Source organism: Lontra canadensis, unplaced genomic scaffold (genome assembly GCF_010015895.1).
Source record: "Lontra canadensis isolate GAN:19392208 unplaced genomic scaffold, GSC_riverotter_1.0 scaffold10, whole genome shotgun sequence".
NCBI lineage: Eukaryota > Metazoa > Chordata > Mammalia > Carnivora > Mustelidae > Lontra > Lontra canadensis.
The window spans coordinates 9,587,551-9,731,729 of NW_022631004.1; the positions used below are offsets into that span (position 1 = coordinate 9,587,551).

A 144,179-nucleotide genomic window follows, 5' to 3' on the forward strand; every position below is an offset into this window, starting at 1 on the left:
TGTTTTATCCTTACTTATAAATATTAAGTTGTGAGGACAAATAATTACAATCAGGCTAATAATTTAATATAAAAAAACCAACTTGGGTCTAGTAACTCCTTTATTGTGGTTGTTAGTTCCTTAAAAGATAATATATTTAACTTCCTAACAGTAGGCACCCTTTTGCTTATCTTCCACATCCTAGCAGGAATTCAGGCTAGAGCAATACTTTCCATTAATTGGGAAGCTCTTCAGTAATCATCTGTTTCCTTCAGGATTATAACCACATTTTTTACTAAAGAGGAGTCTAATACTCCACATTTGTATCTTTGTGAAAACCTTCCAGTGAACACGATTGTGAATGCAAAACGTGCTGTAGGGGTGGTAATATTATATTAGTTGGGTGTTCAGTAGGAATGTCTTTACAGACTTTGCATTTGGTTATAAAGACAGGTTTATAAAGATATAATTACTTATGAAACTTTTCTATTTTAAGATAATAGCAGACTCACATGCAGTTGTAAAAATACTATAGAGAGATCCTATTATCTTTTTTTTTTTAAGATTTTATTTATTCATTAAACAGAGATCACAAATAGATGGAGAGGCAGGCAGAGAGAGAGGGGGAAGCAGGCTCCCCACTGAGCAGAGAGCCCGACGTGGGGTTCAATCCCAGGACCCGGAGATCATGACCTGAGCCAAAGGCAGAGGCCCAACCCACTGAGCCACCCAGGCGCCCCGAGAGATCCTATTATCTAATATACTTTATCTAGACTCCCACAATGGTCGTATCTTACAATAGTATAATATCACAAGTAAGATATAGACACTGGTAATATATATCAATTTTATTCGTATTTCCTTAGTTTTACTTATGCTCACTTGTATATGTGTGTGTATTGAGTTCTGTGAAATATTTTCACATATGTAGTTTTGTATATTCACACTACTGCACAAACGTTAAGATGGATCTCTCATGTTGTATTTTTCTAACTAACTCTCCTCTTTCCCACCTTCCCTCCCACCTCTAATCTCTGGCAGCCATATTTTTGGTTCTTTATCTAAAGTTTTGTCATTTTAAGAATGTTATATATAATAATTACAGATTTGAGAAGTTGCAAAGATAGTGCGGAGTGGTCCTGTGTACATTCTACTTAAACATAAGCATGATATCAAACCCACAGAGTTGATGTTTTACAGCACATTTGAATGGTTCTATGCCATTTTCATACATGTTTAGATTTGTGTAACCACTTCTAGTGACTATAGTTGAAAAATTTTGAAGGAGTATAAAATATCTATGGAGAAAAAAACTAATAAATATTTAAAAATACTGTGGTCATTTTAAATATGTTCATAGATGGCTCAGTCTTCCTCCCTTCAAGAGGTAGAACCTAATTTCCATCCTCCTGAGTGTGGGCTCAACTTAGTGACCCACTTCTATCAAAAAGAATAAAGTGGAAGTAATGGTATGCAACTTCAGACACTAGGTCCTAACCACCCACCTGCCCCCCACAGCCCTATTTCAGAATACTGACTCTGGTAGAAGTTAGCTGAAATCCTGTAGCAACCATGTGGAGATGCCCAGGTGGTGAGGAACTGAGATTCTACAAAAAGCCATGTGAATAGGTCATCTTGACAGCGAGACTTCCAGCCTCATTAAAACTTTCCAGTATGGCTTTGGCTGCCGTCTTGACTTCATGAGTGAACCTGAGCCCCAATTGCCTAGTTCAGAAACAATGAACCCAGAAACAATGTGAGATGATAAATGCTTATTTTCTTATGCCACTAAATTTCGCAGTAATTTTTTAGGCAACAATGTATAACTAGTCCAAATATCAGTATGTAGGAAGACATACAAAATACATTAGAAAGTAGGAGACTATTTTTAATATCCTTGCAAAATCCTACAAACTACCTTTGCTTTTATAGTTATAATAGCATCATGGGCATAAAGCAATGTCAGGCCAAGAGACAGAATTGCCCAAACTATGAAGGTGGGCTGGTTTTGCTTTTTCTAACTGGGGTAAAGGAGAATCTGGAGTGTGGGACCTTCTAAGTTTCTCCATCTTCCCCTCCCACACACTCCCTTGCCTCCCCCCTCCCCCACCCGAGGCTGCAGGCTATATGGCAACTTTCCTTAGGTTTGTTTGCAGTGACTGACTTTGATCTTGCTTGGAGGCATCCCAAAACCTTTGTGCTAGGATACATCACAAAATAATAATCCAGTGGCCCATATCTGTAATGATTAATTTATTTGAAGCCCAAACCAGCATGTCTTTTGAATATATTACTTGCTCCAGGCTCCAATTTAGTTATAGAAAAAATAGAGAAGAGAATCTAAGATTTACAGTACAAAACAAAGCTAGAAATAATTGTTTATTGTCAACTTATATTATCAACAAATATTTCCAATTATTTTCTGACTAAAAATATACTGCCTTTGAATCTTATATCATCAGCCCCGGTAATAGGTACAGCAACACTAGAGCAACCCTGGCGGCTTCAGATTTTTTTCGAAAGCTGCTTTTTGGAGTGTGGCCATTTAGTGGGGCTTGGGCGACACGGGATGGGGTATTTGTCTTGAAATTGCATTAGTAAAGCAACAAGGGATTACTGGGATGGTGGTGGTGGTGGCTGCTGAGCTAGCTTCCCATCAAGCTACTTGTTAGCACTGCCATTGAAAGTAATATTCTGCTGTGAAAATCTTTCTTTCTCCATCTCCTTTAGTTGGCAGTTCTTTCTCCACCAGTCCCTTAACTGTTACTCCCTAAGCGGGGGGTACTCAAACTTTAGTATGGATCAGAGTCAACTGTCAGATGTGTTAGAACAGGTTTCTGGGTCCGCTTCCAGAGTTTCTGCTGCTGGAAGTTTGGAGTGGGGTCAGCGCCTTCTCATTCCTGTTGGGTTCCCCAGTGGTGCTGATGCTGTTCTTCTGGAGACCACACTTCAGAACCCTTAAAGTTCAATGCTTGAGATCCTGAGTACCCGATGGAGCTAGGAGCCAGAGTAGCAAAGGAGATCGCCAGACTGTCACCAAAATATGCTTTTGCTATGATGAAAGAGGAAATGAGGAGTAGAGAAGGAGGGAGAGAAGTGGCAAGATTAAGGTAGCCTGAGGCTTAGGGGTCAGATAAAGATCAAGGCACCTATGGAAATGAACCTGGTGGTGAAGGTTTTGGAGGTCTTTAAAAATTCCACCTCCATGTCTGGGCAGATCTGAAAATATGCCACATTGACTCATTTCCTATCAAGGTGTGAGAGAGAGAGAGAGAGAGAAATAGAGTGCAAGAGCGAGGCAGACAGAGAAGGAATATGCATGTGCCTGTGTGAGGGCATTAGATAGCTGCTGATTTCTGCTAAGGCTTGATATCATTTAGAAGAGAGCACATTTGGGGTGGTGAAGTGATGGGCAAACTAAAGAAGCGATTGGTAGTAGCCGGAGGTGATCCGTATGCAGGAATAGTCCCCTACACCCTCCCTGACCCTTAGTGGATTTGAGAGTTATCTCAGAGAACATGGACATGAAAATGGGCGTTTGAAGCAAGCCTTCTAGGGGCCAGAGAGGCCTCAGCCAATTGGGTTACCGCTTTTTTTTTTTTTTTTCCACAGCTCTCACCTACTTTGTGTTTATCTTGAAGCAGTCAGATGAGCAGACTGCACTGTACTTCTTCAAATCACAACTTTGAGAGGCTTCAGTTTGCTTCTCTGTCGTGAATTTCTTGAGTGTTTCATGGAGGTAACAGCTAGTGCGTTAGGTTATCTTTACTCTGAGGAAGGTTGGGTACTCTCATATCTTGAGGAAGGGAATTGCTGCCCCATCAGCCCAGCATTTGAGGGAATTCCTTTTAAGGAGGCACTAGAAGGACAGAGTTTTCACAGTTCCATCCCAGCTGTGGGGGAAAGGAGGTGTTCTGGGGCCGCACAAACCTCTTGCCTGCAACTTTGCATCCTGATCCCTGTTCTGAGGAAATTCAGTGATGAGGGGTTTACACCCTCCTGCTTCCGTTCATCTTCACCTTCATCCATAAAACTCTGTGAGCATGTGAAGAAGGGAAGGAAGAAACAACTGCCTTGAGACTTGAGGCAAACTGGAGTGCTTCCTGCTCCCTCTTACCTGTTTCCCATGTGGTTTCCAGGCTCACACACTGGTCTATGAATTTACTGATCAGTTTCAGTACTGACTAGTTCAGAATGCTTTTTGGTTTTTTTTTAGATTTTATTTAATTCAAGTTAGTTAATATATAGTGTATTGGTAGTTTTGGGGGATAGAATTTAGTGATTCATCAATCGCATACAACACCCAGTGCTCATTACACCATGTGCCCTCCTTAATGCCCATCACCCAGTTACCCCATCCTCTTACCTCCCCTCCAGTAACCCTGTTTGTTCTTTATAGTTAAGAGTTTCTTTTTTTTTTTTTTAAGATTTTATTTATTTATTTGACAGACAGAAATCACAAGCAGGTAGTGGCAGGCAGAGAGAGGAGGAAGCAGGCTCCCTGCTGAGCAGAGAGCCCTACGCGGGGCTCCATCCCAGGACCCTGGGATCACGACCTGAGCCTAAGGCAGAGGCCTTAACCCACTGAACCACCCAGGTGCCCCTAGTTGAGAGTTTCTTAAAGTTTGCCTCCCTCTCTGTTTTTGTCTTATTTTCCCTTCCCTTTCCCTGTGTTCATCAGTTTGTTTCTTAAATTCCACATATGAGTATAGAGTGTTTTTATACCTAGAAGAAATAGTCGAAGGATTTCATTTAGAGCTAATGGTAGACCTCAGTGTGGTGTGGAGAGTCTTATTTCTCAACATCTCTTGTTCACCTAGATGACAATGATGTGTTTTTGGAGTAGTGTTGAGGTCCTGAGCCTACAGTCAAGAAGATTCTTGAGACGGATTTGGTGCAAAAAGGTAGTTTTATTAAAGCACTGGGACAGGGCCCACGGGCAGAAAGAGGAGCAGCCCAGGGACTGTGAGGAGCAAAAGATTGTATGCTTTGGGGTTGGGGGAAGTAAAGACAGGGGAAGGTCCAAAAGGACTTTCATATGCTAAAGAAGATTCACAGGATCCTGGAGGCTTGGCTATTGTCAAGCAAAGATTGTTTTTCCCTCTAGCAAGGCATTAGCATTAAGACCATTGGGAGTTTCCTGGAGGAAGTTACACTCTGCCTGCCTCAAGTATTTGTCAGTGGGCTGCAGATTTTAAGAACATTTAATTTTATCTCCGTTTCCTTCTGCCTTTGTTTCCCACATCAACAATCAAATCTGAAAAACTAAGGAGATTAAGCATTGAAATCTTTTATGGTGGTGGTAGTAGAAACCGTGGTGAATCAGACCACTGTTGCTTTGAGGAGTCCCAAATATAGTCTGTAGATCTACTGTAGCATAGTTTGGTAATAATAACTATTATTTTACTTTATTAAGGTACACATCTTGATGTTTTGATATATGTATAGATTGTAAAATGATTACCAAACTGAAGCAAATTAACATATCCATCTTCTCATATAGTTGTTACTTTTTAAGTTCAATTATTGATGTAGTTTCATACACTGTGTTCTTGCTCAGGGTAAAATGTGTTTTTCATGCACCAAAAACTATGTCAAAGATGGAGTCCTGGCATATACCACAGAGTGGTCGTGCCTCATTCAAACTGCTGGATTTTTCCTACTTTTGGCATGCCCCATGCTTCCCTTTTCTGATGATTTCCATACAGCTTCCCCCACACTCCTGGAGTCCCTTTTCAGCATGTTTATGACTATTCTCTACCCATAAAAGGGAAGGTGTGTGAAAGCGGCACTCCATAGTGACTGTAAGTTCTAGGCATTGTACCAACATCAACAGAATCCCTATCTGGTCTCTTCCCAGAGAGTGTGCAATCTTCATTCAGCAGACAATAAACAATAGAGAATAAAGATGATGGCCACTGGGGTTGTAAAAGAAGTGCCTGTTTTCATTATTTATACTCTGGCACTAACTCATGGATCCCTTATTCAGACATGAGTAGAACAAAACCAAAAAAGGATTAAAGGAGGAAATGGTTCTTAAAAAAAACTTCTGACTAAAGACATTTCTGATAATTCCTCAAACTTGGGGAAGACAGAGTATTGGAAAAATATAGGTAGCTTATAGGACTGGTAGAAGAAATAAACAACCAAGATGGGGAAGAACAGGAAGTAGAAGCCTTGTCTTTATGGACAAGGCTTTTCAAACTCCTGCGTGAGAGAATTTAGGCCAGACAGTATATTCCCTCTAGCTTGCTTCCAGCCATCCATACTGCCAGGAGATAGGAAAGGGGGCAGAGCTGCTAGGATTGGAGAGTTCTAGTGAGCTGGGCAGCATCCCACTCCCTGCTCCCATGTTTGTACTTATATTGGTCAAATATGTATTTTGTAGTTAGAAAATACTTCTATTTATTGATCTGTCAATCTATCAGTCTACCTACCTACCTAACTACCTACCTATCTATCCATATATCATCTTAGACTTTTTTAAAGAGCATTTTTAGGTTTATAGCAAAATTGGAGGAAGGTACAGAGGTTTCCCGTATACCCCCTGTCCTACATGTGCATAGCTTCCCTTAATATCAACATCACTCAGCAGAATTTTTTTTTTCACCAAAAATGAACCTACACTTACACATCATAGTCACCAGAGTCCATAGTTTACCCTAGGGTTCACTCTTGGTGGTGTACATTCTGTGGGTTTGGGCCAATGTATAATGGTATATATCCATCATTGTAATAGCATATAGAGTATTTTCACTGCCTTAAAAATTTCTGTGCTGTGTCTGTAACTCTCTTCTCCCCACTATCTGGGGCAACCACTGAACTTTCTGTTGTCTCCATAGTTTTACCATTTCCAGAATGTCATATAGTTGGAATCTTACATTATGTAGTCTTTTCAGATTGGCTTCTTTTCACTCAGTATTGTGCACTTCAATGCTCTTCTGTATCTTCTCATAGCTTGCTAAGACATCTCTTTTTAGCAATGCCTAGTATTCCATTGTCTGGATGTAGCACAGTTTATTATCCATTCACCTGCTGAAGAACATCTTGGTTACTTCTAAATTTTGACAATTATGAATAAATCTGCCATAAACATCCCATCCATGTGTAGGTTTTGTGTGCACATAAGTTCAAATATAATTTTGATCAGTTATGTTAGTAGCTATTCAGTGGAACATGCTTAAACTTAGATCCTTGCCACTCATTATGTTGCTTGATGTAAAGATAATCTGTTACCAAACTAGGGGCAAGACAAAGCATACTTTAATCAGAGCAGTGGTTCTCAAAGTGTGGTTTCCAGATCATCAGCATGAACATCACTGAGAACTTATTAGAAAGGTGAATTCTTTTTTTTTTTTTTCACTCCAGACCCAGTGAATCAAAAACTCAAGGTGAGACCCACACATTATGTTTTAATAAATACTCTAGATGATGCTGATACACGCAAAAATTTAATGTGCATATGAAACATTTGGAGATCTTCTTATCATATATATTCTTATTTAGTAGGTCTGGGGTAAACCTGAGAATCTGCATTTCTAATAAGCTTCCACTTGATCTCATTACTGCTGGTTCAGAGGCTAAACTTTGAGTAGTAAACTCTGGAGAGATTTAAGGAGAAAACTTTGTATTACTACTTCAAACTGTAGATGTTCTATAGACAAAGACCTCTGAAAACCAGAAAGCTCTGTAGGGGAAAAAAAAAAAATTACTGTCATTGCTGTTGAATGCTACTTTTCATAAATCTTCAGAACGTTGTATGTTTTGGTGGTTGTAGAACTCTTATCTTTAGTTGGCAGGTCTGAAAATGGGATTGGTTACAAAGTTTATGCAGCAAGTCACCTTTAATTCAAGTTTGTAAATGCCCCATCATGTCTTAATCTCAACATGCAACAGCATGTAAGGAGAGTGCAGTCTGTGTCTCCAGCTGTCCTTTATTCCCCCCATTATTTAAAATGATAACCTAAAGCTTAATGTTAATGAAGTTACCAAACTGTTACCTAAAAGGAGGGAGAGCCTTCCCAGATGGCTCCAGTTGCTGACTATAATAATTTCTTGAGTCTTTCTTATCCCAGATTGATCATATCTCGTGTTTTTAGTCTCTGGCTGTTTGGTGAACAATCATGAAGGCTTTTGAGAATCTGGGGCACTTTCTAGCAGTTTGCTCTTTGTGCCGTTCAAATCTGATTGCATTTGCTTGACAGATTCCACTTAATGGAAGTGGGGAGAAACTCTGTGTATGAAACTTCCTAAGTTAGGGTTCTCTTAGATAGTGTTGACCATCATGTTTCCATATTTAATTTTCTTGCTTTCATTATCAGATGACTGTGTGCTTTGAGTTTTTGCTTTGAAATGGTTACAGATGGTTTCATTCACATAATGAATTTGATAATACATTGACATAATGAATTTGAAAACATTTAAGAGGACCTCTTCACACAACATCTCCCAAGAGATTTGATCAAAATACAGGTATATGAAAAAAATCTCTTTACAAGTAAAATTATCTGCAGAAAAATAGAGCTACCCTATGACCCAGCAATTGCACTACTGGGTATTTACCCTAAAGATACAAATGTAGTGATCCGAAGGGGCACATATACCCAAATGTTTATAGCAGCAATGTCCACGATAGCCAAACTATGGAAAGAACCTAGAACAGATGAATGGATAAAGAAGTTGTGGTATATATATACAATGGAATACTATGCAGCCATTAAAAGAAATGAAATCTTGCCATTTGCAACGATGTGGATAGAACTAGAGGGCATTAATGCTGAGTGAAATAAGTCAATCAGAGAAAGACAATTACCATATGATCTCCCTGATATGAGGAAGTTGAGAGGCAACGTGGGGGGTTTGGCAGGTAGAAAAAGAATAAATGAAACAAGATGGGATTGGGAGGGAGACAAACCATAAGAGACTCTTAATCTCACAAAACAAACTGAGGGTTGCCAGGGGGAGGGGGTAGGGAGAGGGTGGTGGGGTTATGGACATTGGGGAAGGTATGTGCTATGGTGAGTGCTGTGAAGTGTGTAAACCTGGTGATTCACAGACTTGTACCCCTGGGGCTAATAATACATTATATGTTAATTAAAAAATTTTAAAAATTATCTGTAGAGTAATTTCTATTAGAATTCTTTGATGAGGCCAAATAAATATGAGAACAAAGATAAACTGGGTAATGTAATTTATTTAATCTTTGAAAAATACTGGCAAGCTTTAGTATGAAAGGAAATTAAATAATCTATGACCAAAGTGTTCTTCGCCCCATAAAGTCTTTTTTTCTGTCAAGAAATAAAAGACACAGATATATAGCATTTTTCTGAAGCAAGAAATATTAATAGTGTTTGCTATCTTAGAAATTACTTTTGACACTTGTCTTAAGTAACATTTTTATAAATAATCTGGATGGTCAGTTATAAATAGTTAAATGTCAGGTAATGAATAAATTAATAATATGATAAGTGTTAATGACTGTTTCAGGCTTGAATTTAAGGTGTGATTTCATCTTGGCTGAATTCTAAATATCAGCATCTAATCCCTTAGCTTGTAGGCTTAGAACCCTGATTACCTTTTTATTGAGAGGCTTCCAAAAAAATGGCTTCCTTAACTTGACAAAGGCTGACTAAAGGTAAGAGAGTACTTTTAAAAAAAAAAAAAATATTTTATTTATTTATTTGAGAGAGAGAGTGAGACCAAGAGAGAGAGCCCAAGCAGGCAGAGGGAAGGACAGAGAGAGGACAAGTAGGCTTCTTGCTCAGCAGGTTGCCCAATGCAGGATTGGATGCAGGACTCGATCCTAGGACTCTTAACCAACTAAGCCACCCCGGTGCCCCGAGAGTATAGTTTTTATAAAGACTTTTTTCCACTTGATAAAATTCTATAGATGTTTATTATAGGAAACTTAGAACATATGACAATATTCAAGTTAAAAAATAATCTCCTTCACCCCAACCTCACCCCATGTTAACATTTTGGATTTCAGTCTTTTTTTAATCTACATATATGGTAAATTTTATTAAACTTTAATGAAAATCTTCATATATTTAAGTCTGTTTTCTGGTTCAATTTATACACTAGAGTTATTTCGGTAGTTTTTTTTGTAATTACCTGCTGTAAAGCTGTAACAATTTCCATTCTCTCCAGCTAGGTGTGAGGGTACCTATTTTCCTACATTTTTATCATCACAAGATATCGTCAATTTTAAAAAATTGGCAGGATTTATAGGAGAAAAATGGTATTGTGTTATAATTTCTATTTACTTGACCTCTGATTAGGCTGAATTTTAATCAGCTGTTTATTGGGCATTTGTATTCATTGGACCATGTCTTTCTTATGCTTATATTCCTACTGGCTAGCATAATACCTTGGACTTAGTAACTACTAATCTAATTCTGTCTTTGTTGATATATTACTACTCTGAGAACAAGACTACTGATTCAGTTGGGAAGATTTATTAATTTACTAAGGAGATCAAATTATCACTTGGAAAGGACTCAGTATAGTTGTGTGTGAGGTACAAGCAAGGGCTGAGAAAGAAGGAGGAGATGAGGTTTAAGCTAACACCAAAGCAAAGAAAGGAGTTCAACCAGATAAAAGACAAGTTGAAGGAATGAGGGGAAGTGTTCCAGCAAGAAGAAAGACCAAGTACAAGGTCCTAATAGTAATAGGGTATAGAGACTAGCTGTTGTATATATATGGTTTGGGGTAGATGGGGATAGAGAGAATTTAAGCTGTACAGGGAAACAGAAAACAAATTATAATAGATTTTTCTTATTAAGGAGTTTAAACTTTATCTAGAGGGCAACTTGATAATAAGTGTTAAAAGCTACAAACTGTGGGATGCCTGGGTGGCACAGTTGGGCATCTGACTCTTGGTTTCGATCAGGTTGTGATCTCAGGGTCATGAAGATCAAGCTCCACACTGGTTCTGCATTCAGCATGGAATCTGCTTGAGACTCTCTCTCCCTATCCCTCTTGCTTCTGTTCTCTTTCTCTAAAATAATAAAATCTTTAAAAAAACGAAAAAGCTATAAACTGTTTATTGCCTCAATTTAGGAGTTTCACAATGAAAATGTATTATAAGGAAATAGAAGTATAGCAAAAATAATCATCGCATCTTTAATTATGACAGTGAAAATTTGCACAGAATTTTAATTTCCAATTATAGAAGAGTAGTAAAATAAATAATGCTCATTCTACGAACTTCTATTGGTTTTAAAATAATTTTGGAGGAATGTTAAGGAAAGTTTTTTTCCCCACATGTTCTTAAGGCTCCACGTTATGTGCAAAATATGATCTCAGAATTTAAAAAAATTATGTGGAAGAGTTAGTGATTTAGTGTGTCATTTCTGAAAGGTACAAAGAAGATGTAGCTTCATTTTCTCTCACCTACTCTCAACTACTTTTATCTTGCTCCTGTCCCCCTTTATCTAGTTAGGCTCAGTATAGGAGTGTGCATGTGTCTTACTTAAGCTGGCCAGTTAAATGTAAGTTATTTTCTTCTAGTTAAAAAGAGGCTCTTTCTCTCCCCCCCCCCCCTTTTTTTTTTTTTTTTTTGTTAATGTAGTCTTATTTGGGCAAATCTTCACCCTGTCACTGTTCTTGCCCTTCTCCCTTCTTCTCAATGTATCTGGCCTCCAGGTATTTCTCCATAGATAAGACTTTCTGGTAAAGAGAGAAGGCTTGAGTATGTTTGCAGGGATCTCTGGATGGTCCTCTAAGTCAGTTTCACCCTGGTATTTATTGAGACATGTTATTCCACTTGTTTTTGGCATTGGCTTTTTTCTCATGAACCTCTTGCTGAGGTACTTGGTCCTACCAGGTCATTGGCCTGTGATGCTGTCTGCTACTGTTGGCCATAAACTGTCCTTACCTCCACTTTGACGTCCTGGCCCTTGGAAATATCTGTTTGCTGATTCCAAGTCTTTTCTGTGGCACCAGTCTTCCCGCTTAGGTAGGAGGGTTAAGAAATATCTGCATTTCCTTCACACCGCATACTGCCCACTTCTTCTGATAGTGATGCATTACTGCTGTTACACCATTACTTGATGTGGTTCTAGGCTGAAGGCAGGACTTCTTTTTTTTTTTTTTTTAAGATTTTATTTATTTATTTGACAGAGATCACAAGTAGGCAGAGAGGCAGGCAGAGAGAGAGAGGAGGAGGAAGCAGGCTCCTTGCTTAGCAGAGAGCCCAATGTGGGGCTCGATCCCAGGACCCCGAGATCATGACCTGAGCTGAAGGCAGAGGCCTTAACCCACTGAGCCACCCAGGCGCCCCTGAAGGCAGGACTTCTGAGAGAGTTCGCAGCCTCCCCTAGACAACACCTGGAGGAGTGGGCAGTAGCTTTGATGTTGTTACTGTTTGTTATTTATTTAAGTGTCTCTGCCGTTCATTTCCCATATCCCATGGAAGTTTGGAATTTGACCTTCTTGCTCTATTCCTTTCGTTACTTCCTCTTTCTTTCAGAAGTAGAAGTAGTTTCTTTTTCTTTTATTTTCCTTTCCAATCTGGCTGAGAATTTCTCTGCATAATGTTATTTTGCAGGATGTTATGATGAGAAGCATGCAGAGAATCATGATTATTTATTTTATGTCTTTAATAAGTGCCTTTAAAACACTTAGATGCAGGGGACTATTTTAAATACTTCACAAATATTAATTCATTTAGCCCTCATTGTATTTCCATGAGATGGATATTATCATTATCCCCACTTTACTTCTAACGTGAGGCCCAGAGAGGTTATATAATTAGTCCATGTTTCCATAGCTTATAAATGATAGTTAGGGTTTGAACTAAGGCACTCTGGCTTTAGAGTCTGTACATTATTTACTACATCATGTTGCCTCCCATTTAAAACAACTTTCATTTTAAGTTACCTCATGTATAAAGCTTTAAAAGTGAAATGAAAAATATATTATTTTTATATTTTCAAGATTATTCTCATTATACACATATAAATACACAGGAAAAACTGAAAGGGTATACATTAAAATTTTTAACAGCTGTTATCCTTGAATATTGGGATGATTATAGCTCAGGTGATTTTAATTTTACTTCTTGGTACTTCTTTAAATTTGTCACATATATATAATTACCTTTATGTTCAATTAAATAATATATCTATTAAGAAAAATAAGATTATTTGCAAACTTATTTATGTTGAAAAGACTAGGTTCTTAAGAAGGACTCTTTCTTTCATTAATTCATTCCATACTTATGGAAGGAATGTACTAGGGATTTTACTATGACTAAGGTCATGGAGATGAGCAAAACATAGTACTTACCCTTAAAGACATATTTATGGTGAGGGTTGAGAAATAAGTGAACAATTATGATACATCAGTCTAAGAGCTATTAGAAGCTTGAACACATTGTAAGAAATGTATATGAGATACAACCCAGTTTTGAGGAATTGATAAATGATGAAATCTGAGAATGAAAGGATGGGAGGGTAAAGGAAAGTGCATTCAGCTAGAAATACTAGCATGTGCAAAGGTCCTGATGTATACTCAAGGAATTGAATGCTACTATTTGGCTGAAAATTAAATAAATTATTTGGAACGGTCAGAGAAAAAACAGGAAAGCAGGTTTAATTGCCAGAATGTAATTGGTGATTTTGGCAAGAATAAATTCAATAGAATTGTGAAGGCAAATGAAGCTTGGAAACATGACGCTATACAGGAGGAAGTTTATACATCTTTAAAGGAGAATTTTGAAGAAAGGCCTGGTGGCACTGGTACCACAGTTTTTGAATCTTCATGAAAGTTCTCACAAAACAGATGTGGAAACTAGGATAAGACCAAAATTCTCCAGGCAACTTATTCAACAAAACTAGGTGATCACATATTCCCAAACTACAGAATACAGCAAAACACTGTTAGTGTTAAAATGGCAGAAGGAAACTGAGAGACAGGAAATTTGTAAATTGATAACAAATGCTTACCCTCAAAAGAAAGGGGTTCCACTCAATAGTGGTGAGAAACTCAGCCAATCTGGGAAAATCAGTCCAAACTGGGAGAGGAGTTTGTACATCCCAATGTGTGTATGTGTGCAGGGAGATGCCCAAGAACTTGATGTTGCTGTCAGTCTAGGTGCCGTGAACTCTTGGAACCTGCTGAAGTTCCTTTGCAGGACAAAGCATCATATTGAAGAGAAACTGAAGGAAGTAGAATCAAATTGACAATAAGGACAAAGGAAAAAAAAAGAAGACTCAGATGAAAATGGGAAGGGAGAAGGGAAAGATTTCTGAAAGAACTGTGGGCATATTTTGAATTATTGGTCACTAATGATAGAACTGTGAGCCCTTAAAGCATGGAACTAAGAAAGCTGTCCTGGTTCACCCGACTCCCCTAAAGAAGCCCTGACCCCCAGGAACACAGAAGGACTTATTATGCTTAAACATGAACAATATGAAAGGATGGTGATTAAGTCCTACACAAACTGTTAAAAGAAAAAAAAAAAAAAAGAAGGACACCTGGGTGGATTAGTGGGTTAAATGTTTGCCTGCCTGCCGCTCAGGTCATGATCTTGGAGTTCTGGAATTGACCCCCATGTCAGGCTCCCTGCTCAATGGGGAGCCTGCTTCTCCCCCTCTCTCTGCTCTCTCAAATAAATAAATAAAATCTTTTAAAAAAAAAGGAAAAAAAATAATGTGTAAAGTGACATTCATAAAAACTGTAACTCTAATATTTTAAAATAAAGTTAAAGAACTTTCACCACTGGATGTACTTTTCCTTATTCCTCCTGTTAAGTACAGCTACAAATCTTAGACCTTATATATAAAATAAACATTAAAATCCATTGAAAGATAGAAAAAGGCAGACCTGTTAGAGAACTTGGGACTTAAGAGCTGGATCTGAAAGCCCAGTAACCCAGAAATGCCAATGAATGCAGACAGAGTCCCATAGAGTATATTTCTACCGAAAAAGGATGGTCTGGGAACTCAGAAAACTTTGACATTAACTGATCACTATTCTAGTTAAACACTGTAAAGAAACTGTGGTTCAGCTGCACCCATTCCAGGGAAGGCTTTGTGGGGAGCCTAGAGTTTCATCTTCACAAAGCTGTAACAAGGTGGCCCATGAGTCTCACCAGGGTGGTGTCAGAGAAGTAGGGACTTTCATCCTGTCAAAATTGTAACAAGGCCCTGTGGTATCAGTGGAGACCACATGGGGAGCTGGACCTCCCAGCCTGCCAAGTCCTAATGAAGAGAGACTCCCCCCCCACCTCCACCCCACATTGCAGGTGTCATTTGAGGCTCAGTGGAAACTTAGACTTCTCCCTCCACCTAGCAGAAATGAAGCAGTGCCAAGTTTCCCCTAACCTTCCTGAGAAGTTTTAGAGAAAAAGCCAGCTAATACAGAAGGTCTCATAATACACAGTTTTATAAAACATTAGGAAAATGTTTAGGTTCTTAATTCAAAATCACTCATCATACCAAGAACTAGGAAGTTCTCAAACTGAAAAAGACAATAGATGTCAACACCAAGATGACAGACATTTTAGATTACCTGACAAAGATTTTAAAGTAGCTATGATGAAAATGCTAAAACAAGCAACTCTGAACATTCTTAAAACCAATGGAAAAGTAGAAAGCCTCAGTAAAGAACTAGAAAGTATCAGCAAAGAAATATAAGGTATAAAGTAGAATCAAAGGGAAATTTAGAACTGAAATATACAGTAATCAAAATAAAAAAGTTCAGTGGATGGGTTCAACAGCAGAATGGATGGGGAAGAGAAAAGAATCCGTGACCTGGAAGATAGAAAAAGAGAAATGGCCCAGTCTGAACAACAGAGAAAAACAAAACCTTATTTTTTTCAGCTTTATTGAGATAAGATTAACAATTTAAAAAAGAATCTATTTGAGGTATACAGTGTGGTGTACTGTTTTGATAAAAGTACCTTGATATAATTACCACACTATCATCTCACATTGTTACCGTTTTTTGCATGTGTGATGAGAACAAGTAAGATGTACTTTCCTAGTCAATTTCAAGCATAGAATTCCTTATTATTAACTATAGCCACCATGATATATGTTAGATTTTTAGAATTTATTCTTCTTATAACTGAAGGTTCATATCCTTTGACCAACATCTCTTTGTCCTTCCTGCTTCCAACTCCTGGCAACCACTATTCAATTGTTCTTCTAAGTTTGACTTTTTAAAATTCCACATATAAGTAATATCATGCAATATTTATTTTTCTGTGTCTGGCTTATTTCACTTAGTACAATGCCCTCCAAATTCATCCATGTTTTTGCAAATTGCAGGATTTCCTTCTTTTTTGAGGATGAATAACATTCTTTGTGTGTGTGTGTGTGTGTGTGCGCGCGTGCGCACGCTATGAATTCTTTATTCATTCATTCACTGATAGGTACTTAGTTTGTTTCCATACATTGGCTATTATAAATAATACTGCAATGAGCATGGAAGTAGAAATAGCTTCTTGGGATCCTGCTTTGATTTTTAATGTTTTGAGGAACCTCCATACTGTTTTCCATAAAGGCTGTACAAATTTACATTCCCGTTAATGGTGTTACAATGGTTCTCTTTTCTCCACATCCTCACCAGTATTTACCTGTTTTCAGATAATAGATGTTCTAATAAGTGTAAGGTGATCTTTCATTGTGGTTTGATTTATATTTTCCTGGTGATTAGTGATATCGAGCATCTTTTCGAAGGTGTTTGTTGACCATTTGTATATTTTCTTTGGGAAAGATGTCTATTCAGGTGCTTTGCCCATTTTTTAATTGGGTTATTTATTTATTTATTTATTTTTACAATTAAATTTAAGAGTTCTTTGTATATTTTGGATATTAAGCCCTTCTGAAATGTGTGGTTTGCAAATGTTTTTTCTCATTCTGTAGGTTGCCTTTTCACTCTTCTAATTGTTTCCTTTGTTGTTCAGAAGCTTTTTAGTTTGATGTAGTCCCAGTTGTTTATTTTTGTTTTTGTTGCCTGTGTTTTTGGTATCATATTTAAGAAATCATGGCAAAGACCAATGTCAAGGTGCTTCTTCCTTCTGTTTTCTTCTTTCTCCTGCTTGATTAAGTTGTTGTTGAAGCTCTCTACTATGGTCTGAATGTTTGTCACCTACCCCTTATTCATATGTTGAGATCATAGTGCCCAGTGTGATGATATTATGAGGTGAGATCTTAAAGAGGTAGTTAGGTCTTGAGGGTGAAACCTTCATGGATAGAATTCATGCCCTTATAAAAGAGGATCCAGAGAGCCAACTTGCCCCTTCTACCATTTGAGGACACAGCAAGAAGTCAACAGTCTGCAACCAGGAAGAAGGCTTTCTCTTGATCCAGCCATTCTGATACTGTAATCCTGGACTTTCAGCTTCCAGATGTGTGAGAAATAAATTTGTTATCAATAAGCTAACCAGTCTGTAATGTTTTACTATAGTTCAAACAGACTAAGACATTCTGCATCACATTTTTCATTTTATTCTTCAGCTTCATAATTTTTGTATTGTTATTTTTTATGATTTTTTAATTTCTATGTTGAACTCCTCTTTTTGTTTGGTTAATATGTTCCCAAGTGTGTTGAGTAGTCTACCTGTGTTCTTTTAAATCTTAACTGAGTTCCTTATAATAATTATTTTGAATTCTTTTTCAGGTAATTTGCAGATCTCTATTTCCTCGGGGTAAGTTACTGGGTAATTATTGTGTTCCTTTGGTGGTATGATGTTTCCTTGCTTTTCCACATTTCTAGTGGCCTTGTGTTAATATCTGGTTATTTGAGGGAGTAGTCACCTCTTCCAGCCTTTTTGGACTGGCTTTAGTGGGGAAAGAATTTCACCTGTGAGCTGCTATAAGCCTGTTGGCGGGGTAGAGTGCAGAGTCTCTGGTTCTGTTGTGGGAGTTGGAGTGGTGTTATCTCCATGTAGCTCTGTCAGCTGAGATTGATAGATGTCCAAAACTGAAAGGTTCCTTGATGGTCAGTGTAGTTGTCTTCAGCAGTAATTGTGGCTAAGGCTGTAGGTGTCCTAGAGCAAAGGCTACTAGGTTCTTCCTGGGGTTTTTTTCCCCCCATGAGGGGACATCCTAACCGAGGGGATTCCTCTTGGCACTGGGTCTGGCACAGAAAGTACACTTTTTAAAAAGGACCAGAAAATAAAATTAAATTAAAAAAAGACCAGAGCCTTAGGGACCTGTGTGATTAAAAGAAAAGATCTCTGTCTTCAGAGGCCCAGAAGGAAAGGAGAAAGAGGGTGGAGTTAAAAAATATTCAAAGACATAATGGCTGAAGACTTCTCAAATTTGGCAAGAGACACAAATCTAAAGAAATGAATCTAGCAAATCAAGAAGCTAAATGAATTCCAAACACAATAAACCTAAATAAATCTATGACAAGTTGTATAATAATATTTAAAATTCTGAGTATTAAAAAGAAAAAATTTTAAAGTACCAGAGTAAAATTTCAGACATTTGTAGATTTCTTACCAGAAACAATGGATTCCAAAAGGAAGGGAGTGGCACAATATTATCAGATGGTGAGAGAGAGGGGGAGAGAGAGAGAGAAAGGGAGTGCATGTGGAGTGGGGAGGAGGAGTAAGAGAGGGAGGAGTAGGGGGAGAGAGAATATTTTAAGCAAGCTCCACGCCCAGCATAGAACCCTATTTGGGGCTTGATCTCACAACCCTGAGATCGTGATCTGAGCCAAAATCAAGAGTCACATGCTTAACTGACTGAGCCACCCAGGTGCCTCCAGTCCAGAATTCTATACTTCACACAAATATTTTTCAGGAAAGAAGGTGAAATCGAGACATTCTCAGATTAAGGAAAACTAAGAGAATTTATTGCCAGCAGAACTATGCTAGATTGGAAATTCTCTAAACAGAAATGATGTGATCAAAGAAGGGACCTTAGAAAATCAGGAAGTGAGAAAACAGTAAGTTAAAATATGGGTAAAATAAAATAGACTTTCCTTCTGCTCTTAAATTTTCTAAATTATGTATGATTATTGAAACAAAAATTGACACCCATGTGGTTCTAAATGAATGTAGAAGAATTATATAGGACAATAACATTCTAAATGGAGAGTGGTAAAGGGACATAATGGAAGATTAGGTATCTATATTTCAGACAAACAGTAATGATGATACCTGTAGATTGTTATTTTATATATTATAAATATGTATATGAAATAATATACATATAAAACTAATGTAATATCTAGATAATGTCTCTGGATAATTACATAGCTACATTGATAATGTGATAGCTAAAGTAACCCCTAAAGTTGTACAAAGAGATATTTAAAAAATTATTGGTAATTTAAAATGGATTCTAAAAAATGTTCAGGTAGTCCACAGCAAAGTAGAAAAAAGAAAATGGAGAGAAAAAAACAGAAAAGAAAAAACTTAAGTGACAGATTTAAGCCTTAGCAATAATTACATTAAATGTAATTGGTCCAGTATGTCAATTAAAAGATTGGCAGATTGGATTAAAAAACATGACCCAACTATGTTCTGTGTATAAGAAGTTCACTTCAGGGGCGCCTGAGTGGCTCAATGGATTAATGCCTCTGCCTTTGGCTCAGGTCATGATCCCAGAGTCCTGGGATTGGCTCTCTGCTTCCCCCTCTCTCTCTGCCTACTTGTGATCTCTGTCAAATGGATAAATAAAATCTTAAAAAAAAAAAAAAAAAAAGAAGTTCAATCATAACCACATAGGCAGATTGAAAGTAAAAAGATAGAAAAATGCATCATGCAGACATCAATCAAAGGAAAGCTCAAGTGGCTATGTTAATATCAAGTAAAGCTTATTCTGTTTATTTTTTAAGAGATTTTATTTATTTGACAGAGAGAGAGACACAGCAAGAGAGGGAACACAAGCAGGGAGAGTGGGAGAGGGAGAAGCAGGCTTCCCACTGATCAGGGAGCCTGATGCGGAGCTCAATCCCAGGACCCTGGGATCATGACTTGAGCCGAAGGCAGATGCTTAATGACTGAACCACCCAGGCACCCCTGTTGATTTTAGAACAAAGAAAATTACTGGAGACAGAGAAGGATATTATATAATGATAAAATAACCAATTCACCAAGAAGCAGCAAAAACTCAAGGTATCATTAAGGATACATCTTTTTCTGTCAACCACCACATCTAATTCATCCTGTTTATTATGTCTCCAAGATATATGTTAAATTTATTAATTTCTCTCCATTTTTGCTATCATCACTTAAGTCCAAAATGTTGCCCTGACCTACCCAAATTTCTGTACGATCCTCTTTATTTGCCTCCCTGTTTACACTCTTCTCTTAAAAGAGCCAGAGTAAGCTTTTAAAATTGCAAATCGAATTGTCCTTTTTCTGTTTAAATGGCTTTTAATAAAATTTCAATAGAATAAAATCTTTCAATAGCATAAAATCCCTACTCCTTTTCAGGTCCAAATTGTCATTATGAAATTGAGTCTCTCCCTGACTTTCCAGACTCTGTTTCCTACCTCTCTCCTATCTTATTACTTTCTGTCCACACTGGTATTTTTTAGGCCAATTAAATGATTAATAGAATGGGATAAAACATAGAAGTATTTTGAGGTAGGTGAACAAGTAAAGTAAGAGTGAAGAGGAAGAGAACATGAAGATTAGGAGATTATGGCCAGGAGAAGAGATGTTTACAATTAATATTTTTATCATGGGGCAGTTTAAGGTGAAAACAAGTTTCAGCATGTTGTTATATATATGTGGGTGGTGGCTCATGAGGAGTGCTATTGGGCAGTTACTGGAGTTAAGGCAGTTAATGAAATCAGAGGTTAGATTGTGGGATGGGTTAACTACCTAGACATTGCTTTCTCCTAGTATAATGACAGGGAATGGAGCAAAGAAAAAAAAGTGATGGGTATTCATGAAAATGAAGTTAATGGTTGTTATCTCTACACCAAAGGCTTTTCTGCTTACAGAATTGAGAGATATCGTTAAAATTAGTGAATGGTCTCTAAAGAAAGGGCAGCAGAAATATTGATCAAATCTGAGTTTCCAACTCAGATTTGGTGTAGGCCATGTTCTGCCATTAGCATTATCCTTCAGTTGCCTTTTATTTAGTGCTTATTGATTGCATCCTGAGGTAGGTGCTCTGGGGCCTAATAAAATAGTCCCTGATTCTAAGTATTTAAAAATATTGAGATATAATTCACATATCATAAAATTCACCCTTTTATTATATTCATAAGTTTGTACAACCATCAACACCATCTAATTCCAGAACACTTAATCATCCCCGAAGAAATTGTGTACCTACTGGAAATCACTTCCCACTTGTCTTAGTCTGTTAGGAGTGATTTAACAAAATATCATAGGCTGGGTGGCTTTTGAATAACAGACATTTGTTTCTCACAATTTTGGCATCTGGTTAGCCAGAGGGAGCGGGCATCTGGAATTCCTAGATCAGGGTGCCAGTAAGGTTGGGTGAGGACCCTCCTTAGTTCTCAGACATCTCCACCTTCTTGTTGTATCCTTACATGGCAGATAATTTTGTGGGGTCACTTTTATGAGAGCACAATCCCATTCATGAAGGCTTTGCCCTTATGACCTAGTTATCTCTTAATGGCCCCACTTTCCACTTCTTAATACTATCACCTTGGGGTTTTGGATTTAGATATAAGTTTTGGGATAATGCAAACATTCACACCTTAGCACCACCCCTACTTTCTGTTTCAGTGGATTTGACTCTCCTAGATATTTCACATAAATAAAATAAAAAATAGGTGACCTCTTGAGCATCTTTCACTTAGCGTAATGTTTTCAAGATTCAACCATGTATCTGAATCAGTACTTCATTCTTTTTTTTTTTATGGAGGAAATAACATTTCTTTATGCTAGGGTCCGTGATCAAAGGAACGAGACTGACACAAAGCGAAAATCAAACAAAGCTTTATTTCGCGCCAAGCATTGAAAATCAAACCGACCGGTGGGGGCCATCTCTTACGAAGAGGCGATGGCGATGAGGACGCCACTCCCGACGAAGAGGCGATGACAACGAGGATGATAACACCGCTCCAGCGAGGCCACTCCCCTGCGAGGCTGCTCCCTGGACGAGGCTGCTCCCTGGACGAGGCCGCTCCCGACGACGAAGAGGCGACGATGACGATGAAGATGACAACCCCGACGACACAGACTTTGCTCCCCATGATGCCACTCTGATAAGGCCACTCCCCAGACGACCCCGCTCCGGACGAGGCCGCTCGCCGGTGAGGCCGCTCCCCAGATGAGGCCGCTCTGGATGAGGCCACTCCGGACGAGGCTGCTCCACGACGAGGCTGCTCCCCAGAATGACACCGCTCTGGCGAGGCCACTCATGGTGGGAACGCTCCTTGGGTCAGCGAGGCCGCTCGCGGTGGCGCTGCTCCAGACGGCTATTCTAACGGCTACTCCAACAGCTATTCTAACTCCTCCTACTACTCCCCCCCACTCCCAGCCTCACAGACTAACCTTTATAGAGGTGGTTGAGCCCGGCCCACACACAGGTGGCCAATGAGATTTCAACTCACCACAGTAAATATATGCGTGCCCCACTGATTGGATGTCTCCATCCGGCCTGGCCCGCCCCTACATTGGGGGTTTGCAAGTAAGTTCCTCTGGGAGGGGCGGGGTCAATCTAAGTTTACAACCAAACGACTCCCTCTGGCTAACCAGGCCCCTACACTTTGTATGGACTAAGAAGGTAGGATTTACATCTGCTATTTTGCTATTTGTTTTCTACATGGCTTACGCCTTTTTTTATTCCTTTATTTCTGCATTACTTTCTCTTGGTTAAATAGATGTTTTCTAGTGTAACATTTTAATTCTCTTGTCATTTATTTTACTGTTTTTTGAGTTAGTTTCTTCCATATTGCCCTGAGAATTACAATTAACATATTCACTTATAATGAATATAAGTGGATCAGTGCCAACGTAATTACAATAACATGTCACAACTTTGTTCCCATATAATTCTCATCGCTTCCCTTCATTTGTACTGTTATCATTATCCAGATTACATCTTTATACACTGTGTGCCCCTTACAGATTTGTAATTATTGCCTTATGCAGTTATCTTTTAAATCATATATTAGGAAAAAAGCTAAAAACAACCCCAAATTATACTGTCTTTTATATTTATCTATGCAGTTACCTTTTCCAGTGCTCTTTCTTTCTTCGTGTGGATTTGAGTACTTTCTAATGGCTTTTCATTTCTGCCTGGAAAATTCTCATTAGTATTTCTTATAGGACAGGTTTGCAAGTAATGAATTCTTTTAACTTTTCTTCACCTGGAAATGCTATAATATCTCCTTTAGTTTTGAAGCATAGTTTTGCTGGGTATAGAATTCTTGGTTGCTATTCTTTCTTTAAGCACTTTAAATGTCATTCCCACTGCCTTCTGGTCTTTATGGTTTCTGATGAGAAATTGCCTTTTAATCTTCCTGGAATTGTTTGTATGTTTGTCATACATATTGTTTGTATGTGATGAGTCACCTTTCCCCCCCCCCCCCGTTTTCAAGATTTTCTCTTTATCTTTGTCTCCCAACAGTTTGGTTGTGATATGTGTAGGTATGACTCTCTGAGTTTATCTTGCTTGGATTTCACTGAGCTTCTTGTAAATGTAGCTTTGCTTTTTCCATCATACTTAGAAGATTTTTTCATCATTATTTTTTCAAATAATCTTTCCCCTTTCTGCTGTTTCTGTCCTTCTTAGCTTCCTAGTATAGGTATGTTGATACACATGATATTGTCAGCTACGTCTTTGAAGTTCTGTTCATTTTTCCTCATTCATTTTCTTCTGTTCCTCATATTGAATAATCTTAACCAACTATCTTCAAGTTTGTTGATTCTTTCTTCCTCCTTGGTCAGATATGCTGCTGAGTCCCGTTGGTAAACATTTCATTCCAGTTATTGTATTCTTAACTCCAGAGTTTTTGTGTGGTTTATTTAAAATAATTTCTATCTTTTTACTTTTTATTATTTGATGACTTATCATTCTTACTTTGTTTTTTAGGCATAGTTTTCTTTATTTTTTGAACAAAATTTGAATAATTTCTTCAAAGTCTTTGTCTAGTAAGTCCAGTGTCTAATCTTCCTCAGGGCAGGTTTTTTGTTGAATGCTTCTTTTATTGTGGATAGGCCCTGTTTTCTTGTTTCTTTTCACATCTAATAATTTTTTTGGAAAACTGGACATGTTTTAAGAGATTTTCTTTTAAAGTAATCTTTATAATGAATGTGGGGCTTGAACTCACATCCTAGAGATCAAGAATTGTATGCCCTAATGATGGAGCCAGACAGGCACCCCCAAAAACTGGACATCTTAAATAATATAATGTGGCAGCACTAGAAATCAGAGCCTCCTCCCTCCCCATGATTGTTGTTTGTTTTCCTAGTGTTTTTTCTGAACTAATTCTATGATGTCTTTTTTTTTTTTTTTCATGTATGTTCACTAAAGTCTATGTTTGGTTATCTTAGTAGTCAGCTAGTGTTTGGACAAAAATTTTCTTAAACACGTAGATTCAAAGTTTTTCTGCCTCTCTAAAGTGTGCTCTTTGTGTGTTGGGGCAAAACTTCAACACTTAGTTACACAGTTAATAACTTTACCTTCTTAATTTTGTAGAATTTCAGAGTCAGCCTGCAGTGAGAACCTAGGGCCTTCTCAGATTTTTCCTGAGCATGTGTACAGCCCTGGACATCGATATAGTCCTATGCATCATGTGGGCTTCCAGATTTCTAGAAATATGTTGGGAGATTTTCAAGGCCCAGCTCCCTGTGGGCATCTTGTTCCCTAGCCTTTCATTTTGTTTATTCAAACTGTTATCCCCTCTCTCATATAGCCACCATGAAGTTAATTAATTGTCTTTAATTGTTTTTGACAAATGCTCCTGGGGAAATAGTTCTTGCACTGAGTGAGCTCAAAGTCAGGCAAAAAAACCACAAACTAGAGTGTGGGGTTTTCCATGGAACTATGGGTCAAATAAGTGGGTCAAATAATAGGTCAAATAAGACAGGGCAAATAATGATAGTGCTCTGGAAATGAGGCTTTAAAGGAGATGCATTCTCATTTTCCCCCTCTGGTGGCTCTCAGGCTATTGGTTTATAGTGTAAATGCAGGTTGTTGGTTTTCACTATGATTGCAGGCTTTGGTTTTTAAAGCTGTCTCAGAGCTATAGAGTGGAGGATTCGAACAGGACATGAGAAAATGCTGCAAAGCATGCTCTCTCTTTTTTTTTAATCCAAAATTCAGTGCTTTTTCTTGAATAAATGTTTCCTAGATTGCTGTAAACCTTTGTTAATTTCCAGAGTTCTAAAAAAGTTAGTTCTATTTTTGCTCTTTTTATCATTGCTTTTATGGGGAAGAGAATTTTATAAGGCCCCAACTCTGCTATTTTTGCTGACATCATCCTTCCAAAGATCCTATCATGTAGACTGTATAACATGCTCCATTTGGTGTTCTTTTGAAGACCTATGTATAATATATTACATTCCCTAAGATTAGATTTTTTTTTCAGCTGATTTCTTTAAGTTAAACAGTCAGAAAAATGCAGTTATTGGAAATGTGTGCTATGTCCATAATGACCAATAAGATGTAGGATGCTATTGAGAAAAAAATTGAACATTAAAAAAATATTTTATTTATTTACTTGACACAGAGAGAGATCATAAGTAGTCAGAGAGGCAGGCAGAGAGAGAAGGAAACAGGCTCCCCACTGAGCAGAGAGCCCGACGTGGGTCTAGATCCCAGAACCCTGAGACCATGACCTGAGCCAAAGTCAGAGGCTTAACTCTCTGAACCACCAAGGTGCCCCCAAAATTGAACATTTTTATTCAGTTTTCAAAGATGAAGTGAATGAATGTCTGGACTAGGTCATGAGTTCTGGTTTTTGTATATTAAGAAAGAAATCATAGTGGTTGTAGAGATATGCATATGATATAAAATTAGAACCTTTTAGTTTTAAAAGAGAAAACCCGTGGAAAAGAAAATTTGTTTTCTCAAAGGCTGATAGAGGTTAAAAACATAAACAGAAATAAAAATTATATTAAAATTTTGCTGCCTGTTTTTCTCATTGTTTTAACAAAAATGAACAGAGCAGTAGCAATGAATTAAAATTTAGTAAGTGCTGGGGCGCCTGGGTGGCTCAGTGGGTTAAAGCCTCTGCCTTCGGCTCAGGTCATGATCTCAGGGTCCTGGGATCGAGCCCCGCATTGGGCTCTCTGCTTGGTGGGGAGCCTGCTTCCCTCTGTCTCTCTCTGCCTGCCTCTCTGCCTACTTGTGATCTCTCTCTCTCTGTCAAACAAATAAAATTAAAAAAAAAAAATTTAGTAAGTGCTTCATACCTAAAAATAAAATACGGCAAAATTTAGATGTAGTAGGATTTGACCCAGTTTGATACATTGTTTTATTCAGAGGAAGTGTATTCAGAGGAACCATGACTTGACCAAAAGTATAATGAAATGCCTGTTTTAAATCCTATTTTTCCATTAGCAGGCCAGGATTTTATGGGCTATAAATTGAATAAAAATTAGAAATTACATAATTGTTAATTGAAAGGAGATATCAGATCTTGGGTCTAGTACTTCAGCAATGAACCAGAGCCCTGCCATGATTTGACTTTCACCACGAATCATGAGAAATTTTGATGTTCTAAGTCAGACCCTGAGGTCTAAATCTGAATTGATTTTAGTCAGTGAAAATGAATTTTGGCCTTTTTGTTTAATTTTGGCCAGTTGATATTCTGTATTTTGTATTATTTTTCTGTATGCATGCATGCATTATGAGAGAAAAAAAATTAGAGAGATTTTTGAGTTTTTATTTTTTGTTACATTGAGAGTCCTCAACTTAAGGGTCAGCAAAAAGGAAGAAAATGTAGTAGAACACATGCACTTAATAAAATTATATTACGCTAGGGTGGATATGGTTGAAATTATCCATTAAAAAATAAAACAAAACAGACTACTCTGTGCATGCTGCCTCCGACTTGGAGGGCTAGGGCACTATTTCTGCAAAGTTATACTAGTAGGATGGACAAGGCTGGTGGCAATGAACATGTCAAGGGAATGGATGAGAGATGTTTAAGAAGGTGAAGAACCAACATTTATAATCTCTTTTTTTCTCCACCTTTTTTTCTAATTCACTTCACTTAGATTGTAAAATTCTATGGCTTTTAAATATTCCATTCTATTCCATTCCATTCCATTCCAGTAAAATGAACTTTCTTTCATGTAGGTCTTCCTCAGGATAAATGTTGTGCTGTCTTTCTATGTTCATGAAAATACTTGTAAAATATCTTAGGGGAAAAAAATCTTAAATGTAGAGATTTTCATACCTAAACTCGCACAAAATTATTTTCATTTGATGTTTTAAAAAAATGGAATTAGTTGGCAAACTTTAAATGTAGGGAGTTTCTTCACTTAAAAATATAGATTTTTGGCTTTCCTTGAAAATGTGTGATCTCTGGCCAGATGGACCCTCTCAGCATAAAGCAGCCAGTGGGAGCTGCCTAACTGCTTGGAGGCCATGTGCTGGCTCACTCTTCCAGTCCTCACCTGGCCAGTTTCATTTTCTGGACACCTTTCTGCTCCTCCTGGAGGCACTTAAGTTAGCAACTTCTGCCCAAAAGTTAAAAAAATAAAACCAACCAACCAACCAAACAAATAAATCATCCTCCTTTAAGTTATAGGTAGTTTTTCAGAATACTACTTGCCAGTTTGGGTCAAGAGTGATCAAACAGAGCTTTATATTGCTAATGTTTGTTCTGTGTGAGGTTGTAAAATGTCAGCTTGATGTTTCTGGGCCAGTCAAAGTTAGGAGGCCAGGCATGTGGCACAGGAGATGGGGAGGAGAAGGAAAGAAGTTGTAATCAGAGTATATACAGGCACGTATATATTTGCAATATAGGGAGGAATATTTGCAGTATATTTGCAGGCATGGGGAATTGAGAACTGACCTTGAATGGCTCTGGAGAGTGATATTTAAAAACATCTTGAAGGTTGAGATTATGAGAGGAGGAAATTTGGCAGAAATTATTAGAAGTTTGGGGTCTATAAAAAGAGAAACAGATAAAGGGAAATTTATGTAACTGTGGGTATGTGTTTCTGGGTTGGGAATTTTTATAATTAGGGATAAAGCTCTTTTACTTTTATTTGAAGGTAGACTGGGGGCCCAGAAAGAAAGGAAGGTACCAGGAAAAAAATAATTCTAATTTTTATTCCTGAGATAGGAAGAAACTTTCTTTCCTCCCTCCCTCCCTTCCTAACTTCCCTCCCTCCTTGCCTCATTCTCCCCCATTCCCTCCTTCCTTCCTTCCTCCCTTCATCCCTTCCTCCTTCCCTCCTTCCCTCCCTTGTTCCCTCTCCTTTTCCTTCTTTCAAACAATTTATTGAGCACATGAGTTCCTGGTGATGTACTTGTATAGAATTTCATCCAGTATATGTTTACTACTATGATGGATGTTCAGAGTGTAGTAGGAGGGTCTGTGCTTAACTGGGGAAGGTACTGTGATGTGAAAAAAGAAGTGGGTTTGGAGTCAGAAAAATCTGGGTGACGTTTAGATTCTACATCTTCCTAGTTATGTAACCTTTAATAAGTTACCTTTAAATCTTAAAGATAACTCTTAAAATCTTAAAAATAAATCTTTTAAAAAATATCTGTTCATTTGGAACATCACTATTTATTGAGCACTTACTATATATTAAATACATCATGTGTATTATTTTAGTTGATCTTCACAAGAGCATTGTGGAAAGGAAATATTATCCTCTTTTTACTGATGAACAAATGGAGGCAGTTCTGTCCCTTTTCCAAGGTCATACAGCTGTTTTATTATTATTAAAATATGCTAAGGCCAATAAATCAGAACATGATTGCTGTTGAAAAGTGTTTGTCACATTCACAGATTCCAAGAGAAGGGGCATACCACACCAGGGCTGGGTGGGGACGGGGTGGTTGGGGCACGTGGGGAAGCCCCGGAGTCAGTCATGAGACAGAGGGAGAGGAGGAAACCATAGGCAAGAGCCTTTACTGTGATTTCCATGGACAGAACAGGAGAGGGAAGGAAGCAGATTTATGATTGGCTAGTTTGAGTAGTTCCAGTGGGCTTTGGGGTTTGTGTGCTATTCGACTTGTCTTGGATGTGCTTAACAGTGCACACTCTGGACAGGTGGCTTGCATTTGAAAAGCATGCAGCTGTTTACTGTCTCTAGGAATTGGCTCACCTTGGGAGGGACAGTCTCTGCATGGTCAGCAGGGCCCCAGATGTCAGAGCCTCAGAATGCAGGAAATGAAGATACAGTTAATACAACAGCTTGTGAATATGTGATGAAGCTGGGAGTTGGATACTGGTTTCTTGACTCAAGCCTGAGTCCTTAGTATTCTGTGCTAAGATGCATGGAAGGGCCTGGGTAAGCATCGGAGTACATGACCAGAGGACCTAGGATTAGAAGTCAGTTGTTACTATATTAAGAACTATATTAAGAACTATTTTGTTGAGATGCTTTACTGAATGAAAGTGAGGCTCTGCCTTCTTGTATGTCTTTGCATCTGGGCCTTCATGTACCTGAAGCACGGTTAGCTGTCCCTGACCCCTGACAGAGCATGTGAAATGCTGCCGTGAGATTAACAGAGGAGATAGTGGAGATTTTTTGAAGGAAGATACTGTGGTCATTCTGACCTGGCTTTATAGAGACAGTGTCTCCTCTTACCAGGAATTTCCAGAATCACTAGTTGCAGTAAAGACTAACAACTCTGAGGGCTGCTCTGGACCCACTTTAATAAAATTCGTTGAAGGGGACTGCAGCTCGTGCTGGTGGGCTCTGAGTCTGGGTGAGTACGTGTGGTGTGGTGTTTCTCATTCTCCCCTGCACGGCTGCAGCTTGGGCCTTGCCTGACCCAGCCTGACCACGGCCCCAGCTTTGGAAGAGCTACAGAAGGATCTAGAAGGGGTAAAGTTGCTGTTGGAAAAGGCTACTGGAAAAAGAGTATGTGATGCCTTCACAACTGAAAAACCCAAGATTGGGACAGAAATCAAGAACAAGATGCAGTGGAAATCAGAGAGAAGAGCAGAACTCTTTGACAATGCAAAGGCAGCCACTGTTGTTGCTCTCATTACAATGGAATGTACAGCGAAAATCAGTAATTATGAATGGGATCGGTGAGACAGGTTTGTGAAAATCCACGTTACCTTAACTGGAGTTCATCAAGTCCCCCCTGAGAACATGCAGGTGCATTTCATAGAGAGGTCATTTGATCTTTTGGTAAAGAATCTACATGGGAAGACTAACTCCATGACTGAGCACATTCTCTTAAAACCCATTTCTGTGGAAGGCGGTTCAAAAAAAGTCAAGACAGATACAGTTCTTATCTTACATAGAAAGAAGGCAGGAAACACGTGGTGGAACTACCCAACTTAGGTTGAAAAAGAAGGCAAAGAGAAGCAAGAGCCCTCCTATGACACTGAAATGGATGCTAGTGAGGGATTGATGAGTTTTCTGAAGAAAATTTATGAAGATGGAGATGATGATATGAAGCAAACCATTAATACAGCCTGGGTGGAATCAAGAGAGAAGCAAGCTGAAGGAGACACAGAATTTTGAGACTTTAAAGTCATTTTGGGAACTGTGATGGGAAAATATTGATGTTTCCAATAAGGAAATGTTGGTGAGCTGCACAGAAAAGTTTGACAGGTAACTACTTACAGAGTCTTCTTCTAAGTGAAGACAATAAGTTCTCCCATTTCCTCCTGGAGGATTTATTTAAATAAAATATGCTTATGAAACAGTTCTGCCAAAGATAGTTTCATTAGTAATCTGGGCATTTTGTTCAAGAAAGGATAACACTGCATTCTTGTGTGAAATGTAAAAAAGCAAATCTTGCCTAATGATAATGCTACATGGTATGTGTTATTGTTCAGTTAAGAGGTAGAGAAAAAAATTATTTTGCCTATAAGTTCTTGGCATCAGCTCCCGCCAATGTAAGAATAAGTAAAAATAAAACCTGAATTTTTACATAAAGTGCAAATCTAAAAAAAAAAAAAATCCTTTGAAAGGAAGTTTCTTGCCCTTACTGCTTCTTCTGAGGTCGCTTCAGGCCAATGTGGACAGACTTACTCTGACAAGGGAGGATGAGCAGGGAAGCTGGTGCCCTGTTGGACCATTGTTCCACTTAGGCACTCCCTCTTTCCTTTGTCATAGCCCCTGCACAGTGCAAGGTTATTGTCAGAGTATCTGCCCGTTGGCCAGATGTTGGAAGCTAAGCAGGATGCAGGAATTAAGAAATGGGACCTCACTCATGACTGTACCATTGGGGCAAAACTGTGAGTGCTTTTCTGAATTCGGGAAAGATCACCCCAGAATTGGCTTGGAGACAAAAATAACTAGGAGAACCTGTTTTTCATTAGCTCAACAAATTAATTGCCTCTTTACACATGTAGTTCTGAATCGTTTACCAATATATGACATTCCTGAAATTTCACAAGCTCTCTTTAAATAGCACACTTTTATTTTCAGGCACTGTTGAAGAACTCAGTGAAAATCAATTTTTGCTCATGAAAATAGAGTCTGTATTATTTATTTGCTAAAACTCAATTTTCTGTATGTGAGGATAGCTTAAATACACAGTTGGTTGAAGAGGATTTCATTGGCAATACGAACCCTAATAAATAGGGATTTTTTCCCTAGTTTTAATTCATGAAATAGTAAGTTTATACCATTTTTATGAGTGAAAATAAGTATAAGTTGTTTTTAAAAAATATGAAGCACTTGGTTTCTCTGAGGACATCTTTCACTAGAAAATTTGGAATCTTTAGAATGAAAGTCACAGGAAAATGAATATATTTCCCCTCAAGATGGTGAAAAGTAGCTTTTAGAATGGAAATAGCAGGATTTCTCTAAAGGAACCTTGGCTAGAAGAATGAGCAAGTTTTCCAGAATGACAATGATTAAGTACAAATATCAGAATCAATATAACACACTCTTAAAATGGAATGGGCTCTCAGGACAGCAGAAACATTTGAATGATGGAGCCAAGGAGTGAAAACCACTGTAGTGTGCGTTATTATTTATTCTTTGAAGTTTCAAGATTCCATTTCAATCAAGAGTCACTATTGTTTAGAACAAATTCTATTTTGCTAAGATTACTCCCTTAGTATTTAATCAAAGAAAGTCCAGAAGGAAATTTGCTTTTGTGCAATATTCTGATGGAGGAGCCACTTTAAAAGTGATGCAGTGAGCATCCTGTCTTATAGATAATTCATGCAGTGGGTGATTGGATTTGTAAACTGAAAAAAAAAAAAAAATCTCTTGCTGCACGCCAAGTGACAGTTCCCTATAAATACATTTGAATAATGATTCATTTTAAGAATACACTTGAAAGTATAGTTGAATTTTGTGTTGGGAAATTGCCCTCTTTGGAAAGACTGCAACTGAGGGCCCGTTCTCCATCCACAGATCGCCTCAAACATTTGCTTCAGTTTTAAGCCCAACTTGAATCTCATATAAGATTTGGGGTGTTGGGTTGAATTTGGGTAGTGTCTTCCTCACATGCATGGTTTTGCTGGTGGCTTAGTGTCTCTAAAACATGAATGGACTTTCATCTGGACAGAGAATATTAGCCTTGGGTTACTGGGTCAAGCAGACTGAGAGGAAAGAGATAAAATGGTAGCAATTCGGACAGATAGATGCTGGTGCCAGGGGGAACTTGCTTCTCATTACTCATTGCCTGAATTTCAAGATTAGGCCATTCTGTTGTTTTCTGTTTTAGACTACGATGATCTTTATAAATTTAAGACATATGTAGTAATTCTTTGTAGTCTTTCAGAAACATCCAACTAAAAGATTTTAATCAACCTCCAGAAGTTTTAGAAATATTCTTGTGTAGTTTTAACATTGTGTAGGTCAGTAAATAGGGCATCTCAGTTTGGAGCATTTCTGTTGATGATGAGGGACCCTGAAACCAAGCCTAGTGTTTTGCTCATCATTTGGATGTCTTTGATTCTGTAAGGATGATTCATATTTATGCTCTAGATAATGAAGTCATGTATTAGAAGTCCTCCCAAAGGTACCTGACCTTCAGAGGTACAGACGTGTCCTTGTTCATCGCAGTGAGTTACACATCTGTGATGCATTCTTTTAGCTTTGTAACAGAGAATGACCAAGATATTGCCTAGGGGCAGCACTGACCACCTAGATAGTGAAAGAAATAATATAAATGCAATGAATGCTATAGGTTAATGTTGAACCTTCTGGGGAGACTGGCAGGGACCACAGCAACAGTGGCCAGTCCCCCTCCATAACCACAGCTCAGTTCCACCCTAAAACCTTCCTGAGGAGTCTGGGAACAAGAGCATAATGTGTGTGTATTGGGGGGTGTTTTGTATTAGGAACCTCACCCAGGGAGAGCTCACCTGTTCTTGTCTTGGCAAAGTTGGGAAGATGCACTGAGATGACCTTGACTCTTTGCCCTCCCTTTTATTTCGTGGCTTCCTCCTTTGTTATTCTCTCCAAATTTCCTCTCCTATTAACTTCTACCATTTTGGCACCCACTAGTTCCTTGATGTTGTTTGACACACAGAAACCTTGCTCTGTGGGACATGAGTATTGGATCTCACCCTGACCAGTGAGCTTATCCTTTCACCCTTTTATATCCTGCTTTTAATAGGTTGGCTAAGTATATTTTAGGTGTATGATGTAATAAACACAGAACTTGTTAATTCCTCTACCTTGTCAGATCTTTCAAGTCATTTGGAATAGTGCAGATAATAGGGTTTTAAAACTTGGGAGGCTAGTGATGCAATAAATCCAAATTTCATTTCTTTGTGCTTCATTCAGGTGGAAATAAGTGGATGTGTGTGGCAAGTGGTATTTTTCTGCCTTGTGTGGTGCAGTCATTTGAGGTGAATATTTTCCTCACTATACACATGTGCACTCTTAAGTGCATGAGAAGGCATATAATTCTAGACAGATAGAATGCTCTTTCAGTTTTTTTTTTTCTTTCTTTCTTTCTTTTTTTTTTTTTTGGTACCTTTTCCAACAACTAACCTGTTGTTTTAAGACAAAGAGAAGACTAGCAGGACAATTTTGAAAGACATTTTCACAAACATTTCTCTTGGAAGTGTAAATTGGTGCAAAATTTATGGAAGGCTATTCAGCAATGTATTTTAAAAGCATTCAAAAGCTCATAGTCTTTGAACTCAGTAATTTCACTGTTTTGAATTTACCCTAAAGAGAAAAGAAATCACAAATATGCAGAAAGATTTATATTTCAGGGTTGTTCATGTCAGAGTTAATAATAGTGCAACATTAGATACCCTCTATGTGTCCAACAATTGAGAAAGATTAAATAAATTGTGACACATATATATGATGAAATATATTTATGCATTTAAAGTCCTATTTATATATAAAACTCAAAGGAATAACCAACTCCTGATAATAGTTATTTCTTGGAAGTATGTGGGAAAATTTTCTTTATTTCATTATGTATTTATTTACTTTACAACTTTTTCTGCCTTGAGTATTTATTGGATTTTAAATGAGGAAAATAGCATAAAAATTAAAATAAGGAAAAGTCTTTGTTCTAACTGTTCCTAACCAGAACCCTCAACTACATTATTCACTTGAATATTTCAGGGATTGATTATTCATCATTTTGGTTATCTAAGAATTTTATTATTATTATTATTATTTTCATTCCTGTAGCTCAGCTTCTGTTGATTTCAGTATTTATTAGTCCCGTGATTCAAAGTGAGAATAGGGACAAGAGAAGGCAGATTCCCCGAACCTTCCTTTTTCTGGATTTGAATATAGCCTTTATAGTAAGAAGTAAGGAAAAATCTTTTTCTTAATAACAATTTTTTAAAACTAAATTGTTTTTGTAGAGGCTAAGTGTTGAGATTTTATGAGAACCAGCAGCAAAGCTTCTGACTGGCTTCTGGGTCTTTGTCTTTTCTAAAAGAGAATGTAGGAGCAGAATATGTGTGGGCAGAATATCAAAATGGCTTCCTGCTGGGTAAGTGTAACTACCAGAGGGCTTCTTCTTAGGAGAGCCCAGGGGAGAAGAGCTATTGACCTGATGCAAAGGGCTTATAACTACTTTTAACCCTAGCCTCCTTTTTCTCTAACCTAGTCTGTTCTGAAAGTTTCTCAGCCACATGTTTGATACGCTTGAATATTTAAAAGATTTCAGCTATAGAGCCATGTACTTCAACAACTAATTGCTCTATGTAATGATGATGACGGACTTGAAAATTAGATCCATATGTTTGGTGAAAAGAATCGAGTTCTTATTAATGTATGTTCCACTTGGTAGGCATATAGAATTTTCTGTTTTTATCATATTAACATAGTCAATACCATGGGCCTTTTTATGTTTTGTTGTTGGCCCAGAACAATGGGAAATGAAATATAAGAAATTACACAGGGCACACAGATCTCAGTCTTGGCTTTTTATCTTTTAAAATGTCTGATGGTTAAAGACTTTTCTTTTAATGATGTTTACATAGGCTGAAATGAGTTGATTTATGTCTCTTGATTAGCCCAAGAGAAGTCATTCTTGATTGCTGAAGTGCTCAAAGCCCAAAATTGTTTTATTAAAGTTCAAGAGTTTGAAGTGAGTCTTCCACCTTCCCCTTCCTCACCACACTATTCGGTCAATCTATGCGGGATAAATACACTTTTAGGCATTGACAGGGAAATGCAGTTCTTTAGGAAAAGCACTGTGGCCCATCAAGCTGCATTCAGGTACCATGTCTGAAAAGTACATTGGCTGCAACATCAGATCCATAATAAGACAAAGCTCATGCACTCAGGGGTAAGCATTGACTAATATTCTGAGTGAGTATATTGCTGTGATGAGCTTTAGAAAACATTTAGATTGCTTAATATTGAGCAGTCTGTGTTGAAAGGATTTTCAGGAGGCCTCTAAAATGTGGGTACCTTCCTCTGCATCCACTTAGGAGCTTAAATGTTTTCTTTACTCCTTCTAATTATACAAGTAGGTGACACTCATTGTAGAAAATTTGGAAAATCTTGACAGGTTCTAAAAAAGAAAATTCAAATTGCCTGCAATCCTTAAGCATAGAGGTAAATACTGTTAGTATTGTTTTTCTTCTAGTCCCTTTTCTCCTGTTCATTTTTACATTTATCATAGTTGAGATCCTTAAGAATTGTAGTTCGCTTTTTTTTTTTTTTGCAAACATTATATCATGATTATTTCCCTTAGCATTAAAAGTTCTTCAAAAATATGTTTTGGATTTATACTACTTAATCATAGAACCTCAAGAATTCCTATTTTGCATATTTGCATTGTTTGTGTGTGTTAATTATTATAAATAATGATGTGTTGAACATCTTGTGCATACATTTTTGCTCATACACTTAACTGATTCTTTAGGACAGATTTTTTAAAAATGGAATTCATGATGCACTTCAATGGCATTTCTAAAATCTTAAATTCTCATCATCTTAGGTGCAACATACGGATTTCTAAAGCACAATATCATTTCCCTGGGAAATGATGAGGCTGAAAGTGGGCAGATTGTAAAAGCTTATAACATAAGAAGTTAGACTTTGTTCTGAGCTCCTCATTAGCCATCCTGGTGCAGACTCTTGGCCATGTCACTTCGGCTCTCTGTGCCTTAATTTCTTTCTTTTGTAGAACAGTTTAATAATCGCACTCTCTTTCTTGTTGCCTTTTTAGACAATTTTAAAGTAGGCTGATTGGCAAGAGTTTATAAGGCACTTTGAAAATGTTAAAAGTGCCATGGGAGAAAAAGTAATGACAATCTGGTTGTTTATTTTGTGTTTGGGAACCAAAATCAGATGCTCGGACCTCTAGTCATTAGAGGCTTGGCTGGGAAAGCAGGAGACAATGAGACTGGCCAAAGCAGCAAGCACTAACTGTTCAGTATAATTTCAAAGGTATGCTAAGAGAAAGAAAGCTCAGCCAAGAATTTATGACTCGGTCAGAGGCGAAGTTGAGAGCTATCACCTGCTTCAAGGAGGACAGCTTTGGATGAGTTCATATATATGCATGGCACACTGCTACAGTCTAACTTTATGACTTTTAATGACTCCGACCACCTAATCACTTGTGAAAGGATGTGCTGGAGTTTGCCTTCACTCAGCTTGACAAGGTGATGGGAGGCATATATCTTCCTTACATGAAAACACTTGTCAGTTGCATCATATTTGGTAAGACAAGCACCAATGTCACCTTGGGGGGAAAGAAAAGTAACTCAGCTGACATCCAATGCATATGAGTTTCCAATATGCTGCAACATCGCCTAATTTCAAGTGAAATATGCAAATACACCCTATTTTGTCTGTAGTTTTTATTTTCCTGATGCTTTCTCTAAGTGCCACATCTTCTGCTGATGGAAACATTGTGTAACTTCTTCTGAGCTGATGCATATTTAAATACGCAAGGCGAAGAGTTTTCAGCCTTTGAGTAGAAGCAACATGGCAAACCAAATGCAAATCTCTCAGTCACCTGTTCTTGTTGGGTTTGCTTTTATTTTATTTTTGGGCTTGGGCTGCACTTATATAACCAGTTCGCTTTAATTCAAACTGCTGAGTTTTAGACTTTTTATGGGTAGTAGGTCAGCTGGGTGAAGTCGGGTTTATTAGGGTTTAGGACTAAGCTACGTGGGCAGCAGAAACATGACTGAGGGCATTGTGATGATGAAGAAACGAGGAAGGAGCTGGATCATAAATTCATGTCTCTTCACTATTCTTTTCACTAAACTTGAAAAAAGAATACTAAGGCAAGTGTGTTTTGTAATCCCTGTGATAGCTTTGTATATTTATTTCGTTTCGATTTTTAGATGACTTCGCCATTGGGGCAGCCTACCGAAAGAAATCTAAGTATAAGTGCGTTCAAGGGGCAAGTACAGATCAGGTCAAAACTCCAGATCAGAACAGTGGGTTTGATGGCTTTCAGAGGCATAGAGCCCTGTTTAGTAGGGAAAGGGAAAGGTTAAGTTGAAAATGGGGCTGCTGTTGAAAAGGTTTCCGTGCAAGCTTTGTCTGTAACAAAAGGAGAAAGGCATCAAGGTATTTTTAATGTGACTGCGTTGTTGATTGCTGTAATGGTGTCCTATTGAAAACAAAAACGTCCCTTGTAGACCATCAGACTTTCCCTAATAGAATGACCTTGTTTTATAAGAAGATGAGTGGTCTCTCTTTGTGTACGTTAGAGGTCCTGATCTGCAACAGAGTTAAATTTGAATTTTCCAGGTTATTGGTAAGCACGTTAAGTTCAAGTCCCCATATGTGTGCTTTCTCCATTTTGACTGTACATATGTTTACAAAAAGTTGGTATTTTTTTATAACAAGCCAGTCAGCTCTTGCAAATACAGGAATCAAAGGTTCCATGTTATTTCATATATAAATCTCCTTCAATTGCTGTTAGCCACATATATTTGTACATTTCTAAGTGGCAAGAGTGGATCCTTTCTCCAACTGAATTGTGTAGTTAAATTCTGCCTATTTTGGAAGCAAAAATTGCTGAGGGTTTTCTTACATGTGTAGAGCAAACAAAAGTTGTTTTCAGTTTGCTATAACTTTGTTTATATTCCACTGATTCCCATCATGGAAGAAGGAGCCAAGTTGTTTCTCCACCCAAGAAACAAAAGAGCCCATCATTAGAATCTGACTTAAGTCTATCCACTACTAATGAGAAGTCAGTGGTTACTTTATGTTTTTTGGAGGCCAAGGAATAAAGGGCCAACTGCCTGTAAGTGTCCCCATGGTAGCCTAAGATAAACACACAGACAGTGATGTGACATGGTTCCATGTACAGTACTACATATCAGAGAAAGAGAGTTCGTGTATATTCAGATAAAATATATTCAGATTTGGCAGGCCCATCTGAAACACTATTCCAGAAAATAGTAGGTTAAAAATTACATTTGGCTTTCCACTATAATTCAGAAAGGGACAAAATATCAAATTTGTGTTTTGTGGCCATCCACAGAAATATGTTTTCCTTAAAGTCACTACTCAAAACATATGAGAGAAAGCCATATAGTTTACCATGTTAATGAGAACATAGCTCTTGGAAGCTGGTAGGCCATGTTGAAAATGTTCATTTTAAATTTCAAGCCTTTGTTTCTTTCAGAAACTCAACATTCTTGACAATGCAATGTTCTTTTTTTTTTTTTTTTTTTACTATTTCCTTTTTGAAAGTTGGTGAAAGTTGTATTCCAGTGATCATCCAATTGAGTTTGATTTCGTAAAAAATTGGAAGTCGTTTGAGAATGAAAAAAGTCAACACCACTATTAATCTGACACGAAATATATGTTAGGAAAACAAACTTTCTCTCATCATGCCATTGTCTCTCACCAGCCAACTAGGAAAAATGATCTCCTTTTGCGTTTATTATTGTGTAGCTCCTTCCACATTTGGTCCATCGGCTACACGTTTCCTGCTCTTGCTATTGTTCCCTGGTGGAAGAGGCAAACAAAGGAAACACACTGAATTGTCACATGACTGTTTGGGGTAGTCATGAGCAACATTTTCCTCTTGTATGAAACAATAACATTTAAATTTTGTGGTTATGTATCATGAGTGTCTGACAGCAGAAACCATTGTGATTGGCAGGCAGTAGATTAAATTTATGGGTTTTAGGCTTTTTTTTTTTCTTAATAAGGATACCTTGAGAAAGTCCAAGGGAAATGAAAGTCAGTTTTGTCATCTCGCACAGATTTCAAAGACAGGGGGCTACACTAGGGCTTGAAAGGTCTATATTACAGTGCTGCTGTCTAGCCATACTTGACAATGAGACATACTGTATTTGCTCACGGTGCTGGAGTTTATCATGCAAGAAGAGTAATTATATTTGAATTGTGTCAGCCAGCCACCCTAAAATGAAGGAACGTCAACGAATGTTGCTCCAAGGAGAAGGAGATGATTAGTTATAATTATACTCAGTGTCCAAGAAAAATGCTTCATTCCCTCATTCTGTTGCAAAGGGGAGAGGGAAAAAAAAAATCCAACAAAAATTTTTCAATACTTCTCAGTATTTTTTAAAACTTTTAAGGTGGCCGTTTATTGTAGGAATTTCAGATAAGCTTTCTGGTGTGACCATTTAACTATCTGAGAACCTGCTGGGTTTGTGCACAATTTTTAGTGTTAAAAAAATAGGTAACATGTAATACATTTTCTAGATTTTTCTTCCTCACCATTCGTAAACAGTCTCCTAGCAGGGAAATATTAGACAATAGGAAGTAAATTTCTTAATATGACTAAATGTGGTTTCATCTACATAGTACCAAACCATAAAATATGGGTTTGCTGCCACTTATGAATATGGTGATTTGATTTATAATTCTTGTCAAACAAACTGTTTGCTTGAGATGATGGATTGAATACCCTGGAGTATTGCTACTTGTGTGTGTGTGTGTGTAGGTAGGGTCAGTGAAATGTTATCTAAACTTAGCTTTCATTTTGAGGTTCATGTGTCATTGAGATGTTTTAGTTGGTATGTTTTGCTGTATATTCATTTTTATTGTGTAGCTTTCCATTACTAGTTCAGAGTGAGAATTTTACAGGTATTAATTTGTTGGTTCGTTCTCATAGTGGTTGATATCTATAATTTGCTATGTGTAAGTTTTTTTATTTATAATTATTGACATTTGTGTGGGTTCAGCGACTTCTCAAGGCATTCTCATGTTACCAGTGTGATAAGTTATGATGAGTAGAGATAATGGATTTTAAAAGGATAATGTTCCCAAGTTGTGTTTGTTGAAAAAATAATTTAGTTCTAGCTATTTTTTGTACTAGCCATTTTTATGTATTATTTAATTTCCTCGGCAGTAAATACCACTGTCAATACATTTTAAATATTGCTGCTGTTATGTAAGTAATACAATGTGTCAGGTTTTGTAACTCTAATTATATAATCAATATGTACATATTTTCATTGGAAATAGAAATAATAGTGAAAAATTTTCAAAGACACTAGATTGATAAAAGTCAAAGAGACTCTCTAGTTTCCACATTAGCATCTGGTTGGGTAACTATTATGAATCACTCAGAATGGCTTTGATTAGTTGTTTTTAACAAGGTAGTTTACCTTTCACAGAGTTTTGTAAACTCTTATCAGACAATGTGCAGTGTAGCTGTGTCTGATGTGTATAAAGTGACTTGGGGACATGGCAGAGTCTTCATTCAGATCAGACTCCACTATTTCACCTTAAACAGCTGGGTCATTGAGGCAGAATTTATATATAAATAATTGCTTTTCTTCTCAGCTGCTCATTCCATACCCAGGACATGTGGCAAAGCAATGAAACTGCTCCCTGATGTAATTGCCTGTTGGGGGGTGGGGTGGGCTGGGGGCTATTTCAGGGATGACCCCAGTTGGATCAATTGTTAGATACAAATGTGCCATGTGAGCACTGTTGTTACTGTGAACTGTTGAGATGGTTTTTCCTTGCTGTGATTTTCTTTTTTTTTCTCTTCCCATGTGTTTTAATATACTCAGACCCATAAATAGATTTTACAAACGAAAAATTTCAGTGTAACATTTTTAATATTTCCAAATTGTACTCAACTATAAATGTTACAGTTTAAGGAAATCACCAATCTATAATTTTTTGTTATGTCTTTTAAAATGCCACAGATGGGGGTGCCTGGGTGGCTCAGTCAGTTAGCAGCCGACTTTTAATTTCAGCTTGGGTCATGCTCTCAGGGTTCTGAGATTGAACCCCAGGTTGGGCTCTGCAGTACAGAGTCTGCTTATTCTCTGTCCCTCTCTCTCCTCTTCTCCCTTCCCTCACCGCCCCCCCTTTGCATGCTGTCTCTCTTTCTCTCTCCCCAAACAAATACAATCTTAAAAAAAGTCCCTGATGAATTTTAGCTTTAGATATGGCTGTTTATTTAGATATATTGGTTTATCCTAATATCAGTAACTATGGCTTCAAAGTCCTTTATGCTTTTTCAATTTTTTTTTCAAGTACACAGAATTGAGTCAGTCATAGTCCTCATTCATGGCTCCCTGTGTCTGAGGTTGGCTGCTGCAATAAGACTCTCTTTTGTTTCAGTTTGTTTTCCCATGTGATACCTAATTTCTTCTCCCATTCTCTTGCCTCATAGACACTCTGCTTTAGTGTACTTAATGTATATTCTTGCAATTCATGTCTCATGTATGTCCTTGTGTATAGAAATACACCTAAAATTATATGTAATATATAAAACTATATATGTAGACAAGTTTAAGTACACCCTTAAAAATATAGTATTGTTTTGAATAGGTTTTAACATTTATGTAAATGGTGTTATGCTACAACTCTCATTCAGTTTCTTTATATTTTAAAAAATATTTTATTTATTTATTTATTTGTCAGAGAGAGAGAGAGAGAGTGAGCAAGCGCGCGCACGCACAAGTAGGGAGAGTGGCAGGTAGAGAGAGAAGCTGGATCCCTGCTGAGCAAGGACCGCCCCCCCGCGAAGCAGGACCTGATCCTAGGACCTGGGGTTCATGACCTGAGCCAAAGGCAGATGCTTAACAACTGAGCCACCCAGATGTCCCAGTTTCTAACTTTTAAAAAATTAAAAATTATATTTAATTATGTTTCTGAACCATTTTTATGTTGCTGAGTACAAGTCTGGCTCATGAAATCTGCCTCTGACTTTGTACTCCATTGTGTGTGTATTCAGTATTTTACCATTCCCTAGAAATGGATACTGTTGCTTCCCCCTCTATTTACAACCTTAAACATTCCTGTACATATTTTTGTGGACCTAAGAAGATAGAAGAAGAAAAAGGATTGCTGGGTTTTGGGGCATGTGTCCATTTCCTTTCGATAAAGGCTTTTCCATCCAAATTTTGCCTGATGAAATGAATGTTGGTTTACATTTTGGGATCACCTAGAATCTTTCCACCCCACTTGCTTGGGCTTTATAAATCAGGTTACTGGAGATCTTAGAAAGAAATGTTTATCCCTATTTTCCTTTATTATATCAGCTAATTGGTTTGCAGTATATATACACTTCAATGCATTGTCACTTTCTTAAAACTAAGGAATAAAATTGATGAGGCTTTATACTAAATTGTGGAAAATATTTATCCTAGCATAATAATCAACAGGTCTAGTTTTGCAGGTTGATGTTTATTTTTTTAAATGATTCTGCATTTACTTAGATGACTAATAAAATAACTTCAATTGTGTATTGACCATTTGAATACATTTCTTTTGCCTGCTCATATAGTCAACAATGAGCAGAAGTGTCCAGAGTGGCACACCTGTTCCCCGTGTGTGTGTGTGTGTGTGTGTGTGTGTGTAAGTACCTGCCTGAGCTCTTCATTTCCCGAGCTTGCCCTTATCAAAATTTATTCCTTACTTTACATTTATTCTCTGTCACCCAAATTCAATAAGCAATCCAAAACAATAGCTTCAGAAAGGAAGTGAAAGTGATGTTTGATGACTCTTATTTGCTGAACACTTTTGTCAAGCCCCATTGCCCGAAGAGCCCCTGTTTCAGTGAGTCCTCCACTGTGTTGCTGAGCATCCTTTGTTTACTGAAAATAAAGACTTGATGTAAGTTACCTTTTCATCCAGGTGGAGGGGTCTATTTCTGCAGGATAAGCAGTGACTAGAAAAGCTAGACTGAGAACCTCTAATCGATTTCTTTTGGGGAATTGTATAAATTTATAAAATGACTTTAAGTGCCGTTTTCTTTTATATATTATTTTCCTGTCTTTCCTAGTGTATCTGTGCTCTCAATAGCAAGAAGTGCAATGAACATGATTGTAAAGGAAATATGTTATTTAGCTTGATCACAAGAAAGCTGTGACATGGTTTAGATATAACCTAACTGGCCATTTCGTAATTTAAGAGATTTGGTTATTTCACATAACACCATTTTTTCCCCTCTATGTAATAGGAAAAAAAGTGAACTCTTACACATTCTGCTGTGGCACAGCTGTATTTATAGCTCGCCACTTTAACTTGAAGCATTGGATAGAAACAGTGATTCTTTTTTCTATTTCCTTTTCAGCCTTTCTTAGTATCTTTTAAAAAATTAGCCGACATTAACAGTAATTTATATAACAATTATTGAACCCCCCTTTTCAAGAACTAAATATTTGAACAGATTTCACAGCAATAATAAAAACCAAAATCTTTTAACTTGTAATGTACATCTTTTAAAGATTCTGAACACCCTATTTGGAATTGAAACGTCCTTTCTGGCTTGCATTGGGGCTGGGCATGGTTATTAATTCATTAGGGAATGGTGGATCCACTCTTCAGCTCTTCTGCCTTTCTTTGGTCCTGAGAGCCAAGGCGAGAGGGGAGGAGGGGTGATGGGGGTGGGGGAGACAGTGAAGGGAAGAGGAAGACAGGGAGACAAAGCCTGAGAGGGAGACGATGACATTAGAGGTGACACATAGCTATCATGAGCTTCCTCAGTCTGAGGGGAAGAATAATGAAGGGTTTTCCCTGCCTTCTACAGCCCGAGGACAACCCTATGGCCACAGAACCTTTTCTAATCCCATTTTCTGTGTGCTGCATGTCATAATCTGTAAGGCACTGGTTCCAAGTGAAAACACTGAATCCAAACAGTGACTGGGTCTTGTATTTATTTGCACTTTAAAACTAGTGTGTGGGGGGAAAAAAAAAGGAGAGGGGCAACCACAAAACGGTAGTATGAATATGTTGACATTTAAGTGGAGTCACTGGACCAGCAAACCTTCCGATTGTCGTCCTCTGATTTAGAGTAGTATTTTGCCAATGAGAAAAGAGCATATGGTCTCTTTCAAACTTTTAATAAAAATCTAACCCCTTTAGACTCTCTTAGTTTCTTGAAATTTAGGGCCCTGTGTAACAATAAGCAGTCGTCCTAGAGTCTGGCTGATGCTAAGCACACCAATGCCTGCAGAACCCAGGAGGGCTCCAACAATAAGACTCTGAGTGGGAAAGAGGCAGAACAGTTTTCCTAGGTGCAGGGACCTGGGAGGCAGCATGTAAAAAGTAGCAGGGGTATATACGTGTTGTTTTGTACATGAAGACAGTTGGTAATAACCAAGTAAGAAGACTCTGCACACTGCACCTTGAAATAGTAACTTGCCAACTTTCCTTGCCTGGTGAGTAGAACAGTCAGTGGACTAAATGATTTTCTTAATCTGTAAGGAGAGAGTCAATGGGTTAAAAGTATGGAAGAGTCTGTGGGCATATTTTGAAGGCATGAATAGTCTTTGTAGACTTCCTGGTAATTAGGGGCAAAGAGGGCCAGATAGGAACCAGACAGAGGAGGTGATTCTTTAGTGTGACAGCGGAGAGGGAAGGGGCAAAGCAGGGAAATTGGAAACACAGGCAGATTTCTGGGGGTAACATTTATATCTACCTGTCTGGGAAGGAGTGTTCTAGCCAGACCTTAAGAAAGAGGAACTATTGGAAAGAGCCTAATGTAGACATTTTATAAATCATGAACAATCATTATAGCCGTAAATATCTTGATGATACAGAAAAATGGTGTGATTGTTGTTGAAAAAAATCATGATTTAGACCTTTTGTACTTTTAATTCTATGGATGGAATGTTCACTATTTTTCTCTTTCTTCAAAGTTTGGCCATTGGAGATGTATTAAGAATCTACTACAACATTTTATTATGAGATTGCATTTACTTTTTACAGATATAAAGCAAAAATTATAGTGCATTTTGAGCTGGGTTACCTACTAGAAATAGATTGTGACAAAGTGTTAATAATGTTAAGTATCTTCTAATAAAATAGATAAAAATAGTTTAAAAATTAAATGCTGGAGAAGAAGCTTTTAAATGAATATTAATTTAGCTTTAAAAGTGTTCCTTATCCCATTGAACTTCTTTCTTTTCCTTGTGGCCAGTTTAGGTACACCAAATTTCTTTGTTGGTTCACTTTCTAGGGCTACAGATTTGCTTTGTGTAATTATGTGACAATTCCAAAGGAAAATACTTAGTTCACTTTTGATTTAATAGGATTTCTTGACTGAAGGTTAGAGAATTGATTTAAAAATCCCCAAGTGCATACTAAACATTTTGCAGAATTCTGTTTGTTGAAGAAGTAGTTGGAGTCCTCTACTTTAAAAAAAAAAAATATGGACTAAGGATGTGTAAGAAAAAAAAAAAACCAAACTACTGATCCAACCCATAGATATGTAATAACATGGTCAAAAAGGCTATTTGTAATAATTCTCTAAGTGTATTGTCTGGTTCCTGGAACTCAGTTATTATTAGCTCTGGCTTATCAACTTAGAAGAAGAATGATGGGCCATCCTACTCCAAAATAAAGCCATTTTTTATATCAACATTTTTTCAGTTAGATTATAATTTAGCTTTCATATCTAATAGAATTGACTAGCTCTCATTAGAATATCATTATTTTTATTCCTTTCTATCTGGTAGTTATTTATAAAGAAAACACAAAAGCATTACAAAGAGACCATTTCAGGTCATTTATCTTTGTGTGTGTGTGTATTTAATGGAATTTTGGCTCATTTAGTACATCCTCATTTCGGAAGAATTAATGGAGATACCCCAGTGGATAAATAAGCAGAATCACTTGTGTGCTTTACTAAGCTAATTTCCTATTTAAAAATGGTGATAGTTCTCCAGTCACTTCATCTTAGAATAACATGAATACTGCAATAGGTATAATTTTATAATTTCTATTAAATTATAGATACAGATTTTGGTTTCATTCCAATATTGTCACTAACAGGCTGTATGATATCGGGCAATTCACTTAATATTGTCAGACTTCAGATTCCTCATCTCTAAAATGAGGATAGGGAAAGAGGCACTCCAAGGTCTTTTTTTTAATCTAACATTTCATGATACAGAAAGACTTTACATGAACTTAGATATAGTCTATGTAGATGAGTGTCTATGTAACCACAGTTACCTTGAACAGTGCAATTGAATTAAATTGAACACTGGTTTTCTTTTCAGGCTCTTGGAAGTATTGTTGTAAAGAAAATTGAGATACCCATAATGATTCTGACTATTCATTTGGTCTTGCTTCCTATTACCTGATAGTTACCTAAAAGTAAGGAAAGATACTACACAATAGCTTGCAGTAACTTAAAAAGTAACATCACATTTTTGTTAGTTAAGAATCGGTTGGCTCCAAGGGATAGAACTCTGACTCAGAGTGTCTTAAGCATAATAAGGTGAATTTTTTGAAATCTGTAGTCATCCATCTAGAGATGGATCAGCTTCAGGTACAGATAGATTCGGGGTTTCAGGTGACATTCTTGGGGCTTTCTGTGTCCTTTTGCCCTATTTTCCTATTGGTTTATTTCTTAGGCAGGCAGCTTCTCAATATGGTAGGAAAAGGAACACCAAGAATATATCCTTTTGAATTTTGATTAAAAGAAAGAAAGACTCTCACAACAAGTTATCAAATCTGATCAAAAACTCTGACTGGCTTTTATTAGGTCATATACTCATCCAATTATTATGGTTGGACTAAAGATGGAGTATTCTGATTTGTCGGCTGTGATTGTAGGCTCACCATGTGGCCACAGGCAGGTTTAGCCCATCCTCTGAATGACAAGAAATGGGCTTTTCAAAGGAGGGTAGGATTCTGTTATTAGACGTGCCATGGACATGCTGAAAAGACAAAGCAAAATAACAAATCTAACACAAGGCCTTAGATTGAGTACCTTTTTGGCAGTTGAAAATTTTTAGCCAAATGGATAATTTGTCGACACACTTAAAAAACAAAACAAAAACAAAAAACCAACGACCAAACAATTAGTAGTTGAATGGCTTCAAGTTTTCTTTAAACCATTCAGTCAGGCAGATGTCTAGACCCTTCCTGAACTAATTTAAAATTGATCTGTCCAAGGATCCAGAAACTTTGCTTTATTCATGTATTTATTTCATTCTGTTAATAATTTATAGTGGTGAATCTTTGTGTTTCTCCAAGGTACTTAAGATGGGCACCTCAAATTTTTTACTCGTTAACACTTACGTGTTTCTAATATGCTGCTCTGTTCCTATCTCATATAACAGAGAGTAGAATTTGAAATTATTTTCAGCATACTTAGGATATTTTTCAAAAGCAAAGGAAAGATGTCATCTTTTCAGATTTCTATTTTTTTAATGTGACAATATGTGATTTAAACTTTCCATTTGGCACCCATTCAGTATTGATTGAACTTTCTGAGCCATAGGAATGTTTTGAGGCATGTATTGTGTAGAAGTCAAAGCAATATTTAATTTTGCCATTCATAAAAACAGACACTTGGAGAATCTCACTCAATTGCTAGTTGTTGATAATTATTAGTTTTAATAATTAGAACTAGAGTTATTAGTACTTAGAAGTAGAAATCTTTTTCTTGGCAAAAAGTTTTATTTAACAATTTAAACAGTATAATTAGACTAAGAATTTTTTACTGTTGTTATCTCATTGGATAATGTTCAAGCCAGCACAGTGCAAAAGAAAGAATATATACTTTTGCAACACATAGATTTGATTCCAAACCCAGTTCTTGGAATCACTGGTTCTGGAGCTCTAGGCAAGCGACTTAATCTCTGTGTTCCTCATCCTGTTTGCAGAATGGTAGGAATCATAATCCTCTTTCAAAGTACTCTGATCAATATTAAAAAAAAAGAGAGAGACTAGGAGCTCATTTCTTGCGTAATGTTCAGAATTTAATAAATGTTTTTAGTTTTTCCTTCTTTTACATTTGTTTCCTTCTTTTTTCCCTTTCTTCCCTTCTTTTTCTCTTCCCTTCCTCTCAAATCTAGCTAGTCAACATATCCATGCTTTACCACCTATTTTAATTAAAGAATAAGTATACCTAATTGAAGTAATAACTGATTAAATGCCAATTTACTTAAGAGAAGAAAAGGTCCATGTCTGATAATAAAAGATATGTAGGTGTGTCCTTATGATGAATTAAGAATGATTTGGTTTAAACCAGATGATCTCAAGTGAATTCTGCCTTTTTCCCCCTGAACAGGAAAGTACTGAAACAAAATTATTTTATTGCTGAATGTTTACAGACTAATGATTTATTATATGTTCACAATCTAATCTAGTTAGAAGGAAGAGTAAAAAAGAGTCTAGTAAATTGCTGGAAGTCTTAAATACATTTCAGCTTTACTTTCTTTGAATTCTTTCTACATAATTTGACATTGAAAAAGCTACAGGGAACGAGAACAGCGTGAACGTGTGTATCTGGACCTTGGAAGCAGAAATAGTCCTTATATAGTGAATGTTCTACTCACAGAATCAACCCTGGTGTTTAGCAGATGCCAAGAGTATATTGAGTCCATACTACACGAGTTTGAGTTGTTAAGAAAATTCTTTTTGTTGATAATGTTTTTATTGTGAAAGACTGTAATGGTTTTGTCCTGAAACTTTTTGATATGAAAAAAAAAAAAAAATGAAAGCAGTAGTTCTTTATGGTTTCCTGAAAGGCATTTTAAAGAAAGATTTCAAATGTTGCACTGCATTTTTATAGATTATAACAAGTTATTGAATTTTAAGCAATTAAACAGAACAAAGGCAATATCAAGGGAGTTGTCTCCTGTGAACAGGAACAATAGCTTCTAGACAATGGCATCAAAAGTCAGGCTTCCATGAAGGAGATAGACGCTCAGCAATTGCAGGCTGCTGGGCAATGGGTAGGAACTCTACTTCTAATTGCTATTTTGCTCTAGGTCATGCCTTGCTATTTCAATTAAATCTCTGGCATAAAGAATCCCTTGTCCCCTTCTTCTTGCATTTGATCACCTAATGGAAAGAAGCCTAGATTCCTCAGGGAAATAACTTGGGGCAGTGTGAATCAGTCTCTTTCTCCATCTCCTTCTCTCTCCTTTATAAAATCTAATTTTAGCGTTGTTATAGCAAATCAAATGTAAAAAAGGAGTAGAACTAGTGTTCATTTCTCTGCTCCTCATTATTCCCTTCAATGCAAAGTTTTGAACCAGCAAGGAGAAAAGAGTTGATTGAATTATAACAGTTTTAAATATATATATATATAGGGAGAAGAAATCAAGTGGAAATACAAGTTTGAAAGCATCTGGATATATTTAGCCCCAGCTTCTGCTATGGAGTAAAAACTATAATTTTGAAAAAATCTTGAATTTTCAAATTAGTAACCTAAGCTACCTTATTTTAATTATGTAGACTCCCAGTGGGCATGCATACAAGCCTCAAGATGGTTGCAGTCTAGCACAGCAGGTGAGAAGTGTGTATATGTAACGCTAATGCTAGGTGGATGGTGATAAATTATTACAAAAAGAGTTAAATTAACAAGTTCTGGGAGTTCAGAAAGAGGAGAGATTTTTTTCTGTTGGAATGTGAAGCAGGGGACAGTGAAGGATTAGAAAGAAACACATTCAAGAAGCTGATGATCTATGAGCAAAACCTTGAAGGTTAACTGAGATTTTAAAAATACAATAAAATTTCAAATACTTGTAATATTCGTGTATATTTTGTAATATTTCACAGCTATTGGGATATGAGAAGAGACCGTCTATGTTAATATCACTATTATGAATCTAGTCAATTAAAATTATTTCCAAACATTTTTACAGGACTGTGTATGATTTTATTGAGTAAAGTTAAAACATTCTGTGTGTGTGCATTTGTGTGGGCGGGTATGTGTTACAGAAAACAGTGTATGTCAGTGATAATCAGCTATCAGAGTATTCCCATTATTACCTTCATGAGGAATTTTAATCTTTGCCTCTCCCAACACTGTCTAATTAAAACTGCAGCCATCATGGTCTCCTGCTCTTTGAAGTTAAGCAAGCAAATGCAGTGTAACTAGGTGTGCCTAGGAAGGTGTTGATATGGAGATATTTTTACCATGTGGCACACAAGTAGCTAATTTATTTAAACTGATATAATTAAAATACTGTTTGCAAGTGATCTGATACCCAGAAAAAAGGCAGATCATATTTCACAAAGAGTTTAAATAGCATACAGTTCTTCTCTCTCCCTTTTGACCTCAAGAAGTCACATTCTGCCCAGATATTTTCTGAGTCTTAAAAAATTTGGTTTAAAATTGATTTAAAACTTGTAATTTATGGATTTTACAAAAAACTAAAATTAACTAAGCAAATAGTTTAATTACTTCTTACTTGAGGCTAAAAAAAAGAAGAATACATCATGAACTTGGAATAATGTCAAGGGTAACTTAATTTGCTGGCTGCTTTTGAAAGAACAAGGTTCAGATTTGTGGTTTGGAAAAAAATGGTGAAGTTCAGTTTAATTAACTAGAGTTTAATTCATGATTAGTACCACTGGAATCTCACTTGAACAGTGTGATAATAAGCAAATAACGGCAGTTGTGAAAAGAAATGATGAGTGAAAAATACATTGCTTATAGCCTTATAGCTATATAAGGTATATAGCTAGGATTCAGAGAAGTTTCATTCATGGCCACAATTCCATTGAGACAACTGTGGCCAGATTACTCCTAGAATCTTTACTTTCCTTAAAGCATGAATGGGAAGAAAAAAAAAATATCTGTTCTCTGGGGTTGCTTAAGGATAAATGAAACAGAGCTTATGAAGTGCCAGGTGTGTAATTGACACTCCATAAATCATAGGTTTTATTATTGTTGCTGTGTATTTTTTTCAGAAGTTTTGAGGTCATCTTGGATCATTAAGAATATTTGTTGATGCTAAACTAAAAGAAAGAAAAATTCATGGGATGCCTGGGTGGCTCAGTGGGTCAAGCCTCTGCCTTCAGCTCAGGTTATGGTATCAGGGTCCTGGGATTGAGCCCTGCATCAGACTCTCTGCTTGGCTGGGAGCCTGCTTCCCCTCTCTCTCTACCTGCCACTCTGCCTACTTGTGATCTCTGTCAAATAAATAAATAAAATCTTCAAAAAAAAAAAAAAAAAGAAGGACAAATTCAGGGAAGTCAATGTTACTGAAGATGTTGTGAAACAAAATTTCACTCATTCCAGGTGACAATACACATTGGCACATCTCTTTTGGAAACTTGTAGCATTTTGGTGTCTATTATAACACTACTGCAAGTACAAAAATGCATTATTTTGAAAGTGTGGGTTAGGAGACTGAGTGGGCAGAAAGGGCTTTTGATGATTCATGGGAAAAAGGGAGCCCGGTGGGATCAGGAAATGTCTTTCTGGTAAATGTTGGAAAAAGCTAGAGAGAAGAGAAAAAATGCACCCACCATTGAATTGAAACCTTCCTCCCACTGTCTGCCTGTGTTGACTGCTTGCCCTAACTATTTGCAGAAGGCAGCAACCACGGAGAATGGTAGTACAAGCACCTGGGATGATAGCAGGCAGAAACCGGGAGAGACCAATTTATGTAGGAGAGGGTCTTCAGCCTGAATCTGGGGTTCAAGGTCCTGTGTGCCAAGGGAAGCAATGATAGCAACCCCTTCCCCCCATGAAAACCCTCGTGGAGTCAATACATTCAGGGAGTTTCTCTTAAGCCGGGACCATTAAAACAGCACCCACTTCACTTTGTCACATGGGGAAGGCAGCTAGTTTTCCAGGCTGAAGCCATCTCCAGTGTGTACACCCCCTCACACATCCAAACGGGGCATGGGCCATCTAGCCTTTCTGTTACATTTCTTTTCCTCCCTTTTTGGCATGTCCTTTATTTGAAGTGTTCCCAAGATATTGGGCAAAGCTAGTGTGAGTTGTATACTATCTCTAAATCATCTGAAGATGAAACAGAAGAAGATGACCCTAATTAGAGGTAGTATAGCAATAGATCCAGAAGATGTTCACACGCTTTTCCCAGGATCCGGCAGTCCTAGAATCACATTGCTAGACCTGGAAAGTACCCAGAAATTAAATTAATAAAAACAATAAATATAAAATAAAATGATGATAAAGAAGTTCAGAGTTAAATATCTTAAGGTAATATACATGTCCCAAGTGAGAAAATGCTTCAGTAAATTAGTAGAATATTATATTTCTAGTAAAAATCATACATGTAAAAAAAGTCTTTGCAGATATCACGTAGTGTCATCTGGGAAAAAGATGGTATATTTTATGTGTATGGTAATCATAACAACATGAAAACCATGCACTTAAAACAACAATGAAGGGACTATACAAAAAATGATTCTGCTTATACTGGGCAGTATGCTTATTTAATATTATTTTTATGTTAACTTGAAAATAAAAATCTGTTGGTGCAGAATTTTTTTCTTTTAAGATAAACTCTTTAACATGCTTATATCTTTGAGAATGGGCAAGAGGAAGAGGAGAATCTAGTCTTCTACCATGAACATGATAAGCTCTTCAGCTCGGGTTCCCAAATGTGGTATTCATATCAAAGTGAATTATAATGAAAGAAACTAGATGTATTCCCGTGATTTTAAGATTAAAAGTAGAGAAGGACTTCAAGACACATGAAAGTAAAAAAATCTCACTGCCACACTGACCAGACTTACTTATTTTTACAGTATAAACAGAAATTGTAGATACTGGAAATGCACAGTATCCCTCATTGAGTGTTTCTATGGGAATTTTGCAATTTGCCCTTTTCTGTAGTTCCAAAATTATACCTACCTTGGTCTTGTTTTACTGTGCTGGTCTTCTCCCCTCATTTATTAAACAAAATAGCAGGAAAAAATGTCAAAAGATTTTGTTTCTAAGGAATATGCAGCAGCCTTTAAGGAAAATCTATTTTCTAAGTCAAAAGGTCACAGATGATCAGACAGAAAATTGGAGGTTGACCCCTGATGCCATCAGCCATCCTGAATGTGCAAAGGAACATTTCATCCTTCTGATCAGATTTATCGTAGTCAGTTTTTTTTTATTAATTTTATTTTTTATAAACATATATTTTTCCCCCAGGGGTACAGGTCTGTGAATTGCCAGGTTTACACACTTCACAGCACTCACCATAGCACATACCCTCCCCAATGTCCATAACCCCACCCCCCCCAAACCCCCTCCCCCCAGCAACCCTCAGTTTGTTTTGTGAGATTAGGAGTCACTTATGGTTTATCTCCCTCCCAATCCCATCATGCTTCATTTACTCTTCTCCTACCCCCTTAACCCCCCATGTTGCATCTCCTCTCCCTCATATCAGGGAGATCATATGATAGTTGTCTTTCTCTGATGGACTTATTTCGCTAAGCATGATACCCTCTAGTTCCATCCACGTCGTCGCAAATGGCAGGATTTCATTTCTTTTGATGGCTGCATAGTATTCCATTGTGTATATATACCACATCTTCTTTATCCATTCTTCTGTTGATGGACATCTAGGTTCTTTCCATAGTTTGGCTATTGTGGACATTGCTGCTATAAACATTCGGGTGCACGTGCCCCTTCGGATCACTACGTTTGTATCTTTAGGGTAAATACCCAGCAGTACAATTGCTGGGTCATAGGGTAGTTCTATTTTCAACATTTTGAGGAACCTCCATGCTGTTTTCCAGAGTGGTTGCACCACCTTGCATTCCCACCAACAGTGTAGGAGGGTTCCCCTTTCTCCGCATCCTCGCCAGCATCTGTCATTTCCTGACTTGTTCATTTTAGCCATTCTGACTGGTGTGAGGTGGTATCTCATTGTGGTTTTGATTTGTATTTCCCTGATGCCGAGTGATATGGAGCACTTTTTCATGTGTCTGTTGGCCATCCGGATGTCTTCTTTGCAGAAATGTCTGTTCATGTCTTCTGCCCATTTCTTGATTGGATTATTTGTTCTTTGGGTGTTGAGTTTGCTAAGTTCTTTATAGATTCTGGACACTAGCCCTTTATCTGATATGTCGTTTGCAAATATCTTCTCCCATTCTGTTAGTTGTCTTTTGGTTTTGTTAACTGTTTCCTTTGCTGTGCAAAAGCTTTTGATCTTGATAAAATCCCAATTGTTCATTTTTGCCCTTGCTTCCCTTGCCTTTGGCGATGTTCCTAGGAAGATGTTGCTGTGGCTGAGGTCAAAGAGGTTGCTGCCTGTGTTCTCCTCAAGGATTTTGATGGATTCCTTTCTCACATTGAGGTCCTTCATCCATTTTGAGTCTATTTTCATGTGTGGTGTAAGGAAATGGTCCAATTTCATTTTTCTGCATGTGGCTATCCAATTTTCCCAACACCATTTATTGAAGAGGCTGTCTTTTTTCCATTGGACATTCTTTCCTGCTTTGTCAAAGATTAGTTGACCATAGAGTTGAGGGTCTATTTCTGGGCTCTCTATTCTGTTCCATTGATCTATGTGTCTATTTTTGTGCCAGTACCATGCTGTCTTGATGATGACAGCTTTGTAATAGAGCTTGAAGTCCGGAATTGTGATGCCACCAACTTTGGCTTTCTTTTTCAATATTCCTTTGGCTATTCAAGGTCTTTTCTGGTTCCATATAAATTTTAGGATTATTTATTCCATTTCTTTGAAAAAAATGGATGGTACTTTGATAGGAATTGCATTAAATGTGTAGATTGCTTTAGGTAGCATAGACATTTTCACAATATTTATTCTTCCAATCCATGAGCATGGAACATTTTTCCATTTCTTTGTGTCTTCCTCAATTTCTTTCATGAGTACTTTATAGTTTTCTGTGTATAGATTTTTAGGCTCTTTGGTTAGGTTTATTCCTAGGTATCTTATAGTTTTGGGTGCCATTGTAAATGGGATTGACTCCTTAATTTCTCTTTCTTCTGTCTTGTTGTTGGTGTAGAGAAATGCGACTGATTTCTGTGCATTGATTTTATATCCTGACACATTACTGAATTCCTGTACAAGTTCTAGCAGTTTTGGAGTGGAGTCTTTTGGGTTTTCCACATATAGTATCATATCATCTGTGAAGAGTGATAGTTTGACTTCTTCTTTGCCGATTTGGATGCCTTTAATTTCTTTTTGCTGTCTGATTGCTGAGGCTAGGACTTCTAGTACTATGTTGAATAGCAGTGGTGATAACGGACATCCCTGCCGTGTTCCTGACCTTAGAGGAAAAGCTTTCAGTTTTTCTCCATTGAGAATGATATTTGCGGCGGGATTTTCATAGACGGCTTTGATAATATTGAGGTATGTGCCCTCTATCCCTACGCTTTGAAGAGTTTTGATCAGGAAGGGATGCTGTACTTTGTCAAATGCTTTTTCAGCATCTATTGAGAGTATCATATGGTTCTTGTTCTCTCTTTTATTAATGTGTTTTATCACATTGATTGATTTGCAGATGTTGAACCAACCTTGCAGCCCTGGAATAAATCCCACTTGGTCGTGGTGAATAATCCTTTTAATGTACTGTTGAATCCTATTGGCTAGTATTTTGGTGAGAATTTTTGCATCTGTGTTCATCAAGGATATTGGTCTGTAGTTCTCTTTTTTGATGGGATCCTTGTCCGGTTTTGGGATCAAGGTGATGCTGGCCTCATAAAATGAGTTTGGAAGTTTTCCTTCCATTTCTATTTTTTGGAACAGTTTCAGGAGAATAGGAATTAGTTCTTCTTTAAATGTTTGGTAGAATTCCCCCGGGAAGCCGTCTGGCCCTGGGCTTTTGTTTGTTTGGAGATTTTTGATGACTGTTTCAATCTCTTTACTGGTTATGGGTCTGTTCAGGCTTTCTATTTCTTCCTGGTTCAGTTGTGGTAGTTTATATGTCTCTAGGAATGCATCCATTTCTTGCAGATTGTCAAATTTGTTGGCATAGAGTTGCTCATAATATGTTCTTATAATTGTCTGTATTTCTTTGGTATTAGTTGTGATCTCTCCTCTTTCATTCATGATTTTATTTATTTGGGTCCTTTCTCTTTTCTTTTTGATAAGTCTGGCCAGGGGTTTATCAATCTTATTAATTCTTTCAAAGAACCAGCTCCTAGTTTTGTTGACTTGTTCTATTGTTTTTTTGGTTTCTATTTCATTGATTTCTGCTCTGATCTTTATGATTTCTCTTCTCCTGCTGGGTTTAGGGTTACTTTCTTGTTCTTTTTCCAGCTCCTTTAGGTGTAGGGTTAGGTTGTGTACCTGAGACCTTTCTTGTTTCTTGAGAAAGGCTTGTATCGCTATATATTTTCCTCTCAGGACTGCCTTTGTTGTGTCCCACAGATTTTGAACCGTAGTATTTTCATTATCATTTGTTTCTATGAATTTTTTCAATTCTTCATAGTCAGTTTTCATTTAGAATATACACACTTGAAAAGTCCTCTTTTTTCAACTTACTTCTTATCTGATACTTTTCCAGTCTTGTAACTATGAGAGTGTTTTTTTTTTTTTGTAAAGAGCGTAGACCAGGGACTCCTTCCTTTAATCCGTTGAAGACATATTTCCAAGAAGCCTAAATAATTAGGCACAAGACCTGAGAAAATGCCTATGTTAAGGCTTGCAAAGCATCATAGGATCCCTCCATTCCATCCTCTGTAATAGTGACGTGTATCCGAATAGATTGTAAACTCTGATACTTCATATTGGCATTTTCCTCTAATTGAAAGCAATGATCTGAAACCAAAAGACCCTTGAAACACAGATAAGAATTAGAAGTCTACTGTACAGGATAGAGCCTACAGTTAACAATACTGTACTACATACTTAAAAATTAGCTAAGAGGGTAGTTCTTATCTTAAGTGTTCTTATCATGCAAAACTAATAAATAAAAAGTGAGAGAAACCTTTTGGGTGTGATGGATATGTTTATGGCCTAGATTGTGAGGTTGGTTCATGGGTGTAAACTTATCTCTAAAATCATGAAGGTGTGCAAATTAAATGTGCAGTTCTCTGTAAGTCAGTCAAACCTCAAAAAAGTGGCTAAAAAATGCAAGAATTAGGATATTGGTTTCATTCCTTTTTTTTTTTTTAATTGAGATTTGGATATGTCCACTGTTACTGAGAATGTTTCTTACAGTTTTCCATTCCTGTCTCCCAACTCAAGGGGGAAGTACACTCATAAATATGCATTACATATAGATGCATTACATACACACAAACTTTTAAAATGTTAACTTATAAATAAATGTATTCAAACTTGTAAAGGCATGCATACTTCATGGAAGGCTATGCTAAGGCTATTTTTAATAATTCAAGTACTTCAAGGCAGCCATGTAATAGAATTCAGGTCAAAATTTTTTATTTTAAAATGGAAAATATGTTGGGAGAGTTCAGTACTAGTTTTAACCGTGAATTAAGTGGTATCCCAAACCAAATCATGCAATGAGTCTCACAAAAAAATATAATATACCCTATTCCACATTTTAGCACCATTTATTTTCTTTTTTGGAATCTGTGGTCTTGGGGTGATTGTTTAGATTATGTTTACTGCTAGGTAAGACTTGCATTTTCTCTTGTAGCAGAAGAAATAGGCACAGGCAGTAGTAATGCTGATGGGAGTTGAGTCAGTATTATCTTATTAATTAATCAATTAGATAAATTAATATTTATGGATAGCTAATAATGTTTGAAAACCATTTATAAGCTAAACTAGTCTTAAGGAACGAATAGGTTTTATTTCAGTAGAAACAAACTACCAAATCTATCCTTGGATTATTATTGAACATATTATTATGTTCAAAACATGTAAAGTTTGGCTGAAAAAAATAGAGAAACAATTAGTTGACTCTGAACTGAAACTTAAGTAAGATCCAGGAAATGGAGTGGTTGCCATTGAAGGCAGACTTTCAGCGGACCAACTACTGTCCTCGATTCTGTGGCAAACACAGACGGTACAGTCACAGATTTAAGGCTGCCTATTCCATTGGATAAAAAGATCAGTGTCCTGTTTCCAAACACCACAGCATTTGAAAATCTGTTTTGGTTCAGGCCTATTTCGAAGGAGGGAAGTCTTCAGTTTATTTGGAGTTTTGGGACAGATTCCAGTAATCCAAATTAGTTTATCATATCTGGAATGTGGAAAAAGTTGAGATCCAGCCAATTAAGGCTTTAAGAAGCCTGGTTTAGAGTAGACTCCATGTGCAGGACACAATTTCTCCTTCACCTGCTTGATGATGTTGCCTCTTTATGCAGAAAGTATGAAACTCATAAATTAACTTGAGTTTTTCCCAAAATTGTCTGAGCTACCGAGAATCAAGAATGAGAGAGTAGGAGTTATTTCACTCTCTCTGGTGTTCTCTAGGAATGTCTGACACCCACAGAATCATTCTTTATTTGAAGTTTCAGATCAGTTCAACCAAATTTGTCAAGCCACTGTTCTTCTATAGTGTTCCTGCCGGCTGTGGTGCCAGACACTCACGAGGGTTACAAAATCATAGGTAGGAACTCTTGGCGAAGACTCAAGAGCCCCACAGCAGCCTTCTGAATTGGGTTGAGATTCTTTTTTGTTGCATTTTGGCAGACATTTGTACCATTGTTTTTTTCTGCACACACAGTATTCTTCTTTCTTAATGGCACGGGACACTTCAAATGCCCTAAGAATTTCTTGATTTGCCTTTCTGGTTGCCATAACTGGGCTATTTTTCATTGTTACAATGCAATCAGAGGAAAATCTACATGCTAAATGAGCCAAAGGCAAAATTGGGGTACTTTTTAAAACTGAAGGCTCTCATCTCTCTGGTCCTCAACTGCTGATTGTCCTGACGGAATTGTAGGCTAAGTCTGATGTTGCTACAGGGCTGAATTCTGTGTTTCAGCACTCTGCAGAGTGCATCGGGGATAGTAATTGGATCTACCTCATTACTGATACATATAAAGCTCTAAGAATAAGAGTACTCAGAGCATAATAAGGACCTAATACATTCTACCTCTTATCATGGAACCCTTCTCACTTTGTGGTTGATTATGCCCCCTGTAGTTGTTTTTCTTAACATAGAATGTGAGCGTCATTGAATGTAGACATCTTGGTTTTGTTCAGTGATGTATTGCAAACATTTAATGATGAATCTGGCAGAGAGGAGGTGCTCAATATTTTGTTAAATGGAAGAGCATCAGATTGGTTTCAGTCAGGCTGCTGGCCTACCATCCCAGTCTTTGACTTCAACCTGACCCCACTAGGTTCGCAAATATCATGGTGTTATCACATGTACCTCAAGAAAGATGCTGAGTCTCTTCTACTTTCTGAGGAGCCATGATGATAGAAGGTCATGATTAGGAGACCTCCTGGACCCTTGCTTTTTGGTGGAAAGAGCATGAAAACTTTACCCTTGATAGGAATTTCAGTGAAGTCTTCCATTTTGGCTGCTTTTGGCTATATTTTATAAAAGTCCTTGCTTCTGGGACCTTTTCTTTTAGACATTTTCTGGGAAGGAGAAATTATAAACAAAAGAGGCACACAGTTTAATCCATTTTTAAATTTTATCATTTTAATAACAGATGGCAGACACTTAGATATAATGGCAAAATATTAAAGGATTTTATATATCTGGAATCTATTCCAGAGCAAAGCTGGGAGCTTTTATCTTTCTCATGATGGCAAATGAAGAGAAATTGAGAGTCATTTCAGGACAGATTTGTTTTGTAATTTAAGGTGAAAAGACTTTTCTGGTTCATATAGTGTATGCTTTCTTGTAGCCCCTCAGGAATTAGCTTGTTGAATATTGAGAGGATAGCACAGCTGATGTGGTTTGGCTCATAAAAGTACAAATCTTCTATTTTCCTTTGTGTTGCTTCTCAGCAGAACATGCTTCAGTTAGATCGAGTTTTTTAGTTCTAGTTTTTTCAAAGGTTCCCAAATTCTAGTTACTCTAGAGATTTATACTGCCTTTAAAGTTTAAGGATTTTTGGATTTGTCTAGTGTTCTAAATAAATCCTGGATTTATTTAATTTCATCTATTAAAATCCTCTTTGATTATTTCCACTGCTAACACGTTTGCCAGTTACTGTCCACTTTTTAAAGTGAAGCTTTAATTTCTGACTCAATGAATAAATATTACTAGTTTGGTAATTTATATTGTGTTTTGCACTGTGGCATTTCTTTCCTGCTCCTTAAATTGCTTGTTTTAGTCACTAATTTTAATATTCTTTGATCAGAGCTATTAAGATTGGTAGGTTTGCCATTTAAAAAAAAATATTTAATTTATTTATTTGAGAGAGAGGGTGCACATGAGAAGGGGGGAGGGGCAGTGGGAGAGGGAGAAGCAGACTTCTGCCGAGCAGGGAGCCCACCACAGGGCTGAGTCCCAGGATCCTGGATTCATGACCTGAGCCAAAAGCAGATGCTTAACTGACTGAGCCACAGAGACACCCTAGATTTGCCATTTTAATCCTTATTTTTTTCTATCTCTTACCACTCTATGTCACCATTGCTCAGTCCTTCTTATTGATGATGCCTCCTTACTAACAATGATATATTGTATTAAGATATATCCCACAGAGATGTAGTAAGGTACTTGAAGATATGAATATCTAGCATATATGAAGATTATGTATCTAGCATATGGCTTATGGTAGGCATTCAGTATATTTTTATGGAAGAAATAAATACAAGTAAAATGTGTCAAACTGGTATTTGTTATTTAAGTCATAGAATCTACAGGGAAGTATGGAAAGAGTAGTTATTACAACTATATATGAATTATGTTGTGGTTTTAAATATAAGAACTATATAAATAAAAAAACTCGCATCTCTCTGGTAGATCCTTAAAAACAAATTGGTCTTATCTTGCTTCCAAGAAGGACCTACTTAATACATTTTATTTGAAACCCTTAGGTTTCATATTATGGGACTATCTTATCAATAAGAATAACTTAAACTGAGGTCCTTGTAAAATTATATCAAATATATTCTTATAGTTTAGGTTCAAGGCTAAGCCACTTTTTACTGAATATTTTATCTTTTGTATATTTGCTAGTATTATGTATGATAAGGTTCTTGTAGAGTTTCAGTCAGTGCAATTGCATTCTATATTCTTTCTGTAAAAATTCTGATTATTAAGAAACATTATTGTTATTATTTTTAGAAAAGGTTCATTAAGAAAATGAGTTCCTTGATTATGAGGATCTGGACTTAAATGCTGTGACAAGAATTACTTTTTCTGTGTAATGATACAAAATACTTCTTAGCTACATTCACAAAGTTATGTATAGTTTTCAGGGCCTAAAGAACTAAACAAATACCAGGTATTAAAAGTAACTTGGCAGTTTTCACTTTTACCTAGAATGTAGAAAATGGGAAAGAATGCTTCTCACACCTCTCATAAAAAGAAGAAAAAATACACCCCAATTCATAACTCTGTGAGCCCACTAGAGAGCTGAGGTCACAAGGTAACCTAAATTCCAAAAAGTGTCAAGTCCGTGAAATATGAACTGTCTCGACTGCTAGAGGAAGACAGAGATGCCACACAAGCAGGTCAGATTTGGTCAGCTAAACTTTTAGTCAATTACACAAGGCCGAGTGTGGGCTAGCATGACAGTTTGAAATAAAGGAGTTCTCCCTCACTAGTAAGATCTTTTCTATTCACCACCACTGGTGCTCATGAGGGCAGGACAAGAGACTACCTCTCTTTGGGGCACAAACATGCGGGAGGTGATCTGGGGCTTCTGGGGAAGAATGGAAAGCCTCTGCCTTCTTGGTCTCTCCTCCCCTATGAATAAAAAGTATAAGCCACTGAGGAGGGGGGCAAACACCCATCACTCACAGGGCTCAGAAAGCCCTTGTGGCTAGGAAAAGAGTATAAGAATAAACTTCTATCCCTGTGGGAGAACAGGAAGGCAGCCTGGCTTCTGGAACCTGTGGGACCAAGCACTGGTCTGCTATCACAGGCAGGGCAAGAAACTTCTGCCCAACATAAACTTCAGATGCAATGCAGAGTTTGGCTGGCAGAGGAAGGAAGACAGAAATACTGAAAAAGCCCTACCTCAAGTTCTAGGAACACAAGGTCTTCCAAAAAATTGAGGCTCAGCCAGGAAGAGAGGGACCCTGTTTTCACCAAACCTAGCACTAAATGTGGAGTGAGCAATAGCCACCTACAGCTGGGGGTGTGGTGAGAACATGAAGAGCTCCACACTCTGTGCAGTTGGCACGTAGCAATGGGTGGAAGCTGAGGGTGGAACATAGGTATTGAAAGAACCGCCTAACACTCTAGTCCCAAACTAAACACAAGGCAATTGCCTTCTATCACCAGAGGAAATAGAAGCCTGTGGTATGCTGCAATGAACTCAGACAGATTGTTGTTGACTAGATTAACTCACTCTCTCACTCATATGGCCTGAAAGAGGGAAATAAATACTAGTTACAGCAGCTTCTATTGTCCCAGTTGTGACTGACATTCATTTAAAAAATACATGAGACAATCAAAAAAGCAAGAAAATACAACCTTTTGTCAAGAGATCAAGGAATCAAATGATCCTGCAGAGATGATCTAGATGTTGGGACAATCAAGCAAGGAATTTATTACTTATTTATTTATTACTTTTTAAAATTTAAATTCAATTAGCCAGCATATAGTACATTATTAGTTTCGGATGTAGAGATCAGTAATTCATCAGTTGCATATAACACCCAGTACTCAGCACGTCATGTGCTCTCCTTAATTCCTGTCACCCAGTTACCCAATCCCCTTCCACCACCCCCTAGCAACCCTTAGTTTGTTTCCCATAGTTGAGTTTCTCATGGTTTGTCTTCGTTTCTGATTTCTTCCCATTCAGTTTTCCCTCCCTTCCCCTATAATTCTCTTTGTTGTTTCTTAAATTCCTCATATGAATGAAACATATGATAATTGTCTTTCTCTGATTGACATATTTCACTCAGCGTCATACCCTCCAGTTCCATCTACATTGATATAAATAGCCATCATTTTTTCTGATGGCTAAGCAATATTCCATTTGTGTGTGTGTGTGTATGTGTGTGTGTGTGTGTGTGTGTGTATCACATCTTTATCCATTCATCTGTCAATGGGCATCTCAGCTGTTTCCACAGTTTGGCTCTTGTGGACATTGCTGCTATAAACTGGGGTGCATGTGCCCCTTCGGATCACTACATTTGTATCTTTCGGGTAAATACCTAGTAGTGCAATTGCTGGGTTGTAGTGTAACTCTATTTTTAACTGATTGAGGAACATCCATACTGTCTTCCACACTGGCTGCAATAGCTTGCATTCCCACCAACCCCAGTGTAGGAAAGTTCCCTTTCCTCTGGATCCTTGCCAACACCTGTCATTTCCTGACTTGTTAATTTTAGCTTTCTGACTGATGTGAGGTGGTATCTCACTGTGGTTTTAATTTTATTTCTCTGATACCAAGGGATGTTGAGCACATTTTCATGTGTCTGTTGGCCATTTGGATGTCTTCTTTGCAGAAATGTCTGTTCATATCTTCTGTTGATCTCTTGATTGGATTATTTGTTCTTTGCGTGTTGAATTTGAGAAGTTCTTTATAGATTTTGGATTCTTGCCCTTTATCTGATATGTCATTTGCAAATATCTTCTCCCATTCTGTCAGTTGTCTTCTGGTTTTGTTGACTGTTTCCTTTGCTGTGCAAAATTGATCTTGATGAAGTCCCAATAGTTCATTTTGGCCTTTGCTTCCCTTACCTTTGGTCATGTTTCTAGGAAGAAGTTGCTGCAGCTGAGGTCAAAAAGATTGCTGCCTGTGTTCTCCTCAAGGATTTTGATGGATTTCTGTCTCACATTGAGGTCTTTCATACATTTTGGGTCTATTTTTGTGTGTTGTGTAAGGAAATGGTCCAGTTTCATTCTTCTACACATGGCTGTCCAATGTTCCCAACACCATTTGTTGAAGAGACTGTCTTTTTTCCATTGGATATTCTTTGCTGCTTTGTCGAAGATTAGTTGGCCATAGAGTTGAGGGTCCGTTTCTGGACTCTCTGTTCTGTTCCATTGATCTACGTGTCTGTTTCTGTGCCGGTATCATACCATCTTGATGATTACAGCTTTGTAATAGAGCTTGAAGTCTGGCATGATGATGATGCTGCCAACTTTGGTCTTTTTTTTTTTTTTTCCAAACATTCCTCTGGCTATTCAGGGTCTTTTCTGGTTCCATACAAATTTTAGGATTATTTGTTCCATTTCTTTGAAAAAAACTGATGGTATTTTGATAGGGATTGCATTAAATGTGTAGATTGTTCTAGGTAGCATAGACATTTTAACAGTATTTGTTCTTCCAAACCATGAGCATGGACATTTTTCCATTTCTTTGTGTCTTCCTCAATTTCTTTTATATGTTCTGTAGCTTTAGAGGATAAATCCTTTGCCTCTTTGGTTAGGTTTATTCCTAGGTATCATATGGTTTTGGGGCAGTTGTAAATGGGATTGGCTCCTTAATTTCTCTTACTTCTGTGTTGTTAGTGTATAGAAATGTAACTGATTTCTGTGCATTGATTTTATATCCTGCCACTTTACTGAATTCCTATATGAGTTCTGACAATTTTGGGGCGGAATATTCTGGGTTTTTCACATAAAGTGTCATGTCACCTGTGAAGAGTAAGAGTTTGGCTTCCTTGCTGACCTGGATGCCTTTTATTTCTTTTTGTTTTCTGATTGCTGAGGCTAGAACTTCTAGTACTATGATGATCAACAGAGGTGAGAGCAGACATCCCTGTCATGTTCTTGATCTTAGGGGAAAGGCTCTAAGTTTTTCACCATTGAGAATGATATTTACTGTAAGCTTTTCATAGATGGCTTTTATGATATTGAGATATGATATTGAGGTATGTACCCTCTATTCCTACACTGGGAAGAGTTTTATTCAAGAAAGTGTGCTGTACTTTGTCAAATGCGTTTTCTGCATCTCTTGAGGATATCATCTGGTTCTTGTCCTTTCTTTGTTAATGTGATGTATCATGTTGATTGATTTGCAGATGTTGAACTACCCTTACAGTCCAAGAATAAATCCCGCCTGGTTGTGGTAGATAAGCCTTTTAATGTACTGTTGGATCTTGTTGGCTAGCATCTTGATAAGAATTTTTGCATCCATCTTCTTCAGGGATATTGGTCTGTATGTAATTCTCCTTTTTTAGTGAGGTCTTTGGTTTTGGAATCAAGGTATGCTGGTCTCACAGAATGAATTTGGAAGTTTTCCTTCCATTTCTATTTTTTGAAATAGCATCAGGAGAATAGGTACTAATTCTTCTTTAAATGTTTGATAGAATTCCCATGTGAAGACAAACAGCCCTGGACTCTTGTTTGTTGGGAGATTTTTGATTACTGTTTCAATTTCCTTGCTGGTTATGGGTCTGTTTGGGTTTTCTGTTTCTTCCTATTTCAGTTTTGGTAGTTTATAAGTTTCTTTTCTTTTCTTTTTTTTTTTTAAGATTTTATTTATTTGACAGACAGAGATCACAAGTAGGCAGAGAGGCAGGCGGGCGGGGGGTGGGGCTGGTGAGTAGGCCCCCTGCTGAGCAGAGAGCCCGACGTGGGGCTTGATCGCAGGACCTCGGGATCATGACCTGAGCTGAAGGCAGAGTCTTTAACCCACTGAGACACCCAGTTGCCCCAGTTCATAAGTTTATAAGAATGCATCCATTTCTTCCAGATTGCCTAATTTGTTGCCATATAGTTGCTCAAAATATGTTCTTAAAAGTATTTGTATTTCCTTCATGTCAGTTGAGATCACCCCTCTTTCATTGATTTTATTTATTTGGGTCCTTTCTCTTTTCCTTTTGATAAGTCTGGCCAAGGGTTTAGTGATCTTATTAATTCTTTCAAAGAACCAGCTTCTAGTTTCATTTATTTGTTCTACAGTTCTTTTGGTTTCTATTTCATTGATTTCTGCTCTAATCTTTATTATTTCTCTTCTGGTTGGCTTAGGCTCTATTTTCTATTCTTTCTCCAGCTCCTTTAGGTGTAAGGATAGCTTGTGTAATTGAGACTTTTCTAATTTTTTGAGAAAGGATTGTATTGCTATGTACTTCCCTCTTAGGACTGCCTTTGCTGCATCCCAAAGGTTTTGAACAGTTGTGTTTTCATTTTCATTTATTTCCATGAATTTTTAAAATTCTTCTTTAATTTCCTGGCTGACCCATTCATTCATTAGTAGGGTGCTCTTTAGTCTCCAAGTATTTGAGTTCCTTCTGGATTTCCTCTTGCATTGAGTTCAAGTTTTATATCACTGTGGTCTGAAAATATGCAGGGAAATATCCCAGTCATTTCGTACCAGTTGAGACCTGATTTGTACCCCAATATGTGGTCTATTCTGAAGAATGTTCCATGTGCACTTGAGAAGAATATGTATTCTGTTTCTTTAGGCTGGAATACTCTGTATATATGTGAAGTCCATCTGGTCCAGTGTGTCATTCAAAGCCCTTGTTTCCTTGTTGATCTTCTACTTAGATGATCTGTCCATTGCTCTGAGGGAGGTGTCAAAGTTCCCTACTATTATTGTATTATTACCATTTTGTTTCTTTTATTTCGTTATTAATTGGTTTATATAATTGACTGCTCCCAAGTGAGAAACATAAATATTTATTGTTAGATCTTCTTGTTGGATAGACCCTTTAAGGACGATATAGTGGCCCTCTTCATCCCTTACTACAATCTTTGTTAAATCTTAGTTAAAATCTAATTTGTCTGATAAGAGGATTGCTACCCCAGCTTTCTTTTGATCTCCATTAGCATGATACATGATACATCTCTCCACCCCAGTCTCTTTCAAAATCTGGAGGTGTCTTTGTGGGTAGATGAGTCTCTGGTAAACAGTATATGGATGGGTCTTGCTTTTTTTATCCAATCTGATTATCTTATGTTTTTTGATTGTACCGTTTATATTCAGAGTAACTATGAAAGATACGAATTTAGTGTCATAGCGTTACCTGTAAAGTGACTGTTTCTGTATATTGTCTCTGTTCCTTTCTGGTCTATGTTACTTTTGGGGTCTCTCCTCGCTTTTAAGATCCTCTTTAACATCTCTTGAAGGGCTGGTTTAATGATCACAGATTCCTTAAGTTTCTGTTTGTCCTAAAAACTCCATCTCTCCTTCCATTCTGAATGACAGCCTTGCTGAATAAAGTGTTCTTAGCTGCACGTTTTTCTCATTTAGTACCCTGAATATTTTATGCCAGTCCTTTCTGGCCTGCCAGGTCTCTGTGGATAGATCTGTTGCCAGTCTAATGTTTCTACACTTGTAGGTTAAGGAATTCTTATCTCTAGCTGCTTTCAGGATCTTCTCTTTATCTCTGAAATTCGCAAACTTCAGTATTAGACGTTGGGGTTTTTATCTTTTTTTTGTTGATTTTGAGGGCAGCTCTCTGTACCTCTGGTACTTGAATGCCTTTTTACTTCCACAGATGAGGGAAATTCTCAGCTGTGATTTACTGATATATATCTTCTGACCTTCTCTCTCTTTCCTCTTCCTCTGGGACCCTAATCAATCTAATATTCTTTTCTTTTATGGTATTGCTGATTTCTTGAAGCCTCCCCTCATGATTCCTTAGCTGTTTTTCTCTCAGTTCCTCAGCTTCTTTACTTTGTACCACTTTGTCTTCTGTGTCACTGACACTCTGCCTCATATACCCTAGCCATTAGAGTATCCATTTTAAACTGCCTCTCAGTTAAAGTGTTTTTAATTTTGGCCCGATTAGTTTTTAGTTCTTTTATTTCTGTACCAAGGGATTCTCTAGTGTCCTTTATGCTTTTTTCAAGCCCAGCTAGTATCTTTACAATCTTTATTCTGATTTCTACATCCAACATTTTACTTATATCTATATTGATTAAATCTATGGCAGAGAGTATTACCTCTGGTTCTTTTTTTGTGGTGAATTCCTCCTTTTAGTCGTTTTGTCCAGAGAAGAATAGATAAACAAGAGAACAAAAGAGAAATAAAAAATAAAAATATCAACCACGACCCCAGTGAAATATACACTAGACAAATCAGACGAGATCAGAACCCCTCCCAAAAAAAGGGAAAATAGAGAGAATATAATCAACCAGGTAGACACAATAGGATGATCCACTTGGTCTTGGGTGTATTTTGATCTGTTTGCTAGAAGATACTTGATCCCACAATTGTAGAGAAAGAAAAACTTATGTATAGGTACAAAACAAAATTGAATTAAGTGAATGGAATCCAAAGATGAAGAATATATGTATAAAATGTAAATGTGAAAATGAAAATTTAAAAAAGATTTAAAAACAAGAGTTGATAAAATAAGAAACTAGTTAAAAAAAAAAAGAAAAGGAAAGTTTAAACTGAAAGATAAAGGAATCATGAGAAAAAAACCCTTGAATTCTATACTATTTTCCCCGAGCACTGCAGTTTTGCAGTTCTTTTTGCTCCGTAAACTTGGTGTTCACCTGTTGTTCCAGCTGGTCTTCTAGGGGAGGGGCCTGCTGCACTAGGGGAGGGGCCTGCTGCACTGATTCCCAGGTGTCTTTGCCTGGGCAGAGTTGCAGAGCCACTTGTTAGGGGGCAGGGCTTACTGTAAGCTGCTTTGGTTGCTTTATGTGGCTTTTGTTCCCTGAAGGCTTTTCCAACCACTTTACAAGATGAAAATAAAAAAGATGGCACCCTGATCTCTAGCCCAGATCTTTACAATCAGGATTGCCTCTCTTCAGTTAACCCTCAGGGAAAAGCAATCTTCACTTTTGTGTGCTCTAAACTCTGCAGACTCCTGCAGTATGCACGGTGCTGATTCTCCTGGGGGAGAGTGGAGGGTTTTCATGTTTCTGTCCTTTGCAGAGCCCCCACATGGGGAGTAGTCACCTGATCATGCCTCGGTTCAAAGTTTATGGCAAACCCAACTGAGAGCCCACTTCTGGCCCACTGATCATAGCCGGTTTCCCCACTCCAGTGCTTGGGAACTCTGCTGGCTCAGAGACCCCTGTTCTTTCTGTGACCCTGAGGATCCTGAGACCACATTGTCCCACCTAGGACTCTGCCCCACTTCACCACCTGAGCATCTTTCACGCAAGGACTTCTCTCAGTGGAGGCAGAGCTAAAAGTTCTGATTTTGTGCTCTGGGGCTTTATCACTTTCCAGCAGCCAGCTTGTGGAGGTTCCCTCCCCACCTGCTGCTTATCTTCTGATAGATCCCCTCAGATTCACTTCTCTGCATCTCCTATCTTGCAAAAAGTCGTCATCTTTCTATTTGTAGAAGTCCAGCAATTCTTTTTTTTATATCATAAGTTGAATTCACAGGTGTTCAGAATGATTTGGTAAATATCTAGCTGAATTCAAGGGATGAAACGAAGTCCCCTACTCATCTGCCATCTTGCCTCACAATGTTCAAAGAGCTAGTGGGAAAGGTGCACACCCTGCATGTACAGATGAGAATGAGGCAAAAAAATTTGGAGAGATAAAGGTTTGAGAACTCTATAAAATAATGAAAAACATCAAAGTGCAAATCCAAGAAGTTCAGAGAATTGGAAGCAGAATAACTAAAACAAATGAAAAACAAATTAAAAAACAAATAGATACAAATTTTGAAACATTATTACAATAAAAATGAGATATTCATGAAGACAGAGAAAATGACATTTTGTGACTTTGAATAAACAAAAAAATTATATAGGCTTCTTATTACAAACTATGAAAACCAAAGACAGTGGAGTAACATCTTTAAAGGACTGAAAGACAAAAACCTATCAACTCAGAATTTGATGTTCAGTGAAAATATCTTTCAAAAAGGTCAAATAAATATTTTTTCACCTATAAGTTTTAAATAAAAGATGACAGAATTAATTGCCAGTAAATCTCCCTATAAAAAATACTAAAAAGAATTCTGCATGCAGAAAAAGCATGTAATGCTAAATCCAGGTGGAGACTTAGATTCATCAAAAAATGAAGGGTGCCAATGTTAAAAATAAAGGTAAATGTAAGACATTTTATACCTATTTTTAATCATTCTAAGAGATAATTGATAATTTAAAGCAATAATAATGAAAATGCCCAAGACTACTAGAACTCATGCAGGAATTCAATAAAGTGTAAGGATATAAAATCAATGCACGGAAATCAATTATATTTCTATATACCAACAACAAGACAGAAGAAAGAGAAATTAAGGAGTCAATCCCATTTACAATTGTACCCGAAACCATAAGATAGGAACAAAAATAACCAGGCTGAGCAGGGAGCCTGATGCAGAGCTTGATCCCAGGATCCTTGGATCATGACCTGAGCCGAAGGCAGAGTCTTTAACCCAGTGAGCCACCCAGGCACCCCGAAGAACAAATATCATTAAAATGTCTATGCTATCTGGAGCAATCTAAACATATAATGCAATCCCTATAAAAGGACCATCAGCTTTTTTCACAGAAATAGAAAAAATAATCCTAAAATTTGTGTGGGACCAGAAAAGACCCTGAATAGCCAGCGGAATGCTGAAAAAGGAAACCAAAGCTGGGGGCATCACAATACCAGACTTTGCTCTATTACAAAGCTGTAATCATCAAGACAGTATAGTACTGGCACAAAACAGACACATAGATCAAGGGAACAGAATAGGGAACCCGGGAATGGACCCTCAACTCTGTGGTCAATTACTCTTTGACAAAGCAGGAAAGAATATCCAATGGATAAAAGACAGTCTCTTTAACAAACGGTGTTGGGAAAACTGGACAGCCACGTGTAGAAGAATGAAACTGGACCATTTCCTTACACCACACAAAAAATAGACTCAAAATGAGCCTGAAGTTTCACAGACTTGCTCCCCTGGGGCAAATAATACATTATATGTTAATAAAAAAAATAGACTCAAAATGGATTAAAGACCTCAGCGTGAGATAGGAATCCATCAAAATCCTTGAGAAGAGAACAGGCAGCAACCTCTTCAACCTCAACTACAACAACTTCTTCCTAGAAATTTCAATGGCAAGGGAAGCAGGGGCAAAAATGAACTATTGGGACTTCAGCAAGATAAAAAGCTTTTGCACAGAAAAGAAACAGTTAACAAACCAAGGGCAACCTATGGAATGGGAGAATGGGAGATACTGCAAATGACATATCAGATAAAGTATCCAAAATCTATAAAGAACTTCTCAAATTCAACACACAAAAAAACAAATAATCTAATCAAAAGATAGGAGAAGACATGAACAGATATTTCTGCAAAGGAACATCCCAATGGCCAACAGACACATGAAAAAGTGCTCAACATCCCTCAGCATCAAGGAAATAAAAATTGAAACCACAATGAGATACTACGTCATACCAGTCAGAATGGCTAAATTAACCAGTCAGGAAACAACAGGTGTTGCTGAGGATCTGGAGAAAGGGGAACCTTCCTACACTGATGGTAGGAATGTAAGCTGGTGCAGCCACTCTGGAAAACAGTATAGAGGTTTCTCAAGAAGTTGAAAATAGAGCTACCCCACAACCCAGCAATTGGACTACTGGGTATTTACCCTAAAGATACAAATGTAGTGAAGGGGCATGTGCACCCCAATGTTTATAGCAGCAATGTGCACAATAACCAAACTAAAGAAATAGCCTTGATGTCCTTTGACAGATGAATGGATAAAGAAGATGTTACACACTACACACACACACACACACACACACACACACTGGAATATTATACAGCCATCAAGTATGAAATTTTGCCATTTGCAGTTTTGTGGATGGAACTAGAGGGTATTGTGCTAAGCGCAATAAGTCAATCAGAGAGACAGTTATCATATGACCTCGTTGATATGTGGAATTTGAGAAATAAGACAGAGGATCATGGGAGAAGAAAGGAAAAAATGAAACAGGACAAAACCAGAGATGGAGACAAACCATAAGAGACTCTTATTCTCAGGAAACAAACTGAAGATTGCTGGAGAGGAGCGAAGTGGAAGAGATGGGGTGGTTGGGTGATGGACGTTGGGTAGGGTATGTGCTATGGTGAGTCTTTGAATTGTGTAATACTGATGAATCACAGACATGTACTCTTGAAATAAATAATACATTTTATATTAATAAAAAATCTAGTTTAAGATTATACATAAAAGGGGCACCTGGGTGGCTCAGTGGGTTAAAGCCTCTGCCTTTGGCTTAGGTCATGATCCCAGGGTCCTGGGATCAAGCCCTGAATCGGGCTCTCTGCTCAGCAGGGAGCTTGCTTCCTCCTCTTTCTCTACCTGCTTCTCTGCCTACTTGTGATCTCTGTCAAATAAATAAATAAAATCTTTAAAAAAAAGATTATACATAAAAATGAAGTGAGAAAACAAAATTATAAGTTGTAGGAGAGAAGAACTGGAAGTATATGGTTGTAAGTTTCTTAGTATGTGAAGTAACAGTATTATTTAAAAACAGACAGTGATAAGTTAAAGATGTGTAGTATCAACTTTAAGGCAACCATAAATTAAAATAAGGTTAAAAATTAAAAATTTTTAAGAAATGACTGTAACTAATCATTGAACTATAAACAAAAAAGTAAATAATAAAAAATGCACAATCTCAGTGACTTCAGAAAAGAGAGAAAAGGAACTCTTGGAAAATGGAAAACAGCTAGAAAGGTGATAGACTTAATCCTACCATATCAGTAATTACCTTAAAATTAATTTCCTATTTTTTCTAAATATGTTGATTAAAAGGCAGAGATTGTCAGGCTGAATAATAATATAAAATGCAACTATATGCTGTTTACGAGAAACTAATAGGAAGACAGAGATCTGTGAAAAGTAAAAGATTGAAGAAAGGCATACCATAGAAACACAAATCAAAAAGAGCAGTGAAGTGACCATGTTAAAATCAAACAAACTGGACTTCACCCACGAATTATTAGTATTAGTATTAGTATTAGTATTAGATTTAGGAGAGGTATTACATACTGATGAAGATGTTGATGTATGCAGAAGACTTGACAACTTTAAGTGTGGTTTTGGATGACCACATGACTTCAAAATGCATAAGCAAAACCCGTGGGCATAGAAAAATTCATAATTGTAATTGGATATGTCAACGGATGTAATCAGTGAAACAAGTAGAGAAAATGCATTTAAGAATGTAGAAGATGTAGGCAGTGTTATGAACCAATGTGCCTTAATTGACATTTAACAGTCATCAAAGTAAACCACATTCTGGGCCATAAGACAAATCTCAAAAAGTTTTGATGAATTGAAATCTAGCAAAGTATATGCTCTGACCACCCAAGAATGAAACTAGAAATTAGTAACCAAGAGATAACTGGAAACTTGCAGAATTTATGATTAAACAACATGCTTCTAAATAGCTCAGGAGCCAAAGAGGAAGTCACAAGGGGAATTAGAAAATATCTGGAATATACTAAATAAGAAAATATAACATTAAAAAAATGAGAGATGCACCTAAGTGCATAAAATAAAAGAAAATCATCAAAAGAAAATTAATTGCATTAATTCTTATATTAAAAACAAGAAGTTTTGCATTAATATTCAAAGTTTTCATCTTCAGAAAGTAGAAGAAGTATCCAATTAAACATGTCATGCTGGATGAAACCAAGTCAGACCAAAAAAAAGAAAAAAGAAAAAAATCCAGAAGAGGTAAAGTAACCTAAAATCCAATGAAATAACAGTGAAAATTTTAACTGAAGTGTGTTGTAGTTTTTTGTTTTTGCTTAGGGAAATTTTTTTGAAAGGGCCTAGAATAGGCAATACACTCTTAAAGAAGAGGTCAATTTGGCCCAGGTTATTTTGCAAGTTTTTTGAGGAAGATGCAAGTCGAGCTGGGCTTGAAGAATGAGAAGGCTTTGAATAGGTAGAAATGACCGGGGAGGATATTCTCAGCACAAGCAAAGTACAATTTTTGGAGAACAAGGATGAGACTGGTTTGGCTGGAACAGAAGGTCTTCTGTATTGGGAGGAGGAGAAAGATGGTTATAAGGACCATATGTGAATGCCATATACAGGAAGTTGATATTTATCCTGTTGGGGCAATGGGAGTAAGGAATAACATGCAGTAAGTGATAACACGGTGACAGTGCCTAATGTAGAGTGGGGAAGTCAGAAGGATGCACGGTGGTGTTTCTGAGTTGAAGTGGTTAAGTGTGGGAGCCTTACTTAGAAAGTAGAGATGAACATTAATATTGTGAATAGATCATGGAATGGGAGGTGAGTGAGTTACGTCAAAGATAACTAAGATTTGAACTTGCAGTAACCAGGGGGATGGTGGGAAATCATTCACAGCAAAAGGAACATAGGGAGAAGTTTTGGAGAGAATAAATTTGGAACATGTCAGCCTTAAGGAAAGAGGTATATAGTCCAAGTAGAAATGTTCCAGTGGCCATTGGAAATGGAGCCTTGGAGCTCCTCAGGATTGGAGATGTTTGTGTATATGAATGAATCTTGTGATGTTTAAAGCTGAAGCTACAGATGAGCTCTGGGGATAAGTAGTTAGAGTAATAGAGAGCTGGAGACCAAGACTGTGGGAACACCCACATTTAGGAAGTGGAAGGAAAACAATAGGCAGCAAAAGAATCTGGGACAAGGTGATTAGAAACATGTGAAAAACCAGAAGACACTGTTGTTGTTTTTTATGGCTGCTTTCAAGAAGAGGTGTTGGTAAGAGTTTGAGTTGCTACAAATTAGTAAGAATGAAGGCAAGGCAATTGTTTTCCAGTTTGTGGTCAGCAGATCATGGACAGCATTTGGAACTCAGTTTTGGTGGTGTGGGGGAGGAAGCCAAATCTTCAGGGCCCAAGCAGAGTGTGTGGCAGTTCATTCCTAAAGATTCTGAATATGAGAGGAAAGAAAGAAGTTGCGTTATAGGTAGAGGAAACAAAATGCTATTTATCAGGCAGTGAGTGTGAATTTATCTTCAAAGATGGAAGAGGACTTAGAGATTATTTTATTCAGTGATAGTTATTTAATGACTTCCTGGGGGACAAATGTGGTCCCAAGTCTTCACCACACCAGCAGATATTTTTTACTTGGGCTATAATGTGCTTAAAATTTGAACATAGATAAATAAAAAGTTTTTCCATAAAACTCCTTAGTTTCTAGTCTCTTTTGAAAGAATTGGAAATTTGGCAATACTGGGCCTGTCTTCCTGCATACCATTAATCAGGTGGAGTTGAATAGCTAGCTTCTAGTCCTTTGGAAGGGCACATGTTTTTTGCTTAGCCACAGTCTACACTCCATTAGACCACCTACTGGATCCTTATAAGTACTTGAGTTGGCAATCCATAATTAAGTCCAGTTTCCTCAGTTTGTGGAAAAGGAGAATGATTTGTCCCAAAGCCACATATCTAGTCAGTGGAAGGATCCATTTTAGAGTCCAGATCTCTTCATTCAGTAAAACTCCTGTGCAATGAACTCATTAACTTTTTCTCTGGCTTGCTAGTCTCTTGAGGACGGGGCCCTGGCAATTTTACCCTCTTCCCAGTTTCTGGTTTTGCCAGATAGTACCTACACAATTTGTCTGGCTCTGCCTCAACCAGAGGTGATGACCTCTTCTTCCTTGGACAAGAAGGAAACCCTGCTGGTTGCCAAGTCCAAGCTCTGCCTTGTCAGAACTTTGGCATAATGTGAGGCCATAAATTCCCCATAAGGTTTCTTTTATGAGGATTTTTGAGGCTTTCGTGGAATGATGTTAAACACAGACTATCATGAATTGCCTCCCAAAGTAGAAAATTAAGTTCATCTCACTGCAATGAATACCAGATCGTGCTGTCCAAGTCCCTCCACCCTGGTCTATAGTTGGGTTTTCAAGAAAATTCAAAAATTTTGCTTGGCTTTATATTATTTAAGGCTTTATAGTCTAAAGAAGAAAATTATAAGATAGTGGTCTTTCTTATTTTCCTTCTAAATATGAAAATTAATTACTATTCGAAAGCATTCCTTTGAAATTGAAGAGAGGCCATGATGTTATTTAAGAACAGATTCTAACCTACTCCCACAGAAGGGATTTTCTGAAAGCTTACAGTAATGGCTGCATTCATTGCTTTCTTTCTCTAAACCTCCTGTCTTTGCCCCTCTACCACCCAATATGAATAGGCCTAGCTAAAAAATAGAGCAGCTGATGACATCTGGCTAGTAGATTTAAGGTAAATGGTGTTCATCCTTCATGTTTAAGATATCTTTGGAAATATTGCTACTTCACTGGAGTGTGGTTCCTGAGATAAAAATTGCATTTTTAAGTGTTCCAAACCAACTACTTCTTTCCTGAGCTTACTTCTTTCATGTAATGAAGGCATTAAAAAAATCCAGCCTATCTTAGTCAGTACATGCTAATGCTGATTGTTTTGCACCTTCTTCCTGTAGGGCTTCTGACTTAGTAGTAGGCTGGATTCTATCAGTTCCTAGTAATAGTTTTACAACCTCTTTTCCTACCTCATAAACAACATCTCCATATTCCTTGCCTGTGACAGTACCTCCTTTGGTGCATGAGGCACTGGCACATCTTAAAAGTTTTGTGATGGTAGACCCCATTGCCAGTACCACTTTCTCAATTGGTCAGGTAGGGCTCAGTTATGGTACAGTTGTAAGCAGGCTCTGGAATCTCAGTGACTTAGGAAGTAAATCTGTTTTTATCCCAGAAAAAAAAGAACATTGAGGTTTCTCTCCTTCATCTTGTGATGCAGCCATATTCAACACATGGTCTCCATGGTTTGCCTTCATGGACAGTCACACATTGCATTTTATGAAGCAGGCATGAAAGTGGCTTATTGCATCCCTTTCCAGGTCATTGGCTCAAACTGAGTCCCTTGGGAATACTGGGAACGAGAGGTAACTGTAGGGATCAATGGGAGTTTCCTCCTCCCCCTCTTCCTCCCTCCTTCTACCATTTTTCTTCCTTCTTCCTCCTTTCTTCTTCTTTCTTCTTTCTTCTTCTTCAAAAAAGAAAATAGAATTGACGTGTATTTAGCCAATCTTGTCATAATATGAATCTGAATATATCATTGTTTTAAAGTAAATAGCCTTTTGTCGTTTTTGTTTTTTTTTTAAACGAGGACCTTCTCATATTCTGACATAGACTTTGGAGCACTATAACTCAACTTTATGATTTGAGCGAGCACATTAGATCACCAGAGAAAACTTGTGTTCAGAGGGATCAATCTATCAAATATCATCTCTTTGTGCAAGGCACCTATTACACAAGACAGAAAATATTTAAGCATGTATATAAACTTGTTCAAAGTTCAAGTATTTGTTTTAGCAAGAAACAATCAATGTGCCCAGATGTGTCTATCAGTGTCATTACTAACAAGTTCTATTCTTTCTTTCTTTATCCTAACCACACGTCTGGTTTTCCAGTAGCTTTTTACAAAAATGAGGAATTTCTTTGAGTCAGTCAAGAGTAAATAATCTGGCTACAACATTAGATGGATATATTAAAATGATGGCCTAAGAAAGTCAACTGCAGTATTATCCTAAAATTTACCTAGAAGTTTTATTGTTACTGGGGATATTAATGAAGTTTTATTAAAAATAAAAAACTTTACAGTTGGAAGGTCAATTGTGTCATCGATATGGGGTGATGCGGCAAGAGAATAATTACAAAATGATGGTCAATGAAACAGATAAAAAATATCCTTTGTAACAGCTTATATGCTAAGATTGCTATGCAGGTGGGGAGTGCAGAATTCTGTCAACTTGGATCAGGCAGCATGGAGGTGAATTTTAATCACTGAGAGTTCGAGTGTGTGGGTACAGAATCTTACCAAGTCTAAACAGTCCATGAGAAGTTGTAAATAATGTCTCCGGCTTTCTGAGACTCGATTTCTTCCTAAGAATGGGAATAATAACAGGATGTTATTCATATGGGTGCTGCAAGGACGACATAAAAGCATCTATTTATAGTATTTTGTACAGTCTAATAGCACATAGTGAGTGAGTATCCTAGGGCTGCTGCTAATGGAAATGATGACCAGTGATGGTAGCAACCAGTCAGGCAGCTCAAGCACATGCTTTGCTTTGCCACAGAGAGGCCTAATGTGATGTGTTGTGTGCAGAATGGGCTCCCTTCCTCTACATCTGTCAGAAAATGTGTCTGCTTTTGTCTTCCTCCATCCTTCTTCCAAGTCTTTCTTTCTTTTTTTTTTTTTCCTACTTTTCACAATGTAAAGCTAGTCAGTATATTCCTTTCCCTTCCTCTTCCTGTAACCAATCCTTCTCTCCTATTTCTTTTCCCTTCAGGTCCTGTCCATTTTGTTGATAATTCTGGTGAGTGTTATTTAGTTAGGGCTTTGTCTTCTGTTGGCTCTTTGGTTAAGAGCATAGGGATAGTAGATTTAATTATTCTAATTGATTGAGGAACCTGGAGTTCTAAAACTAAACCTAGTTTTAGTTATCTAGTAAACCTAGTAAAGCTAGACTCTAAGGTCTGTCCTGTATTTCTATTTCCCATTCTCTCTCTCTCATTGTGGAGTTTTGCTTTTTCCAATTGATGGACCAATAATTTTCATTTTAAACATCTTTCCTTTTTTTTCTAACACCCCTCCAATGAGGACACATTTTATAGGTGAAAATCTGTCTAGAAGGACATTTTTTCAGTAATTGCCACTATGTTTCTTTCTCCTCTCTCCTTTCTTCCTCTTTTTTTATCATCGAGGGGCAGTTTTCTTACTGAATTCAATGCAAATGGTGTACTCTGTCATCGTACAACTAAGCCATCTGCCCCCATCCAAACTGTAATCTTACTAAAACAATATTCTGCAGAACTATATGAAACCTTATTACCATAAAAATGTAAAGAGGTCAGAAATGTCTACTATAGACATATGGGAGAAATAATTTTATGAAGTACACACATATGATTAATTTTTACTTCTAAAATGACAATAAATCCACCTGCTCTCATCTTTCTTGGCAAGAGAATAAAATTGAAGTTATTGACAGTATTATGGTCCTTGACTTGTGGGTCATTACTACTGTATTCTTACAGAGCACCTCCCCTTTCATAGGCAAATCTAGTAAAAGTTCATCAGTGTAGTTAGGGACCTTTCCTCTTCAGAAAACCCTTTTGGCACATGGCTCTCCATTCTAGAATCCTGTGAGTGATTGCCTCCCAAAGAAAACAGTAAGCTCTATTTCAAGAGCTATGAGTAGTGCCATTGGACAGATCTCTTATTTATTTATTTATTTATTTATTTATTTATTTTTAAAGATTTTATTTATTTATTTGACAGACAGAGATCACAAGTTGGCAGAGAGGCAGGCAGAGAGAGAGGAGGAAGCAGGCTCCCCGCTGAGCAAAGAGCCCAATGTGGGGCTTGATCCCAGGACCCTGAGATCATGACCTGAGCTGAAGGCAGAGGATTTAACCCACTGAGCTACCCAGGTGCCCCTGGACAGATCTCTTATTGAGATGACTGTGAAAATCACTCTTATGTTCTCCTCCTTCTATACTGGCTTTATCTTTGTGGCAGTTTCAGATTATTTTGTGGTGTTGTCTTTCCAAACTGTTGTGACATTTTTGTTTATGAGCTTGCTAAAATGGTGTGCAGCCTGCTCTTTTCAACTAAGGTCATAGTATGTGAACCATCAGCATAAGCATTGCAGAAAGTGGTTGTAGATGTATCCCAGCTTGCAAGTTCTTTGTAGAAATCATTGTCTTGGAAATTTTATTGGTATGCTAATTCTTGCTGTCTCCACCACACTGTTATAGCCAACTTCTTTTTACTATTTTTCGGTGATGAAGCTAGGAGAACTCAGAGTGTATTTGCCCACTTTAAATATAGTCTGTGTTTTCCCTGTATCACAGATGAGAATGAAACAAAAAAATAAAAAAAATAAAAGGATTGTAAATATCTAATATCATTCTTTTAAGTTTACTCTGAGTTCACCTTGATTTTTTAGGTCTAGAGCAGTAGGTTTGTATATGATTTGTGAATCCATAGCATTTCTCAATTTTGCTTCCTTAGGTCTTTATATTGGTGGGTATTTAAAACATAGATGCAATAAGCAAGTATTACTTGAGCACCTACCATGTGGGCTGGGCCCCTTTCTCTTAGTAAGACTCACTACTTCCATACTCTTCCTACTAATGAGTCTGTGTTGTTTTTTTCTCCTGGCATGGCAGCATGGTATGAAGGTTGACAGCCAATAATCCAAAGGGTGTCTATTTATGGAGATCAAGATTTGAATACAGGACTTGAATATAGTAGTTTCTTGGATTAAAAAATATATGTTTTTTTTGTAATTACTTGAAATGATTTGGGCAGTGCCTTGAAGAGTTGGGAGTTGAATAGAGTTAAAGGCCTGTTCTTTCCTCTCCATGTCCTGTTTCCTCCCTCCTCACCCCAGTTTGGAGAGAGAAGAATGCAGGAGCATAATAAGGAAGAGTCAGCAGACCATGTAGAAATAGAAAACAAGGGGAGGAGGCGGAGAGGCAGGTGGCAGAGGGAGGATGATGGAGGACAGCAGAGTAGGAGAAGGAGTAGAGAATAGACAGAAGGAATTTAACTCCAATACTAATTCTCTTCTAAGAAGAGCAAGTGAGAGAATATTTAATGAACACCTATTTTTCTGAGCTACTGACATTTTTTAAATAATTTTTTTAAAGATTTTATTTATTTATTTGACAGACAGAGATCACAAGTAGTCAGAGAGGCAGGCAGAGAGAGAGAGAGGAGGAAGCAGGCTCCCCGCTGAGCAGAGAGCCAGATGTGGGGCTTGATCCCAGGACCCTGAGATCATGACCTGAGTTAAAGGCAGAGGCTTTAACCTATTGAGTCACTCAGGCGCCCCTGAGCTACTGACATTTTAAATTGAAAAAAATCATAGCTGTTTCTTGAAGTAGGTATTAGTGTCCCCATTTAATGTGGGAGAACTGAGGCTCAGAAAGGGTCTGGATCTGTCTGAGGCCAGATGTGTGCGCAATCACTGTTTCTAAAGTTTATGTACTTTCTACCACATGTAGGCCAAGTGCTCAGAAAAGTAAGAGATGAAGAGAAGTATGTAAGTAAATGGTTTGTTTACAAGTTATTTTCATAGTAGTCAAAACTATTTAAACAGTGGATAAAATGTAATCAACAATATGAGAATATTGTCTGATGATAAATAATATTGACTCCCAGTCCCCTGCCATGAGGACCCTGAAATCTCTTTTGTTCCCTGAGGAAGCACTTGAGAACACCCACTTTAGGGCAGCATCTCCCTGGCAGAATCTGTGCCGGGTACTTAGTGTGTGCACACACTGATCCCTGCCATCTCGGTGCATGGGGTGTGACCCAGGGGCCCTGAACTCCTTGTCCCACTTCCATCTCTTCCCCCAGCTCCTTAGTCATGGATGCACACTGCCTTATCTCTTTATTGCAGTATATAATAAATACCATCATTTTCTCTGAGTACCATGACTGGGAAAAAGTTGGGAAACACTGCCTCAATATTCATAAGATAAATATGAAATTCTAAAGACTTTGGTGCTGTACCCAAGTCTGACAGAGACACCCGGATGGGCTGAGAAGATGAAGGCAGGCTGCCAGGTGCCCTGCTTCTGTGCAAATGAAGGTGAATCCCGTACTTCATTTGAGCATGACTGGTGAAGTGTAGCCTTGAGAAATAATAGAAACTCTTCAATAAAACATTTATTTGGGGCTTCTTTCATACGTTTGATGAGGAGGGAACATGAGGATAAGGATATCTGGCTGGATGGAGCCTGATGACAGATATTACCTGCTACATTTTCTGAGTCCCCTCCTAAAGGTAACTCTCATAAATGTATCCCCCCCCCAACCCCAGAAGTCATACCACCTAAGTAATAAAGGTTTAATCTAACATCATCATCTAACAATAATGATCCTCTGATGGGCCACAAAAATGACCATTTGCATAGTATTTTCCTGAAGTTCTTCTATGATTGCTTATTCCCAGATGGCCAGGGAAGATCATTCAGTTTGGTAGGAAGAAGCCACAAGTCCATCAGCACCTGTTTTCTTCAGAACTTGTAGAGGGAAGTACATCCACGGAGCTGCACTGCGCATACCCTGTTATCTTCCGACCTTACGTTGGTACAATGTCACATGATGGGATTAATCAACATGCCTCATTCCAGTGAAATGATACAGTCTTCATTTCAAGTAGATCCTCCTTCAAGAGGTGACTTGTCCCTTCTCCTTTCATGACCCACTGGTTGTCTTCTAAGAAATGCCTGACCAGGGTTGTTACGATCTTCTGGCGCAACATGGTCAGTGTAATTAGTGCCTAGGAAAAATGAGTAAGTGTAGACATGTCCCATGTTTATATGATCTCATGTGAAGGCCAGCACTGCTCAGGTCTGATTGATTAACACTTTCCATAGCATAAATTCTTATGTTTTTGCTCTCTTCGGGGAAAATTCTTCCATGCCTAAGAAATTGCAATGGTTTTAGATTATAACAAATATGGTACCATAGTACTACAAACAAAGCAAAGCAAAACGAAATAACTAATATTAACAGATCGTTGTTTTTGTAGACACATTTATTGAGAGGATCAACTTGCAAATATCCACAGTTTCAGATTCCCTGGATCTTTAAAAAAGTTAAAAAAAAGAGGTTGGCTTACTGAGAGAAGAGGGATGTATCAGCTTCCTCTTCTTCATATCCTTTAGGACTAAATAGTTACCTTTTAATTCTAAAGAGACAGGTTTAATGGCCTTCTGGCCTAAAATATAACACAGTTCACTGCGCTATAATTTTCTTTGATTAAACCCAGGAGGTTGATATCCCTCCTTAACAATACACACATTTACTAGTAAAAGAGCAGTCAGTTCTGTGAAAGCTGAAAGGATCAAGTTATTGCTCTGGGTGCAGTTGTCGGAAAAAGGGCTCCCTCGAGGAGGGCAAGGTAGCACCACCTGCAGACACGCCTACCAAGTCTAAGACAGACGTGACCTTGAGTTCTGCAGGAATATATCCCGAGCCCATCTTCCAGTGTGTGGGATTGAGTGCTGATTTCCTCACAGGAGGGTTATTTTTCATGGGGATTTGTTTTTTGGCCTTTGGTGCCCGTTTACATTTCTGATGTGGAGTGCCTTGGCCCTGTGTTTAAATGAGTCTGTGCTTAAAGGAATGTGATAGAGAATGCACGAGCATTTCTGGAATTCTTTGGAATGCTCCGGCTCTTTGCAAGAACTTCCCTGCTTCCAGCTTGATTGTTTTGGTTGACAGGTGCTGACTCTTCAGAGCCCCCACCACCACCCCGCCCCCATTGAGTTATCGGTGTAACATGGAGATGCACAATTCACATCTATCTTTAATGGTGGGGAAACCTGGATGTGTTAGCCTCACTCTTAATGATAACAGATTGTGTTTGCTCAGCACTACTTTATACCACACATAATTGGTCTAATCCTCATGACACATTTTTGATACAAGTCCTGATCTGATCATTTCACAGATGAGGAAACTGAGTCTTGAAGAAATGACACAGCTGTCCCAGGTGATGGAGCTAATTCGGTACCCAGGCCTCTTTGATACTGGAGCTTCCTTCCACCTGCAGATTTTCACGCTTTATAAATGCTGGGTATTTTAGAGGATACCGCATATAAACTCACCGTTTATTAGTTCTTCTGTGAAGCTTGTGATACTGCTCTTTTTGGTAGTGATTTGTTTTTGTTTGTTACTTTGTTCTTTGTTTGCCAGCGCAGCACGTCTGACCATGTTTTTTAGAAGGCTTTGATGTGCTGCTTACATAAATTAACCTGCGGTTTTCTCCATGAGAATACTGTCTCTGGGCTCTGCCAGCCATACTCCCTCTCTGTCTTTCATGCTCAGTTCAGCTATTACCTTTCTTTTTTTTTTTTTTTTAAAGATTTTATTTATTTATTTGACAGACGGAGATCACAGGTAGGCAGAGAGGCAGGCAGAGAGAGAGGAGGAAGCAGGCTCCCCGCTGAGTGGAGAGCCCGATGCGGGGCTTGATCCCAGGACACTGAGATCACTACCTGAGCCGAAAGCAGAGGCTTTAACCCACTGAGCCACCCAGGTGCCCCAGCTATTACCTTTCTTAAGACACTTTTTCTCAGTTCCCCAGGTGGGATCATTTTCTGTGCTCTAAGGACACTTTGCTTTTAACTCCTTTAGAGCACTTATCAAGTTATTGCATAATTATTAGCGTTCATGTCTTCTTCCCCCCTCATGAGGCGCGAACCTGCTTGAGGCAGAGGTGTTATATATTTATCTTATACTCTGCATGAAGCACAGTTGTGCGTATACTCAGAGACAGGGAAACAGTAGGGGGCCCAGGAAGCTGGGAGAGGTGAGAGGAATTACTGTCATGTAACAAGATGTTAATAAGGATCCCTCATTTTTACTACCCAGAAAAGCATTTGAGTTATTAGTCTGTTTTCCTATGCTGGAAGAGCTAATATATACTTATTAGGATGCAGGGTTTGGGTGGACCTGACTGCCCCCTCTCTTAAAATCCTCTTAAAAAATTAGAAATACAAAAGTACACAAAAAGTATTTTTAGAAACAAGAAATCACAAGAAGTTACAAATTAGTAAAATCTGAGAAATACCATACCTATCATAAAATCCAGAAAAAGAGCATAATAGTTTTATTAATGAGCTGCCTTGCACACTTCCATATTACTGTTTCCCTCTACATTTTTGGACTATATACTTTTTTTTCTTTAAATCACCTCTGCATAAGACAGTAATTTTGTAATATTTCCCATAGAGAAAATGAAGCGGTAATTCAGTTTTTTTCCCTAGAGTGGTTGATTGAAATCTATTCTTTATTATTAGTAATGTAGAAAAACTTGTTTCAGCTTTAGAACTTGTGCCATGTAAATTGTTAGGATTGCTGTCAAATGTGGGAAGAACTCTAGCAAGTTTATTTCATGTATGAATGATTTAGAAGAGTTTTCCAAGGACCGACTGTGCCTTTGTAGGATGCCATGTGACTTGTCAAAGCAGGTAGTTGAAATATATTCCTTTTATAACTTAGAAAGATCCTTGGACAAATTGATTCATATTATTTGCCTTTGAGTAGGAGTGCTCTTACTTGAAACTCCATCCTGGGTAACCTTGCAAATGCCAAAGGCTGTCCGCAGGGCCAGGAGAATGGGGCAGGTGACATGGCCGCCGTGTTTCCCGTCAGGAGGGTCTCGGTGGATATGTAAGCAGCCACTGCAGTGTAGCAGTGGAGAGAGAGTCTAGATTTCAAAGTGGGCAGGAGGACCTAGGCGCTGAGGAAAAAAATGGAGAGAGCGGGTATAGAATATGCATTTGAGACTTTTGTAAAGTAAGAAGGTAAGATGGTAAAAGAAAGACCAGTTAGGATTAAATAACTCACCGGGAAGGAGGGGGCTGTTTGCATTTTTAGGAGAGTTGCTTAAAGTCAGATTTGGAACGTTGTCTAACTAGCTCTGTAGTGTCTCTGCTGGGCCTGCCATGGTGTGGTTTGTGGGAGAGTGTTTGCCTCCTCCATCTGTCACTGATGTATAGAAATGCCCCCTCTAATCACTGGGCGTGCACCTGCCGCTCACTGAGTTTAGCTACGCCGAGGTTTCAGTCATTCGGCATGTACCGTCTTTCTGGGGGTTGTCAGCTATGCCTTCTGCTAGTGTACCTTTACATTCTTGTGAGGCATTTCCATATCGATCATCTCACTGCAGCATCACAGTGGTTGAATAATTCATAAATAAATAAGTTATATTACATCTTATAAGAAAGAGGTGAGATCTTAAAAATCGTACCTTAAAGATGCCCAGGTGGAAATTCGGAAGAGAAGCCAGTTACCAACTCTGGGAACTGAGTAAAGGAAATAGCATGGAAAGTGCCTTCCCGTACTTGCCCTTGGAGCTAAGGGATCAATGGGGATATTTATGGGAACTTTTAAGTGGTTTTCTCTAAACTGTGCAATGTATTTCCCTTCCCTCCTCTGTGTCCTGTACAAAATGTTCAGAAAAACAAGATTTTTTTTTGTTCTGATGACTTTATTTATTTAAAAAAATTTTTATTTTATCTGACAGAGATTACAAGTAGGCAGAGAGGCAGGCAGAGAGAGAGGGGAGCAGGCTCCCTGCTGAGCAGAGAGCCCGATTTGGGGCTCGATCCCAGGACCCTGGGATCATGACCTGAGATGAAAGCAGAGGCTTTTTAACCCACTGAACCACCCAGGTGCCTCTGTTCTGATGATTTTATATCGAAGGCTTCTCTAGGGGAATAATTATCACACTTTAGTATGAATAAGAATCTCTTGGATCGTGAGGAAAAACACAGATTCAAGTTCAGGAGTAGCAGGGTGGGATGGGGAACTCAAAGGTGTGCTGAGCTCTACATGTGGGTGGTCGTGGGTCACAGGTCGGAGGGGGAGGATACGGACCGAGCTTATGTGTGGATTTCACCTGCTTTAGCAACCTGAGCCTTAGAGAAATTAAATGCCCTTTGGTCTCTTAGAACTGCTAATAGGACCTGAACCTCAGTCTTCGGACCTTCAGTCCTACCCTGTCTCTAACACTGACCCTAATAGATGGCATCAGATGTGGCCAGTAGTGTGGAGTTTTAGAGCCAGGCTTCCTGGGTCTAAATCCTAGTTTTTCCACTTATGATCTCTTATTATCTTGGGCAAAATATTTACTCTTTGTATGCCTGTTACCCATCAGAATACAGGGATAATTTGTCACAGGATTAAATGAGTGGCAGCTGGGAAAGCCTGTGGTAAGCACCAGGTAATTATTTGTAAAATAACTCCCCCTTTATGGCCTATGATGTAGAAGACAGTACTTTTACTATCAGCTTGCCCCAAGTGTGTATGGTACCCCTGCCTTCTCTCGACCTGCATGCTTGCGTATGGTGTGCACATGTCTGGTGTCTCCCCAGCTTCTCTTTCTGCTCTATGGGCCCCAGAAGAGGCTTAGGGTGGGCAGTAAGATGCAGGCGGTAGCTCCCTTCAGTGCAAAGCCAGCATCCTGAGGTTAAGACATTCTACCTTGTTCTGTTGCTTTGCCCTTGCTTACATCCATTGAGACATTCAGGTTTTAGTTTTTAAATCTTCCAGTTAGGAAATGATTGAAAATATTATTATCCAGGAATGGATAGGGAAAAATGGGAGAATTCTCCCAGGAATGGGAGAAATTTGTTTGTTTTAAATTGTGCTATTTACCATTTTTTAAAAGACTTTTTTAAAGTAATCTCCACACCCAACATGGGGCTCAAACTCACAATCCTGAGAACAAGAGTCGCATGTTCCACCCACTGAGCCAAACAGGTGCCCCACCCTTTGTCATTTTAGTATCCTCCTCTAACTGGCAGGAAATTTGTAGCAGATTTTACAAATCTGTAATAATTCTTTCTCTTTTCTCTCTCTCTCTCTCTTTTTTTTTTCAAGTTTTCTCAGAGGAAAAAAATACTCTTTTTTAAAAAAAAATTTATTTATTTATTTGACAGACAGAGATCACAAGTAGGCAGAGAGGCAGGCAGAGAGAGAGGAAGGGAAGCAGGCTTCCCGCTGAGCAGAGAGCCCGATGCGGGGCTCGATCCCAGGACCCTGGGATCATGACCTGAGCTGAAGGCAGAGGCTTTAACCCACTGAGCCACCCAGGTGCCCCCCCCCCCAAATATTCTTAATTGCCAAATGTGATCCATCCTTTTTTTTTGTCCCAGTTAAGATAAAACAGATACACATCTAAAAATCAAAACTTCGCTCTCGAACAATGTCTAGCAATTTTCAATTGCCTCGTTATTTTTGAATGATGTTTTCTTTGCCAGCTTGGACATCACAGTGCATGTGGACATTGTCAGCCACTGTTCACTAGCCAGTGGGACAGGAAGTCCTCACGGCAGCTGGGGGTGGGTTACAATGGCAGCTCTGATGAGAGGGTCCTGTAGATGTTTTCTGTCCGAGACCATGACGCCCAGGTCAGTGCCTGGCTCACTCAGCTGTAAAGGGCAATGGGATAGAATGGTTTATACTTGTTGCTGGGAGTGCAGACCAGTGCACTGGTTCTGTAGATAGGGCAATATTTCTGGTTGTGTATTACAAACCCATGCCATCAGGGACATATGAAGAATTAAAATAAGCAGTGTTTGATTTCATAATCCCATTTCTAGGAATTTCTATGTCTAAGGAAAGACTGACAGCTGTGCCACGGTATTTAAACACGGATGTTTATAAAAATGAGTTGTTGATAACAGCAAGGAAATGTAAATAACTATCTAGGAATAGTGGAATGACTAGTACCTTATGGTGCATTGATGTGATGGAATTTCAGGTAATTATTTAAACCCTGATATAGAAAAAATTGTTATATGTAAAATATATGGGGAAATATTTACTACCTTTTGCTACAGAAAAAGGATTATAAATTAGCACTTTAAAATTTTGTGTGTGTTTACCTATTATGAGTTTTTATTTGCTTGGAAAAATTCAGAAATATAAACAACAAAGTATCAACAATAGCATTTTAGGTTGTGAGATCATGGATGATTTAAATGTTCTTAATTTAACTTATTTTTCTAATTTTCCTCACTAATAGTATATCTTGTGTAATAAATCATTTATTTATGAAAAAGAGAGTATTGCAAACTATTCCTCCATTTACTCCTATTCAGAAATATTTGTACATGTTAGCATATGTTAATAACATTTTATTATGCCAAATGGAGAAGAGAGAGGCCAGATGGCTTCTTGCAAAACTGTGTCAGTAATAACAGAGCTAAAATTGCATTCGGTCTGTTATTTTGTTGACTTTTATAGACATATAGCTCCAGAAAATTAGACCTCTGTTGGGTTAGCTTGTTGGCCCTCTGTTATTACTGTCTCAACTCTGTACTACAAAATCCAGAAGGACTGTCATCTGTGTGTTCATGGTACACATACAGAAGCCAAAGAAATAAAAAATAAACCAAAACCCATTAAATGTACTTGTTTTATATTTTATTTGGAAAATATTCCAAAGAAACATCATTAGTGCCCGGGGTTCCATGGCATTGAATTTGCTGCTTTGTGCTGTGTGCCATTCAAATTCTTATGCACTCTTATCTGCATCTTTGTGGCCATATTACAAATAACCTTTTGCATGCTAAGGGTCATTATTTAATGCTTTCTCAGGTTGGGTTTTAATGTTTCTGTAACAAGGAGGAAAATGTGTCATCATGATTGATGCTTCCCGATGGCGCATGGGAGAAGAATGAGGCACAAACAAGTCAGCTGCAAGAGAAAGGGAGCAGGGGACGACAGCAGAAAAGACTGTCGCCCTGAACAACTCCTCAGTCCTGTATCTATTAGATATTAGACAGTAATCAACAAAGGAGCCAAATCATATGCCTTGTAGATAAACAAGAGCGAAGGCAAAATATATCTGGTCAAGCAGTATAAAGTTTATAGTTGAGCAAGCACATTCAAAGGGCTCATCTAATTAGCCACAGGTGCTCTGGGGAAGGGGAGACAATGGAAAAACGAAGCAGGTGGCATTCTGTCCTGAGCGGGCCGGGCGTTCCCAGCTCCTCAGCTTCAAGAATGTATATCGTCCTCTCCCCCAGAGTCCTGTTGACAGTACATGTTTTTCTTAAGGCTATATCTAAGCATCCTTGGTAACTAGTATAATTTCTTATAAGTTATATTTTAAGTAACACTTTGTTCTGAGGGACAGTTACCATGACAAGTTAGAGGACCAGATTTTAAGTCTGCTTCTGCAAATGACTGCTGTATGATCTGGCATGGTGATGTGATGATGATGATGATATAGGTGTAATAGTAATAGTTGTAGTAGTAGTAGTAGTTGTAGCAGTAGTAGCAAGTAATTGTATTAGTACTAGGTAGTAATAGTAGCAGTAATAATAACAACAATAATAATATCTAAAAGCCGTTCTATCTGTGGATCCCTTACTATGTGCAAGGAAGTCTATTAAATACATGTTTTCTCTTACTTAATTCTGAAATCTCCCTGATAAATAGCGATCATTGTCCTCATTGTACAGATGAGGTAACTGAGGTTTAGAGAGATAAGTTAGGTGTACAAATGACATGGTTAAGGGGCGCTTTGGTGGTACAGTTGGTTAAGAGTTAGACTCTTGGTTTCAGCTTAGGTTGGGATCTCATGGTCATGAGATCAAACACTGTGTTGGACTCTGTGCTCAGCAAGGACTCTGCTTGAGATTCTCTCCCTCTCCCTCTGCCCCTTGTGCTCATGTTCTCTCTCTTTCTCTCTGAAATAAGTAAATACATCTTCAAAAAAAAATACATCTTCAAAAAAAAAAAAAAAAAAAAGCAAATGAAACAGTTAATAGATGTCCGGATAGGGATCAAGCTCAGGTTGTTGTTGTGACAGTAATTTGAGATAATTTATGTAAAGCACTTCACTTTGTAGTTGGCATATAATTTTTCAATAAATATCTGACAATATTGATAATAATCATGTGTTTTCTTTCATTAAAAGGTGACTAGCCCAAAGGGTAGGGCCCATGTGAACTACTCTGAATGAAGTTACAATCAAAGAAATACAGTCTAATGGTCCAGAGTAATTAAAAGCAATACTGATATTTATGTATTTTCTGAAAGTACATTAAAGAAACCTAATTTCCTTTTCTTTTTGCTACAGTTCTTTCATATTCTGAATCTTTGATTCAGCAAAACTCCAAACAATTTCAAGCTCTAGAGTGCCCAACTTATCCTGGTTTGTCAGGGACTTTCAACTTTAGCAATGAAAGTTTCACATCCCAGGAACACCTTGGTTCAAGGCACAGTAACACAGTTAGTTACCCAACCTGTAACTCTAGAGTCTGACTCCCTGAGATTATAGCTTGTGTGTCTTGTCTGTCATGTTCATCTTTATATTTCCAGGAGCCTTGCCTCTTCCGTCTGGAGGAATGTGGGGAAACTTGGAATACTCACTCATGAACACCTCTGTCCTGCTATACTAATCTCCATATATTTTCAAGGACCTAAGTCAGAGTATTATTGAGTTTTATAGCTGAAAATTCCCTGAGAAAGTGTCATAAGTATTTGGAGACATGGCTAGACATGGCCCAGATAACTGGAATTGGAGGCAGATGGAGAAAAAACTTGACTCATGCCTTAGTTAAGGAGGTCCTGGGGGACACAAAGCCAGGAGGGAAGAAAAGGTGATTCAGTTTATGGCATCTGAAGCCTTTGGGGATAGGCAACAGGTGGTAGTCTTGATTTGGGAGAAGGAGCAAGAATACCAGGCACTCATAATTCTAAAAGGTGAGTGGCAGATAGTGAAGGAAAATGCAGAAGCAGTAATTCTTGGTTTCAGGGGCAGGCAGGCCAGTCATGAGGGGGCCAGACTGCAGCCACAGAACAGTTCAAGGAGCATCTCCTAGGCCCAGGCCATAGGACTGACCTTCTAAGGGGCCCAGAGTTTTGGGCACATTTCAGGCAGGTAGTTAATGAAGGAATAACACAAAATCCCAATTATTTGAGCTGGGACACAGAGTGGAAGTTGTATCACAGTGACAAGGCAACACCCACTGATCAGACTTGGGCCACCAAATCAGAGGGAGAGTACTGACAAGGATGACGATGCTGAGTGTCAGAATCTTAGGCTCTGTCCCCTAAATCTTAATTTCTGCCTAACATTGGGATTGGCACCAGAGTAGTGGTTCTCATTGTTTACTGTGAGTAGGAAGTACCTGGACTATTTATAGAAGTCCAGATTCTAAATGCTCCATTCCTAAAGGGGGATCTGTTTTTCTGATGGAGTTGGTTTGTGGTTGGTCCAGGAATATGCACTGTGAATGTGTCCGCACACCACCAAATCATCTACTGGAATTGGCCCTTCTGAGGGTCAGTGTCCTAGAGGATTCAGGGGTGCCAAGTTCAGGTATAGGACTTTAGGCAAGGCCTGGCTTCCCTTCTCCTCGAAACCTGCGGCTGGGCCCAGACCAGGTTCCGAGCCTACTGGTTTTGATTAGTCACTCTTGATTGTATGTGGATTGCCTGTCATGTTTAAACGGCATCTTTTTTCCCCCTACATGTTGTCTAAAATATCTGCTAAGGAACTGTGGTTTTTTGTGGGATACTCTCTGTCTCTGTGAATCTTGGGATCTGCTCCTTATTTCCTAATAAAGAAGTTTCCTCATAACTTTGGCTTTGGGCACCATAAATGACATGAACACTATCTTTAAACAGATTTTCCTTTACAACGAGCTGGAAATCTCCCAATCATTCTGACAGGCTAATCTCAAGCCAGATTCCCCCTGGAAATATGGGCTGGACTCTTCATAAACTTGGTTTTCTTACAGAGGATTGCTGATCCAGTTGAACCAAAGGCAGGACAACTTGGCAAATGCATATGGTGCTATTTTTTCTTTTATTTTAATAATCCTAAATAAGTTCTCTGAATTCATAGGTTCTCTATCTGAAACTTGGAGATCAACTCATGAAGAGAGCCAAGTGTAATTTTAATGAATGGCTCAAAGAAATCCAAGGTATTGTGTAGATGAAAGTTAACAGCAGTTCCAGTTTCTGAGAGTTAAGTCAGATGCATGTGTTCTTAATTTGGTCAGAAAACTGAGCAATGACTATGAAGTTTGACAGCCAGGGAGGAATGCAGTGATCTAGATAAAGATGTCAGGTTCACATCTTTAATAATTTAATCTTTAATAGTGAAAAGACATGACTAGACTTGGTGGGCAATTAGCTTGTACCTTGTGAGGAAAACAAACTTCCTGAGACCTCTCAGCCTGTCTAGAATGCAAAGAATTTGGGAGCAATACAGTAAAGATTCTTAAGTTAAGTAAGAGTAACTATCATTCAAGACGTGCAGCTCTGAAAACAACTCACAGGCTCTAAAATTGTAATATGGTTTCTGTGTAGGTTAAGAAACAAGATAAGCAGTTCTATTAAATCCTAGTCTACTATTAATAGCTTCCAAAACCTGCATCTACAAGTTTGCCAGGCACAGCTAGGGAATAAAGTGTGTTCATCCCTTAGTGGGCTGAGGACATCCTTTCCCACTTTTTTCTTATTCTCTCTTTCTCATTCATTAGGTAATTTTCACAGAAGATTGAGACTCAGGCCCTAGTAAAGCCATAGTCAATAGCTCAGTCCCCTTTAATGATAAAGAGAGCTAAAACCAGCACCATCTCTTAAATATATAGTGAGACAAACACACACCACTCTATAGTCCAGGAAATCAAAGTTTTCTTACTGATCAAAAAGGATCTCTGATTCTTTTCCAAAAGGCCCCAATAGATAAGCAATTATGCTTTAACAGGTATTCAATCTGATTGGAGGAGGTTATAAGAATTTCTTATAGAGGGGTACCTGGGGGGTTCAGTTGGTTAAGCAGCTGCCTTTGACTCAGGTCATGGTCCCGGGATCCTGGGTTTGAGGCCCGCATCAGACTCTCGCTCAGCGGAGAGCCTGCTTCTCCCTCTGTCTGCCGCTCTGCCTACTTATGTTATCTCTCTATATCTTTCTGTCAAATAAATAATAAAATATTTTTAAAAAGAACTTCTTATACAAAATAATCTTTATTAAGGAGGAGAGCAATCAAAATCTTTCATTTAAATTCTCCTTAAATTGCTTCTTGCTGTTCAGCTAAAAAACACACTTATGTCCTGAGCAAAGCACAAAGTTGCTGCTAAAGAAACAAAGGTATAAGGAAGAGGCTCTTGCCCAAATGGATACAGAAACATAAAGAACTAGAAGTAAGTTCTCTATTAATAAAATGTTATGTTTGTGCTGTATTCGTGGGTACTTCGGGACTTACTTTGCTGAGAATTCACTAAAGAATGAGTAAAATTTCCCTAGTTAGGATTTATTGATCCAAAAGATAAAATCATGGTGTCCAGGCAAATTTAGATAGCTCTGTATATGACACACGGGGTAGAGGTGATAAGGAGTCAGCTTGGTTCTTTTGATAAGGAGATACGTTGGTGGCTTGGGGTGTCCTGAGTATGGAGTTAGAACAGCTAACAACTCTTGGAAAGGAAAGACAATTCTCGGGCACCATAATTCAGGGTGAGAGGTAGAGTCTTATGGAGTACTGCAGCTCTGGCTCTGTAAGTATCCTTCAGTGTTCTTTATGCTTTCAAGTCAGCCAACTTGAATTAAATGCCTACTCTGCTGGGCTTGGGACTCTGGGTACAAGGAATCTACAAATAAGTAAGGGAGGCAGACAGGTAAAGAAATAAATGCCATTCTGGGGAGCAGGCATTAAATGAGGTAGAGGGCAAAATTCACGATTTAGAATATGGGGTACTACTGTTAAAATGAACTCCTGATCCTGGTAGCTTAATACAAAGAAAATTTGTTTCTCACTCATGTCAAATCTAACCCTGATCACCCTGAGTGGGCAGCTCTCCTGCTCTGGGCAATGACGCAGAGACGGGAACTGTTTCTGTGGGGCTCATCCAGCCGGTAGGTGAAGGGAGGAATTCACGGAGGATCCTCCCCCTGATTCTTGGACTTCTTCCTGGAAATGATACTTGCCATTTAGGTTCATAATTCATTGGCTAGAAACAGTTGTATGCCTTGATGTACAGTGCCTGAAAAATTGGCAGCTACTTTGAAGAAAAGTCAGGATAATCTTCATAAAGAAGAGGGGCAGCAATCCCTGGTGGCCTCCAGCAGTCTTTGCAGCAGGGCAGTGAAGGTCACGGGGGAGAGCTCTCCTCAGAGACAGTGATGTGTGCAATGAATCTTAATGGAGAAAATAATTTGGCTGTCAGATGATGGGGTATCAGAAGAGTAAAGCATTCAAAACAGTTACATTGCTATTAGGATAGAAATATGAAACCTTACAACAGTGGCAGGGAAGTGTTTGGGGAATATAGTCTAAGGCCAGAAGTGATGGGAGACAAGGCAGAAGAATTATAGCCATCAGTTCATGAGGGTAACTTGCAATCTTTGAAGAGAAGCTTGGAGCTATTAAGACTAACTAGACCTGTGATTTTAAAATTTGGCTTCATGGTAAAATGATAAGGGAATTTTTTTTTCTTAATGCTCAGTCTTAAATTCCCCCAACCCATTAGATCAGAATCTGTAGATAAGACTCAAGAATCTGTAATTTTATTAAAAATAGAATTACCACATAACCCATAATTCCACTACTGAGTATTTACCTAAAGAATACAAAAATAATAATTCAAAAAGATATAGGCACCCTTATGTTTATTGTAGCATTATTTATAGTACATAAGCTATGGAAGCAATCTAAGTATCCATCAATAGACGGATGGATAGAGATGTGGGACATATATACAATGGAGTATTACTCAGCCATAAAAAGAATGAAATCTTGCCATTTGCAACAACGTAGATGGATCTAAAGGGTATAAGACTAAGTGAAATACTTCAGGGAAAGAAAGACAAATAGCATATTATTTCACTCATATGTGGAATGTAAGAAACAAAACACAGAAAAAAGAGACAAAAAACCAGACTCTTAAATATAGAGAACAAACTGATGGTTACCAGGGGAGAGGTGGGTGGGTAGGTGGGGGATGGGTGAAATAAGGGAAGGGGATTAAGAATACACTTAACATCATGAGCACTGAGTAATGTATAGAACTGTTGAATCACTATATTGTACGCCTGAAACCAACGTAATGCTGTAAGTTAATTACAGTGGAGTTAAATATAAAATTTAAATAAGTAAATAAATCTGTAATTTTCAAAGTTCCATAGAGGAATAGAATGTATAACCTATATTGAGAATAACTTAAGTTTTGTTAAAATGCAAACAAATATTTGATCGAGTTTATTCCCGTGGCTCTTGAGAAGAGAAACATATACATACTCAAAATGAGTTTTTTAAAGTCCCATTCTAGTACAGGTAGGCATTGTCTGAAAATAAAATCTTAATCATCGTCAAGAACATTTATGGGATGACTATTTGAGACTAGACAATTTGAGAGAACAAATTTTCTTCTCAAAATCAAAGGCCTGTAATTTTCCATTAAATAAAGGAGGTTGCCTGATGTAATAGAAAAGACAGGGGAATGTGGGGCCAGACCTGGGTTTGAATTGTACTTGACCATTTTGCAGATAAGTTACTTTCTAGGATAGATATTGAAGTTTCCAGCAATATCTCTGAACTTCTCTGAGACTTTTTGTTATTCATAAAATAAGATAATTTTGTGTCTGACACTGCTGGTTGCCTTGCTGATATTTACTCTTCTCTATTTCTGTTGAGGTGGCAGCGCGCCCAGAGCTTGATTTCCCAGGCTCCCTTGAAGTGAGCAGTGGCTCCATGACAATTTCTGATGAACAAGGAGTGAGCAGAGGGGAGAGCAATAAGCCCTGAGCTCAGAGGAATGATGGGGGTAGGCAGATCCTGTAGGGCCTTGAGACTGTTTTCAGCCTTTGGATTTTATCCTAAGTGAAATGAAATAAAAAAGCCATGAAGAATCATGAGAGAAAGGTGATTGCTCTGAATACCATGACAAGAGTGTACTGTAGAAGGACGAGGATAGAGGGAAAGGGAGACCTGACAGGAAATTATTGCAGCTATTTAAGGAAAAGATGCTGGTATATTAGATGAGGGTGGTGAGCTGTGGAGAGCATAAGCTGTCAGGTTCCGGACACAGGTTGGCAGGACAGACAATAGAAATTGAAGATGGAATTGATATGGGGTGTGTGATTAAGATAATTAAGAACGAGTCCACGTTTTTTGACTGGAATAATTTTTGAATAAGGATGAATGAGATTGCCCTTCACTGAGATGAAGAAGGCTACAGAAGAAATGTGCTCAAGGAGAAGGATCAGGAGTTGAGTTCTGTATATGTTGAATGTGATGTCTATTGGAAATCTGAGTGCAGATGTAAAGTAGATAATTTTGTATATGAGTCTGGAGTTGAAGAGAGAAGTCTGTGCTGGGGATATAACATGTCTGTGTTGGGAATTCCAACATGGGTTTAAAACCATGAGATTGGGTTAAATCACCAGGGTAAGTGTACATAAAGGAGAGGCGTGTGTGCTGTGAATCAGCCCACCATTAAGAAGTCAGAGGGAAGAGAGGAAATCATAAAGGAGATTGAGAAGGAAGGTCCGTGAGGGAGAGGAGAAGTTAGAGAGTGTGTTGCCCTAGAATCCAGGAGAATAAGCAGAACAACTCTGTCAAATGCTGCTGACCAATCACTCAGTCAGATGGGAATTGTGAATTCCCCATTGGATTGAACAATATGGCGGTCATGGGTGTCCTCAGGGAAAGTATTTTGCTGATGTGCTAGAAGATAGTTCCTGCTGGGTATGCTTTAGAGGAAATGGAAGGAGAGGAAACTGGAAACAGGAGTAGAGCTAATTCTTTCAAGAAGTTTTAAACCAAAGACATGAGGCAGTTGCTAGTGGGAAAGTGAAATAAGAATGAAGGAAGGGTTGTGTGTGTATGTGTGTGTGTGTCTGTTTAAAGATTGGAGAAACAGGGGCGCCTGGATGGCTCATTTGGTTAAACATCTGCCTTTGGCTCAGGGCATGTTTCCCGGGTCCTGGGATCAAATCCCACATTGCGGGGGGGGGGGGTCCCTGCCCAGTGGGGAGCCTGCTTCTCTCTCTGCCCCTTTCCCTGCTTGTGTTCTATCTCTCTCAAATAAATAAATAAAATCTTAAAAAAAAGATTTGAGAAAAAAAATAAACATCATGATAGTATGCTGGTGGGAATAATCCAGAGACAGGGCAAAAATTTGATGCTGTTGGAAAGAGGAGAGATTCTTGAAGTGATAGTCTTAAATTGGGTAGAGGGGATATAATATAAGGCATATTGAGAGGACCATGGAATTCTTTACCCATGCTATCTACAGTGTAAGGCACCAAAGAGGATATGAAATATACAAAACTAAGTATGTTACCTCAAAGCACTCATAGTCTCACTAGAGAAACAAAGACATTTTGGACCCTGAAGACACCTTAGTGCATGCTTTATGTAATCTTCTTTGTGTCATGAATTGCACAGACTCTTTAAGACTTTGAGATTTAAAGATTCTTTAAGTCACAGCCAGATGGATGCTCTGTTGTCCTTCTTCATTGTCTCTGTTAGATGGAGAACGTCTGTTAGACCCACAAGAGATGAGTTTCCCAATTAAATTTGCCAAGCCAGAAGACAGTGTAATCAACCTGTATTTTATGATTGGTTCATGATAGCTTCATATGGTCTTTTGACAAATATTTCCCGACTGCCTCTTTAATTCCAGGTCCTTTGCTAGTTGCTGGGTTTGGAGAAACGAGAACTGAACAGGTAACGAGAACCAGAGTTGAAGGAGCAGTGTGGACAGTGCAGTAGAGGGACAGGCATGTGAGACAGAGATTTATTATTTTTTTTTAAAGATTTTATTTATTTGTCAGAGAGAGAGAGAGAGAGAACGCACAAGCAGAGGGGGCAGCAGGCAGAGGGAGAAGCAGGCTCCTTGCTCAGAGATCCCAGGACCCTGGGATCATGACCTGAGCCAAAGGCAGACACCCAACTGACAGAGCCACTCAGGGGTCCTGAGAGAGATTTAGAAAGTAGAATTAGTATTTGGTGATTGAATAGAAATGGGAAGTTCAGTGAGATTGAGGAGTTCACATTTACTCTGAGAATGTTCCAAATACTAATCTCAATTTCTGGAATGTACAGATTGATAACCATATATTACTATTCATTTTATAAGTTTTTTTTTTTAGGTTTTATGTGGATTTTCCTAGAATTTAATCAGATTCGTATCAATTTCTCATCTTTTTACCATAAAGTTTTACATACTGATCTATTTACATTTTCAATCTTTTGTGAACCCATATAGTTGCATTCCTAAGATTTTACATCTGTGATTTCTTAGCCTTTCTAAACATGTACAGATATTTGAAAATGTCTTATTTTGTGTTATTTATCAATTACGCTGTTCTCAGTTTTCAACTGAAGATAAATGTGCAGAACTCCTTACGTAATTTTCTGTTGAGTTAAATCTTCTCTCATTTCCCAGCTCTTCAATCTTCTCAAGACAAGAATGCTTAAAACAACAGCATCAATAACAGTATAACTATAAACACAAGTGCTAACATCCTTCTTGTCCCTGTGCTCAGCTGTAACATTTGTGGCTATCACATTTCCTCTAATGCATTATGGCACTGACTATACACAGCTCTTACTTTCTCCTGTTGTGGTATGAACGAGGAGGTGATTAGACTATCAGGCCTGCTATATACCGCTTTTCCAGGGTGCTGGAAGAACAGTTTTCTTTTTAGCACGGGCCTTGATTTTTGCAACAGAGGCTGGCAGGCAGGCAGAGAGAGAAACTGAGGAAGGATATGCTTATTGACTTTCAGGTGGGCAAAGGTTAGGCAGGCCACTGATTGCATTTTTTGATAGTTTTATTGGCCTTCTAGTTGGCAGAAAATCATCTCAGATTCTGATTCTTAGGTTTCAGTGTTAAACTGCAAGTTTTCCTTTCCTTTTCTGTCTTCATACAGAGTAAGTGAGATGTTAGTGGATCTTCCTTATAGTCTCCCTTATAGCTGGGTGCTTTGAAGAAATCGTTTATGAAATTAAGACATGATTGATTTGAACTGCTTTTATAACATAAAAAGTAAAGAAAATTAAAATCTAGGGCTTTGTCATCCAAAGATATTTCAGCACCTTTACATCATAAAGATGCATGGTTATGTAGAGAACAATAATAATGAAGATAGCTTTTGAAAAGTACAATCATTCAGTAAATATTGAATGTAATCTGAATAATTCCTCAGCAATCTATTGTGCATGTTTTTCCATATTACTGAATATTCTTTTATTACATGTTTTAAAAATGGATGCCAGGGGCGCCCGGGTGGCTCAGTGGGTTAAAGCCTCTGCCTTCGGCTCAGGTCGTGGTCCCAGGGTCCTGGGATGGAGCCCCGCATCAGGCTCTCTGCTCAGCGGGGAGCCTGCTTCCTCCTCTCTCTCTGCCTGCCTCTCCACCTACTTGTGATCTCTGTCTGTCAAATAAATAAATAAAAAATAAAAATAAAAATAAAAATAAAAATGGATGCCACCCAGTGGTATTTATTTACATTATTTTTACATATACTTATTTAATAACATGTATATAAAACCTTTAATATTGAACCATTAATATTGAAAGGTGTGTGTGGGTGTGTGTGTGTATGCTATGAACTTCCTTGTGCATATATTTTCTGTCTCTGTACGGTTTCCTTGGGATAAATGTTCTCAGTGGCATTTCTGGGGAAGAGAGTACCAGCACTAGGAGGCTTTTGCTTTCTTGTGCAGATTTTCCTTGGAAGAGTGGTACCAATGTATATGCTCACCAGCAGTGCACTAAGAATCAATGGGTATTACCCTTTGTTGTTGTCTTTTGTATTAGTTTTCTAGGACTGCCATAATGAGATATCTTGGACTGGGTGACTAAAGCAAAAGAAATTTATTTGCTCACCATTCTGGAGGCTCAAAGCATGAAATCCAGGTCTCAGCAGGTCCATTCCCTTGCACCAGCTAAAACTCTGTGTTCAATAAGAGAAGAGATGGGATCGCTGTTTCTAAGAAGTTCCAGGAAACCGGGATGCCTGGAGTGGGCAAGAGAAGGGTACTGGGGTCAGTGCACTGATCTAGTTGCATACGTCTTTCAGTGTCTTTGCACGTGGATGACTCATCCTACAATCTGCTGATTATAAGATTGTGAAAGCCCAATTTTTTCCTAAAAATTCTATAGGATAGACGTGGCCCCATTATCATTTGGTTTTCTAAAGTTGAGGAAAAGAAATCTAAGTTCAGCTCTTTCCCTCTGCTGGGATTCTGGTTGTTTATCTCTTTATTCTTGGAATTTAAGTTTCTTCCTCTGGGATAGATCTGAAGGCTTGTCTTTCTTTAGTAACATTAGCTCATCTGTGCTCCGTTCGTTTGTTTTGCACAGTGCCTTTTTCAGTTCAGGAACGTATCTGGTGATTACATCTCAATTGCTTCTTTTCCATTTGTTTGAGACTTCTTTAAAAAAATAATCATTTTTGTGTTGGATCTCTGCTTTTTGTCCTCTGATCATTCCTTTTGTTGGATTTTCTGTTTCATTCTCTTATAATGAATATTTTCATATCTAACAGATTTGTTTCCTTGGAGGTATATTTATCTACTGTCATTTCACTGTTTATTTTCCATTTTATTCTGTTTCTTCATCTCATACTTTATGTCACATTCTGCATTTTGAAAGCACTGAGTGCCTTTCTGGCCAATATTGCTCTTTTTCTGTAATGCCTTCACCAGTATTATTCTCTTCTTCTGGATCTTGAAGGCTGTCATCCTACTCTTCCATGAAGGAGGAGAATTTTTGTTTTTCTAGCTCTGAGTGAAGAGCAGGCTATGCAAGCCATAAACAGTGTGGGAGCTGTGCCTTGTGGTATCTTGCTGTCTCCTTTCATATATCCAGTGTCTGGTTCATTTAAGTCTACACACTTACTCAGTCACTGGGTTGCCAGAGGAGAGGGGTATGCAAAGGGAGGGGTATGCAAAGGGAGCTGCAGCTCTGGGGCAATCCCAGTAGAGGAACATTCTTTTTTTTTTTTTTTTTTTTTCTGTTTCAGAACAGCTGTTTCCTGTACCCATCTTTCTGTTGGGTCATTCCACACCAGCCACATGGTGTATCTGTGCCTGCTCTTCTTGTTTATGATATGACCATGTACATCCAATTATAAATGCCTACCCCCCAGGTCTTAGAGAAACCTCACCCTGTTCCTGGCTATTGTTGATGTACTCATTGTCTAAGTCTTCAGGCCTTTTGTCACAATTGCTTTGAATGCTGCCAATTCCAGTGGCAAAGGGATATTAAGTGGTGGGCTTCTTCTTTTCCAAGACACTTTCCTGTTGAAAGACCCTGCTCCTCACCACTGGGAGTGTTTAAAAGGAACTCTTCTGCCGTTTTCAGGCTCTCCTCTACCCATTTCTATACCACTTTCTTAAGAGGGCTCTGTATTTTTTTTTTAATATTTTATTTATTTATTTGACAGACAGAGATCACAAATCGGCAGAGAGGCAGGCAGAGAGAGAGAGGGAAGAAGGCTCCCTGCTGAGCAGAGAGTCCGATGCGGGGCTCGATCCCAGGAGCTTGGGATCATGACCTGAGCTGAAGGCAGAGGCTTTAACCCACTGGGCCACCTAGGCACCCCTCTGTATTCATTTTTTATTGCTGCCCAAAACAAGTTACCACAAACTTAGTGACTTAACACCTATGTATTATCTTTCAGTTCTGGGCTCAACAATCTGACGCGTATCTCACAGAACTAAGATCAAAGCACTGACAGGGCCGTATTCCTGTCTGTAGGTTCTGGGGATGAAATGTTCCTTCACCTTTCCCAGCTTCTACAGGCCTCCTGCATTCCTTAGCTTGGGGCCCCCTTCCTTGATCTTCAAAACCAGCAAAGACGAGTCAAGCCTTTTTTTAGTCCTCATCACTCCCTTTCTGCCTCACAAGGTCACTTTGGAGGACCCTTGTGATTTCATCAGGCCCAGCTGGATAATCTCACTCTCTACAGATTAGCCAATTTTCACCTTAATTCCATCTGCAAATTTATTCCCATTTTTCATAGTCACAGATGTAACATCGTCACAGATTTCAAGGATTAGCAACATGGCCATCCTTGGGAGGAACGCTTACTCTGCCTACCACAGCCTCCATGTCTTCAACTGTGCTGTTTTTACATGACATCCAGTAACACCTCCTTCACATTTCTGGTGTGGTCTTGATATTATTCCCTTCTTTCTATTACTGATGCTACTTTTTCTCAACTTTATGTTCAACAGGAGAGTTACCTACATGTGTTCAGATCACCAATTTTCTTGGAAGTGCAGGAAGTATTTCTAAGATGACTTTTGTAAGGAGATTTTCCCATAATTACATAACATTGATTATTACATTTGTAGTTACTCAAGCGACTTTTTTGCTATTTCTCTTGCTCTTTCAGGAATTTCTCCTGCAGTTTCATGTTCCAGGAACGCTATTTCTCATTGGTATTTCCAGCACATGATGGACAAGAATAAATGAAGGAACTAAATTTAGTTTTGATTCTCATATTAAAAAAAAAAAATGGACTGGGAAGTAGGTCCAAAGCTTTTCTTCTCACAATCAGATGTACTCAAAGTAAAGCAAATTTGTTGTATTTCTTCTTTATTGAGCACTCAAATCTATTTATCAAATGCTTTTCACACATGTTTTCCATTAGCCTTGAACTCTGGTGAATATTTGGAAGATATGATGGTTTTTGATGGTCCCTAAAGAAAATGACTAGAATTTTTCCAGTTCATTTTGTATCCATTTTATTGAGTGGAAACTGTATTTTATTCTACTCTATATTGTGCTTTATAAACGTCAAGCGTTTACATTTCTTTGAACAACTTTAAATTTTGTCTCATGAGTTGGGATTCCCATGGGCATCTTATTTTCTTACACAGTTTCACAATTTCAAGTCAGATGGCATTGTAATGTGTAGCTATTCTCCAGGGATGAGCTAGCTCTCCAGAGAAATCAGGGAGGTTTTTGTTTTTGTTTTGTTTTTATGCTAAAAAAAAATTCCTAGTTGGCTTATGGTAATCCCCCAGATCATTCCCAGTACACTTTAGTTCAAACACCCTGAAGACTAAGCCACCCGAAGCAGTCCTAAAATAATCTATGTAAAATAATATGTAAGTCTCTTTGTTACCAATAGACTGCAAGATTAATTTCTTTGGTTCCTTCAAAACAGCGTTTTTATTTAGATTAAAGTCATTATAACCTTTTCTTTTATGCACGTAGCAACCTAGAATTTTGTTTGGCTCCACAATTTAAACTCTGTTATGATCTGCTAATGGTGTAAGCCTTCTGTGCTGACAGAACACCCCATGTGCTAACTTTCCGCTTGGGTCCCCCGATATAAAGTCTGCTGATAAAAGTTGCTCAGCACTGTCAGGCTTATCAATGGGCTTCAGTGAGGAGTGTGGCATTTCAGTGACACCAAGCCAGGGACCAAGCTGTTCAGACATACCATTCATCACCTCCCTTCTCAGGGCCTGACGGGCATTCCTGCTTTTAATCAGTACATATATGGTCTTGGGAATGAAATAAAAGATGTCTGCTGGACTAGAGTAGGCTGCCGTACTATATCTAGTGGTTGTTGGAGTGATTGTATACTAATTGCTTTCATTGAGATATGGTGCTCAAGAAAATTTAGGAATGAATAGTGGCCAAGACAGTCAGGCACAAACCCTTAGATTTGGGGTTTCAGAAGAACCAACTGCTGAAATTGATGGCAGCCCAGCAGTAAGGAATTTGAAAATAGGTTCAGCAAGTGTCTGCCTTCACATTCCAAATGAGCACGCAGATTGTAGCATTCGATAGGGAATGTCAGACTGCTGAACTAGAGGGGCTGCGTCCATCAAAATCTGACTTGGAGGACAGTGTTTCTAAACCTGCTGGGGATGAGGAGGGGAGGCCGGGCTGTGACTCTGCCCTGATTGGCATGTAGTGGGTTGGTGATGTCATGCGTGGCAATGGCCTTATTCTTACTAGTGGTTGTTCTAGCTCTCTGAAAGAGGGCCCTGTAAACATCCAGCCTTAGGAATTGATTAAATAAAATGTGGTTTGTAATTAAATAGATGACAAGGTGGTCATTAAATATCACATTCTCTAAAACTACTAACAACATGGTAAAATGCTCACTAATATCAAAGGAGGGGAAGCAACAGGAGAAAAAAATTATTCAAATGTAGTATCAAAATGTTTTCAGTATTTACCTCTAGATATTAGTATTATAGTAAACTTAAATGCCCCTTTCTATGCTTTTTTTCTATTTCCTGAACATTCTACAATGACCACGTACTCTTATTAAAATGTTATTTTTAATAAAGGGGAAAATGTTAAAGGCAAATTTTCAGTTCTTAATCTACCAGTTCTAAATTCTCTATAGAGAATATTTAATCCTGAAATTTGGACTGTACTAGACAGGTAAAATGTTGGTTGAATAATAGATTTTTGGTAGAATTTAATTCTCATTTTATCCTTCCGAAGGACCATCTGTCTAAATATGAACATGAAATAACAGTAATTTTAAATATATGAAACTGTATAGAAAGTTTTATATTTTATAGTTTTCAGCAAGAAAACAGAAGTTAAGCTAATTCAACAATATTGTACAACAGCTACTTTATATTTGCATGAGGAGTCAGAGTTGAGCTATATTTATATAGGTTTTGTGAATCACAGTTAAATTTTATTTGGAATAAGTGATTATGGAGATTTGGTTATTTCACATACATACCACCTTTTAAGTATTCAATAGGTATTTTTTTAATGAATGGATGAATGTCTATCTTCAGGGCATTCACTATAGCCCCACTATTGCCAGTGATTAAACTCATTGTTTACTTGTCCTTTGACTAAAAGTAACAAACGGACAAAAAGCTGAATTCACCAGTATGAGATTTTGAACTGTGAGTATGTGCATGAGGTCATTCTATGTATGGAAATACCTTTTGTTGTCATTGCCAGGACATACCAAAATTCAGGAGGCACACTTTTTGGGTTCAGCTCTATTACTATTATTTTTTTATGGTACAGAAGAAGAAGAGGACAGGAGAAGTTGGAGAGAATATATCATAATTGTATAACAATCTCTTAATCTAGTAAAGGCAAGAAGGGGCAACGCTATAAAACGCTGAATTAGGAATCCTATTATTTGTCTTGTCTCTCTGCTTTGAAATTAACTTGTGTCTGTGGGTCACTCTGTGGGCCTCAGTTTTATCATGTGTGAATTCAAAGGGTTGGTCTAAAATTAGTGGTTGTCACGTTACAGACTCAGGAGAGCTACAGAATCTGGCAGTAGAAGTTAGGGTGATAGGAGAAAGTAGGATTGCCTTTGAGCCATTTTCACCTTTCTGATCAGACTGTGACCTTGTTTCTCTGCTTTTGCAAGCTGTTTATTTTTTTGATAACTTCCAAATCAAAATAAATACTGATGTAGACTTATTTAGGAGGGAGAGGCATGGGACCCCTTGTTAAAATGGGTAGGGTTAATCCAAGCTTTATTTTAATACACATAATGATGTCTGAGAATTATTTTTAAAGGCTTGCTTACTCTACAGGATTGCAATTAGTTTTTGCAATATGCTTTGTTCTGGAGGTGTGGTTTTACCCTTGCATGTTATTATGGTATGTGGTTACTTCCATGTTGGGAAGGAATTGGAGTCATCAAGTTTTGAGTATTGAGTATTCCTATAATTGGGTAGGATCTGGTGTCTGAAAAAAAAAAAAAAATGGTCCCTGATGGGGAATCAGAAAATCAGCATTCTCATCACTCACTGGCTACAGAAAGAGTACAGTATAATGGGATTTTGTACATTTTGCTTCCCCCATCAGCAAAATGGAGTTAACACAGGTCAACTGTCAATCTTCATGGGGGTTATCTTGGAAATCAACTAAAAATGCATCTCAGATACTCTCTGAGGGTGGTATCACTTATCTGTATGCATTTAAAAGATGGATAACTATCTTGGTTGTGGCTGGTTCATTCACTTGGCGTCCTAGTAAATTAGCCCAGAAAATTTTAGGACCACTTTTCCATACTTATTCCTGAACTACTAGTAACTTTTAATCTTTCCCAAAGGCTTATTCCCTTTGTGAGCTGGGGTGAGGGAGAAAGGAAATATGGCCATGTTTACATAAAAGGCTCTACCTGAGTGTTTTGAATACAGTAAAACATGATGATTTTTACTTCTAGCCTCAGGTAACTAGTTGTTCTGAGGTCTGAAAAGCTTGTTAAGCCCTACACTCATGACAGTATGATGCTTATTGACCATATTCCCATGTGTCCTCAGACTTGTAGGTCACCAGAAGTTTCCCTGTGACCACTGGATATTATTATTAGTCTTTTCTTTTATTCTTTGAGGAAATGTTTGTGTTCTCTTAGATTTGGGGAGGTTCCAAAACTTATAAAATATAAGGCCAGTATTTCACAAAAGCTCAACAGCTTTTTTGAGAGTTCAATTTACAGTGTGCAAGAATTCATCTGCTTTCATCAAATAATTGAAAGCTTTTGTATTATTAGAATGTAGATTGTAAATAAGCCACATTCATCAGAGGAACCAACTAGATCTGGACTTACAGTTATATATTATGAGACCGGGAGAGAAAAAAAGCCCCAGTAGCACACCTCTGAACCCAGAATCACTATTATGTATTCATTGGGTGAGGTGGATTCTGCTTCTTTATGTACTCAGGAATATTAATTCCCTTTAATTAATTGTGTGGATGTTAAAAACCTGTATTTATCTTAAGTTATAAACTGGCTCATAAGGAAAATATAATAAGTGATGAAGGACTGTCCACTGACAGTTGATAGAAGTAGTTAAACCTTTTGATGTAGGAGTAGAACTTTCCCTCTCTGTAAAGGATCAGATCATTTATTGACTCTATTTGATAAGGTTATTTTGAGTGTGTTCATTTTCTTCTACTAGACTCTCTTACTTTGTTTGTTTCTCTCTCTTTTGAAATCCTATACATTGTTCTAGGTCTCGCTCACATCCTACCCCACATTGTTCTAGGTCTCGCTCACATCCTACCCCTTATAGAAAAGCTTTTTAGCCATGTATGACTCAGTGTACTTTCCCCTCTATGAACTCTGTCTGTTAGTATATAGTTAACAATTTCCTTAATCTTTATTTTTGGGTAGTCATTTATCTTTTGTTTCTTTGATGACTCCCACAGTGTCTAGCTCAGTGCTGATTCTTGGTAGCAAGTAACAAGTAAGTGTTCATTAAATGGTTGTTGATAACTCTTCCTAGAATGAATGAATGAATGGGCCCGCGACTAGCACAAAATTTATTTCACTGGTTTTAATCATGTTTTCCTGAACTCTAGTTGAGGTGTGCTAGGAATATTCACAGGTAGTCTGGAACACAATTATAATTTTATAAGCAAAAATCTAATCTTTTGTATTATTTTGAGGTTGACTGGAGGAAGATAGTGGTTTAGAACATAGACAGTTAACCTGTAGAGTCAGAGGCTGGCAGAGGTATGCAGGGGTTAGGAGAGTACTTTGCCAGCTTTTGGACACAAGCACTCAGGCTTATATCTCCTGTTGACTAATCTCTAATTTATTCTGTTAGGCTTATCACTTATTGCTCAGTTTTGTGATTATGATCGGATATCCCAGGTGTCTTCCCTGAAGAGAAAATACTACTTCCTTGAAGAGAGAGAAGGAGAGAGAAAGAGAAATTCAAGCATTTCCCCCTGATGGCCAAGTATTTTTTCACTGCAGGTGAATACATTGGCACCTTTGTTTTTAAAGATTTTATTTATTTAGAGATTGAGCAGGGGAAGAGACAGAGGGAGAAGGAGAGAAACATCTCAAGCAGACTCTGATGAACACAGAGCCCAATGCTGGGCCCCAGCCCATAAGCCGGAGATCATGACCTGAGCCGAAATAAAAGAATCAGACACCCAACAGACTGAGTCATTTAGGCACCTATAAATGGTCATTCTGATTCAATCAGTTTGTACAGAGATAGTGTTAATTCTTGGTTTTCTAAGCCTACAGAACTGAGGACCATGTTCTTGACTGTAGTGTTAAGGAGGTCCGTCTCATGGAAACTTCTAGGTTTTTGGTACCACATATCTTAACATTAAAAGCACTGAAAATAGCTAAATAGGGACAAAGTCTTTTTCTCAAAAACTGTTAATCATATTTTAAGCATATAAAGCATAGCAAACTCCCTTTTAAGTACAAAACACAGCATTTTCCTTTCAAAGTCCCATGAACAGTTTCAGCAGGGAATGTGGTTGGCATTCAGAGTTCAGTTCTGAGAGACGACAGTTTCTTGTTTTAGGTTTTTAAAGGGACATAAAGAAGAAAAGCAAAGAAGAGAAAATTCAGAATAAGGAGAAAAGGGCTAAAACTTAATTCCACATTATGCATTTTTTCAAATGAAGTAAATCTCATAAATACTTAACCAATCAATTTTAATTTTTAAAAAATAGCTCAATTTGCCAATGTGCTGTTTTTAAAGAGACACCATACATTTATGTAAAGGCAAGCACCAGAGAGGGAAGGAGATAATTATGGCGACCTAAGATGGCTGAGCTTTAGAATTTTTTATTTTAAGTATCTGCCTACTTGGGAGAATTAGATCAGTTGGTTGTAGCAATCTCGATTTATCAAGTTTTTGGACTGGGTTGGAGGAATGTTGTGGGACCTTTTGGCTCTCCAAAGAAGTTTGGTGGCTGTAGGAAGAAGCATAAAGAGACTTAAAGCTCTAAGAAAGGGAAGCTGGGTAGAGTTGTAATGGACTTTTTGCTCCACCATATAGCCATGACAAGGATGTGATGATGCCTTTACTTTAGTTTTTTGTTTACCTACAAGTGGCAAAGTCAGTTCATGCAGAGTTCCATCAGGACAGTTGCAGTTTTGAATTTGAAGGGTTTGAGGAAGGTTGAAATGGAAAATATTTTAAAATATCTTTTCAGAATGCTGAGAAGTGATGACATTGGTGGAAGAACAATATAGGGTGTCATATTTTTTTCCAATTTTTCTCTCAGAAATTGTCTGTAGGGCTGAAACTCTGAAGTTTGTTCTCTACCAAGATATATTTATTCTTCGTGGTTTTCTGTGGCTGTTTTCTCAGTCTTTTGGAGAAAGATTTGACTTTGGAAAACAGCATTTAAAGACTCTTACTTTCTTCAGATTCTACGCAATACAGAGACAGTAATCAATAATTTCAAATGCTTACTTTGCTTTGGGAGCATTATCTACACTACCACATTTGATCTCTCACTGGCTCTGTGTGAAGTATACTACTACCATCCCTATTTTATTGAAATGCTTAAAGTAGGTAAGTGAGTTATCCAAAGGTACACAGTGTATGTGGTAGACCCATAAACTTGAACCCTGGTCTGATTTCAAAGCTCTTAACCACTACTCCTTGTTGCTACTTGAATGAACTTATTATACATCCAGCAATGGATTTGAAAACTTTAGGACCTAAAATTAATAGTCACACAGCAATGTATTAGAGAAGGTTGGAAATAGATGATTAGAAACTTCTTTCATGTTTTCGAGGAGCAGCACCCAAGTCATTGGTTCATGGATGTAAGTACTATGCAAACTAATGGTCCTGAAAGGCAGATGTACCATATGCTTTGGAATTAGGATTTGAGCCAATTAGTGTGTTTTCCTTTTTTGTTATCTCAGTGTCAAGGGTACAAGGGCATATGGTGATGAAAGGTTGATTTGGCTCCTTAATTCCAGTCATATCAGTGTCATCTCAAATGACACGTAACAGTTGTGCTCAGTGTCAAATGTTCATGGAACTCTTCCTTTTGAAATATGAAAGGACATCTATGCCTCCGAGTATCTTATGCCTCATTACTTGCCAGTTCCATATTTACAAATTAGCCTACTTGCCAACATCTTGATTATAAACCCAGTATCGATATTTGGGGTGCTTCCCCAGTCATTTGTGGATGCAGGAAGAGTGATGAACATTTTTTCCCCTAACACACAAATGCCCAGTGTCAAAGTGATGCTCTGCCTTCTTGTTTCAGCTCCTTCTGTGAACAAGTGTCCTTCCTCCATCTATTTAGCATCCTGGGTTTTTTTTTGTTTTAGTTTCTGTTTTGTTTTGGTTTGGTTTTGGTTGGGTTTTTTGTTTTTTTGTTTTTGCATCTTTGTGCTTTTTTGTCAGTGATTTCACTGTTTAAAATGGTTCCAAAGCCAAGTACTGAAGTGCTTCCTGGTGTTCCTGATATGACTTGTAGAGGAAAGATGTGTGTTAGATAAGCTTATTTAGGGATGGATTATGAGACTGTTGGCTGGGAATTTAAATGGAAATCAATCAACAATTTTGTACATTCAGAAAAAGGAAGAGGAAATTTGCTCATCTCTAAGTGAACAGGCTGTGCCAAGTGCCAAGTGGGAAAGTAACATCTGTAGAGTCTGATGAAGCTTGAAAAAGAAGAAGAAGGGGCTAAAGGTATGGATTTGTGAGATGATTGATAAAAAAGCATCATGACAGCACTGTTGTGAGGTTGCAACCCAGAGAAATATGCAGTCCCATCAGCCATGCTAAGGAACACGTTAAAGTCTTCTTGGCTAGTTCTCTCTGGTTTGTGCATTTCAAGAAGTGTTACAGCATGACAGGGGTTAGACCTACAGATAAGGTAGGTTCTGCAGATCAGGAGGTTTTGGAAGAATTTTAAAAACATCTGCTTAGGTATTATATGGGGAAAAGGTCACGTTGTATAGCAGGGATTCTTTGCTGTTAAGATGGCTTGTTGAATGAACCTATATAACACAAATGGCGTTTGGGCTGAGGAAAATGTCATCAGAAGCTCAAAGGAACTTAACTCCCTAGGAGCAGTGGTTCAGCATTCACTAATCCAGTGGTCCGTGAGACTTTATAGAACATAAGTATTGCGAATAATGAGAATGGACTGTATTTTTAACCAGAGATAATGGAGAAGACTCTTTTAAATATCATACAATTCCTCTGGGACTGAGAACTCTGTCTTTCAACACATATCTTTCTTTTTCCTTATGGTGGTGACTTCATTTTTATAATATTCTCAAATCAATTCCATATAACATCAGAGATTTTCCTATTAGAACCAATGAGGTGGGACTCAAACAACCTTCACCTTAAGTGCCACTATCTTACTACTTTGGAATGAAATAGTCATTTTCTTTAGTCCATGATTTTGTGAGGTTGAGAGTAGGGTTTGGACAATTAGAAGAGGGGGAAACAGTGGTGGCACAAGCCCTCATTTTAGATTACTCTTTTGACTTGAATCACAGAGCATCATTTACTCATTTGACCTATATGTGAATGAGTATTATTGCACTAGGTATTGTAAGAGGCCTGTGCCATCCTCTTAGAAAGAAAGGGACTTCAGTAAAAAGTATATAAGACTTTGGTAAAAAAAAAAAAAAATAGAACTTCCACAAACAAGTATTTTTAGAAGCACACTGTCTGATTTTTATCTTCTTCAAGGACCAGGATCTTGGCTGTAGTAGTCAGGAAAGTTCTACCCATTTTAGGTATTTATATATCATAATCCCTGGAGGGGTGCTCTAACTAAGTCTTTTATAAAGATAGCAAAAGCTCATAATCTTGTCAGGCTGGGAAAATAGTAGGCACTCACATATTTCTGAAATGCATAAATAAATGATAACACTGTGGGATGGTAATTGTATATGTACACAATTGTATATATGAACAAATGACAAGGAATGTGCAAATGTGTTGTGGAGTCTTACTCTGTTTTCCATTTCTCTCTCCCTATGGAATTGGCCTGGAGTATGGCTGATGTGGTTTGATTCCTCTTTTTTGCTTTGTCCAAGTTCCTGCTGTAATGTAAGCTCCACAGAACAAGTGTTGTTTATTAACTAATGTGTTCCAAGTATCCAGAGCAGTGCCTGGCACATAGTAGATGCTCCCTAAGGTTTGTTGGTTAAACGAATGAGCACTTATCCCCTTCTCTGTGGCTAGACTGTTGTGACCTTTGCTATCTATACTGGAGTGTTCCTCTCATGTATCAGCACCCTTTTGTGTAGGTGGGTAGTGTTACTTCTTGTGCTTTTATTTATTTATTTATTTATTATTATTTTTAAAAGATTGTACTTATTTATTTGACAGAGATCACAAGTAGGCAGAGAGGCAGGCAGAGAGAGAGAGAGAGGAGGAAGCAGGGTCCCCGCCAAGAAGAAAGCCCAATTCAGGGCTCGATCCCAGGGTCTCGGGAACATGACCCGAGCCAAAGGCAGAGGCTTTAACCCACTAAGCCACCCAGGTTCCCCGTTTTTGTGCTTTTAAATTAAAAATTTTTCCAACTTTATTAAGATATAATTAATGTATAACATTGTTATATTATATAAGTTTAATACCTGTATCATGTCACATAATTATAATTTCTTTTTCCTGGTGAGAACATTTATGATCTACTCTCTTAGTAATTTTCAAGTATATAATAGAGCATCATTACCTACAGTCACCGTGCTGTACACTATGTTGTAAACTCTTAACTTCATCTTGTAACTGGAAGTTTATACCCTTTGGGTAAGATTTCCCCATCTCCCCTGCCAGCAATTGTGAACCACCATTCTACTCTACTTTACTCAGGATTTCCTTTCTCTTCATGGTTGAATAATATTCAATTATATATATATGAATGGATGAAAAATAGGAGTTATATATATATCATATATGTATATCTACCATTTAATAATTACATATATAATTTCTTTTTTTTATCCATTCATATGTTGATGGACATTTTAGTTGTTTCCATATCTTGGCTATTATGAATAATGCTACAGTGAATACGGGAGTGCAATATTTCCTTGAAATCCTGATTTCATTCCTTTGGATATACCCAGAAGTGGGATTGCAAGATCATTCCATTCTATTTTTAAATTTTTTGAGGCACCTTTGAACTATTTTTCATAGTGACTGTACCAATTTATATTCCTACAAACAGTGCACGGGTGTTCTCTTTTTTCCATATCCTTGCCAACACTTGGCTATTTCTCATCCTTTTGATACTAGCCAGTCTGACAAGTGTGAGATGTTTCATTGTGGTTTCAATTTGCATTTCCCTGATGATTAGTGGTGTTGAGCTTCTTTTCATGTTGGTCATTTGTATGTCTTCATTAGAAAATGTCTATTGAGATGCTCTGCACAGTTTTTAACCAGATTTTTTTTTTTTTTGGGCTATTGAGTTATGTGAGTTCCCTATGTATTGTGGATATTAACCTCTCATCAGATATATGATTTGCAAATATTTCTCCCATTCCATAGGTTCCTTTTCCATTTTGTTGATTTTTTTTTTTTTTCTGTGAAGAAACTTTTTAGTTTGGTGCAGACCCACCTATTTAAGTTTGCTTTTGTTGCTTGTGCTTTCAATGTCATATCAAAGTCCTTGCCAAGACCAGTATCAAAGAACTTTTTCTCTGTGTTTTCTTCTAAGAGTTTTATGGTTTCGGGCCTTATGTTTAAGTCTTAACCATTTTGAGTTTACTTTTTTATGAATGGGTTAAGATAGACATCAAATTTCATTTTGTTGGCATTCGGTTGTCCAGTTCTCCCAGCTCCATTTATTGAAGAGATTATCATTTCTTTATTAAGTATTCTTGGCTCTTGTCAAATATTAGCTGACCATAATATCTGTGCATTTATTTTGGGGAACTTAATTCTGTTCTGTTGGTCAATATGGTTATTTTTATGACAATACCATGCTGTTTAGATTACTATAACTTGTAATATAGATTTAAAACAGGAAGTGTGAAGTTTTCAGCTTTGCTCCTCTTTCTCAGAATTGCTTTTTGGGTCTTTTGTGGTTCCATACAAATTTTTTAAGATTGTTGTTTCAATTTCTGTGAAAAAGGCCACTGGAATTTTGACAGGGATTGAATTGAATCTATAGATTGCTTTGGGTAGTATGGGTGTTTTGATAATATTAAAATATTAATATATTTTAAAATATTAATAATATTAATGTTATTAATAATAATAATTAGTATTATTAATCCTTGGACTCCACGAACAGGGATTTCTTTCCATTTATTTGTGTCTTCTTTTATTTCTTTCATCAAAGTCTTATAGTTTTCAATGTACAGATCTTTATCTCCTTGGTTAGAGTTATTCCTAAGTGTTTTATTCCTTTTGATGCTATTGTAATGAGATCATTTTCTTTATTTCTTTTTCAGATAGTTCATTGTTAGTGTATAGAAATACAACTCATTTTTATACAGTGAGTTTGTATTCTACAACTTCACTGAATTTATCAGTTCCAGCAGTTTCTTGGTGGCATCTTTAGGATTTTCTCTATTTAAGATCACGTCATTTGCAAATAGTTTTACTTCTTCCTTTCTAATTTAGATGCTTTTGTTTTCTTGTCTAAATTGCTCTGGCTAGGACTTCCAGTACTATATTGAATAAAAGTGGCAAGAGTGGTGTTAGAAGGTGGAGAAGGGATAGTAAGGTGTCCCCCAGACTGAGAAGATATTTTGAGATCCAAAAACTAAGCAAGCCACTCTATACCAGAATTTTGTTCAGGGTAACTTACTGACAGGGGCAATTGGGTGGACAATGACACTAGGTGGCTCTTCTCTGACACAATCTGGACCTTAATCCACAGGTTTTATAAAGTATGGGGCATTGTAGGTAAGGCAAATGGTAGTTATCTAAAGTGGCACCATCTATGCACCATACATCTCTACTAGTTATCTAGGGTGGTGCCTTCTGTATGCCGCTTTAGGGAAGATCAGAGCAAGTGCTCCCCGCGTTCCGGTGAGGGCATACATTAACCTCCAAGGGGCCTGCCTTCTGTATGCCGCTTTAGGGAAGATCAGAGCACATGCTCCCCACATTCCGGTGAGGGCATACATTAACCTCCAAGGGGCATACATTAACCTCCTGATAACTGTAGTCCTAAGGGAGATCATTGTGTGGGTATGAACAAGATGGAGAGCCAATGATGGAGTTGGTGTTGTCAGCACTCCAGGTGGGCACACTTGTCTTTTTCCAGATCTTAGAGGAAAATCTCTCCACCTTTCACCACTGAGTATGATGTTAGCTGCGTGCGTTTTACATATGGTCTTTATTATGTTGGGATACGTTCCTTCTATACCCAATTTCTTGAGAGTTTTTATCGTGAAAGATGTTGAATTTTGTCAAATGATTTTCTTGTATCTATTGAAATGATCCTACAGTTTTTATCTTTCTTTCTATTAATGTGGTATAGCACATTAATTGATTTTCATATTTTGAACCATCCTTTCATTCCAGGGATAAATCCCACTTGATCATGATATATGATCTTTTTAAAATGCTATCGAGTTCGGTTTACTAATATTTTGTTGAGAATTTGTGCATCTGTATTCATTGAGGATATTGGCCTGTACTTCTTTCTAAGCTTAGAGTCTTTATCACTGTTTTTCTAGAATTATCTATTTCCAAATCTTATCTGAACAAAACCAGCTGCCTGTTTTAGTGAACACATGGAATATCTATTACCACATTTGCAGCCTCTTTCTGATTGTAGTACTGTGGCTGCATTTCTGGATTTGTTCTCTTCCTTAATATGGTAATGTAAAAGGCATTTTAGACCTTTAACTTGCATGTGTTCAATATGGACAGTGTGTGGGGGAGGTATGAAGAACAGCTGTGGGTTTTGACCAAAAGCTGGAGGTTGTGTGGATTAAATAGATTTATTTCCTAATTGTTAGGTGATTCCTTGAAGGGAGTGCTTCTATCCAAGGAAGGACCTATCCTAGAAATGGGTTAAAGGCTAAAACTTCAAAGGTTGGGTACAGTTTTTTAATCTCTTTGGATTTGCTTTCTAAAAAATACATTGCTTTGACTTTTCAAAGCTGGGGAATTTTTTTAGAAAATACAGTTTTTCAGACACTGCACTGATTCACTTGGTCTGGACTGACTGCAATGATACAGAGCTTTAGAAACCACAAATAGGGATTGTTACGGAGAAGGGGTGGGATAAGGAAAGGAATTCACAGTGGAAGGAAATACTCATTATATCTTGTGAAATCTTGCTGTCCTTTGTAAGGATGCTCCCAAGAGATAGTTCATATTTAGAGCATGTTGTATCTGTGACTTAGGGATGCAGTGGGTTTGCTGGAAGGCTAGGTGAGGCTCTGCCCTATTTACTGTGTAAGTCGCTTCTCTCTTGTCCAAAGTGCATCTATATCCTCCTGAATTTCTGTCATTCCTCTCTTCTGAGATGTCATTCTCCTGGGAGCACCGCTGGATTCTAAATGGCACTGTTTGTTCATAAGGAATAGGACTCGAAATAAGCTAGGCAAAAGCATTTTTTTAAAACTATAAAGCTCTGTACACATTTGGTATATTATTACTATGAACAAAAACAGTAACTATTATTGCTGAGTCTTGTGGGTGCTTTGAAGGATGTAGTTGATGTAATTGGACAACCTGGACTGGTAAGTAGAAAGGCCTGGGTGTGGCTTGTGACCAAACCTTGGTTGAGTGTCAACTATGTGAAATAAACTGAATTTGCTTAAGCTCCCACAAGTAAGAATTTTCACATTGTATCCCTTGGCAATATTTTTTTTAAATGTTTTCCAGGATTTGACTTTTAAAATTTATATATAATCCCTATAAAACTCTGCCTATCAAATACATTGTTTTCTATCAGATTTATTTATCCTTTTCCATATATGTACATATTTACATAGTTTTATTCATGGTACAGACACAGTGTCTTTGATGACTTCTTTCTTTTGACCATTTTTTTTATTGCTTCCAATCTTTACAATTATAATTGTAATGACTACGTAATATTTATTATTTTATTTGGTTATTAGACTATTACTAGATAGTTTGATTGTTTCCAAATTCTGCTGTTATAAATAGCCCTGGGATTAATATGATATCTTCATGTCAACAGTGGGAAGCTGTTGACTTCTCTCCAGTTGAATTATTTTCTTTGTCCAAACTCTGAAATGTGAGACTATAGTCACAAAAGATAGAAACATTTTCCAAGCTCCTGATAACTATTAGAAAATCCTCTGTGCCTGGTTTCCTCATCCCTAAAATGAAGTTATAATAGTATGTAAAGTACTTCAAGAAGTGCATTCAGTGCATTAGATGTTGGCTACCACTGCTGTCTCTACCATCACCATCCCAACCACCACCTTCATCATTACCACCACTATTGCTACTGTTACTATTTTGGTGAAGGTCAAATGCATTTTCACGAATGAAAACAGATGTCTTAATACAGTTTTGATAATCAGATTGCTCATACAGACTTTTTTTGTTTTCTCCTTATCTTTTCAAATGATTTGTAGGCTGTTTGGTTTTTGGTCTTCTTCTTCGGTACCAGAACTCTCTCCTTAAAAGAATGATCTTCTTAATTTCCTTCTTTTCCCTTCTATTGCTGTCATGAAACCATTTCTACCTGGGAAGATAAAACACGTGTTTCTTATATTTACTATAACCTTCTTATATTATATTTGGGGGTGATAAAGCTAAACTGAAGAAAATGGGGTTCTGGGAGAGAAGACACCATTGTCTGACTCAAGTTTAGTATCTATTACACACGGATGTCAAAGTCTGACCTCTGGTGGCTGTGAGCTGGAGCTGTGGGGCAGATGTACCAAGTCTAAAATGGGATCATGGACAAATGTACCCTCCAGCAATAGCTAAACGGGTGTAGAGCCAATTGGCTTTTAAAGCTCTTTTATATTCATTGTGAAGGTTGTTCCTTGTGTCAACAAAGACATCCTGCTTTCTTCCTTAAAAAGCAATTATCTTATAACTCAGATTCTCATGGCTTTAAATAAATGTTCCATGAATCATAGTCTACAAAAAAAGTTTTCTTAAAACCATTAACCACCCTGCCATCACCACTACCACCACCTGACAATATATATGTAGAAATCTCAGGGGGAAAAAAATGGATTGCTAAATCTTAGCAAAAGGAATATCAGCAGGATTGAAATTCAATTTTTTATCTCAGAATGTCTTTAAGGAGATATACCTAATCTGCTCATCAAATATTTTCAAACCTTCTAGGATTTAGCTTTTTAGGAATGTAAACTAAAAATCTCAGAAAATGATTTTCAGATATTATTCATTTATCATGTAATTAAAAGAGAATGATGTGAATGAAGAAAATAAATTTAGATATAAAAAGTCACAAAGAGTTAGTGAGAATACATATGGGGTATTTTTATGTTTTTGATTGTTGTTTAAAATGATATAAAAATGGTGCCCCTTTGCTTATGCTTGAGAATAAATGTTTACATTAAATTTTAACTATTTAGCTTTTATAAAAATGGGAGTTTTTAAGGTGATCCAATGAAATGACATATACAACTAATAGTTAATAATTTGGTATTTTGTGTTTGTATGTATTTTTGCACAAAAACCAGTTGAAAAGTGACAGATTAATTGTCGCTACTTGCTTGATTCACACAAAAATATAGAATTTGAGGCAGTGGACATTGAAAACAGTAGGTTCTTCCACAATTTCTAGGTGGATGACACATTCTCCTTTGGTCCCAGCCCAGTTAGGTTCAGCATCGATGTTATTGTCTGCAGTCAGGGAAGGGACTGTTATAATGACACAGTCTTAGCAAATTGGTTCATCAACCCTCCCCAACATTTGTACCATTGACCTTGACTTTAAGTAAACAGTATTAATGCCTTCTTGCTGTAAATAGGTTATAACTCTGATTGTTTCTCTCAGTCTCTTCAATACCAAAATTTTAAAGCCTGATTAATGTTCTAAAAGCTTAACTGATTTCCATAACTTGAATATATTTATTTTAATTACATATTATAGTTGTAGATCATTTTTATATTTATATGCTCATTGCAAAAAAAGCTCAGAAAATGGCAAAATATGTAAGAAAACAATATTATCCCATTTTAAAAGTATTTTGACAATTTAGTTGATGTGACAATTTAGATGATGTTTCTCGTTTTTCTTATCATTTGAGTAGAATTAATTAGCAAAAATAAATCACTGATATTTACTGCATAGGATTCTTTGCCAGATACTGTTTTCAGCTTTTGCATACATTGCTCGTGTGATGGTCAAACAATCTCATGAAGTAGGTTCTGTCATTATCTCTGATTTTACAGATGAAGAAACCAAAGGAAGGTTGCTCAAGATGACATAGAAAGTGTCTGAGTGAGACTTTGAACCCGGTCGCCTGATTGCTAAGCCAGTCTCTTTCACACACTGCAAATTAAAATGAAAAGATCAGCGTATGAACAGGTGATCTGCTCATGGGCCAAGCCTTAAAGCACTCACAACTCAGACCTGTAGAACGATTGGAAGATATTCTATACTATTAATGAATTCTACTACTATATAATTTATTTAAATTTATTTAAAATTATTAAAAACATAAAAATGTATATTTTAACATCATTATGGTCACCATCATTTCTCTCATACTGTAATCTATGTATTAGGTGTTTGAGCAACCAGAAATTGATTTAGAGAAAGATTTTCTTTTTAAGTCTTACTCTAGTTCTAATCTTTTCAATTCACTGAGCTTAACAAAATATATCAGTTTGTTTTGCTAGAAATTAATTGCACTTCTGGGAAGTGATTTGACTGTCTTCTATATCCTGCTTGCCTTTTTTATAGCTGAATCCACGTCCAAACCCATCCCCTTCCAGCCAGAGGGATGACTAAGCAAGGGGGAACAAAAGCCACAGAAAGAGCATGTGGACATTCCAGGCCAGGCAGGATTAGGGAGGATACCTGTCAAGAGCATGCCTTACTCCCTCTGATCTGATGTGCCATCAGAGACAGCGACATGTTTACCCTCTTGCATCAGGAGGCTGTCAAGCCTCTTGAGTGCTAGCCATTGAACAGACTCTGGGGTCCAGGAGCTGTAGCTCCCAGGGCTCCTTAGGAAAGGAAAGAGAGCAGAGGCCTGGGGTGAAGGAGACGCAGTATATGGGGCTCATTTTATGGAGTTTCATGGTGATGGATGAGGCAAAGATGATACTAGTAATGCAGCTTCTCCTCTTTGATGACATAAATTTTGCACCTGATCCCCAAGGGAATAGAGCAATGCCCTGTTTCTGTTTGCTAAGTAGAATCTGCAACTCTGATCACAAGCATGACAGAAAGTCATTCCATGTGAGTGGCTGTAAGACAGTAATTATGATCATTTCATTGATTCAGCATTTATTTGATGCTTACTGTGTACCATACATTGTTCTTGACACTGGAGAAATAATACTGTTCAGGTACTCTTCTGGCTGCTGAGGGTATAGTACTGTTCAGGTACTTCTCTAGATACCAGGGATCTAAAACTCTCATAGAGCTGACAGTTTATGAAACTAGGTCTTTTTCATCTTGTCCCTCTCCCTCAACACACAATTAGCCTAGAGCCTGGTATATATAATAGGTACACTTGGTTATGTTCATTGAAATAAAACATGAAAAGTGTCAGGGCAGAGAAGAGTCACAAAGGGGATTGACCAGAGGTCAAGTGTTCAACCTGGTGAATCACTTCACCTCACTGTTTCCAGGTTTATGAACAGTGCTGAAATGAATTTTTCTCCCATGTAGATGCTCCTTCAACCTTCTAGTGACTTCTCCTCAGTCAGGTTCTAGGTGAGCCACTTGGAACTGTCTTCAGAACTCCAGCTGCTGGTAGCTGGCTCTGAAAAGCTGGAGAGATCCCCGGGTGAAGTAGAGAAGGATTTGTATTTAGAACGCCCAGAAAGAAGGGAGCCAGCGTAAGTAGAGATGAGTGTAGCAATTGTAGAAAGTGGTAAAATATACTGGTAGGTGAGGAAAGGAAGGCCCCTTTGCTGTAGTCAGAGGACTACGCTGTGTCCCAGGAAATGTGGACAGAAGTAAGATTCCAGAATCTGTAGGTGGAGGTATATGAATGATTTGGGCTGGGCAGGTCCGATTTCCTCATAAATAGTTTCATTTTGCTCTTTGCCTAATAGAATGTAAACCACCCTGCCCCTTTAAGTACATCAGACTCACAGGAGTTTCTGCTGCAGAGCCAGTTCCAAGGTAGATCATTGTACCCCAGTGGATAACTGGACGCCCCAGCTCCTGGCCCTTTCCCTAATGTGTGGGGATGGTGGCTGCTTCCAACACATCTTGCTCTTTCAAGAGCAAAACCATTTGTGTAGGCTGGAGTCTCTATTCCTGACTGCGCAGTTGTGCAGGTTACAGTCACTTAGATAATTCATCAGTTGCATTTCGGAGTGTGGAGAGATCATACAAAATTGCTTTGGCTGAAACCACAAAAAGGAAAACAGTTTTTGTTTTGTTTTGTTTTGTTTTGTTTTTGGGGTTGTTTTTGTTTTTGTTTGTTTGTTTGTTTGTTTTTGGGAATCATAAGGATTGGATTCCTCCAGACCAAGAGGCTATTTCTGGTCAAGATTTTTTTTTTTCATTTTTTTATGTATAATTGGCATATAATAATATTATATTAGTTTCATGTGTACAACATAATGGTTCAATATTTGTGTGAAATAACCACCACAATAAGTCTAGTTACTGTTTGTCGTCATAAAAAGTAACAAAATTTTTTTACTTGTGATGAGAACTTTTAAGATTTACTTTTTTGACAACTTTCAAATATACACTAGAATATTACTAACTATGGTCACTGTGGTGTATATTATACCCCCATGGCTTATTTATTTTATGACTAGAATTTTGTATCTCTTGACCCTCTTTATCCATTTCATCCACCCTCCATTCCCTCTCCCCTCTGGTGACCATCATTTTGTTCTCTGTATCTGTGAGTTTTATTTTGCCTGTTTGTTTTGTTTTTTAGATTCCACATATACGTGAGATCATACAGTATTTGTCTTTCTCCGTCTGACTTATTTCATTTGGCATAGTACTTATTCTCAAGGTCATCCATGTTGCCACAAATGGCAAGATTTCATCTTTTTTACCTGTCATTCAGTGGACACTTGGATTGTTTCCATATCTTGGCTATTGTAAGTAATGCTGCAGTGAACATGGGAGTGCATACATTTTTTCAAGTTAGTGTTTCATTTTCTTCAGATGAATAATACCCAGAGGTGGAATTACTGGATCATATGGTATTTCTACTTTTTAATTTTTTTTTAAAGATTTTACTTATTTATTTGACAGAGAGAGATCACAAGTAGACGGAGAGGCAGGCAGAGAGAGAGAGAGAGGGAAGCAGGCTCCCTGCAGAGCAGAGAGCCCAACACGGGACTCGATCTCAGGACCCTGAGATCATGACCTGAGCCGAAGGCAGCGGCTTAACCCACTGAGCCACCCAGGCGCCCTCCACTTTTTAATTTAAAGGTGAGGAACCTTTACAGTGTTTTCCACAGTGGCTGGACCAGTTTATATTTCTGTCATCAGTGCATGTGGTTCCCTTTTTTTCACACTCTCACCAACACTTATCTCGTGTCTTTTTTATAATACCCATGACCGGTGTGAGGTGGTATCTCATCATGGTTTTGATTTGCATTTCCTTGATGCCGAGTGATGTTGAATATCTTTTCATGTGCCTTTTGGCCATCTGTTTGTCTTCATTGAAAAAATGTCTGTTCAGGTCCTTTGTCTATTTTTTATTAAACTTATCTTGAGAGGGGCCAGGGATAATGAAATGAGGACCATGTCTTCTGAAGCTAAAAAGCACAGCTCCTGGTCTTGTGGCCCTTTCCTTTCTCAGCATGTGATGTGCTGCTTTGGCTTTCTGTTCCTCCTGCCTGAGTGGCCAGCTTCTGGAATGGCTAGAGAATCAAGGGCCACAAAGATCATCTGCAAGACCCAGGCCTTTTTATCAGACATCAGTGGAGTTCCTGCTTTGAATATATGGATCACAGTAAATTCTCAGAGTTTCTTGCCCGTTTTCTCTGTGATTGCTATTTCGGAAACGTTGGCTCTACGAGCACACCAATGACGATCCAAAGTTCAGGCCCATTTTTCTTGACAAGCAACTAAGCTCTGTGAGGGTATTTAAATTTTGGTTGGTGTTCTCTCCTCTGAATAGTAGGCAGCTCCTCATTCCAGGTCCTGCAGACCCAGCTGGCGAAGTCTAATGAGGTCTCAAGAACCTGTGCTCCTGGAAAGCCACTCAGAAACATTGAACAAATGACACTTCCTAGCTGGTGACATACAGTGGGAGGTGAACAGATTAAATAAGCTACATTCATAATCCAGCATTAAGGTGGATCTTACTGAGGGGCACCTGGGTGGCTCAGTCGGTTAAGTGTCAGAATCTTGGTTTCAGTTCAGGTCATGATCTCTGGGTTGTGAGACTGAGTCTCGTGTCAGACTCCGTGCTCAGCAGGAAGCTGTATGAGATTATCTCTCTCTCTGTCTCCCTCTTGCCCCTCTCCACCCTCTCAAAAATAAACAAACAAATCTTAAAAAAAAAAAAAAAGTGGATCTCACTGAACTACAGGGATAAGAGAATGTGATTTTTAAAAACTCATATTTGTACAGGTGGGGTTTGGGTAAAATTAGCAAAGAGGTAAAGTTGATCTTTTCCCCTTTTGTGTGTTTTTCACTTGCTTTACCTAAGTGAAGTTTAAGGGTATATGAGCATGTCTGTATGAATGTGTGTGTGAGTCTGTGGGTGTGTGTTTGCAAGTAGGTCCCAGTCTTCCAAAAATGACCATAATTCGGCTTTTACCTTCAGTATATCATTGGCTGAACATTTTTAATAGTCCTTAGCTAAGAAGGGTGCCATGGGCAGTGTAGTTTTGTGTAAGAAATGTGTCTATGACATTAGACACAGACATGTCTTAGGTCATATCTTTTTAAGAATTCTCAATTCTGATATGTCATGGTTTATTTTAGTCTTCATTCAGAATTTCTTTCCTAAATGGCGGTCAACACCACTTCTAGCCCTTTTTAAAAAGAAAATATTCAAGTAATGGTTACGGGAAAATATTGACCAGGGTGCAAGGTTAAAGAGGAAGTAACTCTGTTTATGTTGAACTCTCAGGAAGATCCGTTGACTAATCAAAGCTGACTGTTTTAACTCGCAGTTATGGAAAAAAAAGAAAACTATAAGAAAAGTATAAATCTAAACAGATAATGATTAATTTTCAAACGATAAAACATAGGCAAGCTATAAGCCATTATTCAAAAATTTCTCTGTAATACTTTATGTCTATATCTACCTACCTACTTATTTGTTTCTCTTTGATGAGTGTGATGTAAATTGGCATTCTTCAAAGTTTATTCCATCTGCAAGAAGCTCAGGGCAAAATAGTTCCTTATTAAGTAAGTTTGGGACCCACTGCCAGTTTCCTGTGTGTCTCTCTCATTGAAAGATTCAAAGGACTGTCTTAGAGAATTCTAAGAAGTTCTGTCGTAAGCAAATCTATTAAGCTTTATTTGGTCCAATATTTCCCAAATTTACTTGATTCCAACCACTCCCTTTTAAACAATATATGTTTTGCATTCTTCTTTTTGACAAATGGAAGAAAATAGATGAATCCATTTTTAATGGGGAACTATATTTTACCAAATTGAAACACAAAAATAAATTTTAAACATACATTTAAAAAGGAAGTTTAAGGGCCACCTGGGTGGCTCAGTGGGTTAAAGCCTCTGCCTTCGGCTCAGGTCATGGTCTCAGGGTCCTGGGATCGAGCCCCACATCGGGCTCTCTGCTCAGCGGGGAGCCTGCTTCGTCCAATCTCTTTGCCTGCCTCTGCCTACATGTGATCTGTGTTAAATAAATAAATAAATAAAATCTTTAAAAAAAAAGTTTTAACAGATAAACAATTATGGAATCAAATATATAACTTACTAATTTCTTGTATGTCTTTTGATTACATATTTTTGTGATTAATTTGTTGGAATCTTTTAAGGAGTTTATATTTTTTATATTATATATTAAAATAATAAATTGCTTTGCAGCATATAAGGTGATGGACAGTATCCTTGCTATAAAAAAATGGAAAAAGAGCTCCATGTCCACTCTCTCTATAGTCGAAGAAAACCTCAGAGCAATTTGTTAGGAATGTATATGAAAAAACTATTAATGGCAAGGCATATTCCTTGATGTATTTAACAAAAATCAAATGTAATTAATTAGTGATAGCAAGGAATGTAAGGATGTTTATTATGTTAACATAATTCTTGCAAAAGGTTAATAATGATAAACTAGTTGACCACTGAGATAGATTTTGAAAACCCATGATAAAATGAAACCCCTCTTTCTATATAAAACTATATGTGATATAGGACTTAAAGGACAATTCTTTAACAAGATAGGCCCTATTGTGAGCATTTTATTTAATTGTTATAAACTCGAATCATTCCCTTTAACACCAAAAAATGGGATAAGGATGTCTCTTGTTATTACTGACAGTTGCATTTCAGAACAATACAAGATACAAAGCAGAAAAAGGTCTGTCAATAAAAAGGATAATAAAGCATAAAATTATCTAAAATTATTCTTATATAACATAAATTAATCTAGGAAATCAGAGAAAATCATCCAAAAAATTCCAATTGTCAAGTGTGAGGGAAAAAAATCAATAATTTTCTCTAAATCCCTAAGTACTCTATTATATAAGACTAAAGATGTCACTAACATATCAACAACAAAAAAATAAAATGAATCATGTATAAAGAAAACTTTAAACATTTGTGAGTAATTTTTCCTTCCATTAATGAAAACTTGAACAAATGAAGACATGATCTGTTCTTAAAGAGCAGGTTCAAATATTCAAATAAATTTATCAGTTCTTCTCTGTTAAAGTATTAGTGAATTAAAAAAATTATTATTGAATTCTAATTAGAAACTCAAAGGGATTAGGGTGTCTGGGTGGCCCAGTTGGCTAAGCATCTGCCTTTGGCCCAGGTCATGATCTTGGGATCCTGGGATGGAGCCCCAAGTTGGGCTCCCTGCTCAGAGCAGCATCTGCTTCTCCCTCTCGGTCTTCCTCTCCCCCCTGCTCATTCTCTCTCTCTCAACTAAATAAATGATATCTTAAAAAAACAAAACAAAACAAAACCTCAAAGGGATATTTTAACTTGAAAGAAGTTCTCACATTAATTTAGAAAACTAAACAGGTAAAGAAGAGCTAAAATATTTTGAAGAAGAGTAATGTCTGAAAGGATTTTACTCTGAGATTTATTAAAACTTGATTTGAATCTCTCGTAATTAAAATGCTGTTTTCTCATAAAAGAACAGATAAACAGATCTAAAAATAGATAAAAAGATAGAAATAGCAGATGGAAAAGTATATGCATTTAAAAAAAATTGTATGTTACAGAACAGTAGTGTTGTCACAGGAAGTGATTAGGGTTAAAACAGGAAGTGATTAGGATTAGATAAGTGAAACTATTTTAAACAGGTTTTCAAAAGCTGTAAATATTACATAACCTTTCTTTTGCTCACATATATTGTGAATCTCCAAGAGGGGAATTTAACATGCCACATTCACACACTTTCTTTTAATTATTAACTCTTTTTTTTTTTAACCAGAGCATCATTGGAACCATTATTTTTTGAAACATCCTTTGCAAAAGGCTGGCACAAATAATCTAAAAACAGAAATAATTGCGAATTAAGAAAGCTTCCTTGTCTCACAGCACATTCTGTAAGTTCCATCTCCTTACTGAGTGCTCCCTATTAACCTCTAAATATGTTTCTCACAGTCTGAGATGACAATGTTCTCTACATCTCACAATTTCTGCTATTATCAAAATGCCCACCTTCCTCTGTGTGCTGTTTGATCACACTGGCAAATACTGTACGGCAGCATTTATTATTTGGATGTGGGGCTTTGCATTGTTTTTGCTTCTCACTGAAGTATTGTATTTATTTATTTATTCTTTTAAATTTTAGATTTTTTTTATATTTGTTTTATTTTTTTTCAGTGTTCCAAAATTTATTGTTTATGCACAACCCCCAGTGCTCTTTATTTATTTTTAAAGATTTTATTTATTTGACAGAGAAAGAGAGAGACAGAATGAGCACAATCAGGGGGCACAGCAGAAGGTGAGCAAGAAGCAGGCTCCTTGCTAAGCAGGGAGCCCAGTGTGGGACTCCATCTCAGGACCCTGGGATCATGACCCAAGCCGAAGGCAGATGCTTAACCAACTCAGCCACCCAGGTGCCCCAAGTATTTTTTTCTATTCGAATTCAATTTAAGTAACACATACTGTATTAGTTTCAGAGGTAGAATTTAGTGATTCATTAGTTGCATATAACATCCAGTGTTTACTATTTCAAGTGCCCTCCTTAATGTCCATCACTCAGTTACCCCTCTTTCCACCCATCTCCCCTCCAGCAGCCCTCATTTTGTTCTCTGTAGTTCAGGGCCTTTTATGGTTTGCCTCCCTCTCTGTTCTCATCTTATTTTATTTTTCCTCCCCTTCTCCATGTTCATCTGTTTTGTTTCTTAAATTCCACATATGAGTGAAACCATATGGTATTTGTCTTTCTCGGACTGATTTATTTTGCTTACATTGGAAATGGCAAGATTTTATTCTTTTTGATGGCTGAGTAGCATTCCATATGTATGTATGTATATATATATATATATATATATATATATATATATATATATATCTCAATCACATCTTCTTTATCCATTCATCTGTTGATGGACAGCTGCACTCTTTCCATAGTTTGGCTGTTGTGGACATTGTTGTTATAAACATTGGAGTGCAGGTGCCCCTTCAAATTGCTATGTTTGTATCCTTTGGATAATTACCTAATAATGCAATTGCTGGGTTATAGGGTAGTTCTATTTTTAACTTTTTGAGGAAGCTCCATACTGTTTTCCAGAGTGGCTGCACCAGTTTGCATACCCATCAACAGCACAAGAGGGTCCCTCTTTCTCCACCCTTACCAACATCTGTTGTTTCCTAGTTGTTAATTTTAGCCATTCTGACTGGTGTGAGGTGGTATCTCACTGTGGTTTTGATGTGTATTTCCCTATGCTGCGTGATGTGGAGCATTTTTTTATGCATCTGTTAGCTGTTTGTATGTCTTCCTTGCAGAAATATCTGTTGATGTCTTCTGCCCATTTCTTGACTGGATTTTTTATTTTTTGGGCGTTGAGTTTGATACTAGCCCTTTTTCTGGTAAGACATTTGCAAATATCTCCTCTGACAGGTTGCCTTTCAGTTTTATTGTCTGTTTCCTTTGTTATGCTAAATTTTATTTTTTATTATTAGCTGTATTCATCTAGCATATATAGTTAGTATTGGAATGTAATTGTACAAGAGATATTTTTAACATACACACATATATAGATATGTGGGGGTGGGGAGGATGGGGGGGAGGGAGAGGAAGTTCACAAGCTGGGCCTGAGGAGAAAGTTAATTTATTCTAAATAGGCACCTTTTTTAGGAGGGTCCCGAGAACAGTAGATCATGTGCTTGGGATCCTCTGGCTTTGGGGTCCATGCCAATAGATTTCTGGAAGTCGTAAAATTAATATGAAGGTTTGGCCAGAATTATTTATTTACTTACTTATTGTCATTTTTCAAATTTAATTTAGACTATCAAATAACACCAAGGAACAGTGAAGTCAGTTTCCTAATTTAATGTTGCAATACTGAACTATCTTTAATATAAGGAAAAAGTCCCTTCCCGACCTTTTCCACACCCCCTTCCCCCATACATGTAACTTTTTGGCAATAGTAAATACCTTTCCTTCTCTGATATATCATCTCTGTTCATTGTTGAAATTTAATTCCTTCCTGCCCTTTTACAACTCCTTGGCTCTCCCCTTCCCTCATGTCAACCCTATGGCCAAATCTTCACAGATGGCTACTTTCTTACATGCGCTGTTTCTTTGTCCCATAAGCAGGGTCATTGTTGAGGAGCACAGCTGTCCCTTTCCCTCTGTCCTCCCTGGGGCTGCCTCAGAGTCACACATCTTCGATTTCATATATCTTCAAGCTAAATGCAGTGGTTTGGGAAAATTTCTTGCACACTTCATGGATTTAAAAGCCATACTCTACGTTGGAGTTTACTGCCTATACTGCGATTTGATTATCATGTCCAATGAGTGTCAAGCAGCTCACTAAATGGTTCTCATTAGCATAACTTGACCTTTCCACATTTGTGCAGAGCCTTATTCTATCTTTAGAAGATGGAGTTAAGTCAGCAGTTCAACTGACTGGACACATGTATTATGCAAATTTTTAAAAACTGGTTCCAGTTCCTAGATAGTATAGCTCCTCTGAAATCTTAAGAAACTTGTATTAACATTGTGGGAGGGAAGTCAGCCTGTCACAACAAACGTCAAGTGTAGATCTAATCAAGAAATTAATTGTAGATGAGAAACATTTTTCCCCATGGGATATTTATTCATTTGAGTTTAGAGGAAAAATTTTCAGAAGTAGGAGGCTATGTAATAGATATTCTTTTGGTTACAACACTATATTTCATCTGTTTTATACTGAATATGACAAAACATTTTCTAGACTTAAAAATAGGATAACATTTGTTTTAAATTATTCCTTTTCATAGACTGTCACAGGCTACATAGTCTTTTATTATAAAAACTATATGCATACCTTAGTTAATTATATTATATTTTAAGATGTCAAAATGTTTGTACATCTTGCATTGTAAATAAAAGACTCAGGGTAATTCATTAAAAATAAATATATATTCAGTGATTAGATTGGGAAAAGTGTTAAAGCACTTCAAGTGGAAATGAGTTAGCCAAAGGAAAAGCTCCAGTGGAATGAGAAACTATACTGCAAAAATTTTGCATTTCTCCTTGTACTTGTGCTAAAAATTTCCTTTTTATTCCTTATATCCACATGACACGAGGTGGGCCTGAGATTGGTGACTTCAAATTATGCTTACAGAGGTAAGAATACCAACATGACCAGGAATTGTGGCATTATTACATCATAAACCACACTCAGGGAGGAGCACATGTTTATTTTCATTTTATAATGCAAGCAGAAAAGACAAAAAATTACTCCTGAATCCCACATGTCTATTAATAGAAAAAGAATGTGTCATTTCAAGATAAGAAGAATAAAAAAGGTAGGGTGGAAAAAAAGGATCAAATAAACTTCTGATGAGTTTGGAAATTGACCAACACATGTAGAATCTTTCACACAAATAACTACCACGGGTAAGGGTGAACTCATTAATAAAACTAATAAATTGTATAACACTTGTGGTGTTGTAGCCATTATTGAAATCTGTATTCTGCATTCTATTGCAGAATCTTTAAATTTGGTGTATTGCCATATGTTTTTAAAAATAATTGACTTCTGAAAAATAAATTCAAGGAAATGTGCTGCTAAAATCACTGTAGTTCTAGCATTCTTGGAAAAAGGAAAAGCCTATGAAATTTGTATAGGTTAATATCACAGAAAAATAATTTCTTTTCATTCACATTTGGGAAGAGAGATTACCTTGTTGTTCCCTATTCCAAGAGGAAGTTCTAATTTAGCTATTGTTGATTTTCAAAATAGTTTTTTCAATGAAATTTCATGAATAGGGCTAAAATGTGCTAGTTTAAAGAAATCATGGCACATATATTTTACGAAAGGAAAAAAAAAACCTTTAGTGGAAAAAATTAAATTCACTAATGCCTCACTCATTCTTTATTGAGTTATACAGAAGTAAATAATCAAATCAACAACTTCACTTCTTAACTGGTTATTATTTAAACACACTGATGATATAAAGAAAAGGTAAAATATGGAAATTAGTGTATCCATGGCTAAATAGTGAACGCTTTTAGATGACAAGAATAAATACGCAAATGTGAAACAGTAAGCAGTTTAACATGAAATGTACTAAAATAAAACTACATAGAAAAAACCTGCATGCAAAGCGATGGTTCACACATACAGCAAATTTCTAAACAAAATCTGACACTTGGTAAACACAATAAAAAAAAAAGAGAGTCTTGTTTAAAGTTAACATTTTGTAAATTGATTTTCTAATTTTATTAAAAATAATAAAAATGCCATCCATACTCTCATTCTACAGCAACACCCAACAATGTGCATGAAAAAACAAGAGAATAGGAAAAAAATGGCGTTTGCTAACAGCTGGTTCCATCATGACTGAACTCAGACTTTCCTTAAAACCATGGTTTTAATTACAAAGTGAAAAGCTAGAATTTTGCATAATTTATTATTATGAAGCAATTGCTGTATGCCTGCAATTCTCAAAACCTTTTCAGACTGTAGCCTTTTTTCAGAAGGGTAGACACCGTCTGCACATGGGAGATAGATAGCTAATAAAATAAACCTTTCCTCAGAATTAACTGAAAAGGTCATTTTACATCTATATTCTGGACTGAAACTTTTTGTTACTAAAGGTATTGCTGGGCAAAATGTGCAAAACTTAAAAGGAGTCCAAATTAGGTGGCAACATCACTATTGAGCATCACAAATTTCTTGACTGGAGAAGTGTATTGTGGTTGTATAGGAGAATGGTCTTGTTTGTAGCAAGTGGGCATGAAGAATCCGTGGTAATTGGTATCTATTCAGCAACTTAGTCTTAAATGGTTAAGAAAAATAAAATGCTCTGTGTACTTAACATCCAAGTTTTCTGTAAGTTTGCCATCAACTTTAAAATATATAGAATTTTTTAAAAATTGAAGAGAGGTTGGAGCCCCCATCCCCCCACCGCCCCACCACAACCCAACCACCAGAGGCTGCAGATCTTCCTCAACTCTGTTGCTAATACCAGGACCTACAGTTCCCAGAGGCAGCCTCTCCCCAGGAGGTATGGAGCCGCTTTCCAGCAGCCAGCCTCTCTGCAGTGATGGCTCTTACAGTTAAAGGAAGCCCAAAGAGGAGTGATTTTTCATCCTTCAGAGACTATCACTTGACTTGTCAGACAAGTCAAGCCTTGGCTGACAGCTGCAGCCTCAATGACTCTTGCCCTCCCTAACAGATGAGGCTTGGCGATCAAATAATTATTTGTCTAGTCTGCTCACCTGCACCCCCTTGTAAGCAAGTTTGAGTATAGCCTGTAACTCAGTCTTTCTAAGTAGCCTAAGGTATCTACAACTCCAAAGGGAAAACTGATTAATTCTTTGGAAACCCTGAGGCCCGCTGAACCTGCCATGCCTCAACATCTCGATGTCCTTGGCCAACAACACTCAAGATGGACCCTTCGTTATTTTTTTCAGATATTTTTTTCCTTATGTATCCTCCTTGCTTGAGTCTACCTCAAACTACCACCCCCCGCCCAGCTATTATCTTAGACTTTCGTCTATGATTTATAAGACCCTCTTCTGCAGTTACCCAATGCCATTACCTCAGCCCATCTCTGTTGGTTCCATTCGAGCTCAGATACCTGGCTCCTCTTGAGGAAATTGCTTCCCCTGAAGCTCTATCAAGTAGCTAAGTTGTTTGTTTATCCACACCTCTGTTTTCTTCAGGGTAGAAAATGGGCTCCTTATTCCCCTCTTTGGCTTCTTCCAACTTGATACTCATCTGCCTCACATAAAAACCACTGTCCCTTTGGGGCTCAGATCATCTAACTATATTACCCCGTATCCCTCTTCATTGACCTTCCCTACCAATGTAATTATGCCCTTGTTTACTCAAGACATGAGCCGCCACTACTACTTTTTCTTTCCACTCTTGAGTTCTACTGCCCTGGCAAGTCTACATAGGTGATCCACAACACTTTGCCTCCAAGTTCCTCAGTAGCCTCACTCCCAGGGACTTCTCTGTTAGGGTCTGTAATCAAAGGAGCGAGACTGATACAAAGTGAAGGTCAGGCAAAACTTTATTTTGCGCCAAGCATCGAAGAATCAAACTGACCGGTCAGGGCCATCTCTTGCAAAGAGGTGACCCCTCCCTGCCTCACAGACTAACTTTTATAGAGTAAAGGCCATGTGGTTGAGCCTGGCTACACACAGGTGGCCAATGAGATTACAATACCACAGAGAAAACTGCACAGTCATGTTAGGTCACACATGGGTGGCCAATTGAATTGCAATTCACCCTAGTAGATATATACGTGCCCCACTGATTGGATGTCTCTACCTGGCCTGACCTGCCCTTGTATCTGGGCTTCGCAAGTAAGTTCCTCTGGGAGGGGCAGGTTCAATCTAAGTTTACTGCATAAACAACAAAATGGCTCCCTCTGATTAAGTAGGCCCTTACATTCTCCACACCTCTTCAGCTGCTTACTCTCAACTTTACCACTGGATCTTGTCCTCTCCTGGAACATCTTTCCCACCTCTGAATATTTAAATTCACAAGTGCCACTCTTCCACTTCAGTTTCCTTCAGTATCTCCTGCACACTTGACCTTTTACTTCACAGAGACATCTTGTTCCTTGCCCCATTTGTTACATCCATTGGTCTTCCCCATAATAATTGTGTTCTTTTTCAGCTTTGCCTCCATGCTTTATTCCTTCACACCATACTCTTGTCAGTATCCTTCTCATCCTTACTCATGTACCCTTTTATTCTTCCTCCATACCCCACCCCCCAGCAAAACCTTAGAGCTAAACCATTCGAAATGTGTACTCATTAGGCACCTGTACTTGTTAAGCTCTGTCTGGAGCATTCACACAATTGTCCAGATTCATGCCACTAGAAATGTATGGTTTCAATCTCAGCCAAACACTCAGAATTACCCAGAGATACTTCTATGTGCATTCAGTTCTCTCTCTGTGCCATTTTCCAGTGTGGCTATTTCAGGTTCCCCGCTCTTCTCAAACTCTTTACCCTACCTTGTTTCCTGTCACTCTTGGCAACACGTCTTGCCAGCAGATTGCAGAAAAGACAGAAGCGAGAAGAGAATTTTTTCAATTCCTGCCAGCAATTTAAAATTTGATCTATATCCACATCCACCATTTGTCTTTCCTCCTGTTCCAGTGGAAGATGTGTTTGTCCTCCAAGTCTGCTTCCTCAGTCCGTGCTCGGTACCATATCCCTGATGTCTTCAAGAACTGCTTTACTGATGGTCTCCTCCCTTCTGTGTCTTCAGTCTCCCACGTAGATTTAACATCAGTATTCAACATGTTTTATTTTTTTCCTTCCTGCCAAACTGCCCCTCCCTTGGCCTCTGGCCTCGCTGCTCTGAGCACTTTCAGCTTATCGGTGGGCTCCTATAATTCATATTTTCCTATGATTTACTTCTAGTTTATAGTCAGTGTTCTAAAACAGAAGTCTATTTTCATGGTTCTCCTGTTGAAAAACCTCCAAAGTCTCTTAACTGCTGTCAGGATAAAATTCAAAATATTTAATATGGCTCATGAGGTCCTTTACAACTTCTATCTTGCTTACATCTCTAGAAACCTGAGCACCATCCCCATCTTCTATCCTCCATCACACCTCCACCCCTACTCGCCCACGGCCTCCCACCAATACACAGTCACACACTTGTAATTTCTGGAATGAGTCTCTCATCTCTAGGGTTTTGAAAATATGTCTAAGTCCTGATTAGAATATTCTTCTCTGTGTTCTTTACTTGGATAATTTCCTTTCATCCTTTATGTTTCAGTGTTGATGTTGTTTCCCTTGAAAGCTTTCCTGACACCCCCAGACCTTGTCCAGTAATGTACCTTCATAGTTCTTAGTACTTATCCTCTGTCATAGCCTTTAGCACACTCCCGGGACTCCCTGTTTACTTGTACTCACTAGGACATCCACGCCTCAAGACGGGGCCAGTGGGGCCTTGCTCATCTTTCTCTTCCTATTGCTTGCTTCAGTAGCTTGCACAAAGTGGATGTATGAAGCAAACATTTGTGATGAATGAATGAATGAGTGGATTCCTGTGAAAAAAAGGGTGATAAAATGCTGGCAAAGAAATTAACAGAAATTTTAAACTTTAAAAAAGGAGCATATGTCCAGGAAACAGATTCAGATGCAGCAAAAATGCATCCAAGTTTGTGGGCAGGGGCTACCTGTGAGTATAGCAATACTGGTAACTGAGGGAAACCATCTCAGTTGGAGGGATGGTGTTGTGGAGACAATGAGGATGGAGAATTGAGAAAGGACATTGCTTAGATACTATTTTAAAACCCTATTTGGAAGTTTCCTTCCTTATCTTTACAGATTAAAATACCTGTTCGGAAAATAAAACAATATGAAATCACAGAGGGGGACAAACCATAAGGAATCATAGGTAACAAACTGAGGGTTGCTGGGTGGACAGGGTAGGGGGATGGGGTAACTGCGTGATGGACATTAAGGAGGGTAAGTGATGTAGTGAACACTGGGTGTTATATAAGACTGATGAATCACTGGCCTCTGCCTCTGAAACCAATAATACGTTATATGTTAATTAATTGAATTTAAATTAAAAAACAAAAACAAGATGGGATCTGGAGGGAGACAAACCAAAAGTGACTTTTAATCTCACAAAACTGAGGGTTTGCGGGGGGTGGGGTGTCGGGAGAGGGGGATGGGGTTATGGACATTGGGGAGGGTATTCGCTATGGTGAGTGCTGTGAAGTGTGTAAACTTGGTGATTCACAGACCTGTACCCCTGGGGATAAAAATACATTATATGTTTATAAAAAATAATAATAATAAAAAAAAGGTATATAAAAAAACAAAAACAAAAAACCCCTTCAGAAAAGGGATAAAATAAGTTCCACTTTAGCAGCAGCCATTGAACTGTGATGAGTGGGAAGGAAAAGAAGTATTTACTCACCCCTTTTCAGAAAGGACTTAGGTCCTTAACTGTTTCTTCTGTCCTACCAAACAGTCCCTCCCTTGGCATGACACCACAACCCTGTCTGCTTGTATATGGGTTCTGTAGTCCATACTCTCCTGAGATCTGTTTTCAGGATGTGTATTTTATTTGTCTTTATGTCTGCAATGCCCGATAGTGCACTTGCACAAGCAGTTGGCCTGTCAACAAATGAAAGACAGCAATAGCCTCTGATGCAGGCCTGTAATTTGTTTTCCTGTTATTCTTCATAAGGACTGGCAATCCTTTTCCATATCATACACTTCCTCTTATGAGCTTTTGGAAATATCTAGATGCTTATTATTATTACCTTGTATTTTTGTACATTTCTATTGTATGGTCAGTGGTAAAAGAACATTTTTATGAGAAACTGCTGGGTACTAATATCAGATTCAGGTTCTTTGTCTGCCTATGGAGAAGCCTGAATCTTAGAAAATGATGCCTCCTGTAAGCTCTGTTATTACCATTTCTAAATGTTTTCATGGAAATATATTTGACATACAACATTGTGTAAGCTTAAGGTGTACAACATGTTGATTTGATATGTTTTTGTATGGCAATATGATTGCCATCATAGCACTCATTAGCACCTCTCTCATATCGCATAATTATCATTTCTTTTTTTGTGGTGGAAATGATTAAGATCTCTTAGCAAGTTCAGTGATTATAATACAGCATTGCCATGTGTATTCCCCGTGCTCTGCATTAGATCTCCAGGGTTTATTTGTGTACTGGTTGCAAATCTGTGCCCTTAAATAGCATGTCTCCTATTCCTTCAACGCCCCCCCCATCCCAGGTAACCATCACTGTACTTTCTGTTTTTATGAGTTTCATTTTTTTTAAGGTTTTGCATGTAAGTTACATTGTGCAGTATTTGCCTCTTTCTGTTTGACTTAGCCCGGTGTCCTCAAGGTCCATCCATGTCATCAGAAATGGTGGATTTCCTTCTTTCTCATGGTGGAGTAATATTACATTGTGTATTTATACCACATCTTTACCCATTCATCTACTGATGGACAGTTAGGTTGTTTCTGTACTGTGGTCATCTCTGGGATGGCATTGGGAATAATGCTGCAGTGAACAATGGGAACACAGATACCTCTTCAGTATCCTGTTTTTGTTCCCTTTACGTATTTCTGTAATTCTGGAGTGAAATTCTGTAAGCTCTGTTATTTATGAAATTGGAGCCAGTCAGCTTCCTTGCTTTTTCCTTTATTAATAAATGTGACATCAGCGGCATTTTCCCAGAAGTGACCTTACCTTGATCTCCGCAGGATGAATTTCGGTGTATTTGCTCACTCAGGCTCCTCTCCCAAATTTCTTCCTCTCTCATTGACTGATCATGGGAGCAAAATTGCATAAGGTTGAAACAAGCCTAGCTCCCAGAGCTGCTGACCAAAAGCAGCTCACAGCCCCGGAGACATCTTCTCCCCAGTGCTCAAACCTCACATTCCATTCTGGTCATGCTTTCCCTTGTTAATCCTGGCTCCACATGAAACCTGACTTCGAAGCCAAAGATTTGTTAAGCACTTTTCCAGTGACCAACTTTGGCTCTGATCTTTGATTGCAGATACAATTTTCAACCTATGTATATGAGTCATCTAAGTTGGCTGCTTGTCGAAAAGTAAGGACACGATGTTACTTTACTTAACAGTTATTCATGAATTCCTTATAAAGTCATGACTATCCAACAGGAAACTCTCAGTCATTTACTTTGATACATTAAGTAAAAAGTAATTTATTTTCTACTTAAGGAAATTTCTTTTTAAGATATTGCCTTGAAAAGTAGTAGCTAAAACTATACTGAATATGTCAAAGATACAAACAGCCATCTGGAGAAGTTTATTTCCCTACAAGTAAAGACAAACATAGCTCTCTCCATTTATGTCAGTAACTGTACTTTCCCTGGTGAAGTTCATAAAGGCTCACAGCACACCCCAAAACATCTCTCATGATGCCCAACCCCTGATACACCCTTACCTGAAAGTGCCTGCTAGCTACTCTTGTTCCCATGGCTGGGCCAGAGGGGCTACGGTTAGTGCTCACTTTTCTGTTCATGTGCTGTTCATGGATTCATTCAATACCGTATTTATTTTTTACTTGCTAGGTCATAATTACTACTATAGGTTCTGGAGATACCGCAGTAAACTAGTAAATTCCGGCTCGTGACAAGTGGTGGGAATTGGGAGAGAGGAAATTGATCAACAGATAGCAAAAATGCCAGATAGGGAAAGTGCCATGCAACATGTTTTAAAAGGGGATGTGACAGAGAGTAACTGAGGGTCTGGGGAGGAGGGTGCTTAGGTTGTGTGGTTGGAGAAGGCTGTCGGAAGCGGACACTTAAGCTGAGAGCTCAAGGCAGGGTGGAGTCAGCTACCCAGAGGTGGGGGACAGCAGGCCTCTCCCTGGCCCTGAGACAGGTGTAAACTGGGCGTGTTTTGCATAAAAGAAAGAAGGTCCCTGAGTGTCAGGAATGTGGTGGGAGAGGAGGAGGTGGTTTAAGATGTGGAGAGGTTTAAGAAGGGCCTAGGGGGCAGGATAAGAAGGTTGGTTTTATTCTAAGGCTCTTGAGACCCTATGGCCACTGTGGGGAAATCGGAGGCAAGAGGAAGAAGGGAGGCCAGTTAGGAGACCACTGTGGGGGTCCGGGTGAGAGGATGGTGGCTGGGACAGGGTGGAGGCAGTGGGGATGGGGAGAATTAGCAAACTTGGGGAAGAGTTTAGCAGAGATGTCAAGAACACTTACTCTACTTACTCTCAGGTGGGGTGTGGGGAGTTGGGAGGGGGGGTCACAGGTAATTTCTAGAAATGTACTTCCTTTCCCTTCAGTATCCATGTTGACTGTGGGCACGAGAACCTCAGAAGCATCCTATCCAGGGGTCAGCAGGCATCCGGTGTTCAGGAATTAAGTAGAGGGAGGCTTTCAAAACTAGGGGCCTAGGAGCTGGTGTTCATCTTTCCCTCCAGACTGGGGAGGTTGAGATTTATTTTTGTTCATTGACATTCATTTCAGGAAAGCTTTTTTGCTAATATAGAAATTACTACAAATTAATAAGAAATTAATAACAGCTTCATTTTTACAGTTAGGTTTTATAGAAAGCTTCTAGCATTTCATTTTAAAACAGACGAAATTGGTTCTGTGTCCTCAGCTCTTTTTGATTAAGGAGAGGAGTGTGATTAACATTTGTTTGGTTGGGGGTTTGAGCACTACTATGGTTACAGTGTGATGGTTGAAAATGTTCTATCCAGCACATTATTAGTTATTCCATTTTTTGATAAAACAGACATTTAAGAACAAGGCAGAGTCTGGAAGTGCGGTGGGAGTGGGGGAATCCAAACTCTGTGAAATGTTTAACCTTTTAACATAGTTCAACAAAGTTTAGATTTCTGGCAAAACGCCTAGACTTCATAAGGCTGTGCATGGTTGCAAAACTCGACAAGACTTTAGCGCTTAAATTATTCTGGCTCAGAGTTGAGACAATGTGAAGAGAGCAAAGGGGAAAAAACCCACACCCTGATAGTTACAGCTGGGCTCAAGGCACAGAATAATTTGGAAAAGGATGCTGGGGGTGGTGATTACAACCTACGGTTCCTTGGAGCTATATCAAATGCTTCTGCTGAGAGAACAGACTATCCCCAAAGGGAAGGCAAGTTTGGCATTAAAGGTAAAGAAGATCTTAAGAACACGTGACAAACCAAAGACATCACAGATTAGCAAGAACTGTTTCACAGAATCGTAGCAGTTGCCCTTAGAGAGATCAGTACTACAATTAATCAAGATACAATATCTCGGGGTGCCTGGGTGGCTCAGTGGGTTAAAGCCTCTGCCTTTTTCTGCTCAGGTCATGATCTCGGGGTCCTGGGATCAAGCCCAGCATCAGGCTCTCTGCTCAGTGGGGAGTCTGCTTGCTTCCTCCTGTCTCCCTGCCTGCCTCTCTGCCTACTTGTGATCTCTGTCAAATGAATAAATGGAATCTTAGAAAAAAAAAGATACAATGTCTCAAGTATGGAGTTTGGAAGGAGTTTCTCCATCTAGAAAGGCAGATGCAGGTTACCATTGGTGCCATTATCTGGGACTGCATGTTCTAGGTAAAGAAAATGGGGAATTTGTACCTAGCCAGAACTAATTGAGAATTTTATTACCACCTGCCTTTGATTGGTATGTGTTGACAAAGCTATTGATTTGAATTCCCTGAAGTTTCTCTAAAATTTGTCAGAACATATGGGACATTTGCAAATAAGAAAGGATAAAATAATACTTATTAAAATATTTATGGATAAAGGTAGTCAAGTGTTTCTTATATATGGTCCTCAGAACCCTAATTCTGAAAGGTGGACAGTAAGTAGGTAAAGAGAGTGCTTGAAAAATCAATTCAGTAAGATTAGGATGCATCTGAATGATATTCTAATGTCTCTATTATAATTGTTCTTTTTGTTTTCAAAGGCTGCAGCAGTTTTATATGTATTTATGTATTTACATGTATTACAAAGCTCTAGAAGGGACACAAGTATCCAGTATTTTCCAAATATATTCAATCATAATAATATATTTAATCATAAATATATATGTTTAATACACTTCATCTTAAATAAACCAAAAATTAAATTAATTAATTAAAATTAATAATTAAATAAAATATATTTAATATATATTATATATGATATAGTCAATAATAAAATCAGCCTATCTGTCCTCTTTTTTTAATGAAGTATACCAAACACATATTCTGATCACATACCCTAGTAAACACTGGATATAGAATATATATGTCTGCAGAATGGACCTATTTTCACATGTGGGACTAAGAACAGTGGAATCCAACAACAAGAAAAAGAATCAGACAAAGAGAAATCAGACAAAGAATCAGACAAAGAAAAAGTAAATCAAATGAAGAGAAAAACAAATGAAGAAATAGACCAAGGTAACAGAGTTTGGGAATAAATGGCTTATAAGAGATAAGAATGCTACTAACTACAGGAAAATTCAACCACATGGACTTAAATAAGTAAGAAAACTGAAGGTAGGTGGTTTCTGGTTTTATTTCAGCACCTGAACAGTGTTTTATCCCAGATTCCTGCATTTTTCTTGGCTATTCCCTCACACTTGCAGTGTGGCTGCTATGATTCTGACTCTCACATTGGCATCCCAGGCAGGAAAAGGGGCAAAGGTTCACTCAAGAAGATAGAGACGTTTTTAGGAATACCACTGCACAATTGTGACTGTGTCTAATTGCATGGCACTGTGTGACACAGCAGAGAGCTGTGAGAGAGATAATTAGAATTTTATATTGATCAATTGGGGATTTTTTGGTGACTTAGGCAGTTACAGAATGGAAGAAAGAAAAGGAGTTTGGAATGATTTGGTATTTTGAGTTGTAGAAATCTAGAGGTCAAATGTGTTATTTTAGACACATTCCTTTAGGCAAGGCTTTTGAATTACCCAGGTCCTTCTAAAAAAAAAAAAAAGGCAAAATAGCCCACCTTCTTTTACTTTTTGGGAATAGTTTATTCTCTTAAGTGCACATGCGCGCACACACACACAGCTTTAAAGTTCAGTTGAGAGCAGACAAGCCCCCCATCCCTGGGGACACCATGGGAACAAGACCATAATACTGTCTTGCCATCCTGGTCTAAGTCAGTCATTAGCCAGAGGACAAAATGTTCTAGGGCTTTTTCTCAGGTAATAGCAGGCTTTGTTTCTTTTACTACATTGGATCTTTCAGGACCTAATCCAGCCTGTGGCTTAAAGCATGAAAGCATTTAGAAAGCTCTAAAATAATTACCATGTTTTTTCACTCTCTGGGCTCTTAATGGGGATAAATATACACCAGGAGACAAATTGGTTCAGTTTGCTTTTGAAATTTTCTTTGGTAGTGAGACACAGGCATGTTGGTACAACACGTTCCCCATGGAATGTAATTTATTAAAAGAAAATCCCATGATGAAACTCATAGGAGGGGCTATCAATTTTTATTCTGTGAACTACCAGAAAGGAACATTTGCTATAAAATGTTTTCTTTTCAAAAAGGGAAATTATGTGGACCTCAAATTCATGTAATAACAAAGTCCTTCTAATATTCCTTTGGCGTAGAAACTCAAAGCATGTTTCTTATTTTTTTAAATTATTTTTTCATGAGAACAGTAATATAAACCTCAATATTAAAGTTTTGATAAAAATGGAAAAAATTACTACTATGAATCCAGTAATTTAAAATATTATTGTGAGGTCTTTTCTTCTCTTTTGAGTATTTTTCATTAAATATATCATTGAACTTGTAGCATTATACAGCATCTCCCTTCCTTACTCACTGTTTTATTCTAAATGTTGTTTTCATGATACAACATACTTTCACACCACTATATGAACAATTAGGCTGTTTCTGCCTTTTTCTCAAAGTGGTTTTTTTTTAAGATATTTATTTATTTATCTATCTATTTATTTATGAGAGGAACAGAAAGAGTGTGAATGTCACACGTGTGCGCAGGTGGGGAGGGGGCAGAGGGAAAGAAAGAGACTCTCAAGCAGGCTCCATGCCAAACACAGGGCTCGATCTCGCCACCCTGAGATTATAACCTGAGCTGAAACCAAAAGTCAGGTGCTTAACTGACTGAGCCACCCAGGCACCCCCTTCAAAGTGCTTTTGAACTCAGAATTTCTCATAGAGTAATAGTGTTCTTGCCCATAGACACAAAAATTATTCAGTTGATATATCTAATCCTTCCACTAGCGTATTGATCACTTATGTAGGTCAAGAAACCGTGGGGGGTACAGAAGAACAATAGTGGTTTTAACTTCAGGAATATATGGGTAAAAGTTATACCTAGGTATGTCCAAATGGAGTTCACAAAGCTAGCCATTTGTAGAAGGCACTTGTAAATGATAATACGTGCTTTGGAGATTAGGGGGAGTGGGGGATGAGAGACTGGGAATGAGACAGCTGTGCAGCCTGTGTACGACTACGTACGACGTGGATTTAGGGAGGTGTGGGCGAACGGGCTGGAGTGTGTTCCACGAACAGGCGGAAAAAGGTGGGAAACCTTCAAGTGTGTTTGAGAAGCAGTTACATTTATCCCTGGACTATGTAGGGAGTTTATTTTCACCTCAATTTCCTGTATTTCCAGAGGGAAATGATCTGGAGACCTTATATACTGAAATGTCCTCAGTTCCCTTCACTTAACCTGTACAAACTTCATCAGGGAGTGTGTGTTCGACAGCAAATAGACACAAAGTGTCCTTTTTCCTAGTGTGAGCTGCTTTTCCCAGACTCAATACTCTTTGCAGTCATGTCTTTAAAAATCTGAGAAAAAAGGACACTTCATTTTGAAGAGAAAAACCAAAGTTGTTTGTACCTTTGCATACTAAGCCTTACCAGAATTTTCATAGCAAGTCATATTTTGGGTAAAAGCTGGAGTTATTATTTAATCTGAAAATATCTGCATTTTACTTTGTAAGAACTTATTGTATATAAATACACATTGGGGAAGTTCTTTAAAATCAAAGCATTAAATCTGGAGAGGCCTCGTTACAGATCACGTAGATCATCTAGCCGCTGTTTTTCAACACTATATTCTTTATTTTTGTTTTTGTTTTTCAGATGCTATA

The 144,179-nt window shown here is 37.9% G+C and overlaps 1 long non-coding RNA gene and 1 pseudogene across 1 annotated transcript; both read left to right on the forward strand.

The window, feature by feature from the left end:
- Positions 1–22,582: 22,582 nt before the first annotated feature.
- On the forward strand, positions 22,583–118,339 carry LOC116866735. The gene is made up of 3 exons (XR_004382450.1): positions 22,583–22,655; positions 96,656–96,785; positions 118,261–118,339. It is a non-coding gene; the product is annotated as an uncharacterized LOC116866735 (long non-coding RNA).
- Positions 29,987–30,544, forward strand: LOC116866734 (annotated as a pseudogene).
- Positions 118,340–144,179: the final 25,840 nt, after the last annotated feature.